The 114736-nt window shown below is 39.9% G+C and overlaps 2 protein-coding genes across 12 annotated transcripts; both read left to right on the forward strand.

Annotated features, from left to right (window-relative positions):
* The first annotated feature begins 10126 nt into the window (after positions 1–10126).
* Positions 10127–18486, forward strand: nudcd3 (NudC domain containing 3). 2 transcript variants are annotated; one of them, XM_023272827.3, is made up of 6 exons: positions 10127–10503; positions 11853–12148; positions 13314–13446; positions 13546–13689; positions 16368–16556; positions 18130–18486. In XM_023272827.3, exons 1-6 carry the CDS (start codon positions 10306–10308, stop codon positions 18238–18240), a joined length of 1071 nt encoding a protein of 356 aa, XP_023128595.1. In that variant the 5' UTR covers positions 10127–10305; the 3' UTR covers positions 18241–18486. The 2 variants fall into 2 exon arrangements, with proteins under 2 accessions (XP_023128595.1, XP_023128596.1); XM_023272828.3 differs by having other exon boundaries at positions 13317–13446.
* A 9388-nt stretch (positions 18487–27874) lies between these two features.
* Positions 27875–105049, forward strand: LOC111570198 (calcium/calmodulin-dependent protein kinase type II subunit beta). Of its 10 annotated transcripts, none has more exons than XM_035949339.2 (21): positions 27875–28262; positions 37000–37094; positions 38550–38609; positions 40181–40235; positions 40691–40756; positions 45343–45415; positions 52529–52631; positions 58102–58185; positions 58272–58366; positions 58457–58579; positions 61407–61490; positions 62089–62131; positions 67257–67328; positions 70952–70989; positions 84344–84412; positions 87480–87524; positions 88083–88131; positions 91851–91926; positions 92561–92655; positions 92750–92986; positions 98917–105049. In XM_035949339.2, exons 1-20 carry the CDS (start codon positions 28201–28203, stop codon positions 92983–92985), a joined length of 1623 nt encoding a protein of 540 aa, XP_035805232.1. In that variant the 5' UTR covers positions 27875–28200; the 3' UTR covers position 92986; positions 98917–105049. The 10 variants fall into 10 exon arrangements, with proteins under 10 accessions (XP_035805232.1, XP_035805236.1, XP_035805234.1 ...); XM_023272822.3 differs by lacking the exon at positions 45343–45415 and adding an exon at positions 46183–46255 and having other exon boundaries at positions 27904–28262; XM_035949340.2 differs by lacking the exon at positions 45343–45415 and adding an exon at positions 46183–46255 and having other exon boundaries at positions 27916–28262; positions 70955–70989.
* Positions 105050–114736: the final 9687 nt, after the last annotated feature.

The following is a 114736-nucleotide window of genomic DNA, read 5'->3' on the forward strand; positions in this document are numbered from 1 at the left end:
CAGTGTAATATTTTATTCACCATTTTGTTATTCCTTTTTAAAACATTTTAATCACTTTTATACTGTTTTTCTTTCTTCATTCCCATTTGTCTGTCCTGTTTACACTTTGGCGAGTTCATTTAAAGCTTCCTATTAATTTCAAAATAAATATCTTTGTTTTAAGGTGAGACACTCCAAACGAAATCTCCATTCAATGAATTTTCTGTCAAACTTGTGCTATGAAAACATTCAAAGCACATATTTAGTTGTTCAGTTTTTTATTTTTATTTTTTCTAGAAACCTTTTCCTCAGTAGAGATAGAGGGTACTCCAAACTTTCCATTTTGTAAGCCTTAAAAGTTGATGCTCACCAATCCAGGGCTGTGGGTCAGGCGGCTTACAATTTTGTACTGTTCTTATATTTTCCTGTTCTGATATTTTGCTGTCTTCTGTGCCACAACATCACCACAACGGCAGGACAGTTATCAGTCGGCTTTTATTCCAGTTTGGCAGCACAACGTTTTTCTGGCGCGCCCTCTCACGGCGTCCCCCATTCAAAAAGGTCGTACCAGAAACAACATGAAACCGGAACAAATATATGGGACACTAAGTATGGCAATAAGGAAACCCAAAAACAATAAACTATCAAATACTTAAAATAATCTGTGAAATAAGATTCAAGACACAACATAACCCCCAAAATAATGAACAAAATAAAGTAAATGTAAATTAACATAATCATACCTAAATCCATTGTTAGTCTTCCTCTGCCACAGATGAAATGTCCACATTTCAATGAAAGACCTCAAAGGCATGAAAAAGGCACAACATGACCGATATAAACAGGTAAACAGGCCTTGTATAACCCTGTAAACAATATAGCAGATGCAGACATCCGCAATGAATGTTCATCGTTTCCTTAGTCAAGTACGATTTTTTTAGTTTTGTAGAACATCATTAACCAGAAAATACACAGAAAACTGTACCATACCAGTGCTACGTGCTGAGCTTTGAGCTGCATCTGCAAATGCACGTGTCAGGCGTGAAGACAGATAAGCAGCATAAGCCGCAGGCGTACCTGGCGTAGGTGAGGTCACTGTTGGACTACAGTTCAATATAACGTCCAGTGGCAAGTTAAGTTCCCTGCCGTGTACCAGGAAGAATGGGGAAAACCCTGTGCTGGAATGTACACTAGAGTTATATGCAAGTTCCACTTGTGGAAGAAACTGATCCCATTCACCACCAGTTTGTGCTATGTACTTAGCCAGTTGGTCTTTCAGAGTCCTGTTCAGTCTCTCCACCATGCCATCTGATTGTGCATGGTATGGGGTGGTGCGTGTTTTGGTTATTCCCAGCAACTGACACAGACAGTTTGAATTGGACGTTGTCAAACACCTGTTTGACAACGTCCAATTCAAACTGTCTACCCTGGTCTGTGTGAATCGACTTGGGCACACCATGGTGTCTGACATAGTCCTCAAAAATTATTTTTGCTACTGTAAGGGCACGTTGGTCTTTCATTGGAAACAGGTTTGCATAGCGTGTAAAATAGTCTGTAATGACCAAAGCATACCTATTGCCCTGAGATGTAACAGGTAACTCAGTGATATCAGCAGCAACTTTCTGAAAGGGTCTGTCTGCTTGGATAGGCTGAAGCGGGGCACGTTCATGGGGTACAGGAGAACCTCGTTTTTGACAAGGGAGGCACTCAGTACAAAAAGTGTGCACGTCCCGAGCAATGTAAGGCCAGTAACAGATACGTCTAGCTCTCTGAAGTGTGCGTTCCGCATTTAAATATCCACTTAACTGACTCCCATGTAAGGCAGCTAAGGCTGTGGGTACAAGTACTTTTGGAAGAACAACTTGAAAGTTCACAGGTGAGTTAGGACTCCGCTTAGTCTTTCTACAGAGAATCCCATGTCTAATGGGGAGGTTGGGATACTCATGCCACAGTTTTCTCAATGAAGGGGAGGATTTCCTCAGTTTACCAATCGGGGGCCTACTTTCACTGTCTTTTACCCAGGAAATGACTGTAATAAGACACTCATCATTCTGTTGCTGTTGTTGTAAGTGCTCAGTGTCAATAGACAGTGTACTGCTGATGTCCTGAGTTAGACTGTCATGTGTGTCAGTGTCTGCAGCGGTATGTGTGTCAGTGACAGCCACAGTAACACCCTGTTCAGTTTTGTCAATATTGTCTGTACTGGGACGTCTGGACAAGGCATCAGCGTTAGCATGCTGTCTACCTTTCCGATGTGTGATAGAGTAGTCATAGACGTCCAGTTCCAGGATCCATCTACTGCATCTGCCTGTGGGTTCATTGTCCACTGTGGTTTTCTTCAGGCTTAGTAGGGGCTTGTGGTCTGTGATCACAACGAAGGAACTGCCTAAAAGAAAGTGTTTAAAGTGTCTCACAGACCAAACAACTGCAAACAGTTCACGATCAAAAGTTGACTATTTCCTTTCTGAAGGATTTAGGGTGTGGCTCGCATAGGCAATAACATGTTCTTTATTGTTCTGTCTCTGGGCTAACACTGCCCCTATGCCCTCCAGTGATGCATCAGTGTATAGCAAGAAGGGTTGCGAAAAGCTAGGATGTGCCACAACTGGTGGGTTAGTAAGAGCATGTTTCAGTGACTGAAAAGCATCCTCACACTCAACTGTCCATCTAAAAGTAGCACCTTTATGAGTCAGTGAGTGAAGTGGAGCAGCAATGATAGGAAAGTTTTTAACAAACCTACGATAGTAGTCCAACAAATGCTCTCACTTCTGTGACAGTCCTAGGAGATGGCCACTTGCATACCTTTTCCAGGTTCGTCACATCTGGCTGGAGTCCATGGCTGGAGACAACATGTCCAAGAAAAGTCACTTCGGTTTGGGCCAGGTGACATTTCTTCGCTTTTAGTTTAAGACCAGCCGATCTGAACTGGTCAGAAACTTCACCAAGGATCTTGAGGTGGTCGCTGAAGGTTCGGCTAAAGACTAGCACATCATCTAAATAGACTAGGCAGTCCTTCCAATGCAAGCCGTGAAGGACTAATTCCATTAGTCTCTAGAATGTTGGGGGGGGCATTTGTCAGTCCCATTGGCATAACTTTGAACTGATAGAGACCACTCCCAGTGTTGAATGCTGTCTTCTCTCTGTCCTGTGGTTCGAGCTCAACCTGCCAATATCCACTTGACAAGTCCATGGTGCTGAACCAACAGGAGCCTGACAGACTGTCGAGTGCCTCTGCTGGATGTGGCAGGGGATATGAGTCTTTGATAGTGGCTGTGTGAGGAGTGAGGAGAACAATGCGTGTTGGAGCGCGTGAATAAACGCACAGCGGCTAGGATTTAGAATTTCACCCCCCGGGACATTCTATTCAATAGGATCAACCAAGGATCATTTAAACACTCTCAAGGCACACACAGGTTCATAATCACTCGGGCGAGAGACGTGTTCCAAAAAAAAATATCTTTATTTAATTAAAATTAATATTGTAATTATTGTATTATTGTATTATTATTATAAGTAAGGGTCAAGGCCACCAGGTTAAAATAGGAAAATAGAAAAACTCAACTTAAATATTAAAGGGGTAGGTCGGCTTACCATGGCGGCAGGCAAAAATCAGAAAATCAAAGAGAAAAGGGGTCCAAAAATAATCCCACACCTGTGACACGACACACCAACGAAAAAGGGGACTCGTGAAACCACCACCAGGGAGTGGACTGCCGCCGAGGCTCGCCGAACCTGCACAAAAGAAACAAATTATTAGTAAGTCTAACTTAACAGAAGCCTGGTGACCAGACCGATACACATAATCATAAAACACACACACACACACACACACACACACACACACACACACACACACACACACACACACACACACACACACACACACACACACACACACACACACACACACTCACTCACTCACTCACTCACTCACTCACTCACTCACTCACTCCACAGAACAATAGTTAAAACTCATATACAATATGAGGCAATATAATAGCATTACAAAGCCTAAGGCTTTAGTGCCGAAAGTGCAGTGCAATAAAACTACTACGCTGAAGCAAAGAGCCACAGAGAGAGCAAGCCCACATAACAAGTCGACAAGAGAGCTGAATAGAGAGCCAAAACAGCCGTAGAAAAACACAAAAGCCGAAATGGCCGTAGGAAAAGAGCCGAAACAGCCGTAGGAAAAGAGCTGAAACAGCAGCCAGTCCAGGGAAGCGGTGGCGTCCGACAGGCCACACGCTTAGCTGCAGCCTATAGAAGGTAGACAATTAAACAAGCATAATTATCATTCGATGACTGTTCACCTGCGTTTCATTGATCACCTCCCCCGTTAGAGCGATACATACCTGATTAGCTGTGGTGCAGCGTGACAGCAAGCAGGCGCAGGAGACCCACCAACAACTGCGGCAGTTATGCTGCAGCAACCACACAACCAAATCAGGGACCAGTTAACACACCAGATAACACAAGGCTAGGCGATATGGCCTAAAAAAAAAAAAATCTCAGATTTTTTCGCAAAAAATCCCGATTCACGATTTATCCAATTTTTTCTTTTACCCCTACCTAATCTCTGCACGCTGGAGTCCACTCTACTTTATGCAAATGAGCTGCAGCCCTCTCCGGTTAAACACACCGGATCGCAGCTGGAAATGCGCCGCATGTGGCATGCTGGTCCAGTTGCGGTGCGTTTTTACCTGGAGAGGGCTGCAGCTCATTTGCATAAAGTAGACTGACTTCTACTTTATGCAAATTGCATGCGGCGTGCGGAGATTCCACGCATCGTTAAACTGTCCTCAAACTTCTAAACTAGGCGTTGGTGACATAAAACGAGGACAGATTCAGCTACTGCAGATTATTTCTCACTTCAAATGCTTTCAGAAATACTTTTCTCTGATGTGTTTTTTGAAATAAAAGGGAAAGTCTGCGGCCGAGCCGCTGTGTTTATCCGACTTGTCTGCAGGACTGTCCAGCTGAAAGCTCAGTCACGTGACCATGTAGCTGCCTGCTGTTGCTCAGCACTGTCATGTGACCATGTTGTGGTTCGCTCGTGACCACCCACCGTCCGTGCGATTTTGAGATGCGGTGCGTTGCCGTGCGGGAAAATCACATCTAGTAGACACGTGCCTTTAGATCTGCACCGTTCGCCAACATGTTGTTTGTGTATCAAGCGCGGGGGGAGGGGGGCGCGCACTCTGAACTACGGGAACCCAGCAGGCAGGCGCTGGTGGCGGATGTTGATGAGAAAATCGATTACTATAAAAACAAATCGACATTAAGTACAAACTCGAATTAATCGATAAAATCGATTTATCGCCCAGCCCTACACAAGACAGACAACTTTAGCTTACCCCGCCGATACGGATGCACCCACGGCATGCTGAGCGGAGCGACCCGTCTCCCAGCATCACAGCCGTCGCTATGCAACAGAGCGGAAAAAAAAAACGTCACTATGTGCGCTGCACATTACAGAAAGTTAAATGGAAAAGCCCATTACCTGTACCAGCGGTGTTACGTGCGCCCCGATTTACCACGCCAGATCCAGCACGCCCGGCTGCAATCACCTCCACGAGGAGAGCTCAGAGCGGAAAGCATGAGACTGAGGTGAAGCCACCCACCTGTGTATATATACAGTGGCGCCGGATGCTGCACTGCTGTCACAGCGGCGATTGAATCGGCACAGTGCCATACAGCGGCCAGGAAGGAGAAACCATCCGGCTACAGCTGCATTTAGCTTTCTGTAGTCAATGCAGACGCCCTGTTCCAGGAGCTGTTGGACTTGCCTGTCGATCTCTGCTCGGATGTTTGGGGAGGCCCGGTACGCTCTCTGCTTGATCGGGGGAGTGTCACCAGTCCTGATGCTGTGCTTAACTCGGTCTGTTCGCCCATAGTCATGGTCATGTGCACTAAACACGTCACAGTAAGATAAAAGTAAAGCCTGGAGCTTTTGTCTCTGCTCAGTTGTTAAAACTGAGTCATTTAGGTTAACATCTGGCAACAACTGCTGTGTAGATGGCTCAACATGGGTAGTAACTGCATCTACATTGGTCTCAGCTATGCAGTAGTCATCATCACTGTCCTGGCCTAGGGGCTAAAAATCCAGCACACTTAGTTTAGTGTCACTGGGTATGTTTAAGTCAGAGGTAGTTGGATTCATAACTCTAACATATGTAAAACCTGCTTGAACTGGAGCCACAGTACGTGCAGCCAGTAAGCAGTGGGAACTGGGTGGCCCTGGTTTAATAACACCAGTATAGTCCATGTTATAGTCAGGCATGCCAATGGTCGGTTGTACTTGAGCTGGAACAGTCATTTGTGACAAGGCAGGCACTGAGAGTGGGGTCACAGTAATGGCATTGCAACTTAAAGGGGCTGTTTCTGTAGCGCACAAAAGTGGAACACTTGCACGGTTACCCACTTTGAGAACACCTTCTTTCAGATCTAAGACAGCAAAATGTGCAAGTAAGAAGTCCCAGCCTAATATGACAGGCTGTGTAACATTCCTGACAACCTGGACTGTGTGTGTAAACATCTCACTGCCTAGCCTCACATTCATAGAGAGAGGTGCTTAGGTTGTCTAAGTAGTCACCCGTCACAGCTCTAGGGACAACTTGAGGTCACTGTAGTATTTTAGTTCTCAGAGAAGGGATGGACAATCGAAAGGCTTCACTAATCAGAGAGATGTCTGAGCCAGAATCGATGTATACTTTTGTAGCCACATTTTCAATAATGGCCAGTACATTGCGTGTGAATGCCCTAGGTTTGGAGTGCTGTACACGTTTAGTCTGGGCCTCGCCACTAGAAGCAGACACTTGGCCCTCAGCGCCTGCTACCAATCGTTTCCCTGTTTGTGGTAGTCTTCCCTAAAGGTCACATGCTGATCTCTGTCATATTGTCTTTGTCTATCCCTGCCTGAGCGTGCAGATGGGGACCAGTGTCTACCTGAGTCATAATTAGAGTCACGGTCATAGTCACGACATGGTGAAGACCTGTTACCACGATAAGGAGGGTGCCATCTCTCTGGGCTGCGGGGTCTGGAGCGTCTCTCATAGCCGTAGGTACGGTCCTGGTGGCGAGGTGAAGATGATGGTCCACATGAATGTTGACAGCAGGGGTAGTCCGGAGAAGCTTTAGTCACTGTGGGACCTGCTGAACCGGTTGTAGGTGAGGGTAGTTGAGCGGGTGTCTCGAACAGCAGACACTGATGGAGTGCGTCGATACCTCTCTCTGCTGCGATCACCTCTGGAGTAATCAGAGCGTTCATCACGTCTGGAATGGCTCACATTATGTTTTTATGAAACAACATGCAGCTTCAGAGTCTGAACATCTTTGGAAAGCTGTTATTGCATGCATCAAAAAGTTCATCAGAGCGGTTTGTCTGGTTCTTTTCATTTTTTATGGACACCATAGCAGACAGTGGCTCTTCTCTGGATACTTGGGGTGTAGCATACAGTGTGGTACTCACTGAGGAAGGAGGTGGAAGGAGTCTCAGAGCCTCTTGGGCACATTCACATTTGCATGCCACTGCCAGAGCCTGTTCCAATGTAGCTGCACCATGCTCATGACATTTTGATTGAAGAACAGGGTCAAGTCTGGCAACAAATCTTCTGAAACATTCCATGGCAATAGCTGCCTCGCCATAGTTGGGAAAAGCTTCCATTACTAGCCTTGTGATTTCTGCAGCATAAACTTCTAATGGTTCTTTGGGCAGGCGTTGTCTTGCATTAACAAAAGTTTGGAAATGAAGCAAAAATTCCTTCCTGCCAAAAACATCATTGAGTTTTGCCACACATTGTTCGTAGTCTTGCTGTACTTGTGGCGAAAGTGATAACCAGTATGCTAACGCATCTCCACTAAGGCGAGTGGGAAGTATTGTAGCAATATCTGGCTGCTGTCCATCTGTGAAGGCTTTAACTGCCAGCTCCAAGCTGCTTTTCCAAAGAGTAAAATTTTCTTTGTCCTTATCGTCGCCTTGAAAACATGGCGGCAATTCCACTCGGTAGTGAAATACTGTCTTTGATGTATCCTGCGGGGCTGCCGCGCCCACCGGAGCATCGCCATTAGCGCTGGAGTTGTCCTCAACTCCTCCAGCCATTGCCTGCTGCTGCTGCTGCTGCTGCAACATGAAAATACTGTCCAACTAAAACGGCCAGGTAGAAACTCTGGGTGTGCACAAAAAGATATCCGTAGAAAATATTCTTGTATCGCCCGGGCAAGTTTTCCACTGACGTAGCTAGTTGACTGCCGTGGCTAATTAGCATCGACGAAGATGAGCAAAAACACCGCTACCACCAGTCTGTAAGCCTTAAAAGTTGATGCTCACCTCTCCAGGGCTGTGGGTCAGGCGGCTTACAATTTAGTACTGTTCTTATATTTTCCTGTTCTGATATTTTGCTGTCTTCTGTGCTATAACATCACCACAACGGCAGGACAGTTTTCAGTCAGCTTTTATTCCAGCTTGGCAGCACAACGTTTTTCTCGCGCGCCCTCTCACGGCGTCCCCCATTCAAAAAGGTCATACTAGAGACAACATGAAACCGGAAAAAATATATGGGACACTAAGTATGGCAATACGGTATGGAGTCACAGGAGTGCCACAATAAAATATAAATAAATAAATAAATGTGGAAATATAAAGAGAAATAAATAAATAAATAAATGTGGAAATATAAAGAGAAATAAATAAATATGAAGAGAAATAAATAAATAAATAAATAAATTTTAAAAAAGGAAAATTTTGTCTTTGCTTTTCCCTTTTCTTTTTTTTCTTTTTTTTTTCTCCTCATTTTGTCATTGTCTTTTCCGTTTTGCATTTGCCTTTTCCTTTTGGCACTCCTCAGTCCACCAAGTAAAAACAAAGACAAAAGACTGCTTTCACTTGGTGGACTGAGCTGTCAATCAAATGGCTCTGGGCGGGGCTTTCTGTCCAGGGTGGGTAGTCCTGATCACAGGATTCCTGCCTGATGCCAGCTCCTAGCACGGCTGAAGTCAAGTGATGGCACTGTGGCACTTCGGCTAATTCTACCAGCAGACACTGAAAGGGCTCTGATAGTTCGGTAAGTTAATGTTTATTTTCTTATTGGTGCCAGTTTTAATGCACTTCATATACACCTGTAGTGTCAGATATAATTTGTACGGTGCACTCCAGATGTCGATGGAGTTTATTTGTGTGTGTTGACCAGAGAAGAGAGGTAGTATCCAGTAAATATTAGCTTTAATGTGAATTAGCAATGCTAACCGAGCTAGCTGCTCAGTCATAGCCTGATTAAAGCTAACATAGCATTAAGCTAACGTAGCATTAAGCTAACGATGTTTGTGTTGTGTTTCATGTAAACAGCTGAAGTGTGTTGTGTCAGTGTAATGTGGTACATTTAGTTAATAAAACTGTCAGTGGAGATGCTGGTTCACATTAATGTAACATTTAGAAAACATAAATGTGATGAAAACAGTGAGGTTAAGGGTCTGTGTTGCAAGCAAAGACAAAATTTTCATTTTTATTTATTGATTTTTTAAATTTCTCTTTATATTTCCAAATTTATTTATTTATTTCTCTTTATATGTATTTATTTCTCTTTATATTTATTTATTTCTCTTTATATTTCCACATTTATTTATTTATTTCTCTTTACATTCCTACATTTATTTATTTATTTCTCTTTATATTTCCACATTTATTTATCTATTTCTCTTTATATTTCCACATTTATTTATTTATTTATATTTTATTGTGGCACTCCTGTGACTCCATAATAAGGAAACCCAAAACAATAAACTATCAAATACTTAAAATAATCTGTGAAATAAAATTCAAGACGCAGCATAAATAAACCCCAAAATAATGAACCAAATAAAGTAAATGTAAATTAACATAATCATACCTAAATCCATTGTTACAATTTTATTGCACAAAATGTGTAGAAAATATTTTTTTTGTTCTGGCTGTTTTCTAAATTATGAAAGAATACAAATTATTTTGTAAAAATATTTCACTCTAATATTTCACCAAATAAAACAAAATATTTCTTTTCTTTAAAAAAAAAAAGAATCAAATAGTTTTAAGTTTTATTCAAAGCTGAAATAAATATCAGCTAGGGAAGTATCCTGTTGAAATCTGCGCTTTTATGTTGAAAACACAACATCGGAAGTATTAGTATTGCTCTGGAAACAGTGTGACAAACATTCTGCAGTTCTTTCCAGTTTGTTATTTACTGTTATTTCTCGTCACAAAATCGTTGTTTCGTGTCTTCGGGAGCCGGTCGAAGCATTTTACCGGTCTGTTGAAGTGGATTACCGTCAGAACCGTCCACGCCGTGAGGAGCAGCAATGGCGTCGCCGCTGAAGATGACGGAGATGTACGACAACGCTCTGCTGGGGATCCTGCAGCACGTCGGCAACATCCAGGACTTTCTGCAGATCTACTTCGGCTTTCTGTACCGCAAAACGGACTTCTACCGCCTGCTATCCGGTCCCGGCGACAAGATGGGCTTCCCCCCGGGAGTGGCGGAGAAGATGGTGCTTAAGGTGAAGTCTGTCAACATGTTAACTAACAGCTACTTTGGAAGTTATCTGACCGTTAAAATCACAGTTTGGTATTACCGACCGTTAAACACTAGAAACCGAAATTATTAGGATACTAGATGAATGTCATTTAGTAAATTCTAGTCTCTTTTTTCATAATAAGTAAAGTTACCTTGATAATAGTTAAATATCTGTTAAATATCAGTTCTTTAACGTATGGAACTTACAGTTTGTCCATATTATTTACCCTTAACAGTATACTAGCTAAATATCTGTGCTTGTGACACTTACTCTGTTATATAAACTTTTAAAAAATAGTCTGTCACCAGAGTTATTATTATTTACCAATAACCATTAAAAACAAGGATTTTAGCTAAATACCTGAGTTCTTTAAACTTTGCAAATGATAGCTTGTGCGCTTGTATTGATAGTATTTACCATTAAAAAGAAGTCATCTGTAAACTCTATATCTGTTGTAGGGCACTGACTGAGGTATTTATCCTTTACAAATTGCAGTTTGTCCACCTGTTGATTTTAACCTGTTCAAAACTGTGTAAACTCAGTGTAAAACTGCAGGGCTTTGTCAATTAATCAAATGACAGAAAGTATATTGTTGTTATTGGTGTCGCCCACATGGTTCTAAATATGTGGTGTTCGGAGATGCACACAGTCCACGAGCCCTGAACTACCCCTTTGCGTTTCTAGCTGCATTTGCACCTCTTAAAATAGAGCCTCAAGTGTTCCTATGTATCCACGTGGGGGCCACTGAGCTCAAGCACCACTGCAATACCTAAACTTTTTGAACTGCTGCTCTCAGGCTGGCACTACCAGCAAATCAAAACAAGAATCTGTCGTTCATTGAATAGTTTTTACCCCAGAGCCATTGCTACATCAAATGGACTCAAGAAAACTATCATTTGACCAGTCACTCTGTGCAATACCTCACAGATACACATACTTTAAAAAAAAAAAAAGTGCAGTTTCACTCAAGGAATTTTATCAAAATTATTTTATGTGTACAAATGCATGTGTGTGTTCTGTGTCTGTGGGTGGGTGGGGCGGGAGTGAGTAGGAAGTGTGGTATTATTATTTATTGCTTTATTTATTTGTATATATATATATATATATATATATATATATATATATATATATATATAGAGAGAGAGAGAGAGAGAGAGAGAGAGAGAGAGAGATTGAGATTTTTTGAGATCTGTTTTTACGAGTGTTTGTGTTTCGTTGTATTGTGCACTAACAATAAAAGAATCTGAATCTGAATGTAATCACAATTCCAGGTTCTCCCCTCAGGTGAAATTCAAGCCCACATTTGTGATCCTCTTTTATTCCCTCCTCAGACATTCAAGTTGTTTGAGAAGCTGGCAGAACACGACAGAGAGAGGATGCTGAGTGAGCTGCAGAGGAGAGAAGAGAATAGAGGTGTTCCTCAGTCGGTTCAAGAGCTGGAGGTTCCCTCTGAGCCTCACCAGGAGACGCAGGAGCAGAGTACAGAGGCGGCGCAGGTTGAGAGCTCCGCCTCAGATGCTGTGGATGCTTCAGGGCCTGCAGCCTCAGATGCAACCAGCAGCAGCAGCAGTGGTCCAGCGGCGCAGGGAGATCAGGCAGCTGCAGCCAGCACAAAGTCAGCTGAACAGTGAGTACCTTCTTGTTTCTGATCTATTTTAATTTGAAAATGACATTACATGCAGCAGTATATCTCAGTAAATTCACTTGCAGTAGTTAATTAAAATTTTGTTCCCATGTAGGGGTGTCGCAGTGTAGAAGGATTGACGATAACTGTGAAGAATCAGTAGGCTTCTACAACACCTTGACACCTCTAGCCATGATTCCCTCTGTCTCTAATGTAGTAATTCTCTAATATAGTTACAATCTAACACTTGTGAATTGAGCTTTTGACTGTGAAATGTAGAAACAACATTGGCGTTGACATGTTTAGAGCATTCATTGCTTGTTTCAGAGTCCGTTAAGTTGTGGTTCTGTCAGTCTGCACCGCTGACCTGTTTCCGTCATCAGATTGTCGGCATTTGTCCTTTTTATCGAGCCCAGAAAATAATTGTGCGTCAGTTACTATAGTTATAATTCCCTGAGTAAATAGAATATCAAATTTTACATTTTACAATTGTCAAAATATGCCTGTATTAGAAAATTGTTTAGACAGAGAAGGACTCATGGTTAGAAGATGAGCCTAGTATCAAACTGTAGGTAGAAATGAAACCTTTTTATTAGCTATAACTTGCTTTGACCAACCAACCAGCCAGTTGGTGTTGGGAACATTATCTTTAGAGAGTAAGGCTTGCTTTAAATATGCAAGTGCTGACCAATCCACTAATCGATTATTTGAGAAAATAATTGACAGATTAATCAACAGTTGTTGTTGCAGCCTTATTTCTGAATAGCTGGATGTGTTTGATGTTCCTAAAATTAAGTCAGTTAGAGAATCATAAGATATTTCACCTAACCACTTAACATTGACCACATTTTTTAAAAAATGTGGATGTATTTTGTTTGTTGGATTCTTATGAAGGAAATAGTGTGTAGTGCATAGTCATTCAGTAAGTGTGTGCCCCCAAAGGTAACAGAAAATGTATTAAAATACTGTTCTGCTGTGTCTGCACTTGTGTTTAAAAGTAAAGAACTGTGGTGTTGATGTCTTAAAATGGTTTAAACTGGTTAAATTGTGAGGTTTTGTCCTTTTAAACAATGTGTAGTTTGTCAAAAATAAATTGATTCCTTACAGCAGTTGAATCTACATTCCTGAGTTATTGAATAAGTTTGTGTCCTTGTGAATTTTGTGTCAGAAGTCAGGACACGTTTCAGTCCAATGCTGACAGTTACAATGGAGCAGTCAGGGAAAACTACAGCTGGTCTCAGGACTACATGGACGTGGAGGTCCGAGTGTTCGTTCCCAAGACGGTTGTTAAAGGCAGACAGGTGAACACAGCGTTTCGACCACCTGACACACCAGGAATACAGCTCTCCATCAGTTTGCTGATTTCAGCTGTGTTGTTGTGTCGCGCTCGCTGTCCTCAGGTCAGCGTCAATCTGCAGACCAGCAGCATGCGAGTGAGCGTGAGGGACGGAGCAGAGGACAAAACGCTGATGGAGGGAGAATTCACACACAAGATCAACACTGAAAACTCTCTGTGGAGTCTGGAACCTGGAAACTGTGTGGTTGTGAGTACTCACAAATATCATCTCTTGCTGTCCTTGTGAGCACAAAGTAATCATCCATCCAACCATTATCTATACACCACTTAATCCTCATTAGGGTCACGGGGGGACTGGAATCTATCCCAGCTGACTTAATGGGAAGGCAGGGGACACCCTGGACAGGTCACCAGTCTATCACAGGGCTACATATAGAGACAAACAATCACACTCTCATTCACATCTACGGACAATTTAGAGTTACCAATTAACCTCAGCATGTTGACTGTGGAAGGAAGCTGGAGAACCCGGAGAAAACCCACGCATGCGCAGGGAGAACATGCAAACTCCATGCAAAAAGATCCCAAGAAAGTGGGGATGCAAACCAGAGATCTTCTAGGTGCAAGGTGAAAGTGCTAGCCACCAAGCCTCTATGCAGCTCCCCAAAGTAATCATTACAAAAAAAAATAAAAAATCAAATAAATCTGAAAAAAGTTCCCACTTCACCCCTTCAGAATCAGCTGGTTTTTTTTTTACACAATAGCTTTACTATCTTTAATTGATGCCAGGCAAAATTTTACTTTCAAACTAAGGCTATTTTTAAGTGGTTACTTGGGATGTCCCATTCTGATCTCAATGATCACAAATTGGCTTTCATGAAACAAACCTCAGCCTGATTTTTAGTTTACATCTGCTGTCACACAGGAGTTGTAGATGAAGAGCACAATTTGTGGCAGGATGTGGCTAAAATGTCTCCATTGTGGAAATATTTTAACTTGTTAAAAGAAAGCAGTGCAATGGTTGTAATATCTGCATTGTGAGTATTTTGAGGAGTTCTAGTAACAGAGCTGCGGTCAGTAGTACTACTGTGATACGGCATCTAAAAAATATACACTTTGTAGAACAGTGAGTTCACTCAGGTAACTCAGCAAAGGCTGCACTGAAGCATCACACTGGAGGATACTTTAAAAAGGTGAGAGACCCCAAGGCTAAAAAGATCACACAGAGCGTAACTGAATTCATCATGCTGGATGAGCTGTGCATCGCTGTGGTGGAGAATCGAGATTTTCACTGTTTTCTGAAGCTTTTGTATTGAAAGCCTTAAGTGTCATAATTTGCCTCTGTGTGCAATTCAAATCAAAAAACCACTTTTGACACCCTACCTGAACTTTACAACAAGGCTATTGATCACCTACAAGGTCTTTTATCAGATGTAACAGCTGTTGGCTTTGCCCTTTTGAAGTGAAACAGAATTTTCTGTAGCTCATTATTAATATACTAGCTCTGTTACAATGCTGCACTAAGGAATTGTTATTTTGAGTTGCTGTGACTGTGAAAGTTAAAGTAAATCAGTTACAATACGTAAAAATTAAATTGTGATTGTATTACTCATTTAGAATTTTCTAGTTTTACTGCTGTATTTTTTCTTCTAATTCATTGCAGAGCTATTTATTTGCCAAACATAATCATTGGTTTGATTTTAATAACTTTTATGTACTTGAACTGTGCACTGTGCAACTATTTTTAAGGAAAATTGTATCAGACTAGGACTCATTATCAAAAAGTTAGAAGGTAACTTGTGCTGAATTGATTTATGTGAATATCCGTAAGTATAAAGGAGAAATAAGTACAAACCTAGTGAAGTTTTTGTATTCAAGCAAATGAAACAATTTTGCTTGTAAATATCTCTTCATTGGGCTATATAATGGTTTGGTGGTTAGCACTGTTGCCTTGTAGCTAGAAGAACTCCTGTTAGCCTTCCAGCCTTCCTGGGATCTTTCTGCATGGAGTTTGCATGTTCTCCCTGTGCGTGTGTGGGTTTTCTCCAGGTACTGCAGGTTCCTCCCACAGTCCAAAAACATGCTGAGGTCAATTAGTGATTCTAAATTGTCCATAGGTGTAAATGTGAGTGTGCTTGTTTATCTCTATACGGTGTTGGAAAAAAAGTTTCGGACAATCTTAAAATTTTACACAATCTCAAATATTATCATGAAATATTAGTGGAAAAATCTTTTTTGTCTTTCAAAAGGCGTGGTTGCATTAGAAAGGCATGAATAAATACAAATGATATTTTTTTGTTTATTGTTTACAAGAAAAAATAACAAAACTAAATTCTACCAAAGTGACCCAATACTCAGAATTTCTTATTTTTATCGAACCAGTCAATTTTAAGTTTTTAATGGCTTTTTTAGGATTTGTGTAGTATTACGGCTGTGACTGTACTAAAAGAAATTGCACTTGAAGAGAGCAACTACGAGTGATTCTTAATGCTATTTTTCACAAATATATGGGGTGTGTGAAAACTTTTTTCCACCACGGTATGTAGCCCTGTGATAGACTGGTGACCTGTCCAGGGTGTCCCCTGCCTTCACCCTAAGTCAGCTGGGATAGACTCCAGCCCCCCACAACCCTAAGAGGATTAAGCAGTGTATAGATAATGGATGGATAGATGTCTCTTCTTTTATTATTATGTTATTTTCTACAATTTTAATTGCACCCCTTAATTTTTTTTAATGTTAATTTTCTAACTTGGGGAAAAGGCCCTGAATAATGAATGAATAATGAAGATTCTCTTTTGATTGGATCTAAGTGTTTTCTGACCTCAAAGAGTCTTTTTCTCCAAAGCAGCTGTTGGAAAAGTAGCCTGTCTACAATTCTGTCTAATATGATACACATTAATTTAACTCCCTGCCTTTGACTTCCAGCTGTCACTCAGCAAGACCTCTGAGGTTTGGTGGAACGCTGTGCTCAAAGGCGAAAAGGAGATTGATATAAACCAAATTAACCGTGAACGCTCCATGGCAACAGTCGATGATGAGGAGCATGCTGTCCTGGACAGACTCACATTCGACTACCACCAGAAGCTGCAGGGAAAGCCACAGAGTCATGAAATGGTGAGAACCAAGTTCAAGCAGTAGCAGAAGTGTAAGCCAGAAGCAGCTGTGCATCAGAGGTATTCAAGTTAACTAACCAGGAATAATGTTCTAAATGAGCACAGGAAAATATGGAAAAGTATCTGAAGTACTATGAGAAGTTGCATAATTTTGATTCAGAATCACAGGCCGATCCAGTATGTGCGTGTTCCCCACAATTTAGGTTTACTAATTAAAATGAAAATATTGAATCCATTTCTTCTCATGTAAGCATTAAATTTAATTGCACAGCGTACATAAACAAGACTTTTGGGTTTGCCTAATTAGTTTTTATTAGAAAGACACTAATATTTCTAGATTTTTAAAATATTAAAATTATTATAAATTTCAAAAACCAAAGAAATATAATTTGTGATTTTCATCAATCTTTTGTACAGAAATACATCTGCAGAAAACTTTCAAAGGAAAAAAAAGGAAAAAAGTGTGTAGAATAAAGAGATTTTAAAGAAATATCACAATTTTTCTGGGTATTTTTCCTTCAAAAACTGGACATAACATGATATGTTCATGTTGGTAAGACAAAAATTGGATAATTCTTTATATTTACAGTTTCTGGTTTGAATAATTGGTGTCATTTTTTTAAGGATGACATGTCTTGCAACTGTTCAAAAATCTACTTACAAAAACATGAAAATCTGGCAGCAGGAATGCCCAAAAAGTTGGGGGTCACCCAGGCAATTTCATGTTTTCCATGAAAAGCCTCACTTTTTTTCATGTGCTAACATAATTGCACAAGGGTTTTCTAAAAACAAAAAAACAACTCTGGACTGAAGCCCATTAGTGGCTGAAACATTTCAATAAATCAGTGTGTGAGATGAACCATTTTAGTGATTGAAGTGACATCGTCCAATGCATCTGAGAAGGCTGGATGAAAAAAGAACATTGTCAATTCTATTTATTTCACATGAACTTAACTATCTTTAATATGTATACTACTGTTTGGGGTCACCCAAACAATTTCATGTTTTCCATGAAAACTCACACTTTTATTCATGTGCTAACATAATTGCGCAAGGGTTTTCTAATCATCAATTAGCCTTTCAACACCACTAGCTAACACAGTGTAGCATTAGAACAAAGGAGTGATGGTTGCTGGACACGTTCCTCTGCATGTAGATATTTCATTAAAAATCAGCTGTTTCCAGCTAGAATAGTCATTTACCACATTAGCAATGTCTCAACTCTATTTCTGATTAATTTAATGTTATCTTCATTGAAAAAAAACTGCTTTCCCTTCAAAAAGTAAGGACATTTCTAAGTGACCCCAAACTTTTGAACAGTTGTGTTTTATTAATACTTTTCCATGATTTTACTAGCTATCTTTAATGTACCAAGCAGAGAAAATCAGTAAAATCTTAAAAATTGCCGCTAGAAATTGTTAAACATTCATTTAGCCCTAAAAATCTTCGCTAATAAGAGCTGGAAGTTAAGTTGGGAGTTGCTGCTGCAGCGGACGAGTGTCTTTTTTTGCATTGTGACAATGTTTATATAACATATGGTGCATATTTAACATAACCTTGTTGTTCCTCCACAGAAAGTGCATGAGATGCTGAAAAAGGGTTGGGACGCCGAAGGGTCGCCGTTCAAAGGGCAGCAGTTCGACCCGTCTATGTTTGACATCCCGCCCAGTGCAGTGCAATTCTAAAATGCAGCCAAATATGAACTGAATCTAGTTTATTCACAGAGCCGGTTGCAGGAGAGGTGCCGTTCACCTGCCGAGCTGAAATGCTGGACGTTTGTTTTTAACTGTAAAAGCTGCATGTCAGGGTTTGTGGGTTTGGAAAGGGAATATTCTCACCTTGGTTCTGACGAGGATGTGTCATTATATCAAACATTTATTTGATGTTTTGGCATTTTGAAATCTGATAAATCTGATTATTTAATAACTGCAGTGCCTATGTGTTCATTTGCCCCACTGGCCGATTCTGTTAATATGTCATTGTTGTTTTCATTCTTATTGTTGAGCTTTTTTACATCAACCAGTAGCCAGGTTTTTATCAAAATATTCAGCAGATTTTTAAAAAAAATTGATTTATTTCAGGTGCTGATTTGTGGAACTACACAGTCAGTTCAGGAAGAACATCGACAGATCAAATGGTGGAAACAAGATGGAGATGTGACATTTCTCTGTTTCATGAATTATTTAGTGGTACAACTTCACCTGAGCCAAGTGTAAAAACTCTTTTGTGATATGCCAATTTTTTTCCTCTCAGGTTTTTAATGGATGGATAAAAACAGCTGGAAGGAAATCTTGATAAGCAGCAAACATGTGCTCTGGTCTGTTATTCTGTTATCTATCATAATGATGGGCAGCACTGCAGCATGTCTGATGAGAACATCTACTGCTGGTTTACCAGTTCAGCAGCCAGGCTTCGCTTTTAACTTGACACATTAACTGACACATCTATACATCTTTTAATTATTACTCTGCCAAGGAATACGGCGATCGGCGTTGGTTTGTCTGTCTGTCTGTGTCTCTGTTAGCAACATTGGTCAAAAATGGACTAACAGATTTGGGTGGAATTTTCAGGGAAGGTCAGAAATGACACAAGGAGTAATTGATTAAATTTTGACAGTGATGCGGCTTATAATCTGGATCCACAGGTTTGTTAAAGATTTCTGTGTCATTGCAAGATAGCGGCACGGCATCACTATGACAAGTGAACACTACGTCTGCTGCCTGCTGATGATCACATGATTGCGATCCTACTACAAATCGTGCGCTGCGGACTTATGAGGACTTATCCATCGGAAATGATACGAGGAACAATTGATTAAATTGTGGGGGTGTTTCCGAGTCCCGTCATTTCCTCCCACCTGCCACATATTTAGGTGACGTGATTTGGTATCCTAATGGCGACCCTACTACAAATAGACCACAAATGTGAACCACAAATCTTTTCAAGGTTTCATCTGTCGGAAATCATACAATGACTGAGCAGCCTTGGCGGAGTACTGTGCTCTCTGAGTGCTTTTCTTGTTTTTGTAGTATTCATAGTATGGCTTCATTAAATATACTAACTTTTGTGAGCATAAACAAATCAACTGGATTGTGGGAGAGGCTCAGATGGGAACTTTTCTCAGATTTGGTTTATTTTGTATGGAATGACCTGCATATGTAGAATAGAGATGACATCTGAGCAATATCCATCCATGATGTGGTTGAAGGCATGATTTTGCTGGTTTTTTTTTTTTTTTTTTTCTGCATTAATCTTATTGCTTCTGGGCATTTGGAGTTGTCATGTCAATCCCTTGACACACACCACTGTTCAAAAGTTTGGGGGCACTTAGAAATGTCCTTATTTTTGAAAGAAAGCATTTTTTTCAATGAAGATAACATTGAATTAATCAGAAATACAATCTAGGCATTGTTAATGTGGTAAATGACTATTCTAGCTGGAAACGGCTGATTTTTAATGGAATATCTACATAGGGGTACAGAGGAACATTTCCAGCAACCATCACTCCTGTGTTCTAATGCTACATTGTGTTAGCTAATGGTGTTGAAAGGCTAATTGATGATTAGAAAACCCTTGTGCAATTAAGTTAGCACATGAATAAAAGTGTGATTTTTCATGGAAAACATGAAATTGTCTGGGTGACCCCAAACAGTAGTATACATACTAAAGATAGTTAAGTTCATATGAAATAAATAGAATTGACAATGTTCTTTTTTCATCCAGAATAGAAGAACAGAATAGAATATTCTTTATTGTCATTATACAATGTACTATAACGAGATTGCAGGTATCCCTGGTATGCAATAAATAGGACCAACACCATAGTACGAGAAACATCCCCATATCACGATGCTTGCACCAATATGCTTCACCGTCTTCACTGTGTACTGTGGCTTGAATTCAGTGTTTTTAGGACATCTGACTGTCTGTGGCCCTTAGACCCAAAAAGAACAATCTTACTCTCATCAGTCCACAAAATATTATGCCATTTCTTTTTAGGTCAGTCAATGTATACTTTGGCAAATTGTAACCCCTTCAGCACGTCTTTTTTTTTAACAATGGGACTTTGCGGGGGCTTCTTGCTGGTAGCTTGGCTTCACATAGACGTCGTCTGATTGTTACAGTACTCACAGGCAACTTTAGATCTTCTTTGATCCTCCTGGAGCTCATCATTAGCTGAGCCTTTGCCATTTTGTTTATTCTCCGATCCATTCGAATAGTCGTTTTTCTTTATCTTCCTCGCCCTTCTGGTTTTGGCTGCCATTTTAAATAGTGAGGGACCTAAGTGCATATACACCCCATAAAAGTGCACTTCCGGATAAAATTTAGGCTGTTTGCTCAGAGATACTTTGGACCATGAGGAACAAAAAAATTGATCGAAGCACTTCCGCTTCCCTCTTTGGCAGCCATTTTGGACAAATCCAATATGGCTGCCACCTGCATAGAGATAAAGCCATTTTTCTGTATAAAGCGGTTTGAGTAGTTTGATTTTTGTGTCAAACTAGATGTTTTCCAAGGTCCTGATTTGATTGTTGGAGGTTTGCCATCTCTTCAGGTTAAAGGTCATGTCACTATGGTCAAAGTCAAGGTCAGTTACCTTAAAAAACCGCGAATCAAGGTCATTCTAGAGCAGCTGTTACACCTCTTGGCAGGTATATAATTGATATACAAAATTTATAGTGATAACATTCTGACATACTTGCACTATGCTAACAACAGCATTATATATATTTATATATATATATATATATATATATATATATATATATATATATATATATATATATATATATATATATATATATATAAAGAAAGAACGAAGTTCCAGAGAAATTTGAACATCATTAACATAAAAGCTTTTGCATTGACATAAACGAGTACAATTTATATATGCATTACACTTTTTTTTTGGTTTTCATAGTTTTAAAGCACATCAGATACATTGCTTAATGCTCCTTATACTAACACTAGCTTAAACACATACTGGAAAGTATAACATTCAAGAAACTAAGGTAGAATATCTTAATTAGAGGGTGTCATTATTGACACAGCCGCCCTGGCATCGACAGAGAAGTGTGCAGCGCAGACTTGCCTTTGAACATTTACAATTGCCCCTGCATGCCTTCAGGCAACCACAGTGAAACAGCAAGGAACAAGCTTTGCTGGCATCGGGCAAGGAAGTCCAGAAGGGTGACCACACTTTGCTCTGATCACTTTGCTCTACCTTCATCCAGCCCCAAATCGAGGCATCAGGGACAGTCTGCTCTCGCACAAGAGCCTGCTTCCAAATTATTGCTGCTTGATAAAGGGCGCGCAGGATATGCTGGAAAAGTGCCTGTTGAGTAGGTGGTATCATGTCAAGCGTACGAGTTCCATGAGAGAATAACTCCCGACGAGCCTCATTGACACGGGAGGCATTTGTGGTCTTCGAGTACATCATGACGGTGAATTTCTCGAGGGACTGCATGTGGACGCTCTCCAGTGTCATCTCCTCTGGATTGTTCATAAGGGTCATTAACGTCTCAGTGAAGTCAGGAAATTCCCTCCATACTGCCCAAGCAGTCCTTTTGCCAATCCCTAGGAACGAAGATGTAGTGTCACAACCTGTGAAGGAATGAAACAGTGGCAGCGCATAACACTTTTCTGGCCCAAGAGTATCAACAATTGAATGAACCGGTATGTATCGGTGAGATTTTCCTGTGCCAAAATCTATCCAGAGTTCCTGAAGTCCCAGATGTTCAAACATGCTAATACCGATGACAACTACGTCGCTGTCAACACTTCGAACCATTGCCTTCGAATGCCCTTGTCGTGAAGCATCGGCAATGTGAAGGAGCATTCTTCCATCAGCTTCCTCGTGGTTACATGGTGAGATATTCTGGATATCAATTTTGGATATCCCATACATGTCATTCACAATCACAAGATCATCTTTCGTAGAGTAGAGGACCACAGGGTATATGTCGGCTGATGCATCAACAACTGCTTTACTCAAAAAGCGAAAGAGATCAACTTTGTTATGACGGTTTTGTAGGAACAGCTTCCAGCTGGTGGGTAATTGAGTTGTTCCCTTGACTACAGTGCCAGCTATTATGGCGTCAGATCCTCGCTTTTCTTGAGCCTGTAGTTTCAGGCTTTCTTCTGGGTAGGTATCCCACACAATGTCCAACCGCTGAGTGCCACCCTGAATGGTAGAAGCAATAAATGGCATAAAATGGTTTGTGACATATTCATCAAAATTGGTAGCTTTTGTGGGCTGCACCATGTGCACTATGGCTGCTCCATCGAGCACCTTAACAGTGACATTTGATGGCGCTACCACCTTTGGGATTTCTAGGCTGACTTCTTTCCTAATCTCAACGTCCCTTGATCAGACAACGCAGGGGGTGCCTTTTGGTTTTCATAATGAAAGAACTCATCAAGGTCCGCATCTGGCCTTGACTGCATTGAGAGAAATAGCTGAGTAACCAGAGATGCATCACGTTTCACCATAGAAACTTTGCTGGTTCTGCTTTTTGACTCGACCGGTTTTGCAAAAGTAGGGAAACTGTTCCTCTGAATAGTATCCGTAACAGCAACAGTGCCATTTGTGAGACGGTCTCTTACATAAGTATTATGCACTTCTCTACCTCTCTCAAGACCACTGATGAAAGCCTCGGCAGATTCCTGATTCATGACTTCCCTTGTGTCCAAGGTGATGAGATCTGGACCACTTTCTTTCAAGAAGGGGTTTCCACAAGCCCTCATTACTCCTAGGAGTGAGAAAACATCATTTGCAAAACGATGTTGAAGACTTTCAGACTCTTCATGATGTCCAAGGTCTGGTAGTGTAGACATGATTTCTGCTGCCTCCTCGAATTCTGCAATGGCTCTTAATTTTTCAGGAAGAGCCATAATATGTTCATCTAATGTATCAGGATTATCATAAATATTGGAAATTCCTCCCTCACGTTTCATAACCTTTGTGGTCTGCTCATGACTGTGGTCCTTAGCTATCAGCGAAAATTTCTTTCGACTTTTCTGTACGACAAAATTGCCTTTCATGAATTCTTGGTTGATTTCTGGGTGTTTCCATTGAAGTTCCACCATATCCTTTACATGGATTGACACATAGTCCAAGGGATATTTACCACTGGTGAACTATAGATATATAGTCATACTACGAGCAGTTCCATCTGTCCCACTTTGCAACCCTCAACTTGATCAAAGGCTTTGGCGGGATCGAGGGAGCATATTATGAAGCTATTTTTTTTCTTGTGCACATAAAAGTGTTTAATGACAAATGAAATTGGACAAATGTGACATGACAACTTTTATAAAGCAATTTCTGTTCGGTTACTAAAATAACCTAGACATCCGGTCAGTGGACCTTTTGCTGAGAACCGAATGGTTGCATGTCGTTTGCAATACTTGACATATGGTGGTTTCCATAAATTCTAGAGGAAGCGACTACAATATAAGAGCTATCTATCTGTACTTTTACAACTGGTTTATTGTACATTTTGTATCAAAGATAATATATTACTTTTCTTTGTTGTAATATGCCTGACAACAACAGGATCAAATACAGTCAATTGGAGTGTAAATGGGTAGTAATTGACCTTGACCTAGTACAGCTAATTTTGACATAGTATACCTGTAACACCCTCCCCATGAAAATCAGGATGCCGAAAAACCCCCGTTCCGATACCAAAATCACTTAATTCAAATACCATTGTGCAGAAATATGACATTTTCTCTATGCAGAAAGCGGCCATATTAGATTTAACCAAAATGGCCGCCACAGGGGTCGGCGGAAGTGCTTCCATCATTTTTTTTATTCCTTATAGTATATATTAACTCTGGGCTAAAAGCCAAAATTTTATCCAGAAGTGCACTTTTCTTACACTAAGGGCTCCCACTAAAAGCGTTTGATACCATTTTAGCTGAACAGCCTATTATTTTCTGCACTTCTTTATAGGTTTTCCCCTCTTCTATTAATTTCTTAATGAAAGAATGCTCTTCTTCTGAAGTGTCTTGAACGACCCATTTTACTCTGTTTTTCAAGGACAAATGCCCAGCCAGCATATGCAGCGTCAGTTGCCTTGATCCTTAAATAAGGGCCACCTGTTTAACACCTATTTTTTTTTCACATAATCAATGAACTCACTAACTGAACTCAGCACTGCTATTTTTTTGAACACACCCCTTTCAGTTAATGATTCAGTTTCACAGAATGAGCAGCATGCATGTCATACCTGTTGGGTCTGTTGGTTTTCTATACCTTTACTAAACCTTCTAGAAACTTACTTGCAGTGTAGATGTTGACATTCTAACAAAAACAGTGATTTATCTTGCTAGTGACATGGGACTGCTATTATTTTGAACACAACTGTAGATCAGTGTTTTTAAAGTTTCTCCTTTAGTTTCTTGGAGCCTTGTTTTTTGCAACAGTGCCACCTAGTGAAGTGGAGAGCTCAAGATCAGGTAGCAGCACACACTGAAAAGAGGACTGCATTTCTGGCCAGGATTGGTGATGGATCTGTCCTGGAATGTAAATCAAGTTATAAGTTATCAAAAGCTTGCCAAAATGGGATTGTTCACTAGAATTTCTTGGTGAGCATAGTGGGAAGGTGTTTTTTTATTGTTCAATATTGTGTCTATCCAATCAATTGCAGGACAGACAGTAATATTTAGTGTAGACTAAACCTTTAAAACCATACACAGTTTGACAGATTGTAGTATTTTGGGTTGAATAAACCTTTAAAACTTTAAGTAGCTTAACTGAATGTAACATTTTGGATGGATTGAACCTCTAAAAACAAAGGTATTTTTGACAATATAGTATTTTGGGTGGAAAAAAATTAAGCCATAAGTAAATAAATCTGAGTACTTGTACTGGAAGTAGTATTTTAGTGGAATTAACCTAAACAAATAATATTTTTTCTTCTGTGATTTCACCAGTTCTTTTACTTTAAAATAAAACTAATGGGAAAATTTAAGTTGTAATTACACACAATAATACACCGATGCGTTATTAGTATTAGTATTATGTCAACCCAACCCAACAAAAAAAAAAAAACCCAAACAAACAAAAAAAATCAACAGTTTTAACTATTTCACAGATTTTCCAAAATAGCATTTTTGGGTTTTTTTTTTTTTTTTTTTTTTTTTTTTTTTAATGGAAGTGCTAACAAAATTTCGTTGCAGAAATGCAATGACAATAAATATCCTTGAATCCTGGAATCCTTGTATATATATATATATATATATATATATATATATATATATATATATATATATATATATATATGTATGGCCGGAACGTTAACGCGTTAATTTCGATAATTGATTACAGCGAAAATAACGCGTTAAAACTAATAACTCAATTAATTGCACCCTCCTCAGTTCCCTCATTTCTGGCACACTGGTAACGCTGATGAACACTCCAGCCCAGTAGGTGGCAGTAATAAACCTAAAGTCTGTTTGTAGCCATGAAGAAGAAGCACAGGAAGTACTGAGTGAAGTCAGGCAATGGTAAACAGTGAAGGAAGATGAGATTGAGTTTGTTGGACAGAAGGTTTTCTTTTAAAAATCTTCCTGATGGCAGTTTGGATAAATCCTGGTTGTGTGCAAATTGTACAACAAAGAGTTTTCTGATCACTGCGTCACTTCAAGCCGACGGTATCACCTCAATGTAAAACATGTTGCTGTTAGCACCAGAGCTAACGTTAGCTACGAGTCATGCTAACGGCTAATGGTGTAGCCATCCCATAATAGACCACTTTTCTAGACAGTGCTTCAGTTTACAGAAAGTCTTAAAATGTTGAATAAAATCGCTATAATTGCACTTAGATTTGCAGTAATCTGTGAATGTAGCAGACAGATGAAAAATGCAGATAAATAGAAATGAAACATTTTTGTGGTTTAAGTTTTTACTCAATTGAGGCTCTGCCTCTTTGGAGGAGGAATAGCCCTAAACAACAAAAATATCTCTTTTAATAACTTAATTATAAACTTTTTGTTTATAAAAAATTACATAAATAAAAATTGATATTCCTATAAAAAGAACCATCAAAATTACACCATTTATCAGACCCAGAAAAGATGGAAACAGAATGAATCTCTGGATTTTCAAATTTCTGAAGCTCCTTATGCTGATTTTATGTGCCATACAGTGGAAAAAACAAGTAAATTCTGGCTTTAAGTCATCAAAATCACTTTTTTCTATATGTCCCATTTTTCATTTTTTAAATAAATTTTAAATTATAAACATGTATATGTCTATTCATCGATTCAACTGTCAACCACAATTTTATTTGAATTGAAAAACTTCACTTGTGTCAAATACTGATATTTGACAAAACTGCAACTATTGCGATTAATTAATTACAAAGCATGTAATTAATTAATTAAATTTTTTTTAATCGCATCCCACCACTAATATATATATATATATATATATATATATATATATATATATATATAGATAGATGTATATATATTAAGTTTTTAAATGATGATTTAATGTTTTATAGTAAAAAGCTATCCAAGTGAACAGTAGTTGCCCCTCTCATTAAATCGAGAATTAACTGTGGCCAATCACATTTTTCGGAAAGCGAGTTCACTTTCACTGACCAAACCCAAGTCTAATTACCTCCAGACCTGTTCCATCAATAAATCATTTAAATAGAACATGTCTGACAAAATGAAGTTGGCCAAAAGATCTCAAAAAGCTGTAACCAATTCACCCCAAACTTTGGTCTGACTGAGGGCTTCCTCTCTGAGCCCTGCAGTCTAAAGCAGGGATGTCAAACATATGGCCTGCGGGCCAAAAGGGGCCGACCAAAAGGTGACTCTGGCCCATAGGATGACTTTGCAACATACGAAAATTACAGAGAAGACATTGACTGTAAGTTTGTAAAACTGCAAATTTAAAATAATTTTGAGAGGATCTGCTATATTGTTCAGTTCCAGATCCCTAAATGTTTTGTGCCTTTGTAGACACACTGTGATCTGTAGGCTGTAATGCGTAAATGGGAAACTGAGGCATGATATTGTTGAAATTTCACTCATTTTTCTTAAGAAATTTCAAGTTCTTCATAATGTTTTGTAATTCATTAAATGTGAACATTTTCAGAATTGTACTTTTTTGCACGAAAATCAAGGGAAAAATTGAGTTGTCCTTATTTATAGGCTATTAATGCTCTGATTTTACTGGTCCGGCCCACTTGAGATCAAATTGGGCTGAATGTGGCCCCAGAACTAAAATGAGTTTGAACCCCTGGTCTAAAGTGATCAGAGGCTTCAGTCCATTCTGTGCTTCAGAATAAAGTGGAATGAAACTCTCCCCCGCACTCTTCAATCATATCTCTCTCTGCCTCTGATTCCGCTTTTTCTTTATTTCCTTCTCTTTTTTCTCTCCACCCGGACGAACACGTCATGTGGTGAGCTCACACTGTGGTATTTAAAGCGTCCGTCCTCCCCGCTTGGCAGAGCCGAGAGCCCAGACCCGTCCGAGCCTGGACCGAAGCGTATGAGGCGGGCTGCAGCGGAACCACTCAGGCGTCCGGAGGTCTGAGGTGGGCGGAGACTGAGCGGAGGTCCTGCCGTCCTGCAGCCACAGACGCAGCACGCATTTCGGACACTGAGGAGGAGGAGGCATCATGACAACTACTACTTGCACGCGTTTTACGGATGAATACCAGCTGTACGAGGAGCTTGGCAAGTAAGCCCGCTGTTCTCCTTCTTTATCTCCTGAATGCAGCCTGACCCCATCCTAGAAGCGAGCGGGAGGAGGTGGAGGTCTGCACATCTGCGGTGCTAGATGCAGCTCCATCCCAAACTAAACAAAACGCATGCTGCTCTGGAGCGTCTATAATTAGTCTCCTCTGAACCCAAATCCTCAGAGCAGGACTTCTTTTTTGCACTTGCTATGCTGTGACAGTTAGTTGGATTTTGCATGAAGATGGGGATGCATGAGCCCAGGAGCACTTCTGGGCATCCCCTCCTCCTCTTCCTCCTCCTCCTCTTCTGGCCAAAAGCTAATTAGAGACAAACAGGCCTAATATCAGGTTAAAGCTGACGTGTTGGAATTAAGCTCCCCCATCATCAGCTGGCTTTAATCACAGTGGCACACAGCTTAGCAGAGAAGTCAGAGAACAATGCTGCTGCTGCCCTTGATCTACTGCACATCTAATGAGGTGTGTCTTGTGATTAAAAACAGAAGAAGTATAGAGATGTATGGCCTCTAATAGAGTGCAGACAAATTGAGAGACTGAAGAGGCTATGGGTGCCACAGGGGGTAGATGCAAAGTGGACTCAGTGTCTCTGTCAGGTTGTGTGTGGGCAGAGAGGATCTCTCTCTGCAATGTTTGCCTCACAGGAACATTTTTTTTTGACAGCCAGCTCTGGAGGGGTTAAAAAAAAAAAAAAAAAGCAAGTTGAGTGCTGGTTTCAGTTCAGAACCTTCAGTGCTCCAGTTCATTCGTGTGTGATGAGGCTGATCTCCAGCTCTTGTGTGTGGAAAGGGATAAGTTAAAGACAATAGACATGTTGGAGTAGCAGCAGCTGTCCTTGCTGATAACACAGCTGTATTGTTTGTTTTGCTGGTATGGTTACTTTGTCATGTGTCCCGGGTTCAAGATTCACGTATAAACTGTTCAGTATCTTCAGGTGAAGCTATATTTGGATTTCTTTCATCCTCTTCTTTTAAACTGTGCCATGTAAAGGTGATGCATTTAAACAAGGATAAAGAAAAAAAAACATGAATAGACTGATAAAGTAACTGCACCCTTGCTGCTAGAATTGTGTCTTTTATCAGAAATAACTTCACGTAAATGTTTTGCATAATTATCAATCGTCTTTGACATAGACTTGCTAATATTTGACCACTCTTCTTGCAAAATTATTTCAGTTGCAACAATGACTGTGTATAAAGATGGAAGAACACGGAAAATTTGCTTTTTCAATCACATATTGCACAGAAATATGAAATATGTATAGATATTGTATTCTTTTGTAGAAAAAAACTAACTAGAACCTTGACATCAGAGGCTCGTTTAGCAAAAATAACATTTTGAAGGTGTTTTGGACAATTGTCCACCAGTCTTTCATATTGGATCGCAGCAATTTTTGGCCTTTTTTTTTCCTGCAAAACTCCTTAAATTGTAAGAATTTCCTATATATAAGGGTGGAAGAACAAGAAAGATTTTGGTTTTTTGATCATTTACTGAAATATCAGTAATTGTGCTATTCTTCGAGAAATATATGTTATATTCTTGTTTGGAAGAAGATATTGTATAATTGTCCATCAGTGTCTGCTAAAATTTGGACCACTCTTCCTGCAAAAATCCTTTAGTTACAAGCAAAATTACTATATTATAATGGAAGAACAGCTTTTTTAAATCATTTACTGAAAGGAAATATTATGAGATGTTGTATTCTTGTTTGAAGTAACTTCACCCTTAACGCCAGAAGCTTATATTGCCCACTTCAGCAGAAATAACTTCTTGTAGAAGTTTTTTCTGTAGTCTCTGCTAAAATGTTGACCCCTCCTCCTGCACAATTCTTTCAGTTGCAAAGACTAACTGTGTATAAAAGTGAACAAACCCTCAGTGGTGTCACTCATAGGTTTTGAAGCTCAGTGTGGTGACTCTGAAGGTTGTCCTCCTAACTCTTAACAAATGTAAAAATGAGCGAAGAGTCGCCCACATGTCACTCAAAGCAGCCACACCCTTAATTATGCATAACTTCAGGCATTAATGCCAGCTGTAGCGGCTCAGTCAGTACTTAAATTGACTTTAATGATCCTCCTGCATGGTCTTTACAATGCACTGATGGCCGCTTTCTGTGTATCAAAGTCCAAGACGAAACTGACCCTTGAATATTTGGTTGATTTGTTTTCTTTTGTCAGTCATCACAAATTAACTGGAAGATGTTTCTTAATAAATTACAAACAAAACCAGCAACTACTGCAACCTCCTGCCTTAGGGTCCAAAAAATAACTTGCCCTTCTAGGTGGAACACCTAAGTAGACAAAATCGGTTCCTACTCATTAGCGCTATTCTGCTCCTACAATGCAATTTAAATGATTATGTTACGTCATGCACAGTTGCCATGAAAGGGGAAATTAGTTTTATCACTTACTGAATACCAGTAGCTGGTATCGTTTTCTGTGGAAAAGTAACCACACCTTTGACATCAGAAGCTAGTACTGCCCCCTTTAGCAGACATAACTTTTTGTAATTGTTTTTCATAATTATCCGTAATTATCTGGCAGTTTTGTCGATATATAAAGACTCTCAATGCAAAATTCCTTCAGTTGTAGGCATTGACTGTATATAAAGATGGATAAACCTCCGTGACATCACCCATAGGTTTCCCAAACAGCTGTTGGGAAGCTTAGTGTGGTGGCTTCAGCTGTTATATTACCTACTAATCTGAAAATAAGCAAAGAGGTGGAGCGTGAGTGGAGTTGAGGTGGGTCATGAAAACATCTCTTGGCTATAGATCTTTAACTCAAAGTAGCCATGCCCTTAATTCTGATTTTATGCCTTAATACAGTTTACAATTATGCAGAAATTCACCCGTCATCAGTGGTCATGAATGACAAAATTTGCTTTTTCAATCATTTATCAAATGAAAATATCAACATATGTAATTTTCTTCTGTGGAAAAATAACTCCACCCTTGACATTAGAAGCTATTATCAAAACCTTTAGCAGAAAAATTTTTTAATAGGTGTTTTGCAAAACTGCCCACCCATAAGCATGCAGAAATATTTGGTTCCCTCAAAATTCCTCCAGTTGCAAGTGTGTATAAACATCAACAACCAGAAACCAAACCCGTTTTTTTGTACCACATTGTAAACCTATTTATTTATGCTGTAAAGGTGTACGTTTTAAAATGGGGGTTTACAGCCTTGGCCCCAATATGGTACATTTCTATTCAACTAAACTGCATTCCTGTCGTCATATCTTTGCCGTCTATTTTATTGCTTCACTGTTGTTCCTTTTAAGTCAGTCAGTCATATATTAGATGATGCATAACTTGTCACTCTGGTAACCCAGAAAATGGAAAAGAAATTTCACATTTTAACTCAAACTATATACTTTTCTTTCAAAATTCTTTAAGTTGCATAATGTTTGTTTTCTTGCAGCACGCCCACAACATTTCAAAGGAATTCAAGCCTGTGGTTTAACCTAGCCATTCCCTAATTTTTCACTTTCTTCTCTCTGAGCCTTGGTAGATTTGCTCGTGTGTTTTGGATCATCATCCTGTTGAATCGTCTACTTCAACTTTCAAACAGATGGCCTCACATTATCTTCAAGTACTCTTTGATATAATGCAGAATTCATCATTATGCCTGCAAGCTGCCCAGTCCCTGAAACGGTGAATGGTTTGGGATTTCCAAACCATAACATTTCCACCATCATGTTTCACAGCTGGTTTAAGTGTTCTTAAAGTTCTTCTCCATATTTGTTCACCAGGCTCTGACATCAGCTTCTTTAGTTTTGTGACCGCTCTTCATGGGAAAATTCCTTCAGTTGCTCGATGTTTGAGGGTTTTCTTGCAAAATTGGAAATTTTCTCAATGGAGTTCTGTGTTGGTAAAGCTTGTGTGTTGAATGATTTTAGCTTATGAGATGGCAACAATTCTGAGAGCTGCATTTCTTAGAGGCAGACTTTAGTTTTAGTTATTCAGGGTCCACACACTGCAGTTTAATAAACTTGACACGTGACCTTCTCATGAGCTTTTTCTGTTGATTTCAACCGTGTTACATTTTTCATCTGCAGATAGAGCAATCGTGAAGATGAATATTAATATTATAGGAAGGAATGTACTATTGCAGAGGAACAAGACAATAGATTAGACCCCACTAATGCAGATTTTGGACCCAGATCCAGCCCTCCTCCTGACTCCCACCTGCCCTGCAGATACCCTGTCATGTTGAAGCTCTGCCGCCTTTTCCACCACACGGTGGGATGTCAGCCAGTGTCAATGCTTACTCACCTCGTCTCCCCATAATGTATGCATGTTGGAGAGCTTGTGAGAGGCAGGGGCTCTGAAGGGAGTGTGAGTGTTTCATTATGTAACAATACTGGGGTGCAATAAAATTAGCTCTGAAAGATGACAGAGGTGGTTATTTCTGCTGGTCTCTGCTGGGTTTGATGAGCAAATGTGGCCATAAAAACTCCAGAACACACACAGTTCCAGAATGTATCCTCCAAACACAGTTTTTCCTTCCTCTAATTCTTGCCTGTTTGATGTCACTAACATTGTTGAATTTACTCATGTGTCAGATATATGTGTCAGGTATGAACGGAGACACCTAACTGGCTGCTGGTGCTTAGTGCCACAAAGCAGGTCAGGACTCTATGATACAGGACACTTAAATTTAAACTTAAATTACACTAATATTTCTTTTAGTATGATATTTTTGGCACACATTGTAAGTTCTAATTTCTAAATATATTCTTTTTACTGCATTCTTAAATAGCTTCCATTATGTAATTACTCCGCCAAGGAACGCGGCTGAGTTATGTGACGATTGGCGTTGGTTTGTCTGTTAGCAGCATTACTCGAAAATGGACTAATGCAGTTGGATGGAATTTTCAGGGAAAGTCAGAAAGGACACAAGGTCCAGCTTATAGTCTGGATCCATGGATTTATCAAAGATTTCTGATTCATTGCGAGATAGCAGCACGGCATCACTGTAACTATGACTACAAATGAACAGTACGTCAGCTGCCTGCTGATGATCACGATTGTGATCATACTACAAATCGATCGCTGTGGACTTATCAGGACTTATCCATCGGAAATGATACAGGGAAAAGTTGATTAAATTGTGGGGGTGTTTCCGAGTCCCATCAGTTTCTGCCACCCGCTACATATTTAGGTCACGCAATTCGGTACGCATGACTTAAAGATTCGTACACATGCATAACACATGCCTTGTTCAGCACAAGGTCATTTTGTTTGTGGGTACATCTATATTAAATGGCCACATTTTATGTTGCCATGATTTCTGATCATCATTAACTAATAAACAAATGCTGCATTTGTTTAAAAAAAAAAAAAAATGCTGCATTTTTGACAGTGCCATATCAATGTTTATCATCATGTTTAAAGACAGCTGGGACAGATCCAGAATTAAGGCAGCTATTTATCAAAGCAAGCAGACAGTGGGCCACTGTATTAAAGACCTGTTTGAGCAGATTAGGTGGCATAATGTCTAGGGGACAGTTAGTGGGTCTCATCCCCAGAACCACTTCAGAAAGTGAAGACAAGGACACAGGTTCAAACATCTCAAAAACAGCAGGGGGTGCAGGAGGAATGTATGTATCAGCACCATGAGCATTACTGTCATTGCCCATCCTGACTGCAGCCACCTTGTCCACAAAATGATGTAAAAACCTTTCACAAGTAGATACTAACACATTCATCAAAGTGCTGCCAAGGGGGCTGATTACAGACTGAATTTTGCTGAATAACACTCTCGGGTTGTTAGTGCTGGTAGAGATTATGTTATACAGATATTCACTTTTGGCCTCTTTCACTGCCTTTTGATAGTTAGCCAGACTCTCCCTCAGTACCTGCAGAGACACAAGAAGTTTGTCTTTCCTGTACCGGTGCTCTGCCTGCCTACAGGACTGTCTGAAGGCTCGGGTGGTCTCATTGAGCCAGAGATCTGATCTGACTTGAGCAGATTTAGTCCTAAAAGGTGCGATAGTGTCCAAAATGTCAGAGCGGTGGAGTGAAAACAGGAAATTAAATCATCTGAGTGAGGTGTAGAGGCCAAACCAGCCTCCGTGTATAGGATGCTGTTCATAAAAGCAGTAGTAAACTGCTCCGTTGTGGAGGAGGTGATGATCTGACGTCAACCGGACCCCACTGGGGACAGGGCAGGGGGACCCCTCGGTGCTGGGGCAGCCACCGCAGGGGGACCCCTCGGTGCTGGGGCGGCCACCGTGCCAGGGGAGGCGTTTGCTGAATCCAGCATTGTCTCTTGGCTGGGGGGGATTTTCAGCAGGCCCCGGCCGGCTTCTGTCCCAAGTGACATGGACACTCTTTACCATGGCATGAGAGGAGGCTTTAAGCCTCTTAAGGACTGGAGATGGGGCGTCGGCCCCCACAAGGACTGGAGACGGGGCGTCGGCCCCCACACGGACTGGAGGAACTGAGGCAGCACGAGGCCCCTCCACGACAGGAACTGAGGTGGCACAGGGCCCCTCCATGGCAGGAACTAAGGCGGCACAGGGCCCCTCCACGGCAGGAACTGGCGAGGCGGCACGAGGCCCCTCCAAGGCAGGAACTGGCGAGGTGGCACGAGGCCCCTCCAAGGCAGGAACTGGCGAGGCGGCACGAGGCCCCTCCAAGGCAGGAACTGGCGAGGTGGCACGAGGCCCCTCCAAGGCAGGAACTGGCGAGGCGGCACGAGGCCCCTCCAAGGCAGGAACTGGCGAGGCGGCACGAGGCCTCTCCAAGGCCGGAGGTGAGGTGGCGTCGAGCCCCTCCAGGACTGGGGGTGACGCGGCGTCAGGCCCCTCCAATACAGAAGGTGAGGCCTATGCAACGCAGGGGAGCGATGAGATCATGGCGCCAAGAGGTGGCGGGGTTCGGCGCTTTTTCGAGCTGCGCCTTCTACGCGAGGGCCTCCCTACAGCTGGCTCAACAGAAAGCTGGGGGGTAGGCTCCGGCAGGTCGCTGGGTGGAAAGCTGGGTGAGGTGCTAGCAGGCTGTGAACCCGCTAGCTCAGGAGCAGGCAAGGTGTCACCAGGCTGGTGGCTAGCCAGGTCAGGTTTGAACCCAGAGTGCAGACACAAAGACGGCAGGCAGAAAAGGATCAACTTAAGATTTTGAATGTACAGATAACCAAGGATGCAAAACAGAAATGAATAGGCTACCCAAACCCAACTCCAGTTCAAACTGAGGGAATTCTACAAAACAAAGCACAGACTAAAAACTCTCTAAAGAATAATAACAAAAGCAGCCACTACACAGGCTAAAACTATGCTTGGACAAAAACGGCTAGACTCACATGAACAGGGGACATGAACAGGGGATCTTCTAGCTGCAAGATGAAAGTGCTAACCACCAAGTCACTGTGCAGCCCCTGTTGGAAGTAGTTGGACATAAGTGCCAAGAGCTGCTGATAACAAGCGAAATGACACTGACTACTGATATTTGGGATAATGAAATAAGAAATAAGAAAATGGTTGGACACAACTGGCTCAATCTGTAGCTGCGTGTTTTAAAGTTTGTTATATTATCTTATGTTCAAAATAATCAGTAACTGAAGCTGTCAGATTAATTTAGTGGAGAAGATAATGCAATATTTTCCTTTGAAATGTATTGATGTGGAAGAACAAAATAGCACTAAATTCAAATACTGAAGTATAGATACCTTAGAATTATACTTGTGCACTGTACTTGAATAAGTGTATTTAGTTACATTCTACCACTGCTAGCGATTGTTATGTTGGCACACTGACCTGAGTATGAATATGAGACTTTAATGAAAGTCTCAATTTGTTGTTGGAGAGACTGTGTATGTTTTGTAGATTATTGCCTTTGTTTTGATTTTATGACCTGTTCCACACTGTCTGTTGGACACCAAATGCTGTGAAAAGTGAAATCCTTATTTACAAATGGGCTGCTGCTAAAGAAATGGGTCATGTTTTGATGTCTGTTCCTGTTTAGATAGTGTTCCTTACTGTGAAATGAAATAAAATATTTCCTGACCATGGTTGACTTTAGGACTCAAACTGTAAAAAAGAACTGCAAGAAAAAAAAATGGAATACTCTGGCAGCTGGGTGCCAAAGAATCATCGTTGTCATTTAACAAACAGATCTCAATAGAAGTACAGACCCAATATGTTGTTTATTGTTGTTTGTCACCTGTATCTCATTTCAGAAATATATTTACAATATCAAACTTGAATTTAAAACTTTTGCCTATTAAATACAATTATAAGAAGTTTGTGGATCTATTTAGCCATCTTTCTAGATCAAGAAATGATCATTTTCTTTCAAAAAGTGAAATTTTTGTATTTTTGAGGAAAAACAGCATAAATTAGTTTAATAAAATATAAAAAATAGAATAAAAATAAGATTTTTATTTTATTTTTAAAATGTAAGTTAGAATATTTTAAGCGTTGCAGAGATAACAGGCTAGGTTGGGGTTAGGTTGAGTATCTCAGACAACGATTTGGGCTGTTGTCGGACTGTAGAGTCAGTTTTATCATTGATCACAGATGGTGTTCCTTGATGGATAAGAATTCAAAGTGCCTAAAACCTTTGCACGACATCAGATCCTGCATGCAGACTCAGATCCAGAGGAGGCGTCGAGGACGGCTGCGAGGTCAGCCTGATAGCTGAGATGCCCCTTTTGATGCTGACGAAGCTGATATGGCAGCTGACCCGTCTCTTCCTCCTGTCTCCTGTCTTTTGTTTCCCAGGGGGGCCTTTTCAGTGGTGCGCCGCTGTGTCAAACTCTGCACAGGCCAAGAGTATGCTGCCAAAATCATCAACACCAAAAAGCTCTCAGCCAGAGGTGAGAGAATTCTCAGATTTCCTGTAAAGTGTGTTTCAGGAACAAGCAGAGACATTGTTTCATCATCATCATCATCATGTGTGTGTCCCAGATCTGAAGGCTCACATTAGCATATTTTAGCGCTTGTTTAATTCCAGCGTGTGAAGCCTTCACGTCTGTTCCTCGGAGAGAGGCAGATGATGGCTTCAGTCTGAATTTACAGAACACATCCGAGCAGCAAAAATCAACTCTATCCTCAACAAATGGCAACAAGATTAGACCTGAGCAGGAGAAAATCATGTCTCTGCTGAACACTGTTCCTTTAAAGTGCTATTTTAGACATCTCTCTGTTAGTTCATCTCATTTTCCTTCTTCTCCCAATATAATACTGATCAAATAACATGAAAATGCCTCAGAAAGCATCCATAAATAGCAGCAGTGGTGTTTTCACTGAACGGGGACAATGGGTGGGACTGTGGCAGCGTCACTCTCACACCACCTTTATTAAAAACAACATTCAGGACTGTCTGTCCTGTCTGAAGCAAAGCCTTCCTCTGTGCTGCTGTCTGCTCTGTGAGGACAGAATCTGTCAGCCATGTTTGTTTGTCCTGACTGACACAGAGCTCAGTGTCTGAGCTGCAGGGCAGGACTCACTGTCAGGCTAAGAGAAGCCCAAAGCCTGAAAATCTCTTCTCAGCAGGACACTCGACTCACATCAGCTCCTTATTTTTTTTATTTATTATCCCTTATTAATCCCACGAGGGGAAATTCTGATTTTCGCATCTCTCTCCGATTGGGGGATTCAGAGCTACGGGTCAGCCGCGGTACAGCGCCCCTGGAGCAGGAAGGGTTAAGGGCCTTGCTCAAGGGCCCCAACAGTGGCCGCATCGGGGTTTGAACCTCTGACCTGATCAGTAGTCCAGAGACTTAACCGTTGCGCCACCACTGCTCCCAACATATGCTGTTCCGGCCGGTTATGTCTCCTTGTTTCCTTTCCTACCATGTTTCTTCTCCTCTTGTCTCCTCTCCTCTTGTCCACTTCCCACCTTTGTTCCTCTTTTCTCTTACTTCATCTTCTCTTTGACTTCTACCAACACGTCTCCTTGTTTCCTCTCCCCTTGCTTCTTTCCTTGTTTCCTTTCATCTTGTCTCCTCTCCAGCAAATAGTGGTTAAATGGGCATCTGGGACATTTGTAAGCTTCAGGCTGTTTTCATGTGTGATTGTGTGTGTGTGCATGGCTATGTGTGTGTGTTTATGTAAAACAGATGTGAAGAAGTCTGTTGTGTCCTTGTCGATCACCTTGAAAACAGTCACCACCACAAACTGAACTAAATTCAATTTATTAATATGATGCATTTAAATTTCATTAAGTAATTTGTGGAACAAACACCTATAATGTTCACCTGTCAGTTCACCTCCAGCTCTTCTTCTCCCTCTCCTTTGTCTGACTCTGACATGTTGGTGCTGTCTTGTAGATCATCAGAAACTGGAGAGAGAAGCCAGGATCTGCAGATTGCTCAAACATCCCAACATTGGTGAGACACTTAAATGTTGAAATCACAAGGTTTGACTCTGTCTCATAGAAATGAGTTACACTACCGTTCAAAAGTTTGGGTTCACTTAGAAATGTCCTTATTTTTGAAAGAAAAGCATTTTTTCAATGAAAATAGCATTAAGTGAATCAGAAATGCAGTCTAGACATTGTTATTGTGGTAAATGACTATTCTAGCTGGAAACGGCTGATTTTTAATGGAATATCTACATAGGGGTACAGAGGCCCATTTCTAGCAAACATCAGTCCTGTGTTCAAATGGTACATTGTGATAGCTAATGGTGTTGAAAGGCAAATTGATGATTAGAAAACCCTTGTGAAATTATGTTAGCACATGAATAAAAGTGTGAGTTTTCATGGAAAACATGAAATTGTCTGGGTGACCCCAAACTTTTGAAGTGTAGTTTATATACAATTGCACTGCAACAGAAAATATGTTTGGAGAAAATGTAATTACATCCTGATTATATTTTCTTTTGATCTTGCTGTACAGTGTCCACTCAGATCGATTACAGCATTGATCATCTTTTTATTTTTCTATGTCGGCTTTCAACTCTTGCTTAGAAGCATCAATCACAACCACCATCTCTGTAACATTAACCTTAATGTGTTTGTAGGTCTCAAACTTAACTTTTAGGTAGCTCATAAATTTGTATTATGTACTTGAATTTAAATATTAAAATATAATACTACTACTAATGATAATAATAATTTTGGAGAGCTTTTAATCTTCATCAAAATCACTTTATTCTTCTTTTCTCATTTAAAATTTCACCATAAATAAACTGTTTGCACCAGATTGTGTAACAAACAAAAAATTCTCCTCAAAGCAGCAGAGAAGAAGCCATGGCAGGCACAGCTGTGACCAACAGTCTCAAATTCAGAGTTTTCAGGTGAAACGTAGGCTGTGTTTTCACAGAGCAGAGAAGAGACAACAGGAGAGAAAATGTTGGACATGTTGATTCCAGGTTTTAAAAGTTTTCAAAAAAAATAATAATCCAAGAAACAAATCTTCTTTTTTTTGCTTTTTTTTTTAAATATTTCACAGCACTTAAACTGAGGTCATCTCAATCATTCGATCCAGTCTGAGTCCTTTAAAGTTTAGTTTACATCCAATACCATTTCCTACATAATACAGACACAACAAAGGCTTCTGTGAAAGAATGGGGCTTAGGTTTGAGCTGATACCAATCAGCTAAAAAAATGCCGTGATTGGCCTCCTTGCTTTTAACTGTGTCACAGAGCACAAAATACATTTCTAAGTTCTCTGTACTTCCTAGCATTTGTTGTGCTGTTTTCGTAGAGGTGCAGGACTTTATATTGCAGTGAAAAATGAGCCCACTGTGAGGCAAAATGTGAGGGTTAACAGTGGGACTTAAATATTTGCTTTAATCTACTTTATATAAGTGCTTACAGACCTGAGATGTGCAGGCATGTTTGAAAAACCATCCGTGCATTTAAGGGATAATAAGTTATGTGCATTATAGCAGAAGGATAATGAAAACATGCGCTGAAGAACAAAGAGATCTAATTCCTGCGATGCCTCTCTTGCAGTTCGTCTCCATGACAGTATCTCCGAGGAAGGTTTCCACTATCTCCTCTTTGACCTGTGAGTTCCTTCCATACCTTCCACTTTCCCTCCATCCTTCCTTCCTGTTTCTTCTTCTCTTTCTCTGCAATACTGGCTTGCTCCCCCCTCCTCTCTCCTCCTCCCTCCTCCTTCTCTCCCCTGCTGCTTCATTTTCCACTCCCTTCCTTTGCTGCATCTGCCTCCTCCCTTGCTTTCCTTTACTCCTCCATATCCGCATCTCTTCATCCCTTGTCCTTCTTCTCTCTTCACCCCCCCGCTTCCGAGGCAATCCCCCCCCCCCCCCGATACAGCTAGACTCCCCCGCACTGGAGCCAGTCTCCATGGCAACCCAGTCGGAGTGAATCCTGCAGCCGGGGTTTCCCCCTAATGAGGACATCCCCCTCCTGTCGGTGTGTGTGTGTGTGTGTGTGTGTGTGTGTGTGCATGCCTGAGTGAAAAGAAAATGTATATAATTTAACCTCCATCTCTCTCAGGGTGACAGGAGGAGAGCTGTTCGAGGACATTGTGGCCAGGGAGTATTACAGTGAAGCAGATGCCAGGTAAACCCCATCAGTAAATCTCACCCATGGCCCTTTTCCCTTTCATCTCCTCCTCTCGTCTTCTTCTTCTTCTTCATCCCCTCCATGTCTCCAGCCTCTGCAGTCCTCCAGCAGCTTGGAGACTTCGGTTCTCTCATTAGCACACACACAATTTTGACACTTTTTTTTTTTTTTTTGGTGACCATTGCAGGTCCTGATGGATAATAACTCTGCGCAGTATTTCTGTGAATTGCAAATCGAGGTCGAGGAGCTTTCCCCGGAGTCAGAATTTACAGACAGATGGAAACATACACAAAAAAAATGCACACATGCCCACACAGTAACCCCCTTCAGGAGGTAGACTTTAATCAATTTGAGTGTGGAGGCGGTTTGTGGAGGCGAGAGAGAGAGAGAGATGTAGGGAGGGAAAGAAAAGAAGGGGACCGGAACATTAAAAGGAGGAAGAAAAAATGCAGTGAATGGATTTATTAGCTCTTGTGTCTCACTCCTGCTGATGGTACTGACCATTTATTGCTCCACCTGTTGTCCTGTTCAGGGCAGTAGATTCCCCTTTTCACGTTGTAATCTGAGATAAAAGCACGTGACATGAACTGATTTAGCTGTTTTCAATCCTGATGTGACTGATCTCCAGCTGTACGTTGGATCAGTTCATTGATGGTTTTGAAACTTGGTAAATACCGAATGCCACAAATTTTGTCCTTCAACACTAAATTAACCCTGAAATCCCAGTTTTGGGTCACAAACACAAAGACGAAGATTGACACTGATTAGCCACAACATTAAAAAATACTGACAGGTGGAGGGAGTTCATCAATAAACTAAACACAATAACAGTTCTGAGTGTCTCTACTTCTGTCCATGGTTATACTTTTACCATAGTGGTGCAGGACTTTACATTGCAGTAAAAGATGCATTGACAGGAACAAAAGACACCTAGAAAGGGAGAATTAGGCAATATAAATGCTTACACAAGGGTGTAAGCATTTGGTGCAATAAAATGAGCTGAGTTAGAATCAGAGAAAAGGAGAAGGGCAGGTGATGAACCAATATGTCATCGAAGACTACTTTGTGTGGTCTGATACAACAGAACAGCTACTGTAGCAAAATATTACAAATATCGACACCAACAATGACACAAAATTGCCACAAAGACACTTATAATACCTATAAAGAGATGCAAAATGACACATGAGATGCAAAAAGGCACCAATGGTACAAAAAAAATGACTCAAACTGACTATGAAGACACAAAATACCCACAAAGAGACACAAAATGGCACCAAAGAGACACAAAATAGCACAAAAGAGACATAAAATGACACAAAGTTACCACAGGTCTGTGAAGTCAGAGGAAGTTACACAATTTTTTCCAGTTGATTTTAATGTTATGGCTAATCAGTGTACATTCTAATAGTATAAAGTATGCACTCCATTATATACTGTCCTTGCAGTTAATATAGACATTAGTAAAGACACTGACCTACTTCGCTATTTCACAACTTATGATTTAAATACACTACCGTTCAAAAGTTTGGGGTCACCCAGACAATTCCATGTTTTCCATGAGTACTGACACTTTTGTTCATGTGCTAACGTAATTGCACAAGGGTTTTCTAATCATCAGTTAGCCTTTTAACACCATTAGCTAACACAATGTAGCATTAGAACACAGGAGTGATGGTTGCTGGAAATGTTCCTCTGTACTCCTATGTAGATATTCCATTAAAAATCAGCCGTTTCCAGCTAGAATAGTCATTTACCATATTAACAATGTCTAGACTGTATCTCTTATTCATTTAATGTTATCTTCATTGAAAAAAATGCTTTTCTTTCAAGAATAAGGACATTTCTAAGTGGAAAACTCCTGAACGGTAGTGTATGTGTGCAAAAAGACGTCCAGCAAACTGCATCTTGAAATGTACTTTTTAATAGAATATTATGACAACATATATTTGGGTGTGACCACCAGTTATCACCAACTTCTTATTTATAATGAGCACTTGAAATGATTAAGGTACTTGCAAACACCACTTTACCCTTTTTTAAAATAGCTTTTTTTAAAAAAACACTTCTTCAATTCTATTTATTTTTGAAATGAATCAAAACAATGCTAAAGAACAAATTCCCAACTGGATAATATCATTAAGAAAATATCAAACAAAACAAAGTCATACTCCAGACAAGGGATCAGCTGATTTTAACAATTTAACGAGTTATGAACAACAACTGAATTATTCTAGCATTTTTTTTAGCATAATGATGAAACAATTTATTACAACTTCAGCAGTTTTTGCTACCTCACCTTCCAAACACAGCTCCAGCTCTGCTCTACAAATGTGCTCTGTCTGTACCACTGTAGTGTTCAGTGTTGATTGGCTATTACTCGTGACATCTACCCAATCAGATTAAGCTGTGGGTGGGACATCACTGAGACCACATAGTAAGTTTCACATTTCCTGTCCCCAAGTAAACCAAATTTCAGGTTCACATGTAAAAGTTGGAAGTTTTTATTAACTGCACACCAATGGTAGCATCTTTTAACTCCTAATTTTGTATATTTACACTGACAGGTTGCTAATATTTTGGAGAGCTGCATTGGTATGGTACAGACTTTTGGTTAACAGGCAGCTATTCATTTCACGTTAGGAACTTGAAAACAATTCACAGGAGTGAAACAAGCCTGCCTGCAATCAGTTAATGCTGTAAAAATGCTGAATTATTTGCGCCAGTTGAAACCAATTTGAGGTTAAAAGAAGAAATGCTTTGATGTCTGATGAACAATGTAGGATTTTAAGTTGAAATGTAAATGATGTTATCACTCTGGAATCTTCACCTTTACTTTCCCTGTTATTTTCTGATCTCCCCCTCATCTGCTTTTACTCTCCCTTGTTCTCTTTGCATAAACTACACGTGTGTGTGTGTGTGTGTGTGTGTGTGTGTGTGTGTGTGTGTGTGTGTGTGTGTGTGTGTGTGTGTGTGTGTGTGTCACTCTGTGTGTTTATGTGTGGGTGTGTGACTCGCATGGCTTGATTTCTGTCCAACACAATCTCACTGACAGTTTCCTCTCTGCACTCCATCTGTACACAGAACTGCTCGATCCCTCCCTTCTTTCTCCACCCTGTTGAAATATCAGTTCACCCAAATATGTACTAAAAAACACCAAAAAAAACAACCCATGTATTTTCTCCTGAACTTCTGGTGCTGTCCAGACATATGGACTGTTCTGGTTCTATGTGTCCAGGTTTTAAGATACTATATCTGTCTCAGATTTTTGCCACAGTTTGAGAAAAGATAATTTAATTGAAACCTGACACTGACAGTGAGATCTATGCATACAAGAACCTGTCAGTCACTTTGGGTCAGAGTATCTATCCCATGCTGGTGATGCATCTGGAGAAATGGATTGCCATGAAACTGTAATTTGGAGTTTTATAAACAATGATAGAATGTCATGAAGTGGCCATGATGACACAAAAAGATGTTAAATTACTACAATACAACAATCAAAAGGCAACAAACAACCACAAAGAAATGCTAAATGACCACAAAGGCAACAAAATAAGCACTGAGAGAGCACAGTACTCCACCAAGGCTGCTCAGTCGTTGTATCTTTCCGATGGCTGAAATCTTGAAAAAATTGTGGCAGAAATCACGGTACTATAGAATGTGGCCATTTAATATAGTTGTACCTACAAACAAAAAACCTTGCGCTGAGCACAGGTGTGTGTTATGCATGTGTACGTTATGTATAGATACCGAATCGTGTGACCTAAATATGTAGTGGGCAGCAGGAATTGATGGGACTCGGAAACACCCCCACAATTTAATCAGTTGTTCCTTGTATCATTTCATCGAATACATCCCGATAAGTCCGCAGCGGTAGATTTATAGTAGGATCGCAATCATGTGATCATCAGCAGGCAGCTGACGTAGTGTTCATTTGTAGTCATAGTTACAGTGATGCTGTGCGGCTATCTGGCAATGAGACAGAAATCACACATAACTCTGCCGTTCTTTGGTGGAGTAAAAATAGCAACAACATAGGCAGAAGAGGACCACAAAAGAGCCAAAATAGTCACAAAAATTAGCTTTAAATTTTGCTTTATATGCTGTGAATGAAAACACGGTTACTGTGGTCTCTTTCTTCTTCCTTTTTCTGATTTAGGTCATCAAACAATGAAATACCATGTTATTGCTCCCATCTGTTCAGTCAGCGACATGACAGCAATTCCACAAAGCTTGCCAGGCTGTGTTTTTTAGAAAACTCAAACACAAACAAAAAATACATGTGTTATGACTGAATTTACCTTGCTTAGCACGCTGTTAGTTTGCCAACATTGTATTGTGGCATTTTGTAAATCTTGGAGACATAACTGCAGACCTGGGGAAATAAAACCAAACATCTGTACGTAGAAGCTAGAGATTGTGTGTGTTGGGGAATATGTGTGTAATCTTCCCCCTACCTGCTCCTGAAATCAACCTCCTCCACCAGTTGATCCATCCTCTGTTATTCCACCTATCTGCCCCCTTTCCCTCCCGTGTTGCCTCCTTTATCTGCTCCTCACCCTGTTGTTTTGTCTCCACAGTCACTGTATCCATCAGATTCTAGACAGTGTGTCTTACACCCATCAACATGACATAGTGCACAGGGACCTCAAGGTGTGTGTGTGCCTCATTGTGTTGGACTGCCCTGCGCCCTCTGTACAAGGGCTGCTCTTTACATGCTTGTCTTATATATGACTATTTCAAATTTTTGCCTGTGATTTCAAAGAAACTTGCCTGTGCTTGCCGTCTGTCTGTCTGTCTGTCTGTCTGTCTGTCTGTCCGTCCCTCCTTGCCAGTCTGCCTGTCTCCAGGTTTTGCTTTTGGGACTCGTTGCACTATTTTAGACGGTCTGAACTAGAATTCCGATTTCCTGTGGGTCCTAGCAGACATATCATGCTCTGAGAAAAAGAGTGAGTGAGTAAGCATGAGAAAGAGTGAAAGAGAGTAGAGGTCAGTGGAGTAACAGCACAGCAGTGTCTACCTCAGAAAGCCTGCTGAATCTCTTCCTCAAAGACGGTGTTGCTGCTGTTTCTGAATAAATTACACAGAGAAATGTGCAGGTTAGACACAGTGTCTCCCACACGGAGCTGCAGCTCACTCCTACACTGCCTGACTAATGTTTGGCACTTTTTTCAAAAACAGAAAATAGCAAACTGCACACCTTCTCCCTGCGTAGTTCACAGACAGCTTCGCTCTTCACACTTTTTTGTGTCTGTATGTGCAAATGCGGTGTGAGTGTGCAGAATACATGAATACATGTGTGTGTGTGCGACTCCAAAGAATGCGATCTTGTGAATGTGTGCTGCTGCCTCTGCATGAATGTGACAGTTGGGGGCTGAATGTGTTCGAACTAACCTGCTCCCCCTGCTGTTTGCATGCAGTCATTGCATCCAGCAGATCCTGGAGGCCGTGCTCCACTGCCATCAGATGGGGGTGGTACACAGAGACCTCAAGGTGAGTTCCCTGCAGGGCTGTGTGTGTCTGTGTCTCTGTGTGTGTGTTCTGGTTGTTTAGTTGTAAAAACCAGCAGAACAGACATCACACACTATATTTAGGTCAGCTGCAGGAGGAGAGAATTTTTAAAAAGTGGAACGTCTGCACATTGAATTCTATTTCCCAGATGTGCCTGGATAAGACTACTTTCTCAGGCAAGTGGCCACCATGACTAAGAGCTAACATACAATATATAAACGCCATACTGGTAACATGCTGATGTGACTGTATTCTCAATTGAGTCGAATGGGTCAAGATCAAAATTGCAATTTTTCCTTTTTTAAAAAAAAAAATTGAAATTATTCATGTTAATGTCTCATTGCAGTCTGAAATGAAAGCATAAACAAATAAACAAATGAAGTAAAAAAAAATCAATTTAGAAACCAAAATGTATTCTAAACTTTTGACTCATCAAAGTAGCCACCTTTAGCAGATATAACAGCTGAACACACTCGTAGCGTTCTTTCCACAACTCTGTTACAGAAGTTCCCATAAATGTGTGGCTCTTGCAGATTGCTTTGCTTTCACTCTTCTGTCCAGTTCATCCCAAACCAGCTCCATGGGGTTTAAGTCTGGAGACTGTGCTGGCCACCCCATGTTGTCAAGCTTACCATCTTGTTCTTTTTTACTAATGTAATTCTGGCATCGCTTGGACTTATGTTTTGGTTCATTGCCTTGCTGTAGGATGAACCCCTGAACAACTAGGAACATGTGAGAGGGTACTGCGTGGCGCTGCAGTATGCTACTATGGTAGCCGTTTTGGTTCAGAGTACCTCTCACTTTGTGCAAGTCACCGACTGTGGATCCAAAAAAACAGCCCCAGACCTTCACGCTTCCTCCTTCATATTTGACAGTTGATGTCACACACTGAGGAACCATCCTTTTTCCTACTCGATGGAGTACAAAAATCCTGCGTGATGAACCAAAGATTTCATATTTTCATTCATCAGTCTATAATACCTTCTTCCAGTCTTCAGTAGTCCATTGGTGGTGTTTCATGGCCCTGGCTCAGACATTGATGATATTTTGATGTTGATCTATTTGTGAATTTTTGGTGTCAGTATATACACTACCATTCAAAAGTTTGGGTTCACTTAGAAATGTCCTTATTTTTGAAAGAAAAGCATTTTTTTCAATGAAGATAACATTAAATTAATCAGAAATACAGTCTAGACATTGTTAATGTGGTAAATGACTATTCTAGCTGGAAACAGCTGATTTTTAATGGAATATCTACATAGGGGTACAGAGGAACATTTCCAGCAACCATCACTCCTGTGTTCTAATGCTACATTGTGTTAGCTAATGGTGTTGAAAGGCTAATTGATGACTAGAAAACCCTTGTGCAATTATGTTAGCACATGAATAAAAGTGTGAGTTTTCATGGAAAACATGAAACTGTCTGGGTGACCCCAAACTTTTGAATGGCAGTGTAACTATCTTAGTCATATTGCCTGATGGCGACCCAGTAGGGTTGGAACGTTGCCTCTTTTCAGAGCTAATTCACCGTACAGATGCTTCACCTCCCTCTCCGTAGCTGTATTATTAATGTGACTGTTGTTCTAGATTTTAACGGCTGGTAAGTGCAGTGAAACTATTTTGAAGCCAGCATGTCTGTGCACGTCTGTGGGCCTGATTTATTTACATGCATGCGTGCAAGCAGATGCTGTCACTAAGCTGAAGTCTTGTGCATGCACCTCAACTGGAAGAGCAACTTAACAGCAGCTGGAAATCTAGTTTTTGCTGACCTTCAGTGGTTTAAGTTCTTGCCTCACTGCAGGGGTGTTAAGGTGTCTTGTTAGTACACTCTGACACCACTGCTGGGGGTGGTTACAGGTGCAGCTGACATTTTTACATTTTCAACCAAGAATATTTCCTTTCAGTCGGTAATAAAGTTGCTCTTCAAGTTTGTTATAAGCACGATAAAAATAAATGTAAACCTGAGCTTTGATAAATCCAATGTTGTGTCCTACAGATGAAACCTATTATCTGCTTCAAAGGACAATATTTGAATTTAATTTGTGGTTATCAAAATTTCCTTGAAGCAAAAATCTACAAGTGAGTAGATTAATATGCTACTGGTTGTATCACTGATGTTTTTTTTTTTTTGTGCAAGCAGGAACTAAACAATCAATCGATGATATTAACACACTAAAAGTCATATAAACCTTGGCCTCTTTCTTAATAAATAACAGCAAGACTTTCACTCTACTTCTCACAATAAATTGTTATATTTTCTGACGTCAAAATTGTAACCTTCTATTGCAATTTCTTCAACACATTTTGCCTCAAAAATATTTTAACTACATTTTATTTATTCTAGTCTCTTTCTAGTTTTGCCTTAAGTAAAGAAAAATGTTGCAGGTCCTATCTTTTGTTATTGAGTACAATACAATCAAAGATTAGAATGTTTTAAAAAATTCCAATATTATTAAGTTAAATAATTACAAAATACTTTTAATCTCTCAAATATTACTTTTTACTGTTATTTTGGACCATAGTCAAAGTTTTTTTTTTAAAATTCTTATCTCATATTTGTTTACGTCTTACCTCATAAAGTTATTGTGTAAACCCACACTGTAATAAATATTTCATCACACACTGTAAAGATATGTTTACAATCTTTTATTATTATTATTATACAGGAATTATCCAAAAACCGTTCTAAAATTTTTTAAAAATGTTTTTCAAACACGTAAAAACAAACATAAAAATGCCCTTTCATTGTTTTACTACTGAATTAAAATGTGTTATAACATGCTTAGTGTGTGTTTTGTAGTAAGTTTGAAATAACTATTTCAGCTAGAAACACATCTGTGAACTGCTTTGAGATGAAAACACCATTCTGATTGTCATTTTATTGGTATAATGCTCCCAATACATAGATAAAGCCATACGGAGCATGTTCCTAGCCCATGTTGGCCTCAGATCTCCTGGTATCAATGCAGTGGGATTCCTTTGGGAACCCCACAATTCATTCACAGTCACCTACAGACCTGGATTAAAGTCTGCCCACACAGAGGAGGCCAGATGGGGAAGGTCTTAGGTTGTGGTGAGATGATTTCCCTCATGGGGGTTTATTAAGTAACTACAAAGAAAAAGTCACCGAGATGTTTTCTCATTAGTTGTTCATGAAAGACGGCTAAAAATCACGTAGACTGAAAGTCGGGAGACACATAATATGTCGAGGAATCCCGTTTGATTCCCAGCAGGCTGCAGTAAAGTACAGACAGTGAAGATTCATGTGGTCTGGAGAGGAAGTTAAATATCACAGTAATAAAGGGTGTCTCAAAATTGGCACATTTTATTTCACAATTTTGAGTTTTAACTTCATAATTTTTATCTAGTATGTAGCTTATCTCAGAATTTTCCATTTTTTTTCTGAAGTATTTGACTTCCTAATCTCATAGTTTTAACCTCTGAAGTCAAAAATTTGACTTTTTTTTAATCTCACAATTTAGCATTTTCGCATTTTTATCTCATATTTTTATCCTACTAGGTGATAAGTGGGCTTTATCTAAATTTTTAATTTCTTTTGTCAAAATTCATTCTCATTTTTTTGACTTCAAAATATAGACTTTTGGGGTGCCTGGATAGTTCAACGGGTTACGCGAGCGACCCATGTACAGAGGGGCTGGTCCCCGACGCAGCAGCCTGGGTTCGATTCCCACTCACGGCCCTTTGCTGCATGTCTTCCCCCTGCTCTTCTCCCTCCTTTCCTATCTGTCTCCACTGCACCTATCCAAAACAGGCCAAAAAACTTTTAAGAAGTATATAGACTTTAAATCTCACAGTTCTGACTTCTTTGTGATATTTTTGGACCTCAGTTACTGTTTCTTATTTTTGAGTTATTACATCAATATTTAGATTTTTTTAATCTCTGATTTTTGATGTTTTATCTCATTAAAAAAATAAATTACCCCACAACTAAAAATCGTATAATGCTGTCTTTCTCTCATAATTTTGACGTAATGTCATAAATTTGACTTAATAGATTGTATTTTAGACTTTTTAACTAAATATGTGTGTGTGTGTGTGTGTGTGTGTGTGTGTGTGTCTGTGTGTGTGTGTGTGTGTGTGTGTGTGTGTTTTACATTTCATTACAGAATAAAATGCAGTGTCATAATTTCGGCATTTTAAAGTTTATTGTTATGGATTTGACTTAGTAAATCAAAACTTAAAAAATGATGTAACATTTTTGCTTTGTCTCTCAAAAACAAATATAGGTTCAAATTCAAAAATGTACATCATCTCATAGTCTAACCCTAATCATAAATCTGAGGAAGAATGACCCAGTGAGCTTTTACTTCTCATTATGTCTTCAACAAGTAGATTATACTTCAACACTAGGAGCTGCTCTTGTTATATCTCCCTGTTATGAAGTCAGTCGTTCTCTGAGTGTCTGAATCAATCAGCAGAAGGTGACATGATGACTGTCCTGCAGCTGGAACCACATGCAGCTGTTTGTGTGCCACTGTGTTGGAAAGATTCGCAACTCATGGCACAGATCAATCCCTATCAGCAATAACTTGTTCTGCATAAAGAGCTGCTGGTTCTGGTTCTACTGTGTTTGTCAGATTTCTGTTACATCAGCGTCTGAGTAGCGACACGACTGTTGCAAGCAGACAAGCTGTGTTTGGTCATCCTCAAGTAAAACAAATGGCAAAAAAATGGCTTATACACAAGTCCCATCTGTCTGTTGCAGCCTCTCAGTGTGTGCGCATTTGTGTGTATTAGAATATGTGAGTGTTGCTGTGAATGTGCGTGTGCTGCATCCATAGCTGTTCTTCTGATCTTTAATTTGTCGCATCTCAGCAGTTTCTCTTCCCTTTTTCAGTTTTCCTTTCAATCGCTTATAAAAAACCATAACCAAGTGAAGGTAACTTTTTCCTGGTGTCCCACTTTCCACAGTCAGAAGGTGATAGTTTGATCCTAAGTGTCATAGATGGATTACTGAACAGGATTAATGGTACAATCCCACAGCCACAAGCAAACAAGAAATGTTAACAATCACTTCATACAGAGCTTCAGGTCCAGTGTGACTGTTAATATTTCTTGTTTTTTTTCCAACCAATTTACATAAAAATGACTAAAAAGAGGTGCAGAACAGTCACAAAAAGATGAAAAACGGCCACAAAGGGTTGATACCAAAAACAGATAGGAAAAAAAGCCACAATAAGACAAAAAAAGACCAAAAATCACAAAAGATGATTGCAAAAAGATACTAAACTACTGAAAAGTAACAAAAAAGACAACATAGGCCAAAAGCATCACAAATAGGCAAATTAATTGGATGCAAAAAGACACATAATTAGCATAAAGAGTCAAGAAAACAACCACGAAGAGGCAAAAAACAACTACAGAGGCAAAAGAGTTAACACAAAGAGACATTTAATTACAACAAAACAGCCACAAAGAGGTATTTTCTGACCACAAAGGCAAAAGAATGACAACATAGCCAAAAAGGACCATGAATAGGCATTATAACTGCATAAGGGCCAAAAAAAGAGACCAAAGGCAAAAACTGACCAGAGAGGCAAAAACAGATGTGCCAGACAGCCAAAGTAATGTGAAATCTAATCTCAAAGAGACAAAAAGGACCACAAAGAGGCCTTAAAGGAAAAAAAAACATCCACAAAGGCAAAAAAATGACCACAAAGAGGTGGAAAATTACTAAAAACAGATTAAAAAACCCCATAAAGAGGCAGAAATGACCATATAGAGACTGAAAGTGCAGGTGAATTTCCTTTGGTGCTTCTTAAAAGGTCTTTCAGGTTGTCACCAAAAACTCCTCCACATCCCTGCAAGAGGTGCAATAAAAATTACTACAGATACAGTTGGTATTTGCTGAATATTAGTGTTCTTATCTGCACAGGCTGTTGGTCAGATTATTACTGTACAAGACTTTGACTGAAATTATTAAAGTGATGGAGATTATTGATTTTAGAAGGCAGATAAAGGTGTGGGGAGTTAACTGTGATTCAGAACTGCTCTTTGGTCCAACCTGGTGAGATTGTAGAAGTGATCATATTGCCGACTGTATTGTCATTAGCTTTCTTCACCAAACCCCTGAACAGGAGTATGAAAGGAAACTTCTTTAGTTTGTTTCCTTTTTTTTTTCTTCTTTTTTTGTGGCACAACTATGAAGTTTTGAGCGTGGTAAAAGTCTACTGGTAACACTCATACAAGATCAGTTCCTAACATTGCTATTTGGTGTTTGTGTAACTCCTGCAGCCGGAGAATCTGCTGCTGGCCAGCAAGTGCAAGAATGCAGCCGTGAAACTGGCTGACTTTGGACTGGCTATTGAAGTTCAAGGAGACCAGCAGGCTTGGTTTGGTAGGTTACACACTCACAGCACACACATTTTAGTCAAGAACCGTCAGTTTTAAATAACTGAAACTAGAAAAGTACTCAGAGAGAGCAGTACTCCGCCAAGGCTGTTAATTCCTTGTGTCATTTCCGATGGATAAGTCCTGATAAGTCTACAGTGGTTGATTCATAGTAGGATCGCAATCATGTGATCATCAGCAGGCAGCTGACGTAGCGTTCACTTGTTGTCATAGTTACAGTGACGCTGTGTTGTTATCAATGACACAGAAATTGTGGATCCAGACTGTAAACTGCATCACTGCCAAAATCTAATCAATTGGTCCTTGTGTCATTTCTGACCTTCCCTGAAAATTTTATGTAAATCTGTTAATCTGTTTTTGAGTAATGTTGTTAACAGACAAACCAATGCTGATCGCCACATAACTCTGCAGTGTTCCTTAGTGGAGTTATGACAGTTTGTCAGTAAAAGTACAATGGCAACAATACGTGCACTCAAAATTCTTCTTCACTGAAAGTACAAAATATCATTTGCCAAATGTAGTTTCATGGTATATTATTACTCCGCCAAGGAACGTGGCAGAGTTATGTGATGACTGGCATTGGTTTGTCTGTCTGTCTGTCTTGTCTGTCTGTTAGCAACATTACTCAAAAACAGACTAATGGATTTACATGAAATTTTCAGGGAAGGTCAGAAATGACATGATTAGATTTTGGAAGTGATGCGGCTTATAGTCTGGATCCACGGATTTGATAAAGATTTCCATATTATTTGCAAGATAGTGGCACGACCTCACTGTAACTATGACAAGTGAACACTACGTCAGCTGCCTGGTGACAATAACATGATTGTGATCCTACTACAAATCGACCATTGCAGACTTATCATGATGTATCCGTCAGAAATGATACAAGGAATAGTTGATTAAATTGTGGGGGTGTTTCCGAGTCCCATCAATTCCCGCCACCCGCTACATAGTTAGGTCACATGATTCGGTACCTGTACATAATGTACACATGCATAACACATCCCTGTGTTCAGCACAAGGTCATTTTGTTTGTGGGTACATCCATATTAAATGGCCACATTCTATAGTGCCGTGATTTCTGATCCTCAATAACTAATAAACAAATGCTAAGTAAGTAAAATTCTTAATACTGACGCATCAGTGCATAAGATGCCAGGCTCAAGGTGAGTTAGTTTCAACTAGGAAGGATAAATCTTCCAAGTCCTGAAGTGAGAAGGCTGAAGTGGGAGAGAAAATAAGTTCTGAGTCAAAACTCTGTAGTACATTTTTGGGCTTTTTTTTCTGATCTTAATATGGCTCCTGAAAGTTTACTCAAAATGATTTTTTTCTCCTCTAGTGAATTATAAGAGAATGCATGCTAATTGTATTTGTCCTAATTACACATGCTAATTTTTGTTTCACTATCTGTGTCATAGACATTAACTGGTGCAGTTTTGCTGGTCAAACTACGATATATCCCATAATATTGGTGCTCAAAGTTGGTTATAGAGAAAACTTTTCCAAAAAACTGAGATTTAGGCTTTAGATTGTGGACACCTGGAGTTAATGTCAAATTCAAATGTGCCCAAATCTGGTTTTCAGCCTTGAACATGTAATATCTCTATCTCTTGTACTTCGGAAGTTATGAGACTCACAAATGCTGGAAAAAGTAGTGTGAATTAAAAAGGATGAAATCTGGACTCACCTCTGTGTACTTCAAGGGCCTGTTATTCTGAACATATTCATAGTATGAAAGTAAAATTTCAAAGGGCTTCTTTAATAAACTGAGGTTTCTGTACATAAAAGAACAGCTGATTCTGAGGGGATCAGGTGGGATGCAGTGATTGATTTTTTATGGAATAAACCTATTTTCATTTTCAGTGTCCATATCTCTTTAATTCCAGACACTTTGTGCTATAAGTGGTCTGATGTCTAGTAAGGTGTTAATTTAAGAACAGAGTGACACCTGCATGCACTGGTGTCAGTGATTTTCCATGGGGAAGCGAACAAAAGTGGTCGCTGCTGGATTTGAAGGCAAAGTGCTCAGACAGATTGAACTAAGTGCTCTAAATTTACACTCTTTTTATTACTTACTTGACTCAAAGCCAATGTGAAGATCTAGTATAAAGAGACTGCAGCAGGCTAAAAGCTAAAAGCTCTGCCCATGCATTAAGCTACCTTTTCATAATGCACTCACTGTGTTTGAAATCGCACCATAAAAGTTTCCTGAGACATTTCCATCAGCTCACTTTGCAGCAACAGTTTATTTATTCTATTTTATTTATTATTGTTTTGTTTTGTTTTTTTACTTTTTTGTATCTTGGTCATAAATCATCATTATATTTTCTGTTAAAATAGAATCTTACAACACTGCATTCTGCTTCCTTCCTTACAAGGTCTTCTTTATTATTAGGATATTTAGGAAGAGTGACACATTTCAAGCCCAAACTTCATTAGGTGTGAATGCACAAAGCTGATATATGTGTGTATCATTGGTAAATAGGGACGTCTGACTTGTGCTCTCCATGCCAGACGCAAAGAAATTCACACAGCACCAAGACAAACGTGACAACATTTGGACATGTACGATGATATTTTAGGTAAGAAGAGAGAAATGTTTTTGACAGTAAATTCAGACAAAGGACAGGCTTCTAGAGTTTAGATTTCTAGTGGTGGTGGGTGATAACGCTTTGATTAAGACTCCCCGGCCATCCAGGAGGATGAAGTGATGACAGGGAGGAGGAGGTGAGTCATGCAGTAGTTGGTCTAAATAGCAGAGAGACAGCGTTACGATGAAAAGACAAACCTTTATTAGGTGGAGAGGCATTTCAGGTGTTACATTTCCGAAGTCGCAATTTTGTTGCAGACTGCATCAGGTTGTCCCCCAGGATTTTCTTATGCTTTGCTGCTTTCATTTTACCCTCTACTTTTATGAGTTCCAGGATCTGCTCCTGAGAAGCATCCCCACATCATGATGCTGCCACCATCATGCATCATGGTGGGGGTGGTGTGTAATGATGTGTATCGTTTGGTGTCCACCAAACATAGCCTCTAGTCTGATGGTCAAAATGCTCAACTCTGATCTCTCTTTAATGAATTCTAGTCGAGATTTTAAAAGATTTCATCTCAAAAAAATACAGTCTGGTACTCCAGCATTTGTTAGGTTTTATTTTGGTTGCATCAGATTTTGTGGAGTTGCAGCTGAGAATATTTAGAACAAGATCAATAACATCAGTGCCAATGACTCATTGTTATTAGGTTATTTATTCTGTAATTCAAAGTGTCTGGGTGTAAGCAAAACTCATGTAATGTCCGTGCCATAAGTAAAGTTGTCAGTTTTTACTGGAGTTTTCAGATCTCACTCTGGGCTAGTGATTAAAAAAGAGATTTGTTATGTTTCAAAAAACGCTCGTGTACTCTATCTGTACCAATCGACATGTTCATGAGGTTATTGAATTTGGCCTCACAGTGTTGTAGATGTTATTGACTGAATATGGGGTAATAGCATAACAACCTAGGGTTAAAAGGTGTAAAAACATGCAACTATGTACAGATTACAACTTAGATCCAGTTAGAGGTTCATGCTACATTTTTTATGGGTTGAATATCCATCCATTCATTATCTATACACCGCTCAATCCTCATTAGAGTCATGGAGTCTATCCCAGCTGGTGAAGGCAGGGGACACCCTCGACAGGTCACCACTCTATCACAGAGATACATATAGAGACAAACAAGCACGCTCACATTCACACTTATGGACAAATTAGAGTTACCAATTAACCTGAGAATGTTTTTGGACTATGGGAGGAAGTTGGACTGTGGGAGAAAACCCACAAATGCACAGGGAGAACATGTAGAAAGATGCTGGGAAAGCCAGGATGCCAGAACTGGGGATCTTCTCGCTGCAAGGCGAAAGTGCTAACCACCAAGCCACTGTGCAGCTGGGTTAAATATGTATCCAAGTATTTTTCCAGCAATGTAAATTGAATTTGATAAAGCAAGCACTGACATATCTAATTGGCTGTTCGGACTTCTGGTGAAAAAGCAAATGGCGGCAGGTCATTTTCAATCACTTGTCGCTGCGTGACGCACTAACAATCAAAGGCAAGATTGCCTAAACTTTTTTCCAGTCATGTTGTGAACCTTCAGCCAAACATGGTTTGTTTCACCTTTTTCTTTGTCTCTTTGGCACAATCTCTTGTTCCAGTCTGTCTAAATAATGCAAGAAAAACTCGCTCTTAGCCAGCTCCCAGTCCTTTTTATCCCGGCCCTTTTTTTTAACCTTTTTTCAGTGACAACATCAATAGCGTCAACAAGCGCTTGAGCTACACAGAGTTACAGCAGTGACTCGGTGACAAGCTAGCTGGTCGTAATTGGGTGTTTTGTAACTTTGTTGCTCATAGTGTGAACATAAAATAGTTTGATGATATGTTATATTTTGATTGCATTAATTTATGTTCCCCTGTAGAAATTGCTGGAGACTAAAGTGGAGAATGGGTTGAGCCCTGGGGCTCTCAAATGGTTCAGAAACTAAACTGTTTAGTAGGATTTCAGCTTTAACCCTCTGATTTCCAAACAGTTTTGAGGCGCCACATTTTTCCTCAATGTGGGCTAATTTTTTACTGCAACATGAAGTCCTACATCTCTATGGAAACAGCACTTACCATGGCTAGAAGTTGAGAGAGCTCAGAAATGTGCTATGTGCCCGTATTGAATAGTTATAATAACACAATTCACAAAAAAAAGAACAAAGATCAAATATCTAAAAGTTGAAAAAACCTGATTCTCTCTCTCTCTTTTTTTTTCCAAGTTTGCACACCTTTCAAACAAGATGGTGGGTTTGGGCGTCCAGAGCATTAAGAGGAATAAGCTATAGACAAATCCAGCTTAAACATCATATTCTATCACCAACACTCAGTCATAAAAACTGAGTGCAGACTTCTGTTGGTCTTTGATTCGCTCAGTGTCATTTTACACCACCTTTTGTTTGACCAGCTGTGCCAAAACCAACCAAATGTTCAATTTCCTGCAATCTGTGACAGGAATAAGCAACAAATTCTCACATTTTAGAAGCTGGATCCATTAATTGTTTGGCATGTATTCTGGAATAGTAAAATAGTAAGTGCTGGATTCATTTTATTTAATAGATTGTTTGTTAAATTTGTACCAGATTGCTGAAATTTGTTGAAATGTGCAACAAAGCTACAGTATTCCAACAACTTTCCAGGTTTTGTCAAAGTCAGTGACTGATTAATAATTGGTCTTAAAGAGCACCACATTGAGGTTTTAAATATGTGTTATGCTGTCAGTGTCACCCTCTCTGTAATTACTGTTCTCACTTTGTAAGGCAGTCGCTCTGTGAAGCTAGGGCCACTCAACCCTTTGAAATCAATTTGATGCATCAAAAAAGCACGCTGAGTTATAAAAACCGAGTCCTGATTTGTGCTGGTGTTCCTGTTTGTGTGCAGGATTTGCAGGTACTCCCGGCTACTTGTCCCCAGAGGTGCTGAGAAAGGAGGCGTATGGTAAACCTGTAGACATCTGGGCATGTGGTAAGCTCTTTGTTCATCTCTCTCTCACTGCCACTTCCTCGCTCTCTTCCGCATCTCTCAGACAAAGGTTGTGTTTTTGTGTGTAGGTGTAATCCTCTACATCCTTTTGGTTGGGTACCCTCCATTCTGGGACGAGGACCAGCACAAACTCTACCAGCAGATCAAAGCTGGGGCGTACGATGTGAGCCCATTTCACCTGATGTTAAATCAGAAATTACATTGTTAATATTTTGAATGCATATGTGGATACATGGGCATGTGTGTACTTTAGTTCCCCTCCCCAGAGTGGGACACTGTGACTCCAGAGGCTAAAAATCTGATCAACCAGATGTTGACGATCAACCCAGCCAAGAGAATCACTGCCCAGGAGGCTCTGAAGCACCCATGGGTCTGCGTAAGTAGCATATCCACATCCAGCACCCTGTTACCGCACACAGTGAACCATATTTCATGTCATCTTGTTTCCACTGTCCAACTACATGTCCCGTCCAAAAAAAAGTTGCACTCTCTAATATTTCATTGGACCACCTTTAGCTCTGAGAGCGACACACATTCACTGGGCATCATTTCAATATGTTTCTGCAATGTCACAACATTTATTTCTGTTCAGAGTTGCATTAATTTTCTACCAAGATCTTACATTGATGATGGAAGAGTCGGACCACTGCACAAAGTCTTCTCCAGCACATCCCAAAGATTCTCAGTGGGGCTGAGGTCTGGACTCTGTGGAGCCAATCCATGTGTGAAAATGATGTCTCATGCTCCCTGATCCATTCATTCACAATGTGAGCCCCATGAATCCTGGCATCATCGTCTTGGTACATGCCCATGCTATCAGGGAAGAAAAACTCCACTGATGGAAAGACCTGGTCATTCAGTATATTCAGGTAGTCAGCTGACCTCACTCTTTGGGAACATAATGTTGCTGAACCTGACCAACCCAGATTATAACCCTAACACCCACAGGCTTGTAGGCAATCGGCATGATGAGTGCATCACTTCATCTGCCTCTCTTCTTACCCTGATGCACCCATCACTCTGGAACAGGGTCAATCTGGACTCATCGGACCACATGACCTTCTTCCATTGCTCCAGAGTCCAGTAGCTCCATAGCAAATTGAAGCCTTTTTTTCTGATTAGCCTCACTGATCAGTGGTTTTCTTCAAGGTAAATCTGTAAATCTGGACTCATCACACCACATGACCGACCACATTTGTTCCTTGAAGATAATGGTTCACCACTATCCTTCCAGGCTTTAATGATGTGTTGGACAGTTCTTAATCTGATTTTATTAGTTTCAGAAATCTCCTTCGTTGTTTTCTTTTCTTGATGCAGGCCAATAATTTGACCCTTCTAAAACAGATTAACATCCTTTCCACAACCACAGGATATGTCTTCCGACATAGTTGTTTAAGAAATGAGAGGCTCCTCACTGCATCAGCTAGGGTTAAATAAGTTGTTGCAGCTGAAACATATTCATCACTGCAGTAATTATCCAGTGGAAGGCTCTTACCTATTTGCTTAGTTCAATCCAAGTGGCAACTTTTTTTTTTGGACAGGCAGTGTATTTATGACTCCTTTAACAGCATGTTTGAGAACATCTGCCCAGAGCTCTCATATATCAGCACCATCTGTTTCCAAACATGTAATCTCTGACATGTGCAGATAGCAGGTCAGTTTATCGTGAACAGTTTGTTCCACAGGAGGGCAAAAGAGCAACTTATCTATGGGATAAACACTACTATCTGCTCTATTGAAAAATTATCAGTTCCATCAGCCTAACAGCACAGCCAGGATGATTTGATATCATTTGTTGCCTGTAAGAGGAAAATATCCCAGGTTTTCAGGCAAAAGCACCTTTTCTCAGCATTTGTGATGATAATAACTTTATTTATAAAGTTCCTTTCAAAAGAAGAAGTGTTTTATCTCACAACCAAAGACTTGCCTTCTGTTTAGATGTTTCTGCTTTTGAATTTCTACAAGTTTTCCAAAGCAAAACAAAATGATGGTTGAAGTAACTTCACATATTAAACTGTCTGTAAGCCATTCTGTATATCAGGAAAACACGTTAAATAAAGGCTGAAATGGTTGGTTTTACATTTGCTTTTAAAGTTGTCAACAGTGACAGCATAAAAACTGAAAGCTGCCTCATTAGAAATCTTTATCCTGAAATTTAGAACAATTAAATTACTCAGTGTCAGAAGATTTGAGTAATTCATAGTCAAGTCGTACCACCATTATTCATAGAGCACTTTTAAAACAACATCAGATAAAAGATTAATATTGCAGATTTACCTGACTAATGTAAATGTTAAGGTCAAGATTTTACAATACCATAGGGATCATTCCAGAACTGGAGGACATTTTACGTCCCACCAATCAAATTTCAAATAATCCATGTACAAAATACTAAAATATGCAGTTGTTGTGTAAATGTACTAGTCCTGAGACTAAATGTAAAAAAAACTAGGAGAAAGGAATGTTTGAAAATATTTTTTAAAATACCAAATTACTCTGGAGTTCCCCTGAAATACCATTGAAAGAAGACTGTGTGCAGCGGTCCGACTCTCCCGTCATTAATACAGGATCTTGGTAGAAAATTAATGCAACTTTGGACAGAAATAAATGCTGTAACTTTGCAGAAGCTTATCGAAACAATGCCACGATGAATGTGTGTCGGTTCTCAGAGCTAATGGCGGTCCAATGAAATATTAGAGTGTGCAACTTTTTTTTTGGATGGGCAGTGTATTATCCACTGTGTGAAGTTGTCATTTTAACTAAAGTTGTCAGGTAAAAGTATAATATTAACCAAAATAGCATAAAAAGTAAATGCCCAAGTAAAAGACAAATACTTAATAAATGATACTTCAGTACAATACTTGAGTTAATGTACTGAGCTTCATTCCTCCCTTGCTTATTGCTCTCTGCCTTTGTATTACAGAATCGTGCCTTTACAAGCTGCTGGCTGTGCTTTAAATGCCAAATTATTTACTGTATAACAAAACAGAACGGATTGTCTGGACACCTTAGAGCCAAGCTGAATCTGTTTAGCCGGGAGTTTTTGCCAGAACTGTCGTTACCTAAAGAGCCTCGGTTTCAACACATTGCAGCAAAGCAGAGTCTCTCTGATAGCTCCTGCCCACATAAACCTGTCACTGTCAGAGCTGCTTCTCTCTGATGTTTTATTTTCAGCACCTCTTCCTCTCTCTGCCTCCCCTCAGCAACGCTCAACAGTGGCCTCTATGATGCACAGACAGGAGACAGTCGAGTGCCTGAAGAAGTTCAACGCCAGAAGGAAACTCAAGGTGTGAAAATGCTCCAAATGAAGTTATCGCTCTAATTCAAGAAAAAAAAGACATTTCAGAGCTCACAATCTCATTACATGCTATGTTTTGTTTAACCTAGTCCCCAAATATTCAGATTACTGAAATCTGGCTGGATCCATCAAATGTTTGGCATTAATTCTGAATTAGTAGAATAGTCGCTGATTCATTTCATTTCAGTGATTAGTCTTTGTTAAAATGTGCAACCAAACCACATGTAGAGGATGCATTGTTTTTACCTGCAACCTTTAGTTTGAGGCACAGATTGCAGTATTAGAGTAACTTTCCTGGGTTTTCCAAAGTCCACTATTAAAGAGCATAAGGTCAGTGTGTTAAATACCTGTTAGTCTGTTAAATCTTTTTGTCTTAGCATCAGTGTTCCTGTATTTGCTGTATTCTGTCTTTCTAAGGCACTTAGGTAATAATAATGACAATAATACTTTATTTGCATAGTAATATAAGTAATGTCTGTTATAATGGCTGACAACATTTTATATACTAACACTGTCTGTTAAAAACTTATTCAGACATGAGACTGATGGCCTTGGAGTGACCGCTGTCTCCTCTTTTTGCTCCTCAGGGTGCCATTTTGACCACTATGCTTGTGTCCAGGAACTTCTCTGGTGAGTGCTGCTCTTTGAAAAGACGAGGGGTGAGGAGGACGAGATGACAAGCCATCTGTCTTCTGCCATCTCTTCACACATTCACACACAGACAAACGCACAGCAGGCTGATGGGTGGCAGCATTACAGTCAGCAAGAAGCGCTGCAGGGATATACTGTATGCTTCGCTTCCCTTCAGAGCTCACGCAGTACAGCTTTTTTGATGAACACCGTACATCCGATGAATCAAAAAGTACACAAGCCATACAGAAATTCTCTAGGAACATTTTATCATGATCAGCAGTGGTGACTGGTTAATGTGGAGTTCTGGGAACAGAGAAGTAAAGGGTCATTCCAGAATTGGAAGACATTTTACGTCCCACCTATCAAATTTCAAATAATCCATGTACAAAATACTTAAACATCAGTTGTTGTGGAAATTTACTTGTCTTGAGACCAAATCTAAAAAAAACTAGGAGAAAAGAATGTTTGAAAATATTTTTTAAAATACTAAACAAGTCTGGAGTTCCCCCTAAAATGCATTTTTTCTCTTGTCCCACCCCTCTGATGACCAAATTAAATCTCAAATAAAACACATAAAAGGACATTTAAATCTCTTTTTTTTGGTGTTATTTTTTCATTGATGTCGCTTGTAAATGTGGTAAAATTTTTTTAATCACCGTAATATTTCAAATAATAATTATTATGCAGGGAACGTGTGTCCCACAACATGAACGTAACCCTGTTAGCATAACCTTTTTAGCTGATAGAAGAAGAAGAATACAGTGAATCACACGCTATGCTGGAATTACCATCATCAAAGACTTTTCCAAAAGAATGTGTGGAGCAAAGCTATGTGCTCTCTTCTATTTTTCATATTTTCATAACATTGTCAGCCTTGATTGAATGTCTCACTCTACCTCATGCAACCCTCTTTTGCATATTATTCAATTCAATTTTATTTATATAGCACCGATTACAGGTCAAGTTGTCTCAAGACGCTTTACAGAACACACATGCCTTTTCAGGATAAGACAAATTATTTTTGCTTTTTTCCATCAGTAAGTTTGTCCTCTTGGTCAGCAGTAACAGCTAGCTAAATATCTAGCTTCTATTCCTGAGAAAAAGCTAACATTAGCATGGATTAGCAACCCTGTTACTCTGATTAGAGTAGGGTTAGCAAACAACAAATAAAACATGGAATAAAAATGATACCATTGATGTGTAAGCTGAGCCAATCAAGCCTTAGATAGTTTATTACCTATTATTGATGAATATGTAGCAGAAAATTGTAAAAGAGAAGGTTTATTTTTCAAAACTTTTGAAGACCAAATGTCCTCCAATTCTGGAATGACCCTAAAGCTTCTTAACTATCTGATTCCCAAAACCTGCTGACAAGTTTGAAACGCATGTTATCTTTAAAACAATCACCAAAATTGCCAGTTAGTTATTGAAAAATAAGCCTACACTGACTCAAAACGTTACAGGAACAAGAAAACAACCCAGAAACTGCTTGGGATTCAGAGGTTTAAACATGTTAAGCATAAGTTAATTATTTATTGCATAGGACTGTAGTCAAGCCTAGCTAGCCAAAATAAATTCTAAATCAGCATAAGAAGTTAGTATTTGTAGCACATGAAATCATTTGAACCTGGTTCTTTTATACTGAAATGATAACAACAGGCCAGGGTGCACCTGCCCATATTCATATGATTTCTGAGAACTGAACTATATCAACTGGTGATCCAGCACAAGAACTACTGAGGAATAAAACGCAGACAAGTTAGCTACTAATTTTAAATGATATGAAGGTCAACAAGTTCTGAGACTGTTCATCGTGTGTGTGTACATGGCGTGTCTTGATTCTGCACATGCACATGTGCGAGCTGTTTCAAGTCAGGATGTTGTGTGACATCGTGTTAGCAACGTCTGCAGCTGTGTTGTTTGCGGCCACTGCTGGATGCACATTTTCAATTTCTTTTTTTGAGTAATTTTTTGGGCATTTATAATAGCGCACGGTGGAGAGAGTGACAGGAAATGTGGGGGAAAGATATGCAGCAAATGGCCATGGGTCGGACTCGAACAATCTCTAAGACCAGAGAAGGAGTGTGAGGACAGGAGCACCAGGAGCATGCTGGTTGTTTTTTTCAACATTCAAGTGGTTGTACACAGTGAATTTGGCTCCCAGGGTTGGACTGTTAAGGAAAAGTTCTACTGTAACATCCTGAGGTGTCGGAGGGAAAACGTTCAATGCCAAGGACCTGAACTGTGATGTGAAGGCCTGTGGATTCTCTAACAGCAGCAAGGTGATTATGGACAGTTTTTTTGGTCACAACAACACAGTCATCGCTCTTCTTCTGCGTGCTCACCAGATTTGACTCCTTGTAACTTCTTCCTCTTCCCAAACAAATCCTCAGAAATTCCAGATGAAAGGTTGCAGTTTAGGAGATTCTGCTTGACATGTTGACATAATGGGACTTTGACGCAGTCTCAGAACTTTTTGATCACGACTCATATGCCATGAAGATTGTGGAGATTTAATGATATGCAAACAATTGTATGCAACATTTACATTCAACCTTTTGCCCATCAGTTTGAACAAAATTCAGCCGCACCAACGACTTTGACACGATTTTAGTCTGGAACCGATGCCGAGTAAACATTAAAGAATTAAAAGTTAGACCTAGCACTCTCCACTAGGTTGGGACGGTTGGGATGGGTGTTTCTCTTTTCTAAAGTAACACCAGAGATTGATGACAGCATATTAACCAACCAGTCAGTTGACCTGGCCACTAGCAACCAAAGTAAAGTATTTGCAAAGTACTTGCAAAGTATTTATTAGTTGTTCTATGTACATTGGTATGTCAGCATTTATTAACAATAGCTTTCAAATTGTATTTGGTACATTTCTGTGTGTTTATGGATGTCTTCAGGTCAACTAGATACCGAATGCCAAAGAAGACACCAGTATTCAATTTTCTAAAGTCTGGTAACAATCAGAAATCCGAATGAACATAAAAACAGGATAGTAAAAGTACACGTGTAGATATAGAACAATGGGCCCTCTGTAAATACACACAAACCCAGACTCAGTTTGTGAAAGCTGCAGTGTAAAAGGGTCAATTTCAGGGTAAAAATATCAGTCTTTTGTCAACATTTTGCAGCACAGCAGAGGCCTTTTATCCTACTAACAACTATTTTGTGTGTGTCCCTATTCCTCTGTCCCACAGAGCATTCATTGTTGTCCATTATAACACATCAATGAGCCAGAGTGTTACTCTGGCTGACATGTTACTTCATTACCGTGATCACAGCACCACTAGGGAAATCTATGTGGATTCTGCTGCTAAAAATAGTTTCAGCATTTTATCCTGTTTTTAGATAGTTTATATTGTAGGGATGTTCGTGAGAGATGGACTAACACATTGATTTATTGACAATCTGCCACATTGTAGAACAAAACTTAAAGACATAAAAAGAACATACATAATTCCATGTTTGTTACCTCATAGTTTTGATATCTTTAGCTTTACACACTATATGAATAAGAATTTGAGTATAAACTTTTGACTGTTGCTGTCTAAAATATTGCCCTACACTTTAATCATTTGAATTCCAAGCAGGATTTCTTTGCTCCTGTCATATTTTTCCTCACTGTGGCCTCAATATTTCTGCAGTTTAAAGGCCTGCATCTCTATGGAAACAGCACATGGCTAGTGGTCGAGGGAACACAGAATGAAGTCTGTATGACACAGTTGGAATGATATGTATCATAAAAAATAAAGAAAAAAAGGTACATTTATTTTAGTTAGATGTATAGTTAGATGTGTTTCAAACACTCGAAAAATGGTTGCTCTACATACTATAGATATTGAACTATTTATATTACTGTTCAAAAGTTTGGGGTCACCCAGACAATTTCATGTTTTCCATGAAAACTCACACTTTTATTCATGTGCTGACATAGTTGCACAAGGGTTTTCTAATCATCAATTAGCCCTTCAACACAATTAGCTAACACAATGTACCATTAGAATATTCATTTAACACATTAACAATGTCTAGACTCAATTTGTGATTATTTTAGTGTTATCATCATTGAAAAAAAATGTTTTTCCTTCAAAAATATAGATATCCTAAGTGACCCCAAACTTTTGAACGGTAGTGTATGCTTTTACAGCTTCTATAGGGGCAGTGGTGGCGCAATGGTTAAGGCTCTGAGTCCAGAGACGAATCAGAGAGTCAGATGTTCAAACACCGATGCAGCCACTGTTGGGCCCTTGAGCAAGGCCCTTATCCCTTCCTGCTCTAGGGGCACTGTACTGCGGCCGACCCTGCGCTCTGACTCCCCCAACTGGGGGGATAGGCGAAAATCAGAATTTCCCCTCGTGGGATTAATAAGGGACAATAAAATAATAAATTAAAAAAATAAACTCGGTGTTCTTCACACTATGTTTAACTGTAGAAACATATTTCCCCATGCCGAATGTTTCCTTCAACAACTTGTTCCTCTGTATACCACTACTGAGCCATGCTGCATTTATTTAATTGATCCATTATATTTGATTTTCCTCTCAGTCTCTCTGGTCATCTCCTCTCTGTTCTGTGGAAACACAGCTTGCTGTACAACTAAAATTAAGATTAAAAGTAACATAAGAAGTACACAGTAAATCAATGCAATCAGAAAATCTTTTCCAGCATCAAAACTAAAGACAGGGCAGCCCAACACTTTCAAATACCTCTGCATCAAGACAACACCCTTGCTTATGAAAGCAGAGGCCAGGCTTAATTTTTGTTCTTTCTACAAGTTACGTGTTTTGCCACATCAGTATTCTGCACATCAACTTTAGAGAGATGCTTCACCATGCTGAATGTATCTACAAACAGCTTGATGCCAACTTACTTCTCTGTATACTGTTTTTGAGCCATGCTGCAGCTATCTTACTGACTGAAAGTTTTTTTTATATCATGATTTTAAGCTTAGATTTCACAAAAGAGAAACTGAAGGATTAAAAATATGGTTTGATTTTGCAGACTTTTTGAAAGAAAACATGCCTTTCAAATCTGCCAACATGTCTTGGATTTTAGAGGGCTAAAAAGCAGCACTCTTCACCTATCTTATTCTGGCTTCCTCTGTGTGTTTCAGTGGGTCGACAGACCACAGCCCCTGCCTCCGTCAGCGCTGTGGCAGGAACCACTGCCGGCATCGTGGAACAAGGTACACTCTCCTCAGCTATACATATTTTAGCATCTTCTCCCTGCCTGCACTGTAAAAAAAATAGCTATAATTTTTCCTTTTTATTTTACAGGGTTTTTCTTTTGTTATTTTTAAATACACAAAAAATATCAATGAGCTTACAATATACCATAATCTAAATGTCTAATGTAAAATAGCACTGAAAAGCTGAAACTTTGAATAACCAAAAAAAATTTTTTTGACATAAAAAGAAATTCACAAATATTTATTCTTTATTACTCTGCCAAGGAATGTGGCTGAGTTATGTGACGATCAGCGTTGGTTTGTCTGTCTGTCTGTATATAATAATAATAATAATAATAATAATAATAATAATAATAATAATAATAATAATAATAATAATTATTATTATTATTATTATTATTATTATTATTATTACTATTATTATTATTATTATTATTATTATTATTATTATTAACAATAATAATAATAATAAGAAGAAGAACAAAAGCAGTAGTCCATCAAGACTGTTCATTCCCCCATATGGCATTGTCAGAAATGCAGCATTTTTCTTTTTTATGGAAATGCAGCATTTGTTTATTAGTTATTGATGATCAGAAATCACGGCAACATAGAATGTGACCATTTAATATAGATGTACCTATAAACAAAATTACTTTGTACGTTATGTATGGATACCGAATCGCGTAACCTTAATATGTAGCAGGCGGCAGGAATTGATGGGACTTGGAAACACCCCCACAATTTAATCAATTGTTCCTTGGATCATTTTCGATGGGTAAGTCCCGATGAGTCCTCAGCCGTGGATTTGTAGTAGGATCGCAATCATGTGATCATCAGCAGGCAGCTGACATAGTGTTCACTTGTTGTCATAGTTACAGTGACGCCGTGCCGTTATCTCGCAGTGACACAGAAATCTTTCACAAATCCAGACTATAAACTTGCACCACTGCCAAAATCTAATCAGTTGGTTCTTGTGTCATTTCTGACCTGTCGTGAAACTTTCATTCAAATCTGTTACTCTGTTTTTAGTAAAGTTACAAACAGATAAACAAACCAACGCCGATCATCACATAATTCTGTTGCGTTCCTTGGCGGAGTAGTAATCATGTGTTTCAATTTAGTAAAATTGCTGTATTTAATGAAGTGGTTATTATATATAGTATTCTGTGGCAGCCTGGCTACTGAAGTATTGCTTTTACAGCGTACTTTATGACTTTACATGCTTTGCTCAAACTGAAACAGCGACAGACACGATTCTACAGAAATCTCTCATCACACACTCTCAGCTTGTTTTAATCTCTCTTTCTAAATCTTTCTCTCCCACTTCCCACCCCCCACTTTAATGCTCCTCAAATGTTTGCCAAGGTAAGCAGCCTCATCTCCTATCTGGGAGGAGAGAGTATAACTCTTCACATATCTTCGCCTGTCATGGTTCAGGCTGCTCTCGCCTCTCTTGCCTACAGTTTGGTGTGTAAGGAGTAGCCTAGATGTCAGATTTGAAACATGAAGTGCAAAGAAAAATAACCACTACGTAGCTTTCAAGTTGGTGATTGCACACCCACGCAGAGCTTCAGCATTAGCGTGATGAGAGATTAATGTCAGCAGAACTGTTGCTTTTTGTGCTCATCATAAACAGCATTTAAGCACTAAAAACCACATACCATTGAACTGCCTGTTTTGAGATCTTTGAGCCCAAAGTTATTATAGTATGCACAAGTTCTACAATTCATACAGGATACTAACTTGTGCAGATTGGATATGGATCTTCTGTGCACAAGATATAAGAGTTAAAACTTGGCTCATCTTTACCTATCTTGTTTATGCGATACAGTATAACATTGGTTTTAAATGCGAAATGCAAAGGAAAGCAAGGGTTAGAAGCACCCAGTGCTCCACTTTTAGATGAAGGATTAATGTCCACAGGATTGTTGCTTTTTGTGCTCTTTTACCACCATGAATAGGATTTAACCCTCTTGACCTCACCCAGTTCCTGTATGCTATTTGTTGTTGTTGTTATTTTGGCCCTGTCATGTTTTCCTCACTGTGGACTCATTTTCATCACAGCATACACTAGCATTTAAAAGTTTGGGGTCACCCAGACAATTTCATGTTTTCCATGAAAACTCACACTTTTATTCATGTGCTGACATAGTTGCACAAGGGTTTTCTAATCATCAATTAGCCTTTCAACAGCATTAGCTAACACAATGTAGCATTAGAACACAGGAGTGATGGTTGCTGGAAATGTTCCTCTGTACCCCATGTAGATATTCCATTAAAAATCAGCTGTTTCCAGCTAGAATAGTCATTTACCACATTAACAATGTCTAGACTGTATTTCTGATTCATTTAATGTTATCTTCATTGAAAAAAAACGGCTTTTCTTTCAAAATAAGGACTTTTCTAAGTGACCCCAAACTTTTGAACGGTAGTGTAAACTCCAGCACAACCATGATGTACCTATAACAGTAGTGAGAAGTAAAATCAACCATGCTCAATTTTTTTTCCAATTTGCACAGGTGTTACCAATACTGAAAAAAAAATGTACTGATATTTTATACTTTCAGTTTTAATTTGTTTCCATACTTGTCTCCTCTCTGTTTGAATAGTCTGTGAGTGTTGGTTACAGCTGAATCACTAATCGCTTCAAGGTCACACCATTAGTGCAGAATCTGATTCATGCAAATGATTTTCTCGGTGGGTTTTTAACTTATCCATGTTGAGTAATATGATTTTGATCAAATATCACAAGTTCAAGAGCAATTTAAGTTGTTTTCCATAAATTACAGATAACAAACTCAAGTTGAAAATCTGTAGATTCTTTCAGTTTTTCCCATTTATGACTCTGATAAACTTGTGCAATATTGGTGACTTTTAAAGGTAACATTTGTTTGAACCTTCTGACAGGTTTCAGGGTTCAGAGGGTTAAGCACACATACATTATAGCTTCTGAATGTTTGCCCTCTTGTCCTGCTGCACTAATTCCTGCCTGTCAATGAACTCTGAATTAATCTAGCTTCCTCTTGAGATGAACAAACCCATTACCACATACCTGCTTCTCCATTCCTCTTCCCTCATGCTTTCACTCCTAATCCTCCCTCTATCTGTGCCGCCTGTGCGTGCATCTGTGGGAGTGTATTTGGATTATATGGAGAATTAGTTGGCCTTTTTCCTCCCTCATGCCTGATGATGCCCTCTGCTTATCTAATGCTTTGGGCAATGGATCAGGGTTAGGAGGTGCCAGTTGGACGGAGTTTTTTTTTTAATATATATGTGTCTCAGTGTGTGTTTATTTGTTGGGTTTTTAATGTTTTTTGACAGGAAGAGGGGAGGGTGTTTTTTCTTTTTTTTTTTTTAGAGGGAGGGATGAATTCCCTGTTTCCTTTTGCGCTTGAATGTGGTGAAATGTGGAGAGTTTAAGCGTTGCCACTGTGTGGGTTTTTTGCATCTGTGATATTTTTGATGAGCAGGTGACTTTTTTTAGCCAGCGGCTACATGCATTCATGAATGACCGAGCGTCTGCAGCTGTTTGTGTGAGCAGATTTAAAGAGCTGTGGTCATCTGAAGGTGTATGATGTGTACTCTTCCATCTGAGGGTGTGTCGTTCTGCCTCTCTGCAGCAGCCAAGAGTCTCCTCAACAAGAAGGCTGATGTCAAGGTAAGCTAGCTTGTCCCTTCCTTTATATCCTTGGCTGCCCTTCCACTGCTCTGCTACTTTTATTAATATTTTGATCAAACATTTAGACTGATTTGACTGTGTAGCGTTGACTTTAAAATAATTAAGTTGTTGTTTTCGGCCTTAAAGGCACAGGTTAACCATATCATGTGTGTTGTTTACTGTTCTGCACTTTTCTGTTATTCACTCATGTTTTAGCTCAGAGATGCATTGATAGTTTAGTCTGTAATTTTGGTCCTGATTTTATTGAACCACCTTACTAATGTTTAATTATCTCCTGTTATTTATCGATCCCTAAATCGTAGTCATTACAGGGGTAACATAGCAGACAATAAACAAAGAAATAAACTTTGATAATATCTTTTATCACTCAGTAAATGCCCATTGTTGTTGTTGTTGTGAGAAATCTCATCACTTTTGGGCAGTGTATAGTCCATATGTTTGAAATACATAAATTAATATTTTTAAACATGTAAATATCCTTCATTAATAAAACACTACATTCCCCCTCAAATACACATATCATGTAAAATTAGGGCTAATGTAATTTATTTGTATAGTATTTTTAATATTCAAAATAACTTTTTTAAAATGTGGTAATTACTTTTAATTATTTTTTATACACACGTTTGAAAGATTTTTTCCATATGTTTGAAATATACAAAAAAGTAAATTATATTAAAAAACTAAACTGATTTGCACGTCGACAATGAAAAACACTTTAAAACCTGTAACTTTGAATAACAATAAAAAGAAAACTGATATTGTCTGATATAAAAATCTATTATATTCACCAATGTAATACATTTTCACAAATATTTCCTTGTAATTTAATAGATTAAACTGCATGATTTCAATATATATAAATGTATTTCCTGAATTATATGCAAGTAGTGACAACAGAAAAAGAAACTGAATATGTTTGTTCTAAATTTTTGGTAATTTCATTGTTTTTACACCAGTAAATCACAAAATAACTTTCTCAGCAGTATATTGTATTATCTTATGTATCACTCGATAAATGTCTATTGTTGTAGTCATTAAAAATTCTAACACAATTTCCAACTAACTGCCACAACTAACAATTTATTTTAATCATCAGTTACTCAATGGATTATTTACTCGACCAATCAACTAATTGTTTGGTCCAATAAATGTCTTCAAATTTCTTATTTTGTTAAATAAACATCCCAAATTTCAGATAAATAAAGAGTTAATATATTTTTGAAGCTGGAATCAGACTATTTTTGTTTTCTTCTCTCAAAGCAAGGCTAGTTAATTAATAAAATACTACTGCAGGCTATTTCACAACTACTTGTTTGACGATCAATTGTACTGCTCAATAAACAATAGAATAGATGATAAGTGATTGTAGAATGTTAGAAAAAAGAAATCTGAATTGATAGCACTTTTCTTATTAATGCAATACTGATGCACAAATAAAAACATATGATTATAAGAGAAGGCTTGAGCTTAAGCGTGGTGCTTGAACTCTCTACCCTCTGATTAATATCCAGATCTGCTGAGTCACCACTGCCCAACTTTTACGTCGAGTCAAATTGGTCCCCAGTTTCTCTGACTGATTTCTTGGCTTTGACCAGCTTTGAAATTTGGTTGAATAATCCCATCACTAACTGAAGGACTGTTTCACTTCGGCTCTGCTCTGGGACGTCTCCGTTTGGCTCAGCCAGCACTTTGCATCACTCTACCACAGACATTTTTCAGCCCAAATATTTTCCGGTGCCAAAAAGAAGCTCATTAAAGAATTGGTCTGTGCGCGGTTTCATTCTCTGAAGAGAGAGACGCTGAATCTGCAGTATGTCAGACTCCAGCGTCATCGGTGCACCTCTGTTAGCTCCTCGTCTGCCACACAAGTGTTGCAGTTTGTCGTAGTCTGTCAGGTTCTACATGTGTTTGTGTCCTGTGTACACACTGCTGCAAATGTATGTATGTGTAGAAGTGGTGTCATGCATGTTGTGTTTGCATGCGTCAACTTTTAAGCCTTTGAATGAGCAGTTAATATAAGTTAGACTCTTGTTCATACAGGATACTACATTGTGCGATATGACATGGATCTCATATCCATTATCTATACACTGCTTAATCCTCATTAGGGTCGTGGGGGGCTGGAGTCTATCAGGGGACACCCTGGACAGATCACCAGTCTATCACAGGGCTACATATAGAGACAAACAATCACACTCACATTCACACCTGCGGACAATTTAGAGTTACCAATTAACCTCAGCGTGTTTTTGGACTGTGGGAGGAAGCCGGAGTACCTGGAGAAAACCCACACATGTACAGGGAGAACATATAAACTCTGTGCAGAAAGATCCCGGGAAGGCCGGGATGCAAACTAGGGATCTTTTAGCTGCTAGCCGATGGTGCTAACCACCAAGCCACTGTGCAGCCCGTGGATCTCATATGCACAATCTAAGATGAATTTTTGACTAGTGACTAATAATAACCTGAGGCCTGATATAGCTTAATTCCAAACTAATAAGTTTTCTGTACAAGACACCCATTTTGTTTAAGCAAGATAACATCATATATGATAGAAGATTTTGTAACAATAAAAGATATGCTTACAGGAACCCTCTGGGGTCCAAGTAACACCTTCACCAACACTCCTCACCAAATTTCATGACTGTGGGAGTTATGGGAGTTATACCTCTGGAGATAATAAACAACAAAATGGTCTCCCAGCTACATTAGATATTAATTCACATATTCATTTGTACACACAATCTTGTTTAAACAGTATAATAACGTGCACAAATGATGGATCTTTATACACTCAAGATGTCTGTCTTGCCAATAAGATCTGGATCTTAATTAAATATGATGCTGATTTGTCTGAAAAATGACAGGATTTTACTCAAGAAATATTTTGTGAGTTAAACATATGGATCTTGTTTGCGCATGATAATATTTTGTGTTCATAACTTATGGTGTGCTTTTTACAAAGCAATTGGTAACAAGCACAATAAATAACTTTATCAATGCAAGATGTCTTCTGTGCAGTCAATACAGATGTTGCTGAAGTACATAAAATACTGTTGGATCTTATCATCTAAAGACTTGTTTGTGGACAAAATAGCTCTTGCAAGATAATGAAAATGCACACAAGATGTTTTTCTTATTTATACACACTCGATACTGACCTTGTTTACATGAGATAAATTATACGTACGTGATAAACAATTTTTAGGACTTTGAGAGCTCTGCGCCTTTTTCGAGGTAAAGTAGTGTGCAGTGGTTTTATCAGTGAGTCAGTAACAGCTGCTTCTCTTCTCCTCACCTGTTTTCTTTATGACACTTTTTCTTTAATCTGCATCGCCTCTTCCTCCTCCTTCAGCCTCTCCTCCTCTGCACACTAACCCTCCCCTCTATCCTCGGGTGGCCCGATGCTAATCTCAGATTATTTCCCACCAGATGATTAATCTGTCATTACATAACCGCAGCTTCTCCTTAGCTGCACCATGACGTCACATGGACCCCCGAGGCTGGTTCAGTATTCCTGCATTAGCACCCTCGCTTCTCTGTCCCATCTCAGTTTACAGCAGTTTCCTGGGAATATGCAGGATTTTTTAAATTTACTTTCCAAATAGGTGCAATAGCTGAGGGCAATCAAACAGAGCTGTTATGTAATAGTTGTGCTTTATTGTTCTTAGTAGGAAGTCACAGTTACAACGGAGGACAGGAAGTAGACTGTTTTCTTGAGATTTACACCCAAATTAACACCTCATAGTGTTATTATGTTATGCTTCCTTATTTCCTCATACTAAGGAACAAAACTGAGTATGTGCACACAGTGAAATTTTCATTATGTGCTGGTCAAAGACTAGGGCTGCCACAAACAACTATTTTTCTGTTGATTAATCTATTAACTACTACAACTACAATTAGTCACATCAGCTAATTTTCCGCAGTAAAACTGACAGTGAAATGACTGTTTCATTTGAGTTAAAGTGCAAAACTGTATAATTAAACTCGAAAGTGGAAGCTCCAACATCCATCCATCCATACACCGCTTAATTCTCATTAAGGGTCATAGGGGGCTGGAGTCTGTCCCAGCTGACTTAGGGTGAAGGCAGGGGACACCCTGGACAGGTCACCAGTCTATCACAGGGCTACATATAGAGACAAACAATCACACTCACATTCACACCTACAGACAATTTAGAATCAGTTAACCTAAGCATGTTTTTGGACAACCGCAATTTATAGGACCACATGTTTTTTCTGAATACACCTCATAAACAGGGATGGATGGGTTTATAGTTTTAATATGAACTTTATTAAAATTGATTAGCCTACATTCAATATATAGTAACATGTTTTGGACTGTGGGAGGAAGCTGAAGTACTTGGAGAAAACCCACGCATGCACAGGGAGAACACGCAGACTCCATGCAGAGATCCCGGGAAGGCCGGGGACCTTTGAGCTGCAAGGCAATGATACTAACCACCAAGCCACTATGCAACCTGAAACTCCAACATGATAAAAATAAATACACAAGAAAAGCACTCAGAGAGCATAGTACTCCACCAAGCCTGCTCAGTTGTTGTGTGATTTCCGACAGATACGTCCCGATAAGTCCTCAGTGGGCGATTTGTTGTAGGATCGCAATCATGTGATTGTAAAGCAGGTAGCTGACGTAGTGTTCACTTGTAGTCACATGGTTACACTGATGCCGTGCTGCCATTTCGCAATGATGCAGAAATTTTTAACAAATCCATGGCAATCCAGACTATAGGCTGCATCACTGCCAAAATCTAATGAGCTGGTCCTTGTCTCATTTCTGACCTTCCTTAAAAGTCTCATCCAAATCCGTTAGTCCGTTTTTGAGTAATGTTAAAAACAGACAGACAGACAGACAGACTAACAGATGGACAAACGTACGCCGATTGTCACATAACTCCGTTGCGTTCCTTGGTGAAGTAATTCTCAAGCAAGCATAAGTTATGGCAACTGGACTAACCTCGTGTGAGTCGAAAACGTTTCACCTCTCATCCAAGAGGCTTCTTCAGTTCTGAAAGCCTGGTGGGGAGTACCAGATATTTATCCACCAGGAGGGTGGTGGCAAAAACAAGTGGACAAAGACCCGAAACCAATAGACTCGTTAGGTGTTAATGTGAGTCGTTAGCCTTTGATGGGCGGTCGTTACCCCTCCCAGCCCTCTAGGAGGGTGGTTGGGGGTCACCTGACTGCAGGTGGGACAGATGGCTGCACCTCCTTGGGAGGGCTCTAAGAACGGCGTTGTAAGTGGGAGACAAGTGGTGTCTGAGGCCCCCTCCTCTGTTCAAAGATGGCCGTTCTAGTTTGACATGAATGGCTTCTTTTACCCCTCTCTCAAACCATCTGTCCTCTCTGGCTAGAACGCGCACCTTGTGGTCATCAAAGGAGTGCCCCTTCTCCTTGAGGTGGAGGTGGACTGCTGAGTCCTGGCCTGTGGTCGTGGCCCTCCTGTGTTGTGCCATGCGCTTGTGTAATGGCTGCTTAGTCTCTCCAATGTACAGGTCAGAGCATTCCTCATTGCACTGCACTGCGTACACCACATTGCTCTGTTTCTCCCTTGGAATTTTGTCCTTGGGATGGACCAGCTTTTGCCTCAGAGTGTTGCTGGGCTTGAAGTGTACTGGGATCTGGTGGGTGTTAAAGATCCTCCTGAGTTTCTCTGAAATTCCTGCCACATAGGGGATGACGATGTTGTTTCTCTTTTTGTGGTCCTCGTCTTTCTTATCCTCCCTGCGCTTTTTTGCTGTTTTGATAAAAGCCCAGATTGGATAGCCACAAGTTTGAAGAGCAGAGTGAATATGTTTGTGTTCCCTTCTTTTTCCATCCGCTTCTGATGGGATGTTCTGTGCTCTGTGCTTTAAGGTACGGATCACCCCCAACTTGTGTTCTAGTGGGTGGTGTGAATCAAACACAGGAGAAACACAGGAGAAACGGGCACTGATAACTCTGCAGAAGGATCCCAACATCACAATCCTACCTGCAGATAAGGGGAGATGTACTGTTATCCTTAACACAGCTGACTATCACTCAAAGGTCAGCAGCCTCCTATGTGACTCAGCAACTTATGAGACCCTAAAACGAGACCCCACCAACACCTACAAACTCAAAGTGGTTAACTGCCTGCAAAAACTGGAGAAAGGTCAGATCATCGACCGGGCCCTGTACTACAAACTCTATCCAGGCGATGCTATCCCTTGCATATACGGGCTGCCAAAAATTCACAAAGAGGGCGCCCCTCTGAGACCAATTGTAAGCAGCATCAACTCTGTGACATACAACATTGCTAAGTATCTTGCCACCATCCTTTCCCCATTGGTGGGGGACACCCCCCACCACATAAGGAACTCAATGGACTTTACAAACAAGGTCAGAAAAATCAGCTTAGACCCTGAGGAAACTATGGTTTCATATGACGTGACTTCGCTTTTTACTTGCATTCCCACTGGAGATGCAATACAGACAGTAAAGAGAAAACTGCTGCTTGACAACTCTCTGTCTGAGAGGACCAACCTCTCCCCCGAACAGGTGTGTGACCTCCCTAACCTTTGCCTCAGCACCACTTATTTCCAGTACAACAACGGTTTCTACAGGCAAAAACACGGCTGTGCCATGGGATCCCCTGTATCCCCCATTGTAGCTAACCTGTACATGGAAGAAATGGAGATTGTGGCACTGAGAACATTCAGTGGCCACTCCCCGAGGCACTGGTTCAGATATGTGGATGACACATGGGTCACTATCAGGAAGGGTGAGGTCGAACCTTTCACAGAACGCCTCAACTCTGTGGATAAAAACATCAAGTTCACAAGAGAGGATGTCCAAGACAACTGTCTGGCGTTTCTAGATTGCGTGGTACGCATTGAAACCAATGGGGAACTCAACATTGGGGTCTACAGAAAACCCACTCACACAGACCAGTACCTCCTGTTTGATTCACACCACCCACTAGAACACAAGTTGGGGGTGATCCGTACCTTAAAGCACAGAGCACAGAACATCTCATCAGAAGCGGATGGAAAAAGAAGGGAACACAAACATATTCACTCTGCTCTTCAAACTTGTGGCTATCCAATCTGGGCTTTTATCAAAACAGCAAAAAAGCGCAGGGAGGATAAGAAAGACGAGGACCACAAAAAGAGAAACAACATTGTCATCCCCTATGTGGCAGGAATTTCAGAGAAACTCAGGAGGATCTTTAACACCCACCAGATCCCAGTACACTTCAAGCCCGGCAACACTCTGAGGCAAAAGCTGGTCCATCCCAAGGACAAAATTCCAAGGGAGAAACAGAGCAATGTGGTGTACGCAGTGCAGTGCAATGAGGAATGCTCTGACCTGTACATTGGCGAGACTAAGCAGCCATTACACAAGCGCATGACACAACACAGGAGGGCCACGACCACAGGCCAGGACTCAGCAGTCCACCTCCACCTCAAGGAGAAGGGGCACTCCTTTGATGACCACAAGGTGCGCGTTCTAGCCAGAGAGGACAGATGGTTTGAGAGAGGGGTAAAAGAAGCCATTCATGTCAAACTAGAACGGCCATCTTTGAACAGAGGAGGGGGCCTCAGACACCACTTGTCTCCCACTTACAACGCCGTTCTTAGAGCCCTCCCAAGGAGGTGCAGCCATCTGTCCCACCTGCAGTCAGGTGACCCCCAACCACCCTCCTAGAGGGCTGGGAGGGGTAACGACCGCCCATCAAAGGCTAACGACTCACATTAACACCTAACGAGTCTATTGGTTTCGGGTCTTTGTCCACTTGTTTTTGCCACCACCCTCCTGGTGGATAAATATCTGGTACTCCCCACCAGGCTTTCAGAACTGAAGAAGCGTCTTGGATGAGAGGTGAAACGTTTTCGACTCACACGAGGTTAGTCCAGTTGCCATAACTTATGCTTGCTTGAGACTTATCATGACCTGGATGACTGAGAACATCCACATATTTATTGGTGAAGTAATAAATAAAAAAGAGGACTTATTTTAGACAATAGAGCAACTCCCAGTTTTTATTAAACCGCTTAACAAAATGACAATTTTGTATATTAAACAAAAGAAGTGTAAGAGGTATCCAGCTCTTACACTTCTTTTGTTTAATTTTACAACACTGAGAAGCTAAAACATTCTCTTTTCGCCTTACTGTTGTAAAATAACAGTTTTAAAATCTGTCATTTAGCAAATATTTGCCATTTTTTTCCACAGTTTTTACAGTTTTTGTATCCACTGTCTTTACCATACTTTTCCCAGCACCCTCGCTGCCAGATTGTAACCACTTTATATATAGATTGTTTTTTTCACACTGCATGAGTGGTCAAAAATGACATTATTGCTGCTTTAAATTGCATCTCTTTGAAGCCTAATCAACTGTTCATCGTGTTTGGGACTGAGGGGATCAGACCTTAGTATGTAAATCTGAAATGATGGTTGTTGATTCCAATTGAGACTTAGTGAATAATGAACCACAGGGCCAACAGGGCGAACCACTTTCCTCTGTTTCAGGCAAAATTAAACATCATTAGTCATTTCCACAGTGCCCATTTTCTTCCTTGTAAAACTGCTGAAAATGACTTGAATTTCTTTACAAGGAGGATCATTTATTTCGTAGGAATATAAATCATCTCTCCCCTCCTTTCTTATTTCAGATAAATGCCTGTGTGGTGCAGCAGCACATTGCTCTGCTTATTGTTCAGCCTCTTTGGTCTTGTGCAGCATTCTGCTCTTTGTAGACTAGTTTGTATGAAGAAATGACCCTTTCCTCCTTGGACGTTCCCAGCTGAGCTCCTCCTCATCCTATAAGTGCTTAATTCTCTTTATTAGTTCTCTTTTCACATATTTCCAGAAGAAAAAAATTGTTTGTTTTCCACTGACACCTCACAACAGCTGAGACCCATGCTTGACCACCTGATTTGGATGTTATCAGCCCATTAAATGGACATTATCATCACAAAATGTTTCCATGCATGTGCACCAGGAGGTTTCTAGTAGACTCAGGAGGCTGTTATAATTCGTTGTGATAACTCATAAATGGAGAGTAACTCAAAAAATGTTGGTGACCTTTTGCAATCGTGTGACAAAGTGCATGTTAAGTCTCTGGTGGAGTTGTTACCATGGAAATGTGCAAAATGGAGTTTTGTAGCATGTGGTAAAAGCAGCAAGATGGTGTATTTTAAACCAAGTCGTGATGCTTTTCTAAACCAGCTAGGTTGTTTGGGTGCCGAAACGTAGCCAGTTTTAGTGCAGAAACATCACGGTCTGCCACTTTTTTAGTGAAGAAATACAATATTTGCATAATCTAGTTTTATTTCTGTTCATATATAGATCCAATCATCACTAAAGTGTGTGTAAAGCAGAAAGGCAACACAAGCAAATAGTCAGAGTTGTTTAAGGTGTATTGATCAATTTACAATGTCAGCTCATTTATCACTGTCAGGTTGCAACACATTTAGCAGAAATAAGCCACAACTTAACTGTTTCATCAAAGATACGTAAACAACAAGTACTACACCTCTACATTTACTTATTCACATGAGCACATGAAGTGACATGTGAAAATCGATCATTTTAACCCCCTTAAACAGTTGACTCTATCACAGGACTGCACATAGAGACAAACAGGCACAGTCACTTTCACACCTATGGACAATTTAGAATCATCAGTTAATGTGAGCATGTTTTTGGACTGTGGGAGGAAGCCCATAACCGGAGAAAACCCACACATGCACAAAGAGAACATGCAAACTCCACGCAGGAAGATCCTGGTAAGGCGGGGACATGAACCGAGGATTCACATTTACAAGCTTCTCAAAGATTCACATTTGAGAAGGGGTAAAGGGGTAAAATCTTAGCCCATGTCTGCTGTAGCAGTTTGTACCTCATTTTGTTTCTTTTATTTTATATTTAATGCTTAATAACCTCCTAGCATTACAGAACAGTCGCTAATAGCTTAAACTGAATATATTTTGGGGAAACAAAACAATAATTAAACATTTTATTGCTGTATTTTAAGGGTAAAGCGTGTTTTTGTTTATATTGTAACTATTTTTTGTGGCGACGACCGAAAATTCGTTTTTAAATGCCTTTAAATGGCATTTAATGTGCACAAGATGTATTCAGCTATAATAAAAATGTTCAAACCATAAAAATTAAATATAAAACCAGATATCGATTGTGTTCTTTCAGTCTTTCTTAGTCATAAAACTGGTCCTTCTTAAAACGATCTCATTACTGAGGGATATTGTGTGATCGGTCCATGAGTCAGACGTGTTTCTTTCAGGTCAAACTGCAAACAGATTGAAAACCTCACTGAGACAAATAAGGCCAGATACCTTGCAGCAATCCAATGACTGAGTGCATTTTGGTGAGAAGATTAAATCACTCTGAAATCAGATTTTATGACTAGCTTGAAAGTCCTTTCTTGCAGTGGAATCTCCATGAATGAATCAGGAACATTCACAGTGCAGCTGGCTCCTTCAGCAGTTATCAGACAGTGATGATGGGTCTCCTGAGCCATTCATCAGGTCTGTTCATACAAAACTCTTTTCACCTCGAGTGGGAGTCAGAAAATAAGGACACCACAGAGAAAGCAGCGTTAGATGATGAATTTTAAATGTGACTTTGCAGCTAAATAGTTGTTTATCCCTCTGGACGGATCGCTGGGAGGATAAACACCACAGCAAATATCTTCAAAGCGGAATATCTGATGCTTTTAAATGGCTGGCAGGTTTTTACCCTTTGATTTTCTGTGACACTAACTGGCGACCCTAATTCTAGAGAAACGCCACAAACATGGTCACATCAGTGGCTGTAGAAACTTTTGGAAGCTTCTGCTTCTGTTTTTTTATCTTGATTTTCAGACTATTTTCCTATCAGAGTGATGAATAGTATTTGATTACATTTGATGATGAAATGTGGGTATTCTGTGTGTGACACAGGTCTAGTGTTGTGTGACATGAGCAACTTTAAGTATGTAAAAGTGTGTAACAGTAAATTACCAGCCAATGCCAATAAAAAAATCTTCAACTTTGGAAGCTTTTCCCAGCTGTTGGTTTTCATAATTGTCATTGCAGTCATGGTCAGTATAATTTTTTTTTTGTTTTTTGTTTTTTTACCAGTATTTGTCTGATACTGTTGCTGCAGTGAGGTTCAAAAACTGTAATAATTTCAGATGCACCTACCTGAACCCAAATGCGTCTGATCAGAGAGGATCTGAGCACAGAAGAAGACCCAAGATTAATGAGAGCAGATCCAAAATGCAGACACCACAAACAGCAGGATCAATTCATTCAGTCAACAAACAGCTGCAGTGTCACTGTCCTTCTTTTTAAGAAAAAAAGCAAAAGATTTTCTGGTTCAGTACTCTTAGATGAGTGATTTAGTTGGTTTTCTTGGTTTCACATAGCTGGACAGTAAAGTCTATCACATACCGACCACCTAAGTAGGCTGGCCAGACAAACGATCTTTCTCCAAAATCACAAAACCCCACTTTCATTAAATATTAAAAGAAAAAATCAACTATTTAGAACCCTCCTCATTTGTTAAACAGTAATGGCAAATATTTAGTCATCAACTAGTCTTTTGGCAGCATCAGAATACAAGGAAAGCACTCAGAGCGCAGTACTCAGCAAAGGCTGCTCAGTCGTATCATTTTTGATGGCTGAAATCTTGAAGAAATTTGTGGCAGAAATCACAGCACAATAGAATGTGGCCATTTACTATAGATGTAATCACAAACAAAATGACCTTGAGTTGAACACAGACGTGTGTTATACCTGTGCGTGTTATGTACAGATACGGAATCGCATGACCTAAATGTGTAGCGGGCGCCCTTAATTGATGGGACTCAAGAAAACAAAACACCTCCACAATTTAATCAGTTGTTCCTTGTATGACTTCTGACAGATAAGTCCTGATTACCCCGGCCAAGGAACACCGCAGAGTTATGTCATGCTCGCCATTGGTTTATCTGTCCGTCTCTTCGCAACATTACTCAAAAACGGAAAAACGGATTTGGATGAAATTTTCAGGGAAGGACAGAAATGACACAAAGACCACCTGATTAGATTTTGACAGTGATATGGATTATAGTCTGGATCCACGGATTTGTTAAAAATTTCTGCATCATTGTGAGATAGCGGCACGGCGTCACTGTAACTATGACTACAAGTGAACACTACGTCAGCTGTCTGCTGACAGTCACATGATTGCGATCCTACTACAAATCGACTGATGCAGACCACAGATTTTTTAAAGATTTTGTAAATCATACAACGACTGAGCAGCCTTGGCTGAGTACTACACTCTCTGAGTGCTTTTCTTGTTTTTTATGATCTAGAACAGCTGTTTTCATCGAACGAAATGCCTGCTGCTTTTCTAATCACAACTGTACTTTAAGTGACAGCAATGGGTTGACTTTAGAGCTGTTTTGTATGATCAGAGGTAAAGCCTCCTGTCCCTCTACAATCTCCTACATGTGCACACATAAATTGGGCGATTTGTCAGATACCATTGTAGTTATCTATAGTCTACGATCAAAATGGTTTACAGATCAGATGGTTGAGCAGAAGGCCTTGATGATTTGAGGTGGAATAATCAGCAAAGCGATCAATTACAGGGAACCATGCTGAGAGAAATAATTAGCAGAAAATACAGAGTTAATTGGTTTCAAGCATGACGTCTCTGTGCATCATGTCTGTACATCTGTGTTTTTGCATGCTGTTATTGAAACTGTGGAGCTCCATGTGTATGAGTCGGGGTGGCTATGTATTTAGCATGTTGTCTGTAGTATTTGTGTGTAAATGGCCTGTTCAGCCTTTCATAAGTGCCATGTGTCTCTAGCTCTCTGACCTCGCCTGCCTCTGCTGAAATGAAGCAGCTGAATGTTGTTCTTTACTCGGGAGGGAAACATTAAGAGATTGTAATGTAGTTAGTTAAAATGGATGCGTGTTTCTTTGTCTGACAGATGTTGCAAATGTTCACAGCTGGCGTTGGTTTAATTTGCCATCTGCTCAGCAGCATCCATAGCCAGTGGAAGCTAATGAAAATGAGTGTGTGAACTCTGATGTGGCTTTTACTGCATATAGAACTGAATTGACATGATTAATTGTAGAAAACCTTTCTGTCTCATTAAAACTGTTCCAAGAATGTGTGACTATACTTTGATAACTGCACTCCATTTAGTCTACAGACTATTTCTGTCTCTGCTTTGGTCTGCTATTTTTACCTGCATTACACAGCTTTTACACTGTACCCACCCACTTCACCACCAGCAGATGGCAGCCCTGTACTAATGGAGCGTTTTGTGTTTCCTGCAAAGCCGCAGACAAACAGCACGAGAAACAGCATAGTCACCAGTCCCAAAGGCAACATCCCTTCTGCTGCGCTGGTATGCAGCTCTGTGTTTGTCCGTCTGTCTGTCCAAACCACTCAATGAAACTTCTGAAATGCAGAGTGTGTTGGTGTGTACACGAAACATAGAGAGAGGGAGTTGTGTGTCTGGTTTTGGCAAGTGAATCTTTTTGGTACTATGTTTGTTCAGTTTTGATTTGCAGCTTTTAAAGAAGCAGCTCCACAATTTGGGTAATGCACTTATTCCCTTTCTTGCCATGAGTATAAATCACAATATTGAGCCTGTCTTAACCCTTTAGAACTTTGAGCACTTTCTGGGTGTTTTTTTGTTTTTTTTTTGCTCCAGTCCGATTTTCACTTGCAGTGGGTTCATTTTTCACATTAACATAAAGTCCTCACCTCTATGCAAGCAGCACAACCATGACTAGAAGTTCAACTGAAACCTCTGTGTTGTATTACACATTTATAATGTCATAAACCATTTTTTTTAAATTAAAGTTTATTTTCCTTTACTATTCATTTTACAAAATTTGGAAAAGCCTGGAATCAACATGTTCATCATCGTTCCCAGTGTCTACATCTGTTACCAGTACTACAAAATGAAATGCTACTTATCTTTTTACAACCTTTACAACTTGTGATAGTTAAAAAGGCCTGCTATTTCATGCAGCCTTCTCCTCCCATTCCCCTCTCTGTCTGTTACTGTTTTCCCTTTACTTTGGGAAACAACAACCTTCAAGCAGCAATTTAGATTTCAAGTTTTGCTAAAGAGTTTCGTTAAGCCCTGCTTATTTTTTGGTGGTAAATTAGCCATTTAGTGAATTAGCCTGCATAAAAAATGCTCCACTAAAACAGTCCCTTCCCATTTTTTTGCAGCAGCACTATCACTACATCCAGGACTTTGCTCCACCCAAGATAACTGTGATTGCTTTAAAGAAATGCAAACAAGCCAGAGCATTATTTTCTTCTTTGGTATAGCAGGGCATTCTTACACAACACTATAGAGAGCTATGCAGGTTTGACTACTAGGCAAGGTTACTGAAAGTAGAATGCTTGCCTGTTGTTGCACAAGGAAACAACTTTGACAAGGATGGCAGTCAAATTTAAATCACATATGGTTTTGGATTTTAGACACTCTGGAACCTTCTGACCACACGCCGTATAAGGATTTTGACAAAACACTTTGGGATTCATTCATTGTTGGTCTTGGTGTTTTCATTGAGAATTTCACCAGACTTAACTTTCAAAAACTATGTTCTGTACTTAAAATGTCTGTGTGACACACAGTACATGTCATACACTTGAGATGTCCCGATTTGATCTCAGTGATCAGGATCAAGGCTGATCAAAATATTTTTTTAATGATTGGTATCAACACAAATCTAAGTTCTTTGTTTACGTCCACTGTCACACAGTGTCGCACAATTTGTAGTAGAGCAATCGGTATGCAAATCTTTAATCATTTCCCTCATCAATAACCGCTAGCATTACCAATCAATAACTGATTAATTAATAATGCAAACTGAGCAGAGTAAACATTTGTACTGTGCTGTTATTTTTTCCAAAAATCAATGGATGATTTGGGCTGCAAAGTCATATGACATACACTGTTGTTCAAAAGTTTGGGGTCACTCAGACAATTTCATGTTTTCCATGAAAATTTACACTTTTGTTCATTTACCAAGACAATTGCACAAGGGTTTCCTAATCATCAATTAGCCTTTCAACACCATTAGCTAACACAATGTAGCATTAGAGCACAGGAGTGATGGTTGCTGGAAATGGGCCTCTGTATCCCTATATAGATTTTCCATTAAAAATCAGCCGTTTCCAGCTAGAATAGTCATTTACCACATTAGCAATGTCTAGACTGTATTTCTGATTCATTTAATGTTATCTTCTTTAAAAAGAAACTGTTTTTCTTTCAAAAATAAGGACATTTCTGAGTGACCCCCAACTTTTGAACGGTAGTGTAAATTACAAGTACGTATTTTTTGAATGTAATTGTTTGCATCCTTGTATGTCAGTAAAATATAGCACTGCTGTCCTAGCTGACGTCATCTATTAGCTCTGGTTGGAGGCCATTAACTGCCACAGAAGTCTTTGTCATGGTGGCCTGTCGTAGGCTAAATCTGAACAATATGCTCAGCTTTCCAAAACGAAACTGACTGCAGGTGTTTCACCTGTAACCAGGTGGGACCAGGTGGGTGCGACGAACTGACAATGTCTGTCACACTTTATTATCAAAGACAATAACCTGGGGGGAATTAAAAGATCATATTTAACATTTCAAAAGTAACTGTGCAAAAAATAATTATCTTAAAAATCTACTACTGCAAAAGTTAGTCTGGAGTATTGGTATCGTTATCGATATCGGCGATACTGGCCCTGTATTTACTTGGTATTGGATTGATACCAAATCTTGCAGTATCACACACCACTACGTAGTCCTATCTTCCTTTTTTTTTTTTTTTTTTTTTTTTGAGCCAAACGCCGGAGCAGCACACCGGAAATCCGGCACGGTTGTTTACACGCTTCAGGATGCAGTTTTATGACGTGATCATTTGCGCATGGGTAAATGGTGGTGAAATCCAGGTATTATTTTATCGGTTTCCATGACAGGCAAAAAAAAAACCTTCACGATATTGACCAATAATGCATTTTTATGCCAATAAAGGGCCGATAATATCGGTGGGCTGATATTATCGGACATCCCTAATTAGATTGCTTTTAATAAGTTTAATGTGCCTCAAGTGTGTATTATTGAGGAAAATGGAATCCAATTGGTACTCTGTAAAAAAAAAAAAAAAAACCTTGCTCAGGACATCCCTATTATGTGTGGTTGGTTACATTTTTATGCACTAAAGTAATTGATGTGAAAGAGAGAGAGTTTAACAATCATTCATATGGATGGCTTCATTTTGAAACTCTTGGAATCATCCATTAACTCTTCTAATCTTTGTCCCTATTTATTTGTGTCACTCTCATCCCACTCTTTGCTGATCTTCCCATCAAACTCTCATTTTGTCATCACAAAACACTCCCCTGTCTATCCTCATTCACTCGCCCACCCACTTTCCCTTTTCTCTCCATTCTTCCTCCAGGAGCCTCAGACTACTGTTATCCATAATCCAGTAGATGGGACCAAGGTACATCCTCCTCCCCTCCCTCCATCTCTTCATTTTTTTAATTTCATCTGTCGTCCTTGTCGTCACTCCTCTCCCCTTCTGTGTGGGCTAAGCTGTATTTCTGCAGGATTTTTGTATTTTGTTGGATATCTCTGTGCACTTTTATGTGTATTTATGCATGAGAGAGTCGGGGAGAGTGTGAGATGCAGCTGCAGCTGGTAGCCCTGTGAGGTGTTTTGTTGTCCTATAATGCTCCTGTGTGTTCGGCTAGATGGAGCTCAGTGGTCCTGAGTAAGGCCACTGTTCAGACTGTGTGTAACAGTGGTGGCTAAATGTTGTGTACTGTACAGTTGTGTGCGTCCGTCCACACTGAGGCAGCTCAATCCACACATGGGATTGTGCTGCAGAGTTACATGTTGTGTTTTGTATTTTTGGCAAAATCGTGGTGTGAAGATGGAACCGTGTTGTAGATTTGATGGCAGAAATTAGAGTGTGTGCATGCACTGGTGAATACATACGTCTCAGTGTGTGTGTTCTTGGTTTGCTGGTGATCAACAAGTTTGTTTCTGTACTTTGCAGGAATCTTCTGACAGCAGCAACACTACTATTGAGGATGAAGATGTGAAAGGTAGGATCACTATGACACTGAATCAAGTCTTCTTTCGCTCTGAAAACTCAGATCTTGGTGTCATGCATCACAGAATTTATGCAGCTGATAGAGCAAATGTTTAACCTTCTGAACCCCTGGCAATTTCTGTTTTGTTTTGTTTTGTTTTTGCTCCTGTCACATTTTTCTTCACTGTGGGCTCATTTAGTAGAAGTGTAAGTAAGTCTGACAGTGTGTGTGTTTGACAGCAAGTTTGCTGAAAATTTCCTTTTGCCTTCAGGGACACAGATATCTGCAAAACAGGTTCATTGCAAGTACCCAAGGGTGTAAGAAACTGTTAAACTAACTCCATTTCAAGCAGCTACAACAGTGAAATGCTGCCTCCAAGTTAACCTTCATAACTCGAAGCAGTTTCAACTTCATTATTTGTCCCCTGAAGGGCAGTTACACAAGCGTTCATAGTAAACAAACAATAAAAACAATAAAAACTGTTTTAAAATACATAAGAAAACACTATAAAAACATAAAATACACAGTAAAAACAATAAAACATCACACAAAATATAAAATAGATAGGTCAATTAGTCAGGCGTAGTTCAGTGCAAACCGCTGCTTGGCCAAAACGCTTGGTTTTTTTACACCACATAAAAAAGACACTGTTTTAGCTAAAACCAAAATCATAATGAAGAGAAAAGGGTAGACATAGAAAATAATTATGCTAAATGCTCATTAGCCCAGCTAGTAGAGTGACAATCATTTGTTGCCCTTGACTGTGATTCATAGATTTAATCCTCACTAGGGTCGCGGGGGGGGGGGGGGGGGGGGGGGGGGGGGGACACCCTAGACAGGTCGCCAGTCCGTCGCAGGGCTACATACAAACAATCACTCTCACATTCACACCTACGGGCAATTTAGAATGATCAATTAACCTCAGCATATTTTTGGACTGTGGGAGGAAGCCGGAGTACCCGGAGAAAACCCACGCATGCACAGGGAGAACATGCAAACTCCATGCAGAAAGATCCCGGGAAAGCCGGGACGCGAACCAGGGATCTTCTCGCTGCAAGCGCGAAAGTGCTAACCACTACACCACTGTGCAGCCCTTCATAGATTTCATGTGGTTCAAAACATTTCTAGTTAAAGAATTTACCAAATTAGGTCATTAATTGAAAAGTGAACCTGTAAATTTGTCATTTGCAAATGTGTCATTTAGTTGTTTTGATGTCTTTAGTTTGGTTCTGTCTTGTTAAAAATAACACAAATAATGAGAGCTCTGGAATGAGTAGGTACTGTATGTAAAACGAAACAAAAGATTTCACTCTCAACACAAGTTTGAACTGCATGCAGTTTAACAGCCAGACATGCACAAGCGACATACTAGTCATGTAAAGATGCTTTTTGTTTTTGTTTCTTTTTTTACCATTTTGGCACTAATATTTGTTCAAAAACATCATCACAAGCAAACAACACAGCTTGTCATACACAAGGGTCATTCAAAGCGCTTAACAGGCAAAGGTTAAAAAAAATAAATAAATCAAACTTTTTAAAAAGTACAACAAAATAAAATAATTCAGTTCATTTCAATTAATTCAAACGGTGCAGACAAATTGAATAACAATTCTATTTAGAATATATTTATAGAAAACTTAAAACTGATTGACTGAAATGGTTAAAAAATAAGGAAATTAAAATACACAAAATATACAATGAAATAATAAAAAAATTAAAGTGATTTTGAGCAAGTTTAATAAAAATATTGGCATTTAGGACCAGGATTTTATAATAAAAGTGACTTACTTAAAAGCAGTGAATTAAAGGACTAAGTGAAAAAGTTGCTGCCTAAATCACAAAACCCCTTTCTTGTTCACTTTGCTTTCCAATTCCAGATGTATTACACACTGAAATGTCCATAAAAATCAAACTTTTCATAAGCCAAAGTCTACAACAGGACTGATTATTGAGCCTCGTCAATAATATGTGTAATCCAGGTTTTGACAAATATTAACAGGAGCTGAAGTTTAGTTTGCTGCTTCCAGCTGTTTGTAGTTTTTCTCTGAATTTATTAAACACCTACAGCATCAGACAGCAGCAGGACCCATATGAGCATCTTTAAAGAGGAAAGCTGTGCACATTTACAGACAACTTCATTAGTTACTTATCATTCTAAATGAACCCCAAAATGAAGACAGGGTGGCTCAGGCTCTAGCAGCAGCTCACATTGTGAACTTTACTCCACATCAGACAGGTGAGCTGTCAGTGTGAGTCATAGTTTATCAGCTGCAGTTAAATCAGTTGTTAGACAGCACATTTAGATTTAGTCTTTTGTCCTTTAGTCCATTATCATGCATTATGTCACATGATGTTCCGTCCAATCTGCCGTGAATGGCAAATAGCCATGAAGGGAAGGTAAAAGTCTTATTGACATATTGCAAACCCCGGTCAAATTAAATTCTAGCACTGTCTGCACACCACAACAATTATTTAAGTGAACTGGCCCTTTAAGTATCTGTGTGAATGAAAAGTTTTTACATTCTGTTGTTGCTGTTTTACTGAATTGAAGTGATATGGAACTTTGGGAGAAGAAAGCAGGTGCACTACTGTTCAAAAGTCTGGGGTCACTTAGAAATGTCCTTATTTTTGAGAGAAAAACAGCTTTTTTCAATGGAGATAACATTAAATGAATCAGAAATACAGTTTAGACATTGTTAATGTGCTAAATGACTATTCTAGCTGGAAACGGCTGATTTTTAATGGAATATCTACATATGGGTACAGAGGAACATTTCCAGCAACCATCACTCCTGTGTTCTAATGCTACATTGTGTTAGTTAATGGTGTTGAAAGGCTAATTGATGATTAGAAAACCCTTGTGCAATTATGTCAGCACATGAATAAAAGTGTGAGTTTTCATGGAAAACATGAAATTGTCTGGGTGACCCCAAACTTTTGAACGGTAGGGTAGACGTGGGGAGACGTATCCATGATGCGTTATTTCATGAAAAATCAGAGCCTCCCACCCGACGCCCTCAGAATTAATTTTTATTTACAATAACTTTAGTACATTTAATCAAGCCATGCTAAATTTGATCAGTTCTGGGCCATTGAAATAAAACTTTGCGCTTCATTAAATATACTAAATTTATTGTTCATGAAAAATCTGCTGATTCTGATATGGTCAGGTGGGAGGCACTGATTGATTTTATGACATAGACATGTGAAATATAAATTAACAACAACAGAGAGAGAGAGAGAGACTGAGAGGGAGAGGGAGAGGGAGGGAGTGAGAGGGACAAGCAGAGCGAGCTAAGCCTTCCTCTCAGTGTTGGGAGGAAGCGAGGCTAGAAGGACACAGTAAATCTCATCTGAAAGGCTGGACAAGAATAGCATGATGAGCTCAAGCACCCTCACATGCAAACAACAAAAATGATGGATAATGGATGGAGATAGAGAGCCACGCAACACCTAGACAGAGCAGGACAGAGTATTTTATTTAGGAGAAAGGGGGTTATGTAGGGGAGGACTTTAGTAGCTGAAGTTATGTAGCATGGAAGAGATGTCACTGCGATGACTGAAAAGACTTACAATGAGTGACAAGCTCTTGGGTGAGTCTGAGCTGTGTTCAACCTCTAATGTTTCTGAATGAATATTTCAAAATGTACTGAGTTGAGTTTTGCATCCATGCTTGTGCTGTGGTTTCACGATGATCGTAACCTAGGATGCACTGTGTTTCCTCTCTGCAGCCCGGAAACAGGAGATCATAAAGATCACAGAGCAGCTTATTGAAGCCGTCAACAATGGAGACTTCGAGGCTTATGCGTGAGTCCATCACTCATTCTTTCTTGTTCCATAAAAATCTTCAAACAGCTACAGGAGAAGTGCATTTTTGGCATTTAATGTGGGTTTTAAAGCTCTCCATCAGCCACAGGGAACCATTAATCTGACTGACATGCAAATGTGTTGTATTAAAAGATTAAAGAGTGATTACAGTCATTGTTTTATCCTCTCCCCCCTCTCTATTCACCATATAATTAAGAATAATGCTTGGCAGAGAGAGAGGGGAGGGCTGGATGAAGTGTGTCCACAGTCATGAAAGCCCATTTCCAGACAGGAATAATAGAAACAGATGAAAAACAAACACAGGGGAACCCAAAACAGTACGAGAGGTCATAAGTTTGTGTCAGAAAATGCAAACCCATGATTTACAAAGTCAAGATTAAGTTGAGATAGTAAAACAGAAAGTTAAAATTTAAATTAAAAATCACAATTATACAAATTTATGACATACCAAATCAAAACTATACTAAATTGGAATTTTGATTTTAGTTGTAATTGTTACACTATATACACATTATATTTATTTTTTCAGGAGGTCTACAGAAGTGCATATACCAGTTTTAACACCTGATTTGTATTTGAAACTATGATATTTAAAGGTATCCTGTATTTGCAGGAAGATCTGCGATCCTGGTCTGACCTCGTTTGAGCCTGAGGGTCTGGGTAACCTGGTGGAGGGAATGGACTTCCACAGATTTTACTTTGACAATCGTAAGACTGCACTTCAAACTCTTACTGCTGTTTATATTATTTACATTAACTATGTGTAGGTTGAATATTTACATCTTCACATCTTTCCTATCAGTCCTCTCCAAGAACAGCAAACCCATCCACACCACCATACTCAACCCTCACGTGCATATGATTGGAGATGATGCTGCCTGCATCGCCTACATCCGCCTGACACAGTTTGTGGATGGACAGGGCAGTCCCCGCTCCAGTCAATCAGAAGAGACTAGGGTATGGCACCGCAGGGAGAGTCGGTGGCAGAACGTCCACTTCCACTGCTCAGGAGCTCCTGCTGCCCCGATGCAGGGTTGAGGTACAACAAACACAACGCTCACCCTCAGGCTGAACATGAATACATGTGCAGCAGCTCAGTACTGGGGCATTTCATATAAAGTCAGCTAAATCTGGAGAAGTTCCCAAATGACCCAACAAAAATCAGCAAAGAATTTTTGTACACTAACTTATAGTATAGTATAGTATAGTATAGTATAGTATAGTATAGTATAGTATAGTATAATGTAGTACAGTGTAGCATAGCGTAGTTTAGCACAGTGTAGCATAGCGTAACATAGCATAGGATATTATAGCACAGTGGTATAGTATAGTATAGTATAGTATAGTATAGTATAGTATAGTATAGTATAGTATAGTATAGTATAGTATAGTATAGTATAGTATAGTATAGGGTCCAAATGGGTTATCACACTGCCGGGGGTGGAACTAGGGGTAAGCACCCTTTTTCCTACAAAATGCTCCCAAGGCATGCTCAAATTCATAGCCTCTGACAACAAAGTCCTACTCCTGGCCTTCACGAGCGGCTTAGTCTCTAAGCACGGCGGACCTGTTTCCACTGACAAGAGAGGGCGATTTAGGTGGATCACTGGCGCCTTAAAACCAGTTGCTTCAGGCAGATGGGGCTCGTAAACCTTGGAAGGCTGCCCATCTAGGAGAAGGAACTCTGATTTCAAACCACCGCTGCCTTGCGGCTTACCCACTCGAGGGAAAGGCTAGGGGAGTAAACCCCGACAGAAAATCAGGAGCTGGAGTCCCGAAGGCGGTTTGACACTAAATGTCACTCCGGCAACTCCTGCGACGCTGCTGATGCCCAAGCTGTATCGACACTCGTTGATCCCTTGGATCCGCCGGCAGCGTGGAGAGGGGGGGCTTGCTGCCTGGACAACAGCTCGTCTCCCATATACATTGCCCAGGCTACATACCTCCACTGGAGAGGACACTCCAGCGCCACAGAAATGTGACGACACAACACGGGAGATGTGCAGTTACCGGTTATAAGCCCAACCGATTGGCGAACGAAATGGGCGCCAGGGGCCATCTCCGTCGGTGGGAGAGACCATTGTAGTCTCACTGAACAGCTACCGCCCGCCTCAAGCTGGGCAGCCCCCAGCCAGTTAGGTGTTGTTCCGCCATGGCTTACCTGCTCCACTGGGTGCGTGGAGAGTAGAGTTCCGATTCGAAGAGTGGGCCAAAAAACACCGGCACCAGGCAAAAACAGAAGAAAGAAATCGAAGACTCCATGCCTTCGTTTCGCAAGCTGGAACGTAAGAACCATGTGTCCCGGCCTGTCAACTGACATCCAACAAATTGATGATACAAGAAAGACCGCCATAATCGACAAAGAGCTTTCCAGGCTCCGCGTGGACATCGCCTGCTTGCAGGAGACACGGCTCGCTGACAGCGGCACCCTCAGGGAAGAAAACTACACCTTCTTCTGGCAAGGCAAGCCCCTTGAGGAAAACCGCCTGCATGGCGTCGGCTTCGCTGTGAAGAATACTCTCATGGCCTCCATGGCCTCCAGGAAGCGATATCCATGATTCCCAACACCGACGTCCTCTACCTTCTTGGCGACTTCAACGCCAGAGTGGGGGCTGACCGAGAGGCCTGGCCTTCCTGCCTCGGCGCCTATGGTCGTGGGAAGATGAACGACAATGGCCAGCGCTTGCTAGAGCTATGCTGCTTCCATGGCCTGTGCGTCACCAACACTTTCTTCCCATGCAAGGAGATCCACCAGGTATCCTGGAGACATCCACGCTCCCGCCTTTGGCACCAGCTCGACCTGGTCCTGACCAGGCACAGGGACCTGGCTAGCGTCCTCCTCACCCGCACCTACCACAGTGCTGACTGTGACATGGACCATTCCCTTGTCGCCAGCAAGGTGCGCGTCATCCCTCGCAGGATCCACCACGCGAAGAGGAAAGCTCGGCCGCGCATTAACACTTGCCGCACCGGGAACCCAATCAGGACTCAGCAGTTCCTGAAAGATCTCGATGAGACCCTCACCAGTGAGACATCTGGAGATGAAACCTCTGACTCAAGGTGGGCTCGCCTCCGTGAATCAGTGTACAGCGCAGCCATCTCAGCCTACAGTAAGAAGGAGCGCAAGAACGCTGATTGGTTCGAGGCCCACTGGGAGGAGATAGAGCCTGTGACTGAGGGGAAGAGGCAAGCTCTGCTTGCCTACAAGGCTTCCCCTTGCCCCCGCACGCTCGCCACACTAAGGGCTGCCAGGAAGTTGTCTCAGCAGACTGCTCGCCGCTGTGCCAATACCTACTGGCAAAATCTCTGTGGCAGCATTCAGAAAGCTGCAGACACAGGAGACACGAGAGGCATGTACGAGGGCATCAAGAAAGCGACAGCCCAGCCCCCACAAAGTCTGCCCCCCTTAAGTCCAAGACAGGCGATGTGATCACGGATCAGGGAAAGCAGCTCGAACGTTGGGTGGAGCACTACCTCGAGCTGTACGCCACGCAGAACGTCGTCACTGACGTCGCCCTGGCCGCCATTCCCGACCTGCCAGTGATGGAAGAGCTCGATGACCCACCCACTAAGGAGGAGCTCAGCAAAGCCATCGACTGCCTCGCCAGTGGGAAGGCCCCGGGGAGCGACGGCATTCCAGCCGAGACCTTGAAGAGTGGGAAGCCTGCGCTGCTTGAGCCCCTACACAAGCTGCTCTTCCGTTGTTGGGAGGAAGGACATATCCATCAGGATATGCGCGACGCGAACATCGTCACTTTGTATAAGAACAAGGGCGATAGAAGTGACTGCAATAGTTATCGTGGGATATTCCTTCTTAGCATCGTCGGGAAGGTCTTCGCCCGGGTGGCCCTAAACCGTTTGCAGACCCTCGCCTCCCGCGTCTACCCAGAGTCCCAGTGTGGCTTCCGCGCTGGCCGATCGACGGTGGACATGGTGTTTTCACTGCGCCAACTCCAGGAGAAATGCCAGGAGCAGCAGATGCCACTTTTCATCGCCTTCATCGACCTTACGAAGGCATTTGACCTGGTCAGCAGGAGCGGACTCTTCAAGCTTCTCCAGAAGATTGGCTGTCCCCCACACCTGCTCGCTGTCGTCACCTCTTTCCATGACAACATGCACAGCACAGTTTACTTCGAAGGTGCCACCTCCGAGGCCTTCCCTGTAAGCAGCGGTGTGAAACAGGGCTGTGTCCTTGCGCCAACGCTCTTCTGCATCTTCTTCTCGATGCTCCTCCAGTATGCCTTCAAGGACTGCAGTGAAGGAGTATTTATCCACACCAGGGCGGATGGCAAGCTGTTCAACCTCGCTCGTCTCTGCGCCAAGACCAAGCTGTTCTTGGTGCTCATCCGTGAGCTTCTCTTTGCGGATGACGCTGCCCTAGTATCCCACACGGAGGAGGGCCTGCAGCAGCTTGTAGATCGCCTCTCCCACGCCTGCAAGGAGTTCGGACTGACCATCAGTCTAAAGAAGACAAAAGTTATGGCGCAGGGCACGGACCAGCCCCCCGTGATCACCATAAATGGGCATGTGCTGGAGGCTGTGGACAACTTCACATACCTTGGGTCTACGATTTCCAGCTCGCTTTCCCTGGAAGCAGAAGTCAGTAGCAGGATCGCCAAAGCCGCGGCAGTCATGTTCAAGTTACACCTCAGGGTCTGGAACAACTCCAGCCTCACGAAGAAGACAAAGCTGTGCGTGTACCAAGCCTGTGTACTTAGCACTCTCCTCTATGGCAGTGAGGCTTGGACCCTCTACACAAGGCAGGAGAAGAGACTCAATAGCTTCCACCTGAGATGTCTGCGCCGCCTTCTTCACATCCGCTGGCAGGACAGAGTACCAGATGTGGAGGTGCTGCAGCGCACTGGGATGTTGAGCTTGGTGGCCATCCTGCGAGAAAGACGCCTACGCTGGCTTGGCCACGTGCGAAGGATGGACCCTGGATGCATCCCAAAGGACCTCTTGTATGGTGAGCTGGCTGAGGGCGCACGACCAACTGGCCGCCCTCGCCTACGCTACAAAGACGTCTGCAAGAGAGACCTGAAGCAGTGCAGCATCGTTGTCGCCAACTGGGAAAGCCTAGCCGAGGACCGTGCATCGTGGCGATCAATTGTGAAGTGTGGGGTTCGCGAGGGGGAACTCCTGAGAAATGAAGCCATTGCCTCAAAACGTTCCAGGCGAAAGGAACGCCAGAGAAATCAGGAAGCAACATCCTTTGTCTGTGCCAAGTGCCACCGGGACTGCCACTCACGAGTGGGTCTCTACAGCCATTCACACAAGTGCAGATAAACCGATATTTATTGGAACTACTCCATCGTCTCTTGAAGACGGAAGGATGCCGCCGCCGCCGCCGAGTATAGTATAGTATAGTATAGTATAGTATAGTATAGTATAGTATAGTATCCAGTTTCCAGCAATGTGAGGGTACACAAAAGGCCAGGCGAAGAATTATCTCCAGCATGTACAGTATCTACTGTCAAGCATGGTGGAGGCAGTATCATGGTTTGGGGACGCATGAGTGCTGCTGGTGTTGGTCATCTCACTGTCTGTGATGGCACATTGAACTCTGCCAAGTATTGTGCCATTCTCCAAAAATACATGCTCCCTTCTGCACATGCACTGTTCCGTCCAGGTCAAAACTGAATGTTTCAATAAGATAATGCCCCTTGAACACATCCAGGGTCAGTAGAACCTGGCTGTAACAGCACAGTATCCAGGTCATAGAGTGGCCAGCTCAAACCCCGGATATGAACCCCATTGAAAATCTGGGGTGGATTATCAAAGGGTCTGTTTCAAAGCGTAAACCAAAGAATTTAGAAGAATTAAAAGCAGTAATTCAAGAAGAATGGGACAAGATTACCTCTGAACAGTGTGAAAGGCTCATGGGGAACATGCCAGGCAGGATTAGAGCTCGACTGTGTGCTAATGGAAGAACTACTAAATATTAATTTGATGATGTGATGGTTTCTTTATTTTTTGTTCAGTTTTGAACACATTCTGTTATTTGTTGACTTTCATACCGACAATGTTGAGAACTGACATGTTGAAACTGTCAAGAATTTAGTTTTTTGTAAACAATAAACAATAATTGTTTGTGTCTAATGACAGTATGAGTCATCAAAGTAGTGGTTACATATGTACCTCTGGGATTTAGGAACTGGTGGAACAACCAGCAGCTACACTAATCTAGAACATATTTTCTGACATGCATGTAGAGAACACAGGTTTTCACCATCTATTGGAGCTTGTGGAGCCACAGTGCACTCTACCCTCTACACACATATCAGACAGACCTTTATAACATGATACATGACAACCTACAAAATATGAAGGAACAGGTTGGATGCAGAAATGCAGTTTTTTCTCAATGTTTTGCAGAGCTGTTCGATTGTCAAGCATGTACACTACCATTCAAAAGTTTGGGGTCACCCAGACAATTTCATGTTTCCCAAGAAAACTCACACTTTTATTCATGTGCTAACATAATTGCACAAGGGTTTCCTAATCATCAATTACCTTTCAACACCATTAGCTAATACAATCTACTATTAGAACACAGGAGTGATGGTTGCTGGAAATATTCCTCTGTACCCCTACATTACAAATCTGCCGTTTCCAGCTAGAATAGTCATGTACCACATTAACAATGTCTAGACTGAATTTCTGATTCATTTAATGTTATCTTCATTGAAAAAAAAACTGCTTTTCTACATTTCTAAGTGACAACAAACTTTTGACTAGTAGTGTACGTGGGACGGATTTTATTAACTTTATTGTACTTTAAGTGTGTATTCTCCAGGGAAATGGTATCAGATTGGTGCTTGATATCAGAAGAAGCTAAATATTAATTGACTCATTGGCAAAAAAATACTTAATTGGGACTTCCTTAGCATCCCTTCATTGGTGTGAAGAAGTGACTGTAACTCCTAATGAACTTATCGTTTCCAGTTAACCTTTATTTTTTCTTTGCAGCTGTTGGAGGAGCAGAAAAGGAACAAGTGGATGATCCAGGATACAGATCCGGCGCTGAGAGAGAGAGGTGCAGGTGGATGGAGGGTGACCTAAAGGATTCTGGGATGGTGTCGTCCTGCCTCGCTCTGAACACACACCTCGCTCTTCTCTCTCTGACTCCCATCACCAAACCCCCAGAGGGAATATCAGCTACAACAAGAAAACTCTTTTAGCCTTTGTCTCATATGGGGCTGCTGCAGCACGTCAGGACACATCTGTCCTCCATCCTGTGCTGCACAGCCTCAGTGTGGCACCTCCCTGTTGAAGAGTCACCCTTTTTCTTCTCCTTAAACATAGTTTTGTTCCTTACTTCTAGTATTGTTATGGCTGCAGTCTATCGTTGTGCTCTTTAAACTGTACAGTATATTTATTACTCCTTCTACTCCTTTTTTCCTCTTCTTTTTTATGATGAGCATGACCTGTATTACTACCGTGGCTGTTTTTCTGCACGACTAAGGGTGCCTGTGTGAAATGAACAAACAGCCCCGCATGTCTCACAGAGAGAGACCAGTGGGTGTATTTAATTATGCATTTTGTTTTGTTATTCAATGGAGCTTTTATTTATTTTTTGTTGTTTTTATCTCTTTCTCTGGAGTGTAGTTGACCCCTGAACCGACGCCTCCGTGTGATGCTGGACCCCTCCGAGCCGCTCTGTGAGACAGTGAAAACCATGCAGCATGCTAAGATATTACTGTCGTTCTTAATTGATTCTGTGTACTGAACCTTGCAAGTTAACTACTGAAATGGTTGAAATTATAGTATCAGCTGTTCATGTAAATTTCCAGTTTTGTCGTGGTGACTTAACTACAATTATGCTGTAGACGGTATTTAATTGCATGATATTCCAAGTTAATACTATGGTAAGTTGGGTGTTATTGTGCATTTTGTTGGTTTTTCTCTTGTTTGGACTGAACTGCTGGTGAGCTGTAACCTGTTGCCTCTATTTTCTGGGCTTTGTAAGTGCATAAACTATTTTTGTGTTGATATGACAGTGTAGTATATGCGGATGCTGGTGAGAATCATAACAGACTATGCCTTTTTAAATAATTTAGGCTGCAGATCAGATTAAAAACAGTGCTTTACTGTTTCAAAGTCAACAAACAAGACATCAGTTAATCACTTTTATTTTTTTAGATTCAAAAACTCCTGACATTAAAAGAAAAGTCACAACACTGGGTTGGGATTTAGATTTTTTTTTTTTTTTTTGCATCTCAATATGAAACTTTTTAGACTTAAAGATACTTTATATGTTATAAATGCTAAACAAAGTATTGATATCAGATATGTGCAGCCAATATTTTAGAAACACTAAGGTCATAAGTCATACGAAAGTCTCGGTATGCCGGTATAATGTAGTAAATTAAATTTAGATGCCATGCCAATAATACAGAGATGACGACTAATTCAGCACCAGTAGCTGTCTGGTTAGACTGAAACATAGGAACAACATTCAGTACAGGTATGTAATCATGATAATGTCATTATCATGAATTCTTTTGGCTTTCATGATCATGTAGTGAATATCTGATATTGTGACAGCCCTTGTTCAAAACATCTTAGCAGCAACAGTAGTGTCATTTTATTTATTTACCTTAGTTTTATTGTCTGTTTAGGCATCTGTCCCAGTAAAACCAAGTATTTACAAATCTTTTTTCAATTTTTTTTTCAATTTTTTTATTTTTAATGAATTCTAATAATTATCAATTAGCCAGTGAGAAGTAAGGTAGGTTATATCAACCAACAGAAGAACACTTAAAGATGCCAAGTCAAAACAATGACTTAACATATCTATTTGAGCTACGACAAAATGTCGGAATAATTTTCTAGAATCAATTTTTTTCAATCACATCATACAAGCTCAAGTTGCTTGCTCACAAAATCTAATTATTGGAAAGTAAATCTGAATTCAGAGTTACTAAGTCAGGACAGGCTTTGTCACAATCATGAGATATTCAGTCAAAATTATTGGAAATAAGACCAAAACTATAAGTTAATATGTCAGGATTATGACATAGTAAGTCACAATTATCTGAAAGTAAATCTGAACTAGAAAAGCGCTCATACTGCAATACTTCACCAAGTCTGCTCAGTTGTTGTATCATTTCCAACAGATGAAATCTTTCAAAAAATTTGTGGATCCAGACTATAAGCTGCATCACTGCCAAAATCTGATCAATTGGTCCTTGTGTCATTTCTGACTTTCCCTAAAAATTTCATCAAATTCCGTTACTCCGTTTTTGAGTAATGCTGCGAACAGACAGGACAGACAAACCAACAGCAATCATAACTCCGGTGAGACTCCGCCTCCTTGGCGGAGTAACTAGGAGTTACTAAGTCAGTCATGATATATTTCGTCACATCTGAATTGTTGTTGCCAATTGCTGATTAGTCAGAAAAATGACATACAAAGTTACAAATTTTTTAGGTGGAAATTTCAAAAAGAGGGCTTAAGGATTTAACAAGTTAATTGACCGTTTCCTTAGAAAAAACAATGTTAGACGCACATTATTATTACAAGTAGGATTTTTTTTATATGTCGTGAAACATCTATGTGTGATATGAAAAATTGGAGATGCATGTTGTTGGCTAAACGCTGACTCTGCAAACGTCTGGTGAGAAAACAAAACATCTTTTACCGTAATTTCCGGACTATAAGCCGCGACTTTTTTCTCACGCTCTGAACCCCGCGGCTTATCGAAGGGTGCGGCTAATGTATGGATTTTTACGGGCGTGCTTCATGCCGCCAATACGTTTCTTCGCCTGGTCACGTCAGACCAATGAAATTACCGAACACGTCACAGTGGACCAATGAAACTGTTCGAATAAAGTCAAATTTATGCACACTAAATTCTTCAGATCAGTTATTTTGCGCTTCTTGCACACAGCCTCATCATGGAGAATCCACGAAGAAATGCATACAACACGGCCTTTAAGTTAAAAGCAATCAAGCTAGCTGTCAGAGAAGGAAATAGAGCTGCTGCACGTAAGCTTGTCATCAATGAATCGATGGTGAGACGTTGGAGACGGCAGCGTGAAGAACTGACTCAATGCAAAAAGACGACAAACGCTTTCAGAGATAATAAAAGCAGATGGCCTGAACTTGAAAATGTTCTTGAAGACTGGGTGAACACACAGAGAGCAGACGGCTGAGGCGTTTCCACCGTGCAGATCAGAATGAAAGCCAAAACAATCGCCACCGAAAAGAAGACTGAAGATTTTAAAGGTGGACCATTGTGGTGTCTCCGATTTATGAGCCGAAAAGGCCTGTCCATCGGGGCACGGACTAGTTTGTGTCAGCAACTCCCTCCCGACTACGAGGAAAAACTTACAAACTTCCGCAAATTCATTCAAACAAAGATAGCCGAGAATTCCATTGGACCAGATGACATCATAAATATGGATGAAGTACCTTTGACGTTCGACGTGCTTCTCACTCGGACTGTTAACAAGAAAGGTGAATTGTCCATCACGCTGAAAACAACCGGCCATGAGAGAACGCACTTCACTTGTGTTCTGAGCTGCACGGCATCCGGACAAAAGCTTCCACCAATGGTGATTTTTAAGCAGATGACGATGCCAAAAGAAAAACTCCCGAAAGAAATCGCCGTGAAAGTCAACAAGAAAGGGTGGATGATTGAAAGCCTCATGACGGAATGGCTGACAGAGTGCTACAGCAAGCGACCGGGAGGATTTTTTCACAGAAAAAAAGCATTGCTCGTTTTGGACAGCATGAGGGCCCATATAACTGATTCTGTGAAAGCAGCCATCAAGAGGACAAACTCAATCCCAGCTGTGATTCCTGGGGGCACAACGAAGTTTTTGCAGCCGCTGGACATCAGTGTGAATCGTGCATTTAAAGTGGCACTCCGAGTTGAGTGGGAGGCTTGGATGACGAGCGGCGAGAAATCATTTACCAAAACTGGCCGCATGCGAAGAGCAACTTTTGCTGAAGTCTGCCAGTGGATCCTGACAGCGTGGAGTAGTGTCAAAAAATCCACGATCACCAACGGGTTTCGAAAGGCTGGACTGCTGCGTGATGAAGAGCTCAAGCGCAAATTTGCCTCGATACAAAAGTGACGTTGAGAGCGACAACGAAAGAGAGACTGAGAAAGTGTGTGACGAAGAATTTCTGAGGCTGTTCAATTCCGACACCGAAGATGACTTCAGTGGTTTTAGTGCGCAGGAGGAAGGTGAAGATAGCAATCACTGACTTTTAATCAGCCACGTTACTGCCATGTTACAGGCACTGTTTGAAAAAAAGCATTTATTTAATAAAAAGTAAAAAAAAAAAAATCTGTGTAAATCTCTCTTATTTCAACATGGACACCTGTGGCTTATTGTCAGGTGCGGCTTATATATGTATAAAAAAAATTTCATTTTAAATTTTGTGCTTATATGCAGGTGCGCTCAATAGTCCGGAAATTACGATATTTAGTATATTTAGGTATAAAAAATACTGAAATTAACAACTGAATATATTACTATATTCACTTACAGCAAACAGAATGTAAACACCTCCAGAAAAATACTCAGGACATGACCTCAGTGTCTTTAAAGTTTGCAGCTGCCCTGAGTAGTGTAACCTCTCCTCAGCTGAGAATTGCAACTGCAGGGTTTGAAACACAAACATCAGAGCTGACTTGCGCTTGGAGTCTGAGAAAATAAAAAACTAATACATACAGCCGTCTCAGGCCTTAAGCTGCTTCGTTTCAATCAGCTTTTACAGTTTTTTGTGATTGCTGAAACTCAGTTTTTTCAACAGTGTGCAAAACTGAAATGCTACAGCCCCAACGCAGCACACAACATATAAACAAAATTTTGATGTTTGATTTCTATTTTAAGTAATTTTAAAGCAATTATCTGCCTCTTTAATGTGAGTGTTTGCTCCTTTCCTCTATTTCCTTTGTATCAGTCACACAAAACTCTGCCTCTACTTGTGATGGACATCTTGTCAATACTTTCTGCATTGTAAACAATTCATCTGAAAATTCTAATAACTTGCAACATTGCGAAAACTCACCAATTAAACGGACTTGGTGTCAGTTAAACAGAAAAAAGTAATCATCAAAGGTTTAAAGAAATCTAATTTAAAAACAGTAGCAGTAAAATCACTGAGAAACGGTATGTAAAAACAGAGAAGGTACTAAGGAACTAAGTAGACCTGTTTTTTGTGTTTCGTATCCATTGACATAGATATTTAGAAGCCATATCTGTCCAATCAAACCTTACATATCTACATCAATTTAAAGTGTAACGATGGAAAAATAACAAGCAGTTTCTGTACATTTGAATTGTATGACCATATTGGCAAAGTAGTAAGCACTTATGCTTGAATAAATAAATACTTTTAACTCATGTTACTATGATTAGTTTTGCATGTCAACAACCAGCTGAATTAAAGTATATAGACATAAAACCTGTTAAAAGTGGGAAAATAAATGTTGAATAAAAGGTTTTTTAAAAAGAAATACACATTCTAAGAAAAATGAAAAAGGATGTAAATTTATTCTGAGTGTTTTGCATTTTGTGTGTAAGGATGGGATTTTGTGACTGAAGGTGGGAAGTTAGCAAGTCATCTGAGTTCTTTTGCAGATTAAAACTGGGCCAGAGCATTCGTAAAACAGTCAAATTACGTTAACAAATACGAGGGAGTGAATTATTACTACACACACTTTGTAGGTTGTGTATTTTTTAAAACCTTCAAATAGGACATTAAGTTAGAAGCGTGAATCCTCCTTCCTGTCCAGGCCAAACACTAATAGTATCAGTCCTTTAATCAGATTAGTGCTCACTCAGTCACCATCCTGTTTGGAAACCCCTCCTTCTTCCATTAATTAGTATTTGGCCAGTGTGTAATGTTTAGGATGCAAATGAAAAGACTGTTTGAGCTGATGTGAAAGAGCCCCATCATTTCTTTTCCTCAGTTCAGGTGAGCGATCAGGACATGACTGCTGTATGTAAAACGAAGCTTTTTTGTTTTGTTTGTATTTTTTATTTATTATACTTCTACTGACGATGATTATCAATATTAAAATGTGATCCGATGTAATCAGTGTGTGAACCAATAAACTGACAATGCAGCGTCTGATCTCAACGCAGTGTTACTCTCATATTTGTTTGTTGCTGCTTATTATCCAGAGGACAGACTTTAACTAATGTGAGCAGAAACTGTAGAAACACATCAGAGACTAAAGAAGGCTAAAGTGAAATTTTGAGGTAGTGGCACTACTTGATGTGTGTTGTCTCAGCAGGTATAACTGTACCCAGGGGTTACATAACATTAAGTCAACTTTATTTCCTTACATAGCGCATTTGAAAACAACCAAGGTTGACCAAAGTGCTTTACAGGTTCAAAATAGATACAAAACATAATCTGTGAGGAAATAAACTGGGTGCAGCTGTTACGACCTGAAGAAGAGGATGAAGAAGAGCACGCTCACAATATGCAATGCTTCCTCGGCAGCTCCAATCCGAAATTATTACAAGGAGTAAACATATATACAAACAACAATCTCTTGACATGAATATCCAAATAACAAGTTCATAAACAATACATAAATCCTAAAACATATAAACACAGTCCCAAACGGCAACATACCACTGTCGTCCATCTGAGGCGCACGTGCTGGTCGCGACTACGAAGCGCTTTTAGCTAGCTAGACAGAGAGCTCATTAAAACATTTTGTCTTTATAACCTGCAAAATAATGCTCCAAAACACACACTCAATTAACATAGTACATTAACACAATTCATATAAACAACATGAAAACTATATTTCATACAAGTCATACCTGAAGAAGAGAATGAAAAAGAGCACGCTCACAATATGCAAGCTTCCTCGGTAGCTCCAGTCCGAATGAAGCATAGCGGTGGAGAACTCCTCCTTCCGGCTTCCGCAGGCATGAGCAATCAATCATGACCATAAGTCCGAACAAGTGGATCACAGATCCTGACAACTTCTCAACCCACAGTTCTTTAACATTCTTCAGCAGTTCTTAAAGCTTTTACCATTTTCAACAACATATTTAACAGTTTTAACAACATATTTAACAGTTTCTGAAGTCTTTTTAACCCATATGAGAGGAATATTTTAACCTCTTGTACAAGATCCTAGTCAGTTAGTATAACTGTCTCTTTGCCTATTCATACTATTACACACATTCAAGTTGTTATAGCTGTCTGTGTTTATTCATGACTATCACACAGCCACCAGAAAAGGCCTGAAAAGTCATCTCTGTTTCTGAGTCTGGATGGGAACTTTAAGGACCAGCTGATTGGCTGACCTAAGTGATAAAACTAGAGCATGAACATGTAAAAGCTCAGATAAATAAAAAGGTGCCAACTCATTTATTTTATTTATTGATTAACAGAGAGTAATATAAACCACTTTTCGTCAAATTTTGACAGGTGCCAATCAGAAGCTGACACGTCACACCAGGAAGTCCCGTCTTACCACGCCCCCACAACAGATGTCCGTACCGGAAGTCCCGCCTTCCCCTACTCTAATCTGCCTGGTAACCCAAATCTGCCTGGCAACCCTAAGCAGAGCCAACCGGAAGTCCCTCCCTCCTTAACTGACAGACGTTTATCTAAGCAGAACCAGACATGTCCCCCTCCCTCTCCCCTCTCTGCATTCTTATAGACTCTTCCATTGTCCATCCTATGACAGAGCTTTTTAACAGTCTTTGAGAGAAACACGGGAAATCTGAACAAAAAAGTTCTGTCTAGCATTATCTCCAGCTTTTCTCTAGCTTTTCTCCTCTCTCCCCTTCCTGCATCCTCTGAACCAAAATGCTACTGTCCAGTATTTCTTCCCACACCTCTCACCAGGACCAGAGGTGTCCGTGTGAACGCAAGAATCCTCTTCCTCCCTACCTCTCCCTCCCACCGGAAGTCCCTCCTTAGCTGACAGAGGTTTATCTAAACCGAACCAGCCAGGAGTCCAACTGACAGAGCCCATTTAACTTCAAATAAGAAAGCAAATAAGTAAATTCACATCTTGCATCTGCCTAAACTACTTTAATGCTGCTTACATGGCATAATGGTTCCGTACATTTTCATAACTAGCACAAATAGTGCTAGTACACAATTTCCTGCACGAAAATACATTAGCTGCTAAACTGTTTTAATTATGATTTGAACAGATATACACTATTGACAACAGAATCTTATGTGCAACCATACCTTTCTCCTGATGGATGAATTTTTTTTTTTCTGAAAAGAGCCTTTATCTTGCCCAGAAGCAATGACGTGCAAAGCTTCCTTTTCAGGACAAACTCTTCTGGGTCTCATTTTCCTGTGAAATATTTCAGAATATTTTATGTGCAATACACTGCATAGGCTGAAAAAAAGGCTCATCTAAACAAAACATATTTAAGTTTATTAATACAGCAACTTACATTAAATTAATAAATTACATGATTCCGTTGGTGCTTCTATGAAAAGATGTATAACTGAAAATTTTCTAATCATTTTACAAACTGACTGAATAGAAATCATGCCAGTGTGTACCATGCCAGCGATATACAGAAACTATCCCCATCGATATAGGGAAACTATCCCCATCGTTCAAAACATTCAGAAAGGTCAAAGTCAAAAAATTCATGACAGAAACATGTGGATGTTTATATATATTTATATTAAAAAAATCATTATAAATTGTTAGCATTTACATAGAGGTTCTAAAAAATGAAATGAAAGTAATACAGCTTACCTTACACCTTTGTTTTCTTTTTTTTTTTGCTTGAAGGAAAAAATAAACTTGAAGGATTGCACAGTACCTCTTCAATATACTTACCTATATAACTATTATGTCTTTATATATTGATAGAAAGATTCATAAATAAAACAAATATTCAGGTAGATAAATCTCCAATGAAGGAAAAAATCGTGGAAATGCTAATCAGTGCAGCCAGACCAGACGTAGACACATGAAGAGTTACACTTTAGTTGATGTGACTTGGACTAGCAATACAAGGACTTGGCTGAAGAAGAATCTACATACACACACACACACACATGCTCAATTCATCTACCAAATTTACAAAGACTGAAGAACATGCAAACAGAGCTGTGATAGAAAGGAATCTTTTTAAAGAAGTTCTTGTCCAACAAGTATTGATCCATTTTGTTTTTGTAAAGAAATGTCCTGCTCTGCATTTCTGCAGCAAGTAGGAATAAAACTAAAACAAACAAAGAAACAAAAAAACACCCACACTTAATTTGTGAAGTAAAGAAAGATGGGACCACGTGAAGAGAATTTTTGTCATTGCTGTATCTTGTAAATGGATTTACCTAAAATAGGTGAAAAGTTTAACCTGAGGCTTACATTAAGTCATCACTCAGCGATTGACTCTGGCCAACACAACTCTATCATAAATAGAGGTAAATATATTATGGCACATTATGTTTAATGGTTTTCTGCATATTAATACATTTGCTGCTCCTTCATTTTTAGAAGGGTGAATGGAGAAAATACTCTAAGTTATAAATTCAGGGGTGATTTGAATATAAAGTTTCTAAAGCTTATGTTTTCTTCCTTTAAAAGCCTACCGAGAGTCGTCAAATGCAACAAGCTCTACACTCCCAACTTTATCCCTGCCATCCAGCACCTCTTAACTCTCCCCATGGAGGAGAAACGCATCAGAACTTCTGCTGGAACTGTTTTGTTTGATCAGAGGCATACGTCCAGCATACCATCAACTATATGTACTGCACTCTGATGAAAAACCACAACACTGTCAAATTGGCAGACCTTGCAATGGTGGCCTACATATGGAAGCAACCCGTAACACCCACAACACCGTAAATACCTGAAGTGATGGGGAATTACGAGGTAAAACTTATGACAGAAGTGGAGAGACACACAACCGTGTCTCATCTCATAGAAGTCTTGAGTCAAGCGATTGAGAACAGGGTTTCAACCAGGTAGAAAACTAAACACATTGAGGGTTAGAGCAGCAGACATTGAGAGACTGGAAAAATAATGGAAACGGTTAGAACCCATCCTTTTTCTCCATCTTAGGGTGAGATTGTACGCTGTACTGTATCTGTCAGAGATCCTGATTTGTCAGATACCTTTAAAGACATTTTAAAAGAATTGTAAATTTTGTATCAAGAAATGTTTTTTTTTCTGTTCTGTTGTTTTTTTAAAAAAGTACTACTTTAGTACTTGTTTTCTAAAAAATTTAAAAAAAACATTGTTAGTACTTGTTTTCTAAAATAAATCAGTAGATTAAAAAAAATGTTTTGCACTGAATAGTTTTTAGTACTTATTTTCTAAAAAAAATAAATAAAATAAAAACTGTTTTGTGCATAATAGCTTTTACGGCTTGTTGTTTTCTAAAAAATGTTCTTATGAAATGTTCTTTTTAAAAATTGTTTTTGTGTAGATTAGTTTTTTTTATAAAATGCTTTCTACAAAAATGTTTTTTTTTTTTTTACAAAATGTTGTTTTCGAAAAAAATGTTTTTGTGTAGAATTTTTTTTTTATTTTGTTTGATTAGGTTTTGCTCCTTGTTGTTTTCAAAAATTATAAAATATTTTTGTGTAGACTAGTTTTTATAAAATGTTGTTAGTACTTGTTTTCTAAAAAAATTTAAAAATAAAAAATGTTTTATTTTAAAACAAATAAATAAATAAAATGTTTTTAGTACTTTTTCAAAAAAATTAAAAAATATTTTGTACTGAAAAGTTTTTAGTACGTTTTCTTAAAAAAAAAAAAAAAATGTTTTTAGTACTTGTTTTATTAAAAAAGGGAAATAAATAAAATGTATGCTGCAAAATAGTTTTTAGCACTTGTTTTCAGGGATGGTAGCTCTATGAATGTGTTGCTGCCCAGTTGCAGGCTGGACTCTCAAGGCAAACTTGACGTTTTCCTCCTCTGTTGTTTCAGCTTAATTTATTTGATGGTGAGACACAGCAGGTAAAAGTGTAGATGTTGTGTTGGCAAATTTACAGGCCTAATCACAGGAGGTAAAGCGAAAAAACTCTGTTGCCTGTTTTTGGTCAGCACCCAAATCCTCAAGAGTTAATTTGAATCTCTGTGACAATTTGACATACATTGTTGAACTTTTCTTTTCAGTTCTTGTTTAAAAGTGCATGTTATGTTATGACTGATTATCTCATGACTCCTCTCCTCAGAAGTTCCTCCCTACAGCATCTCCTATGCTGTCATCCTTAAAATGTTTAGATGGAAAGAGACAATCAGACCTCAAAGCTCTGCAGACACAAAAACATGAAGAAACCCAACCTTCCCCTATTTTTTCTTTCTTTATTTTTTTATGTTAGTGTTCGGTGTGTGTTGTGTAGTGTGACTCCAATAAGTTGTCCTCCCTGTAAACTTGCCTGCCGAATCCTGCTCTGCCCAAACAATCCCTGCTGTGAACTCAGCACAGGTTCTGTTCAGTGGTGGCTAGCCCATCTTTTTTTTTTTTGCCTTTTCTCAGTAGAAGTTAGTAGCTCACCAGAAATTAGAATTTGTTTTTATTCAAGTGAAATTGTTAAAGGGCACAGTGGTGTTTACTCGGACATGATGTCATGAGTGCACATGTCCAGACTGTGAATGTAAATTGTACATAAATTGTACACTGAGTGTGCAGTGTAGCACCGGGTGTGCTCGTCTCCTCGATGGGCTGTGTGATTGTGTGATTAAAATGTTTAAGACATCTTTTGTTGTGTCAGGCTGTATGCTATTGTAAAGTGTATAGACAATTACACTGAATTTTGGAAACAAAGTTTTAAAGTTAAAAATGTCTTGCATGCTCGTTTGTTTTTTTATTCTTCTTTTCTGTCTGACATGATGCTGAAGATGTGGGACTAATCGGAGAACAGAGGAATGGCACGGTAAAATTACACTGAAATGTTAGGAGTGTACTAGGAATAGATTCACCTCAGTGATTGTAGTCGTATTTAAAGCAGACGTACAAATGCAGTACTTATTCTCTCTGCTAGAGTTGGAGCTGTGTAATGTTAATTCATTGTATTTTATAATTTGCCTAATAATAATTGTCACAATAGGCACAATTTTACTTTATATCCCTTTTACATAAGTTTGTGAAAGAGTAGCTTGTTATTTTTTTTGTCCTATAGCCCACAACTGATAGCGGTTACATTTTCTAAAATGAGATTTTGTGTTGGATCGATTGCATTTGACTGCTCTCGGTAGGCTTTTAAAGGAAGAAAACATAAGCTTTAGAAACTTTATATTCAAATCACCCTTGAATTTATAACTTAGAGTATTTTCTCTATTCACCCTTCTAAAAATGAAGGAGGAGCAAATGTATTAATATGCAGAAAACCATTAAACATAATGTGCCATAATATATTTACATCTATTTATGATAGAGTTGTGTTGGCCCTTACTTCAGAGTCAGTTGCTGAGTGATAACTTAGTGTAAGCCTCAGGTTAAACTTTTCACCTATTTTAGGTAAATCCATTTACAAGATACAGCAATGACAAAAATTCTCTTCACGTGGTCCCATCTTTCTTTACTTCACAAATTAAGTGTGGGTGTTTTTTTGTTTCTTTGTTTGTTTTAGTTTTATTCCTACTTGCTGCAGAAATGCAGAGCAGGACATTTCTTTACAAAAACAAAATGGATCAATACTTGTTGGACAAGAACTTCTTTAAAAAGATTCCTTTCTATCACAGCTCTGTTTGCATGTTCTTCAGTCTTTGTAAATTTGGTAGATGAATTGAGCATGTGTGTGTGTGTATGTAGATTCTTCTTCAGCCAAGTCCTTGTATTGCTAGTCCAAGTCACATCAACTAAAGTGTAACTCTTCATGTGTCTACGTCTGGTCTGGCTGCACTGATTAGCATTTCCACGATTTTTTCCTTCATTGGAGATTTATCTACCTGAATATTTGTTTTATTTATGAATCTTTCTATCAATATATAAAGACATAATAGTTATATAGGTAAGTATATTGAAGAGGTACTGTGCAATCCTTCAAGTTTATTTTTTCCTTCAAGCAAAAAAAAAGAAAACAAAGGTGTAAGGTAAGCTGTATTACTTTCATTTCATTTTTTAGAACCTCTATGTAAATGCTAACAATTTATAATGATTTTTTAATACAAATATATATAAAAATCCACGTTTCTGTCATGAATTTTTTGACTTTGACCTTTCTGAATGTTTTGAACGATGGGGATAGTTTCCCTATATCGATGGGGATAGTTTCCGTATATTGCTGGCATGGTACACACTGGCATGATTTCTATTCAGTCAGTTTGTAAAATGATTAGAAAATTTTCAGTTATACATCTTTTCATAGAAGCACCAATGGAATCATGTAATTTATTAATTTAATGTAAGTTGCTGTATTAATAAATTTAAATATGTTTTGTTTAGATGAGCCTTTTTTTTCAGCCTATGCAGTGTATTGCACATAAAATATTCTGAAATATTTCACAGGAAAATGAGACCCAAAAGAGTTTGTCCTGAAAAGGAAGCTTTGCATGTCATTGCTTCTGGGCAAGATAAAGGCTCTTTTCAGAAAAAAAATTCATCCATCAGGAGAAAGGTATGGTTGCACATAAGATTCTGTTGTCAATAGTGTATATCTGTTCAAATCATAATTAAAACTCAGTTTAGCAGCTAATGTATTTTCGTGCAGGAAATTCTGTATTAGCATTATTTGTGCTAGTTATGAAAATGTACGGAACCATTTTGCCATGTAAGCAACATTAAAGTAGTTTAGGCAGATGCAAGATGTGAACTTACTTATTTGCTTTCTTATTTGAAGTTAAATGGGCTCTGTCAGTTGGACTTCTGGCTGGTTCGGTTTAGATAAACCTCTGTCAGCTAAGGAGGGACTTCCGGTGGGAGGGAGAGGTAGGGAGGAAGAGGATTCTTGTGTTCACACGGACACCTCTGGTCCTGGTGAGAGGTGTGGGAAGAAATACTGGACAGTAGCATTTTGGTTCAGAGGATACAGGAAGGGGAGAGAGGAGAAAAGCTAGAGAAAAGCTGGAGATAATGCTAGACAGAACTTTTTTGTTCAGATTTCCCGTGTTTCTCTCAAAGACTGTTAAAAAGCTCTGTCATAGGATGGACAATGGAAGAGTCTATAAGAATGCAGAGAGGGGAGAGGGAGGGGGACATGTCTGGGTCTGCTTAGATAAACGTCTGTCAGTTAAGGAGGGAGGGACTTCCGGTTGGCTCTGCTTAGGGTTGCCAGGCAGATTTGGGTTACCAGGCAGATTAGAGTAGGGGAAGGCGGGATTTCCGGTACGGACATCTGTTGTGGGGGCGTGGTAAGACGGGACTTCCTGTTGTGACGTGTCAGCTTCTGATTGGGACCTGTCAAAATTTGATGAAAAGTGGTTTATATTACTCTCTATTAACCTTTATTTAACCAGGAGAAATCCCATTGAGATTAACAACTTTCTTTTGTAAGGGAGTCCTGGCCTAGATAGGCAGCAGCAACACAGTTACAAAATTACACGGTTTAAACACAAATAAGACACTAGCAAAAAACAAATAAAAAGATTAGATTTTCAAGCAAATTATGACAAACAAGTGCATGTTGTGGAGTCAGCCTCAAGAACTCGCTCAAGTGCCCAATTAGATTAACTCAGTTTCCAGGTTTTCTGCAACATATTCCATGCAAAAGGTGCAGAGTAAACAAAAGCCTTTTTTCTCAATTCAGTACGGGCATATGGAACAGAAAGGAACAAATGATCTTGTGAACGAAGAGAGTAAAGATCAGCCCTTTCTGTGCAGTTAAGGAGCAAATGTAGGTGGGCAGTAGTGCAAGTATTGTCTTGCATATGAAAGTATACCAATGACAGATCCTTCTAATGGATAAAAATGGCCATCCAACCCAAGAGTATAACTCGCAGTGGTGTGTCGACACTTGGCAATTCGTAAGAAACCTCAATGAAGTATGGCAAACAGCGTCAACCATTCAAAGACATTGAGCAGAAGCATTCATACACAACACCTTAAAAAGAAGCAATGAAATCTTAAAAACAATTCTGAAGCAAATAGGAAGCCAGTGGAGTGAGGCTAAAACTGGAATAATGTGCTCACGTTTCTTTGTCCATTTTAGAAGCCAACAGCAGCATTTTGTACTAGTTGGACCCGACGAACCGACACGTCTAATCAAGACCAACATACAGTGAGTTGCAATAGTCTAGCCTAGATGTGATGAAGGCATGTATGACTCTCTGAAAGTCATTGTGAGAGAGGTAGGGCTTTACTTTGGCCCTATCTACACGGTACAAAATTAAATAAAAAATAAGATAAAATGAAAATACACAAGAAAAGCACTCACAGAGCGTAGTACTCCGCCAAGGCTGCTCAGTTGTTGTATCATTTCTGACGGAAGAAATCTTTAATAAAAAAATTACCTTTCGGTAAACACAGATGTGTGCAGCACATGTGTATGGTAAATGCAGTCGCTGTCTCACTGGTAGTGAGACAGCTGCTTTTACAAGACAACACCCTCAGTGACAGAACAAACCTCAACCCAGACCAGATTTGCCAACTTTTGGACCTCTGCCTGAACACCACCTACTTCCAGTACAGAGGGAGCTTCTATAGGCAGAAACATGGATGTGCCATGGGCTCGCCAGTATCTCCTATTGTGGCCAATCTGTACATGGAAGAAGTGGAACACAGGGCCCTGACCTCGTTTAACGGAGCAACACCGAGCCACTGGTTCTGATATGTGGACGACACATGGGTCACGATCAGAATCCAGGAGGTGCAAACTTTCACCGAACACATCAGCTCTGTGGACAGCAACATCAAGTTCACCAGAGAGGATGTA

The sequence above is a fragment of the Amphiprion ocellaris genome, chromosome 17, assembly GCF_022539595.1.
Source record: "Amphiprion ocellaris isolate individual 3 ecotype Okinawa chromosome 17, ASM2253959v1, whole genome shotgun sequence".
Classification (NCBI taxonomy): Eukaryota; Metazoa; Chordata; class Actinopteri; family Pomacentridae; genus Amphiprion; species Amphiprion ocellaris.

Bases quoted from the DNA above. Each gene is read 5' to 3' on its own strand.
- LOC111570198 (XM_055019193.1), top strand. From the start codon at position 76,870: ATGTTCTGTGCTCTGTGCTTTAAGGTACGGATCACCCCCAACTTGTGT.
- nudcd3 (XM_023272827.3), top strand. From the start codon at position 10,306: ATGGCGTCGCCGCTGAAGATGACGGAGATGTACGACAACGCTCTGCTG. The intron at 13,447-13,545 runs GTGAACACAGCG...CGCTGTCCTCAG, and splicing joins CGGTTGTTAAAGGCAGACAG to GTCAGCGTCAATCTGCAGAC. The intron at 16,557-18,129 runs GTGAGAACCAAG...GTTCCTCCACAG, and splicing joins AGCCACAGAGTCATGAAATG to AAAGTGCATGAGATGCTGAA.